The sequence below is a fragment of the Asterias rubens genome, chromosome 8, assembly GCF_902459465.1.
Source record: "Asterias rubens chromosome 8, eAstRub1.3, whole genome shotgun sequence".
In the NCBI taxonomy this organism is placed as follows: domain Eukaryota; kingdom Metazoa; phylum Echinodermata; class Asteroidea; order Forcipulatida; family Asteriidae; genus Asterias; species Asterias rubens.
Genome location: NC_047069.1, coordinates 1,291,985 through 1,402,420, shown reverse-complemented (window position 1 = coordinate 1,402,420; position 110,436 = coordinate 1,291,985). Strand labels below are relative to the sequence as shown.

The 110,436-nt window shown below is 39.8% G+C and overlaps 3 protein-coding genes across 4 annotated transcripts; 2 read left to right on the top strand and 1 right to left on the bottom strand.

The window, feature by feature from the left end:
- Positions 1 to 12,943: 12,943 nt before the first annotated feature.
- LOC117293590 (pre-mRNA 3'-end-processing factor FIP1-like) lies at positions 12,944 to 23,253 on the bottom strand. 2 transcript variants are annotated; one of them, XM_033775948.1, is made up of 16 exons: positions 23,099 to 23,253; positions 22,074 to 22,098; positions 21,526 to 21,670; positions 20,977 to 21,095; positions 20,375 to 20,439; positions 20,118 to 20,249; positions 19,847 to 19,959; positions 19,277 to 19,328; positions 18,530 to 18,701; positions 17,813 to 18,150; positions 17,121 to 17,204; positions 16,480 to 16,821; positions 15,575 to 15,740; positions 14,936 to 14,995; positions 14,100 to 14,375; positions 12,944 to 13,648 (listed from the first exon to the last, which is right to left on the bottom strand). In XM_033775948.1, the coding sequence occupies exons 1-16, from the start codon at positions 23,133 to 23,135 to the stop codon at positions 13,477 to 13,479; spliced, it is 2,298 nt and encodes a 765-aa protein (XP_033631839.1). In that variant the 5' UTR covers positions 23,136 to 23,253; the 3' UTR covers positions 12,944 to 13,476. The 2 variants fall into 2 exon arrangements, with proteins under 2 accessions (XP_033631839.1, XP_033631840.1); XM_033775949.1 differs by having other exon boundaries at positions 17,813 to 18,147.
- Positions 23,254 to 24,384: 1,131 nt separating this feature from the next.
- On the top strand, positions 24,385 to 44,293 carry LOC117293766 (septin-11-like). The gene is made up of 10 exons (XM_033776202.1): positions 24,385 to 24,625; positions 26,023 to 26,143; positions 33,863 to 33,976; positions 34,931 to 35,012; positions 36,486 to 36,744; positions 37,443 to 37,532; positions 38,443 to 38,539; positions 39,822 to 39,990; positions 40,684 to 40,816; positions 44,069 to 44,293. The coding sequence occupies exons 1-10, from the start codon at positions 24,572 to 24,574 to the stop codon at positions 44,237 to 44,239; spliced, it is 1,290 nt and encodes a 429-aa protein (XP_033632093.1). The 5' UTR covers positions 24,385 to 24,571; the 3' UTR covers positions 44,240 to 44,293.
- Positions 44,294 to 49,303: 5,010 nt separating this feature from the next.
- On the top strand, positions 49,304 to 88,000 carry LOC117293473. The gene is made up of 6 exons (XM_033775821.1): positions 49,304 to 49,475; positions 57,884 to 57,934; positions 65,757 to 65,799; positions 84,087 to 84,144; positions 86,588 to 86,632; positions 87,893 to 88,000. Exons 1-6 carry the CDS (start codon positions 49,352 to 49,354, stop codon positions 87,998 to 88,000), a joined length of 429 nt encoding a protein of 142 aa, XP_033631712.1. The 5' UTR covers positions 49,304 to 49,351.
- The last annotated feature ends 22,436 nt before the right edge of the window (positions 88,001 to 110,436 follow it).

Here is a 110,436-nt window from a genome sequence, read left to right as displayed (position 1 = left end):
TTCAATCTTGACCGGCGCTTTTGAATGGTTTTACATCAGATTTATTGCGCCTTTATCATTGATGTGTAATTATTATTATTTTATTATATGCTATAAGCGTAGTTGGCTTATTAGAACTGTCAATAGACTTAGGCGTTGCAATGACATTGTATATCTTGGTAGTACATTACAGCGCTCACCAGTGTCAAGTTGGATGGGAACATGTTTGCCATGTGGATGTCATGCTTCAAGTTCAGGTTGGTTTGGTCCAGAGCTCCAATGTGGAAAAGTGCTTGCTCATCCACGATAGAGGCTTCCTCCTCCGAGCAGGAGTCGGGTTGACGGTATAGATGGGGCGACTGCCTTGGCAATAATCACCGTAGTGATTCTTTTTGTTGCACTTGTGACAAGTCTTGCCGTATGCGGGGCATTCACGTCTCTTGTGAAAAGTATTGTTGTTGTGTTGAGCTACTCAGAAATTTATCTCTGGCTGCCTTATGCCACACTATTCGAGGTTGAGCACGAGTTGGTGTGCGCGTGCAACTCTCATGAGATGTGTAAGTTCTAGGCGTGTTCTGCCTCTGTCTTGCCACCTACATCATCTGCTATGCCTACTTTGCCGATTGATCCATACTTTGCTGGAATGTCCTCTTCTTTTTTCCTTTATCTTCTTCTGCTTCTTCTTCTTTTTCTTCTTCCTATACAAGTACAGTCCTCACATGTGAGTAAAATCGTACTATAAAGTCACTTCCTTAAGTGCAAAAGTGAGCAGGCCATGGAAACAGCAAAAAGCTCACCAAAAATAATGTGTACAATACAGATGCAGATAGGCTGCTAGTGCAAGTCAAAACTGGTGGCTGGCTTGGTTAATGGAGCCTTAGGTTGGACAGCTGACTCCAGAACTGGTCCAGTCATGGAGCTTTCACAACTGTGTCTGGTAGCTGGTTCCATTGACAGATGGCGCTTGGGATGAAGGAATGTTGGTAATTGAGGATCCTGCAGTGATATTGAAGGAAGCCAGATCTTGATGGAATGAAGTGTGACACTCATTAAAATATGGGTCGCTGAGGATTGGGCTTCTTTTGTTTTAATATCTGAAAGAATGACGACAATCGAAGTATCTGTTATAGACGGCCGTCTTTATGGGAATTATGTGACAACTTAAACACTTAACTTTAAAACAATAAATCATATCAAAGTTACTTAAAATAAATTACTGAACAAGAGCAAATGAATAATCAAAACAGTTCCTAAAAGAAAATGGCTTAAATACGTTTGCAGTTCCCGCCACGGCTTTGTGGGCCATCTTGAAATACTATTTACGTCGGCAATATTTAGAAAATGGTGCTCCACATGGTATAGCCACAAGCCCATGCGCAATTCTGTACACCATAATTGCTTTGTTATGAGCCCGTCTCTCATGAAGAATTAAGCCATTTAAAATCTTCAAGCTTCTTGGTGACACTGTGCCGTTGGTGAAAGTCGGCTTTGACAAAACAGGCAGCACAAGCCAAATGGAAGTCTTGTAAAGCGATACCTTCCAATGGGGCTGTTGAATGTAGTGAGCCTTCTTGACTTGTGATCGAGGGAGACTTACATGTACCAGTAACCATGTCTGGCATCTAGTTTGGTAAACTGGTTTCTGGCATTTTTGTTTATTTCCTTCTCTGTGTCTGTTCGGACTTTTCGAGGTTGAACCAAGCCCGCGTGCAACTCTTATGAGATTGTGCAAGTTCTCGTCGTGTTCAGACTCTGTCTTGCCACATACACCTACATCATCTGCTATGCCTACTGTGCCAGGGCATTTCTCCAAGATTTTATCAATTTTTTGCTGGAATGTGTTGTGACTGACAAGCCAAATGGATGTCTTGTGAAACGATACCTTCCAACGGGGCTGTTGAATGTAGTGAGCATACTTGACTTGTGATCGAGGGAGACCATTTGTTGCATCTGCGAGGTCTTGTCGTAGGTGTCGGGAGGACCTTGACCTTATCTTGCTAGGAGTTCAACATCACGCGAAGATTGGGAAATGGCCGGGGATCTTGGGGGCCATCACGATGGGCACGCTCTAATTTCACATCATGCATGCCGAGTTTCTCTTCCAGCATCTGTTTGACGAAAGCCAAACAATCCTTTCGTGTGGGTGGCCTATTATTCTGACATTGTTACGCCGACTGAATCTTTCAAGTTTGTTCAACTTCTCTGAATGATCAGCTAGGTGCTTTTGCGTAGTCTCAAGCAAGGGAGCCAACGTTTCAACTCTTTTACACGTTTCTCGAGATCGGTGATTCTTTGAGATTCAAACTCGAGGGCTGCATTGAATGTTTCTTCTAGCATCATAATCCGCCTGTTGTGTTTGTCTTGACCACGGCGAATCTCGATGGGAGCATCCTTCACGTACTGCTGGAAACCAGTGGCAATGGTCTGCGGCCTGTCAGTGCATGGTTCTGGGGAATATAAGTGGCTGTGCATGGCCGGTTGTGGTGCCAGCGTAGGTGGTGTAGTTGGAGATTTATCTGTATGTTTCCGTCCGGCAGGATTTTGAAGGTTGGATTTACTTCTCAGAAATACTCTTTAGTGTAAAATCTATGTCGAGTCTAACATTTTGATGTTAAAAATTAAGGTGGGAGTTGGAAATATTGTAGCGCAGATGGATCTGAAGAGGGAGCATGTGCATTCTGCATGATGGTACTAACTGTTGGAGACTGGCCATGAATCCCAAAAGACGAAGCCAGGCCCTGGCTGGTAGCGTTGACGAAGTAAGGAAGATTTGAACACATTCCATTAGGGTGAGGCAATTTCACTAATGAGAGAGTGGAGTATGAACTTGAGGCATAATGGTAACCCAAGTATTGTGGGACCTTCAACATCGGCCAGGAAAAACTCTGTGAATTCACTATACTTTTTGTATGAGTATTATTGTTGGCTACGACTGTTGAAAAGGTAGCCCTCATAGATGGTGTTTTTCTTGCCTTTGCAGAGTGTAGCAAACTTTTCAAAGACTCTATCGTATTTGTGGCTGTGACTTTCCTCGTCCCAGGTGGCGGTGTTGTATGTGTCTACAGCACCCTGGGTGATGACTGAAAGCAGGGGGGCAACTTGCAATTGGCATCTTTGTCATGTATTCCAGTAGCAATAGCAATGTTTTAAAGTTTCGCGCAAATTTTTTCCAGCTTATGGAAAGGTTGCGACCAGCCATGTTGAGTAGTGGTAGTGGTATGGAGAAATTTGCCATGTTGGTTATTGGTTCTCATGCTAATATATCCTTGTCGTCAAATGTACTGTCTCAAGGTTGACAGTGTAGTCAATGTTTTTCATATTTTAATTTGCCTTTTATACTATTTTTAAAATAGTATGAAATACTCAGACTGAAATACTCAATTTCGGATACTAGTACTCGGATACTTGTACTCGGGTTCGGTAATCGTATATTTGTACCCGGATACTCATACTTGGATACTCATACTCTGATACTTGTACTCAAATACTTGAACTCGGATACTCGTATTTCTATATTCGTACTCTGATACTGGGATACTCAAACCTGATGTTCGTACTCGATATCCCAAGGGTTCATATTTAGTAGGCCACCTTTTGTTCTGTACTCAGTAGGCCCTACTGTGCAAAAAGTACTTGACTTTATCACCAGAAGTGTGTGCATGTATTAATTTTGTTTTTTACCCATACACCGATGTGTGTTAGCACTGTATTACTCAGTACTTTCCCGAGTCCTGTGAACAAATATCACAGGCATGTTACTCGGGTGGGATTCGAACCCACGACCCTTGCAATTCTAGAGCAGTGTCTTACCAACTAGACTACTGAGGTTGCCCGGTAGCTAAGAGATTGTAAATTTGCATCAGGGATAAAGAATATTAACTCTGGTTATTATACCCATGTAGTATGTTGTAACTTCCAAACCAAATCTTCCACCTTGCCCAGTAAATTTTATACATTAGTGTGTGTGATTGATAAATAGTTGAAAAGTATGTGATTCGATAGCAAAATGCTTGCCCCAAATCATGTGACATACAAATTGTCTCTAGCCGAAGGAATTAAAATTTAAGCAGTCACTTGTGACTTTATATCAATGACTTTATTGCACCAGACATTATTCAAATCTAACTCGCAAATGCAGTGGACACTATTGGTTATTGTCAAAGACCAGTCTTCTCACTTGGTGTATCTCAACATATACATAAAATAACAAACCTGTGAAAATTTGAGCTCAATCGGTCGTCGAAGTTGCGAGATAATAATGAAAGAAAAAACACCCTTGTCACACGAAGTTGTGTGCGTTTAGATGGTTGATTTCAAGACCTCAAGTTCTAAATCTGAGGTCTCGAAATCAAATTCGTGGAAAATTATTCTCACAATGTTTTATGCCATCAACCTCTCCCCATTACTCGTCACCAAGAAAGGTTCTATGCCAATAATTATCTTGAGTAATTACCATTAGTGTCCACTGCCTTTAAATATATACGCTCATTTAAATGTGCTAGCATATAGCACATTTAAATATGCAAATTCCAGGGGTTATGATCGAGCAAGGCTCGCTGGGAAAAAAATGGCGCTGCGAGATCGGTCACCTCTGGGAACGAGGTTGTAACAAGACCTTGTTAATAATGTGAGGACCTTTTCATATTTCATTTGTAGGGTTTGCTGGTTTGAAAACCAGGATGGGATCCAGTTAACACGATTTAAAAAATCCTTTACTTGCCAGACTTGTAATAATGTAAAGCGAGTTTCTGAAATCAGCTTTGTGATGCACTCATTTTCAATAAAAAAAGGCATTGAATTTGGCGTTTGGGCTGACACAAAAATTCCTCTTGGAAATTACAGACACAATTTGTTGTCAATTTAATGTTTCAAATTTCTCTCATATCAAATTTATGGCATTTCTATACCATTTTAACGCGAGGTTAGAGACGTTATTTTCCCACTTTTTGAATTTCTTTACTATTTGAAAAAAGGAGTGTATCGCAAAACAGATTTGCACCTTGGAACTCCTCTTCAAAAAGTACTTTGTTTTAACAAATAGTATAAATATAAGAAGATATTTGTGGTATTACCATGTAGAAAAATGAAGTGTCGTGGCCGAGCGGTTAAGAGCACCGAATTCAAACTCTGGTGTTTCCGATCAGTAGAGTGTGGGTTCGAATCCCCAGCCGTGACACTTGTGTCCTTTAGCAAGACACTTAACCATTGCTTCGTCCTTCGGATGGGACTTAAAGCCGTTGGTCCCCATGTGTTGCGAAACGCATGTAAAAGAACCCAGTGCGCTTATCAAAAAGAGAAGGGGTTCGCCCCGGTCTTCCTGGCTGTAGCTCCTGTATGCGCCGTAGCACCTTGTAAACCCTTATAAGGTGCTAACTAATTGGGTGTCAGAATTCATCACTGCAATAATTTATCTTTCTGAAAGTTTGTATTTACTCAGCGCCTTGAGTACCTTGTTTGGTAGATACGTGAGCTATATAAGACTTCGATATTACTATTATTATTATTATAAAAATGAGGAGTATGTGTGGTTTGATGCAACTGGTGTATGAATAATAATAGAACTATAAAGAGCTGGACAAAAAAACAAACTTAACTTCATGTATGTTCTCAGTCAAATTTTACATTTCATTTGCCCAGAAGAAATGTTATTGGTGCTTAGGTTGCGGCCATTTTGATTTCTTGCGAAGCAATGTGGCCCAAACGAAATGAGGAAATAAGCCTGGTGCCTTGTTTATTTATTTAGAGTAAGTGTGATTGGGTGTATATGGGTAAGAGGGAACCAGATGGCTGCTGGTTCAGCCATCCCAGTATTGCCATGTACTTGTACTACACCCACATTTATTTTATTGTGTAGTTATGCCACTATGGGGTTTAAAGACTCTGGACACTATTGGTAATTGTCAAAGACCAGTATTCTCACTTGGTGTATCTCATCATATGTATAAAATAACAAACCTGTGAAAATTTTAGCTCAATCGGTCGTCAAAGTTGCGAGATAATAATGAAAGAAAAAACACCCTTGTCACATGAAGTTACTTCAGAGGGAGCTGTTTCTCACAATGTTTTATACTATTACTCGTTTCAAAGTAAGGTTTTATGCTAATGATTAATTTGAGTAATTACCAATAGTGTCCACTGCCTTTAAGTGTAACTCAAGAAAACAATAGTTCGAAAGACCTTGTAATAGTGAGATTTAAAGGCAGTGGACACTATTGGTAATATCTCAAAATAATTATCAGCATAAAACCTTACTTGGTAACGAGTAATGGGGAGAGGTTGATAGTATAAAACATTGTAAGAAACGGCTCCCTCTGAAGTGACGTAGTTTTTGAGAAAGAAGTAATTTTTCACGAATTTGATTTCGAGACCTCGAAATCAACCATCTAAACGCACACAACTTCGTGTGACAAGGGTGTTTTTTCTTTCATTATTATCTCGCAACTTCGACGACCAATTGAGCTCAAATTTTCACAGGTTTGTTATTTCATGCATATGTTGAGATACACCAAGTGAGAAGACTGGTCTTTGACAATTACCAATAGTGTCCACTGTCTTTAATTGCACACTACTTTTTCACTATTTTCATTTAGTTTAGAATTGGTCATTCTATAGCAGAGGGTGGGGGGGGGGCAAAAGCACATATCCTCCAGACTCTTATTAAAGATAATGAAATCTCGATGGTAAGACATCTGGGGCGGATTGCACCAAGTGGTCTTAAAGGAACACATTGCCTTTGGATCGGTCGAGTTGGTCTTTAAAAAGTGTTTGTTATCCAATGCATATTGGTAGAAAGATGTTGTAATAGTAGAATACAATGATCTACACAAACATGCCTTGAAAATGCACGGTTTTCCTTTTACCTCGTCGAGTAACACGGTCGGCCATCTATGGGAGTCAAATTTTTGACTCCCATAAATGGCGACGGTTACAAACGCTTTTTATAGACCAACTCGTCCGATCCAAGGCAACGTGTTCCTTTAAACCGGTCTATAATGCGCTATAGGCGGCTAACTTGAGACATGCTCTTGAATGGCAAAGATCTTGGGTTCAAATACCACCTGAGAAATGTGTTGTTGTTTTTACATTGGGAAAGTACTAAGTATTTATGCTGTTTCCATATTTCCAAGAAGGGCATTATTTAGGCATGGGGTTGACAAATAATGTTGCCCACCTTTCTGATTTTTGTACTGTGTAACAGATAGCTTTGTTTGGACATAATGTATGGTTTTAAAGACTTTATGGTAATGGTATGATGTATAAACAAACATCAATAAAATAGATTGTGTAAAATCACCAACTTTAATATTGGATCCCATGTTATATTTTCATTATAGGGACTTGTCTCCCCAAAAAGACACTTATAAATATTTGAATTTGTCTAGAAAAAATGTACTTCTTAAAATTTAAAAGATGATAATCTTTGCCGATATAATTCTGCAAAATATAGTTTGTATTTGTATTGTCTTTCACATGAATAAAAATTGTTAGACAAGAACTGAGTTAGACTCTGTTGAAGATGATTTGTTCTGGTCAGAAAAATGTGTTTTAAGGCTACATATGAAGTGTTGACCTTAGAACAAAAGAGGTCCACGTACATAATATAGGGACTTGAAAACACTACGTAGACTTACACACATCCACACACCAATGTCACTCATTTTCAAATGTTCATCCATGTGGAGACTTCTTTTGTTCTTTCCTTTTGTTCTTTTCTCATATTTGTACACAAAATGTCTTGTGGAGCAGCCCGGTCTCTCTAGAGTTTTCCCTATGGAGTCCATTTTCTCTTCTTTGTTTTGTCCTCCAGAAGGTACTGCATATGAGCACTGTCTTGCAGTCACTTGTGGACATTCTTAAAGGTTATACTGTACACTTTAGGAAAATTGTATTCTGCCCATAACGTTATATATAAGAACTAGAGTGCGCACTGGTGATGCTTCTTGCACAAACGCGACGGGACTGCGAGGAGACACGCATTCTGTACGCGCGTTGAATATGAAGTACACGTTGGAGTTTGTGTTTTTTTAACGCTACGTGATGCGGTTTTGTCAACTTACAAAATGGCCGCACAAACACAAGCTGTGCAATGCAGTTTTGTCAACTTAGAAAATGGCCGCAAGCGAGCATGTTGGGTTGCGTATATAGGCCAGTGCGCCCTCTAGTTCTTATAATATAACTCTATGATTCTGCCACACTTTAAATAACACTGTTTTAATGTTATTTTTGAAGTGTGGACCCGAGAACAAATGAAGTCCATAGTAGGGACTTGAATTGCTATGTGGACTTGCACTCGTCCACACAGTGTTATTTTCAGTGTAGAGGAATAGGAGCTGACGACTGTCTGTAGTAACAAAATAGTCTGTAGTATCAATGCAATGGTCTTTGATCCCAGACTAGCATGTCCTGAATTTACCAGGTCAGGTTGGTGTATCCTTGCCTCACCTTCCACCTCTAGGACCCTGGTTCAAATCCCGCTGGGGGCACTATGTGGATTGGGTTTTCAGTCCCTACCTGACTGCGTGGGTTTTCCCTGGAATATTTCTCTGGGGTTTTCTTTACACATCTAAAACTGAAATTTCCTTCCTTGTCTTCTCTTCTCGATTGGCTCTAATAAGAATATTTCTCCAGATCCAGACCTATAATTAAGACCTTCCCAATGTTAACTAAGCCACCATGGATTTTTTTTAAAGAAAATAATTACTTAAAATCAGCCAAGTCTGGCCATAAAAGACAGACTTTAAACATCTAAGTCTTTGAACAGCATGAAGAATGTTACGAAGCTATTGTTTATTAAAATGTTTGTCATCCATCTTTATTTACATTTTATTACTGTACTTAAAAATCCTCCAACATTTTACCTGGGCACACTGACCATGGGCACACTGCCTTTTAACCAAACACACACAACTAAATCAAAAGAAGATACAACATTGGTAACCATGGTGAAATTGCCACCACAGATGTGCAAAATCGTGCCAAATGCAGAGGGTGTCCCCCCCCCCCCAGCCACAACAATGCAAACTTGATGTAATTTGGGCTGGTAACCTGATTCTGCTAAGCAATAATATTCTGTGCGTAGGAATTGTGTGTACTTTCAAGCTTCATGAAGTTAGGCCATGTAACCTTAGTAGGTCACTGTTGCAAAGAACAAACATTTAACCTTGTCAAGCTTGTTCAAAAAAGTCATTGTAAAGTCACAAACCAAGACTAGATTCTATCTACAAAAGTCTAAAGAAAACAACAAAAATAATTTGCACAGAAATACCAGATCTGTCATTTTGGTCTCTTTTGTGACCCATTTACTAAGAAAACAAATTTCCAGGTACAGTGTACCCTTTATTATATAAACTACATCAGTTAGAATGATGCATTTACAAAATGCTGTAATGGAGTTAGACACCATTGGTAAAATGTCAGTAAATTAAAGAGATATTGACAGGAACTAAACAGAGAATATAACATCATACGCACATGGCCAACGTTTGTAATTGTCAAAGACCAGTGTCGGCACTTTATGTGACCCAACATGAACATAAAATAACAAGCCTGTTTTAAATTATGCTAAATTATTCATTGGAGACACACAAAAATATAAGATGTTTTCAATTTCTTCAAACATGAGACTAATTCTTTTACTCATTTCTCAAAAACTAAATATTTTCAGGGAAGTTGTCCCACCATCTTTGCTTCATTTCTCAAAAGCTAAATATTTTCAGGGAAGTTGTCCCACCATGACCACTTTAATACCATGTAGATTATGTGTAAATTTTGTGTTCGTTCAACCATACTAATGTTTTGTATGCCCTGGGTGCACACCATAGAGTTATACATGTATATAAGAACTAGAGGGCGCACTGGTGATGCTGCTTGCACAAACGCGACGGGAACGCAAGATGACAAGCGCGCCATTCTGTACGCGCGTTGAATATGAAATACACGTTTGAGTTTTTTTTATTGAACGCTCACGCGATGCTGTTTGTTCAACTTACATAATGGTCGCACAAACACACGCTGTGAGATGGCTGTTTTGTCAACTTAGAAAATGGTCGCCTGCACGCATGTCGGGGCGCATATATAGGCCAGTGCGCCCTCTAGTTCTTATATATAACTCTATGGTGCACACCCAACTAAGTTCTAAGGCTAAGTTTGACTGGCACCCCGAACAAACAGAATGACCAACATGGAGACTGTAACACAGGGGCTGGATAGCTCAGGCATGTTAATCCGGAGGTCGTTGGTTCGAAACCTGCTCTAATCAATTTGTCTTTATTCAAACCCAGATCAATTCGAATTGTAATGGAATAATATTACAAACTTATGAATCATTTAATTGTCCATATTTCCATAGCCATAGGCGAAGTGGCTAAATTCAGACATGGCTTTTGACCGTTATTTTTCTTTTAACATCTCTGTCAAGTTCCCCATCCACAATAGCAATAATGAACACTAATTCCTTTTATACCAAATTGGGGACCAGACTACTTTGCCCTACCAGCCTTTAAGTCCAAATTGACAGCTCGGGGCGAAATTCAAAGAGCTGCTTAAACACACAAGTATCCAAACACAAAAGTAACCAAGCAACCTAGCCATTTCTAGAATGGCATATTCTTTTACCCTAAAAAAAAACAGTTTAAAATCTCCAAAATTACATTCAAGAGGTTTTCAAACTTGTTAGAATATGACATTGCAGGCCCACACTTCCACTATCCAAGAATGTAACAATTTATTTAAATAGATTGGAGTTATTTGAGGGTTTATTAGAGTCTCTGGCCAATGAGAGATTAGGGTTTTATAGGTTTTAAACCCACACCAGTACAAAGAGGTAGCTCATATTGTAAGATGATGTCAAATTTACAAAAGAAGACAATTACCGATAGTGTTCATCTCCGTTAAATAAATGAAGTATTTACAATCTACACATGTACAGAAGTCCCATAGGTTTATCTGCTTTCCAATCTTGTAATAAGAACTTCACTCCTTGTAAATTTTAGAAACTAAATTTCAATAGATGTGCGCACAAGTTTTTGTGCGCACGAGTCTCTTGTGCACACAAGTCTTCTAGCACTCCACACTAATGACGTAACTTTTGCGCAAAATATCCTTTGTCGGACAAACATTGACTCTGGGATAACAGCAGTGGGGAGACCGCAGTAGTGTAGTACATTCAGTTCAAGCAAGTAAACAAACGCGCGTGTTGTACGTTACTAAAGTTTGACACGCCCGAGATCAGTGTACAGCGGAGCTACTATTGATAGCATTAGAACAGACTGCAGTAGTAGTACATTCAGTTCAAGCAAGTAAACAAACGCGCGTGTTGTACGTTACTAAAGTTTGACACGCCCGAGATCAGTGTACAGCTGAGCTTCTATTGATAGCATTAGAACAGACTGCAGTAGTAGTACATTCAGTTCAAGCAAGTAAACAAACGCGCGTGTTGTACGCTACTAAAGTTTGACACGCCCGAGATCAGTGTACAGCTGAGCTTCTATTGATAGCATTAGAACAGACTGCAGTAGTAGTACATTCAGTTCAAGCAAGTAAACAAACGCGCGTGTTGTACGCTACTAAAGTTTGACACGCCCGAGATCAGTGTACAGATGAGCTACTATTGATAGCATTAGAACAGACTGCAGTAGTAGTACATTCAGTTCAAGCAAGTAGACAAAAAACTTTGACATTTACCCATGTGTATGTTACTAAAATTTGACACGTTGTCTGAGATCTGTGTACTGAGCTTCTATTTTTAGCATTAGTGCGGAGTGCTATTGGTTACTTTGGTTACATGTAAGTGAAAAACATGAAGGGATGTAACTGAATTAGAAATTATCAAAAAAAGAAAACAACTGATACCAGTAACCATCCTCCCAATGACTAATTCTCACTAATCAAATTCAAATAATGTCAAGGAAAATACTTCATATCACTGTTGCTTGTTTTGATAGTTCAATAAAAAAAAGAGGACAATATGCACTTGTACAAAACCACCAACAAAACATAGTCATTGTTCTACCTCAACCGCCGAATTTTGACCCACCACAATTTTGCTGTGATGGTGCATTCATTTTAAAGTACAAAATTGGAATGAATTTACTTTTTCAAATAAAAATAATTCTCACTTTGACTTTTCTCATAATCAATGGAACTAACCGGCTGACAAAGGAGAGCGAATCCCAAAACAAAGTTGCCTTTTTTTTTTAGAATAATCTTTAATGAACCTTGTGTAATATTTAACTGTAAACTCGACTTGAAACAAACAATACAAAATTACCTTTTAGGCACACATCTGCCTTAATATATCTCACATTAACACTTGAAGCTTAACTTAATTTATCTGACTTTTACTTTTGGCTCTGTTTGGTGAAAGGAAAAGTCTAGACTTGTCAGAAAGAATAATTGATAAGTAGTAGTTGACTTTTTAGTCTCAAAACAGCTGCTCAGAAAGGGGCCTGGAATGTTCCGTTAAATGTTTTGACTGGGAACAATGCCAGTTATCTCATGAACACTAGAACTGGAAAGTTCATACAGTTCAATAAACCTTTTTCCTGCCACCATCTTGGTCATGTTCCCTGTATCCAACAACAGTAACGGATGCTACTATTCATTGTACAAAAAGGAACCAGACTATTTCTCCTTCCAGCCTCAGTTTGGTTACATTGATTGAATGGGAGAAAATTAAGATGGCCGAACCATGATAAAGGTCCATTCTTGTAAGAACCATACATGTACTAGATTTAGGACGATATATCGTCGCCTCAGTACTATAAAGTCGTTGATGCAATTTCATACTTGTAATAATTAAAAGAATGTCAAGTGACAGGTACGCATAAGTTTGAAATTGTTTATCAAAATCCAAAAGTTATTTCTTTTTGATACCAGTTCCTTTGGAGATGACTCTTGATCAATAACCTCATTTTACCAGGAGCTCCAAAAAATGCAAAAGCAATTCTATGAAAATCATACAAACGCCCTTATTGTCCTGAGCTGACGATATAGACCTTTGTCATGTTGCCTCCAGCTTGGTCAAGATGGCTGCACCATGATAAAGGTCTATAGCGATATGTTAGTTTACCTACAGGAAGAGAAACGAACCCCAAACCCATGTTATTCCTACAGCCTCAAGTCTTTATTTTTACTCTTTTCCCCATTAACAGAAAAATTAATATTCAATATCTATTTGTAACGTCTACTTTGGGAACAGTTAAACTTCTATGCCAATTTGGGGTACAAGTGAAACCGATGTGTGTATTTCTAATCTGATGTATATTTCGGAACCAGTGAACTGTTGTTTCCACTGATTGGGGGGGACCAGTTAAGCTGCTATGTATTTCTAATCTGATGTATATTCTGGAACCAGTGAAGCTTCTGTGTATTTATAATCTGATTTATGTTCTGGAACCAGTGAAGCTGTTGTGTGTATTTCTAATCTGATTTATGTTCTGGAACCAGTAAACTGTTGTTCCTACTGATTCGGGGGGCTAGTGAAGCTGATATGTATTTCTAATCTGATGTGTATTCTGGAACCAGTGAACTGTCCACGTCTTTGTTTGAATCTGCTGATTTATCATCGTCCTTCTTCCCGTCGCTTTCTTTCTCGTCATGGTCTCGCCGCGATCGTTTGCTGTGACGATGTCTGGAGCTTCTGTGGGATTCGTCACTGTCATGTCGTCTTCTGTTACCATTCAAAAAAAAGGAAGACCGAGACTTTGTTTAATCTTTTCCCCGTATTATATCAAATCATTGCTGTACACACTTTTGGTAATTGTCAAAGACCAGTATCCTCACTTGGTCTGCCCCAACATCAGCCTAAAATAACAAGCCTGTGAAACGTTGGGCTCAATTGGTCGTCGAAGAGGCAAGAAAATAATGAGAAAAAAACCAAAACCTTGTTGCCTACAGTTGTGTGCTTTCCGATGACTGAGAAAGGCTTCATTCTCGGACTAAACAACATTACTTCAAAGGTTGTCATTTCTAACAATGTCTTGCGTAACCTGCCTTTAAGTAATATACTTAACATGGGTTTGATTCTCTTTTATTGTGGTGAGATTTTTCTGAATGAATGCACTCTTCCAAAATCTAAGGTATTCCTTGTGATCAAAAGAAGATCTGTTTGTCCGTCTCACCTTCTAGATTCTTTACCATCTCTGCTGTCTCGTCTGTCTCGGTCTCTGTCCTTTTCCCGATCCCGATCTCGATGTCTCCGTTCCTTCTCTCTATCTCCCCTATCTCGGTCTCGATCCCTGTGTCTGTCTCGTTCTCTGTCTCGCTCCCCGGAACGTTCTGTGGAACGCTCTGTGGCCCGCTCTCCCCGGTCTCTCGTCCGTGATCGGTCCCTCTCACCACGGTCACGAGAGCGTTCTCGCTCGGACACGCTTCGTTCTGGTGATCTTCTGTCATATCTGGTTATAAAAACGGGTGATATATATTCATTGCTTGTTCAAACTAAAACTTTTCTGTGCTTAGCAAGTTTTTGTGCTTACAGGCTTAATAAAATTGGTCCCTGTAAACAATTTATGGAATGCTTTGGCTAAATAGCTGCAGAAAAAAATACCAGGTCACTCCTTACCCTCATCCCAAATCCCAACACCGTGATCTTCTTTCTGAATTTAGCGAGTGATTTGCCTGTGGATTTTGTTCATAGAACTCTGGAAAGTAATGAGTAAACAGTGCCTAATACACAGTGTATGGGTAAAAACCAAATTATACCATTGATGATACCCAAGCCTACATCCATATGGACTGTAAAGGGGGTAACCCTGTTTCAGCTCAAGGAGTAGGTGGCAACAGCCTCTGGAATACAATAATTGTAGCCCACACCTTGAAGTGGCCTTCAGGCCTTGTGTGTCTTGCGACTTGCATATATAATAATATAACAAAATATATATATATTGATATATATCATGTTTTATTAGTATAATTATTTATTATCTTTTTTTTTCTGAATCCCTGAACAACTTACTCTTCTCTATGGCGGTAATCACGAACCTCTCTGTGCCGATAATCATCTTCATCTGAGCTTCTGTAATGTAAACAAGTTGCATCTTAATACTAAAGCCAGCGTGTCGATAACATTGATTAGGACTTGTCCCTATCTTTAACAGTGGGTGCGTTCATTTAGCTTCCCTGGGTCGACCCCGATCTGCCCCGATACGTTCAAATAGCTTTGACGGGGCTCACCCGGGTCAGCCCCCAGTGTGGAGTGGGTCACTTGGGAGTGACCTGAGGTGCATGCCGTCACCATGATAGGGCGAGTGTGATCGTTCGATAAGCTCGTCAGGGGCTCACCAGAGTGAGCGGGGTCAACCCAGGGACCCAGGGAAGTTTCACAATTGCACAATTTGCCAAGTTGGCCAATATTTTTATCATTTCCAAATTGAGTGTTGGATATATCCCTCCCAAACTGACCATTGAATTTCTCTTCTTAATTTGTATACTACAACACTTCTTTGCTTACAACTTTCATAACTTTACATATTTCTGCAGTTGACCGATTTGTTTTCATTTCAAAACTGAGTGTTGGGTTTATTGCCTTCAAACTGAGTGTCGTTTGCAATGCTGACTTGTCCCATTTTCGTACTCCAAAATAATTTTTGCTTACGTGCTGATGTCACTCTCGCTTGCAGCGGGGCTCGGTCCCCTGAAGAAGGGCGCTGGTGCATTACCAGGCCCCCTATCCCACATGTCTGAAGGAGGGGGACCTTGAGTAGGAGGTGGAATAGACTGATTGTACTGAGGAGTAAAGGGTTGGTTCTGTGGAGGAGGTTCTGTAAAGAGAAGCACATTCTGTAAAGATGGAGGGACAACTAGTTTCCAAGCGGCCTCATCCGAGGTAGGGGCATGGACCCGGACATGAAATCACACATGTGGATTGGGTCTTCAGTCTCTACATGACTGTGTGGGTTTCCACTGGTATAATTCTGTGGAGAAGGCTCTGTAAAGAAATGGACCTCTTGTTGATGGATTTGCTTGCATTCAAGAGATCAGAACATAGGTCTTACTATCAGGTCTTGCTATCTGTAGCTGGTTCAAATCCCGACCTATTCACAATGTCTTAGTTGTGGGTTCAAATCCCGCCCGAGTATTATCCCTGTGATTTTTTTCACAGAACTTGGAAAAGTACCGAGTATACAGTGCTAACACACATCAGTGTACATGGGTAAAACCAAAATGAATGTCTTTGCTATTATCTTTACTCGACTTCTATGTCTAAGACCCTGGTTTGAAACATGCTGGGGGCACTACAAGGATTGGTTTTTAGGTCTCTACTTCACTGCATGGGTTTCTCTGGAGTAATTCTTTGAGGTTTTCCTCCCACATCTCAAACTTATACATCCTCGTCTTCTCTCTATTGGGTTCTTGGCTAGTACAATGATATCGTTTGCTTTTTTGAGAGTTCTTGGCTTTATCAACCAGAATAATTTTGTTGGGTTTTCCCTCACACATGTTAAACTGAAACTTCCTTCCCTGTCTTCTCTCATTTGTCTCTTGGCTAGTACAACTTACCATAAAATGGCGGTCTGTCTCCAAAGTTAGGAGGGGGCCTCCCTGGCGGTCCAGCCCCAGGTCCCATCTGAGGTGGGGGCATTGACCCGGACATCGAATGGGGGGGCATGTTGACCTGCTGGGGCGGGGGCATACCCCCTTGCTGTGGAGGCATGCCGCCCTGAGGAGGGGGCATGTTCATATTAGGAGGCGGCATGTTCATTGGCGGCCCACCTGGGCGAGGAAATCTCTGGCCCCCTGGTCCGGGGCCATTTTGACCTGGTCCGCCAGGTGGCATTGGCCCTCCGGGTCCCGGAGGCGGGCCTCGAGGTCCTTGAAAGTTTGGCCTTGGTGGTGGCCCATCTAGAAGAAATGCAAAACAATTTATGAACAAGTCTTCTCTGTGTCTTTAGCACTCATTATTGCAAAATTTGTCCAGTACACAATAAGGCCTCGAAATAACCCACAGCAATTGCCGTGGTGCCCTGTGCTTTTGCTGTGGTGCCCTTTGCAAAGTTCCAATACAAATTCCCCCCATAGAAGTGCCCCTAACCGGAGGGAAACTGCTGAGCCGCTTCAAGAGCAAAGTTCAAGACTTGCACAATATTTAATCATACTTTTGATTCAGCTATCATTTGTTTCAAAATCCTCTGTTGACTCACCAAATCGCTGTGGGGGAGGGCCGTAGTTCTGTGGTCGCGGACCAGACATGTTGGGCGGCGGCATGTTCATCCTTGGAGGGGGACCTGAAAAAAAAGAGCAACTTGCCATAAGTGTCTTCACAAGTACTTAAAATAACTTGCAATGTTTTCCAACATAACACCAAGACTTTGGAATTCATATCCGGAAGACCTCAGACAATCGCAAAGCATCACTTTCTTCCAGCAGAAACTTAAAACACACTTGTTCATGCTTGCTCTCCCTACACTTTGATAATACTTTAACTTAACTTAAGCTTCTTTTAGACCAGCGCCTTTGAATGGTTTACAGGAAAGAGCGCTTTATAAATGCTGTAATATTATTATGATTATATATTTGGTTTGCGGTAACGCCATGTTTGTGTCTACTTGCCATGTAGAGTTGGCTCTTTAGAGAACTGTCTTGCTATATATTCTACTACCCCAGAGAAGATTTTTAGATTTTTCCAGAGACTTCTCAGTTCTGAAAAGCAGTTCTGAAAAAAACTGTCCTGCTTTTTAACTACTACCTGGGCGGAAAGTAGAATTATTATTGTTTGTCCCTCTATGGTTGTTCAAGGAAAGATTTTGATTCTCTGATCACCACGGGACGGCTGATGGACTTAAGAGAGAGAGAGATGGTTGAGTGAAAATGGTCGATTATACTTTCCACCAACCTGAGTGAGGAGGGGGCATCCTTCCATGGGGAGGTGGACCTCCAGGACCCATGGGCCCTGGCCCTCTATTCATGGGTCCTCTCGGCCCCATGGGTGGACCACCAGGTCCCTGCATTCCAGGTGGAGGGGGACCCCTTGGGGGTGGACCCCCTAGCCTAGGACCCATCGGTCTTGGGCCCATGGGGGGCATGTTACCCCCTGGATGACCAACGTTTGGTGGGGGCCCTCTCATGTTGGGTGGAAGCCCACGAGGCCCGGGGGGTGGGCCGTAGTTCTGGACCGGAGGAGGGCGGTTGGGGCTGGCGGCTGGTGCTGGAGATTGAGCTGATGTTCCGCTGCTGATGATGAACAAAATTATAAGTTCAATTTACAAACACTTTAAATACACTGAAATCTTTGCTTGAAAACGACTTCCTGATGCGACTTGTCCTTATTTTGATCTCAGCTTTGGTTCCCTTCACACAAAGATTGTTTTCGCATGTCCTTCGTCAAAACTGTCGATAGCTGAAGATTCTGTCATAACTATTGGCCTCGCACAAAATTTAGTAATGTTTGACAAGGTTTCTTAAGTAAGCCTATTCACAAGGGACCTTGGACATTACAAAAACCATTGTTTTGTTCACATTAGGTGACATTTGCAACCATGACAAAATGGAGCAAGGGACCCTTGCTAAACTCTGTTCAAAGATCTGTTGCTAGATGTATGTTTATACTCACTAATTATTTGTCATATTTGATTCACTGCCGACTACTTGGATGGACTGCATGGGGGGAGGATTATGGCTCTCATTCTCCCGCCGTCTACCCGCTATCGATCCAATCACGTTGATTGGACTTGGGTATTCTCGCCGTATAGTCCGTGTTGGGCTTGGTTTGATGTCTGATTTGGCTGCTTGGAAAAAGTTGTATTATTTTTAAGTTTGCTACTGATAACAATGTACGACAACGAGGTAAATGTAGAGCAGTTGGCCAAGTTATAAATATGTGTCACCGAAAAAAAAAACGAGTTACATTATAAGTAGCTTATATCATTTGCAGGCTTCCACAAAATATACTTCAAATTGCTCCAAAATAACTGACTTGATTGAAAGTGCATTATTGTTTCAAAGTATTCAGTAATATCAGATCGTTTTGTATCATTTTGAATTGATTGTCGGCCGACCATCATTTGAAACTGGAAGTTTGAATACAAAAACTGTTCAAAATCACCACCATTTGCTCATGTTTATGGTAGCAGTCATAGACTGACAAAGGTAAAGAGGGCGTTGGAACACTATGGAACATAAAATCCTACCCCTACAAACCCACTTTAGATTATCATTGCTTTTGCTGCTGATGAAGTTTGCAAATTTGGGGCCTGTAAAACTAACAGTCAGAAAGAGAGATTGGTTTTTATAAAAACAAATTAAAATTTGAGTATTGGGAGGGCATTACCAAGTTTCTTGTGTAGTTACTCTTTCTTACCTGTTGTGCTAATTTCTTTGGAGTTGGACGAGTCGTGACCACCATGATGGCTCTAGAAATGGGTAAAGAAGCAAAAAATAAGTACTGCTGTCAGTTTGGATGTATCTTTTTTTACATTGAGATGATCAGTTGTCTGTGCTTAGCAACTTGTTGTGCTTAAAGGAAGGGTATGTCTTTGGTAATTACTCAAAAAATGAATTAAAACTTATGTGGTTAGGGAGATCTGCAGGTGTTGATAATGTATAACTTTTAGTGAAACAATTCCCTTTAAAGGAATGTGGTTTTAGAGAGAGGAATTCAAAAACATTTCAATCTGAGAAATGTTTCTGCATCAAATGTTTCCCAGATTGTGTGTTCCAATTTTGGTTTATTCTTCCACACCGGCTATTTGGTGACATCTCAAAAATGTTAACACCTGGCTTGTTTTATTGTATATACATTTACATAGGATTAAATCAGTCGCTCGTTACCGAAAACCTTTTGCCTGTTTAAGTAGCTCAGTGAAATCGGGCCCTGGATTTTGGGAGGCTTTCCAAGACTTTGTGTAATTCCAGGCAAACTTTGACTTACGTGGCTGTAGCTTTTCCCACCGGATTCTGCTCTTAGACTGTGTTGTTTATTGCAGTAGTTCTTCCAGGTGTCCTCGTTGAAACCATAGTTAAAATAATCGGTCAAATCGGCACCTATTGATTTCAAAGCAAAACAACAATGAGAGTATCAACAACAAGTGTAATAATTTGTACCTTTTTAGCAAGTATGGACTTTTGAAAATTTAAGATCATGATAAGGACAGATCAAAATCCCCAAAAGGTAAAAACTTGTGAATGGAAAGAAAGCTTACCTGGTTTTCTCCATGGCTTGTCTATCACAGCATCCACATCAAAAGAGTACACCCCTACTCCATTAATGGTGCCTTCCACTTCCATGTCAACCCCTTTGACTGGTGCTACCTTCTGCAGTGCCGAAGCCGCCACTAAAATGGGGACAATGCAAAATGGCATCAAATATTTGACAAGTTTAACGTATTTTTTTGTTTTGATCTTGAAACAAAATAAATTCAAAAAGGAAGACTGGCATCAAAGAAGAATGAAACTATACCTTGTGCCATTGCAGACGTCTTGTGGTACGCTGATGTTTTGTGTGTCGGTGGACCTCCGTATGACCTATAAAATATGAAATGAATATCTTTATGAATTTTGAAATGGCCTTGCTTTGTAATCAATATTCCCAGTCATGTGTGCTAAGAAGCAGTACCTCTATTAAAGTTGCTCTATACTAGGGCTAAAATTTTACGCTGAAATAGGCCAGTTATTTCAGTGTCGGGCCAATAAATTCAAGACGGGTTGTCTTGGGGTTTTTCAATTCACTATCTTTGTCTCAAAAGAACAATGTTCAAATGTTGAGTTTGAGTCTCACAGCTATCTTTCAATCCTGCTAAATACCACTCATAAAACTGAAGAGATACATTTTCTCTTTGTGTTTTGTTCAAATGAAACAGTTTAGAAGATAAAACCGTGATCTCATTTTCATTCTAGTCTCTTTTCATTTTGAATCCGGTCACGTAAATACAATCCTAAAGATTCTAAACTGCGAATCCTGCGGTCTTGTAGATTTCCACCCCCCCCCCCCCCAGCCATCTCCCCCCCCCCCTCCCCCCACTGAATTTGAGCTCTGGGTACAAATATTGAAACTCGACTAACCCATAGGCCGGGGCGGCCTTAATGTCCCCGATTGTGACCTGGACATCATCGTCATCTTCACTGTCATCGTCATCGTCATCACTGTCTTGTTCTGCTGGACGACTCGATTCCTCCTCAACCTTCAACGAAAAGCAAAAGAAAATTCTTGCCTTAATCAACGCAGTAGGAAAATACCAAATGGTAAATACAAAGCACTTTAAACAATAGCAACCCAGCATTCTCCCTTAAAGGCACTGTGGTGGATTTCACAAAGGTAGTCCTAAATTAGGACTAGTCGTAGGCAATGCTAAGAGATAGGACCAGTGCTAAGTTAGGACGAGTTACTGGTCCAAACTCTCTCCTAGTTCGGCTTGCTAGTTAAGTGTTATAGGTTTTGATGCATTGCGTGGTGAGGTATTAATGTATGTTCGGTTACAGTCACACCATGCGGTAACAACATGTAGGTCTACTTTGTTGTGTAGATTTTTGTTTTGGGGGAACTGGGTCTTGCTTTTTAATGCACTGCCGCAGAGTAGATTTCGGAATTCGGACACTACTTCCTCTACCTACCATTTCCCCTTCTTCTCTGTCATCTACCCCTGGGGGTCCATCGTCGGTAATCCCCGATGACGGCAAAGCTGCTACTGGTTCAGGCGTCTGACTGACGAAGGGCTCGGCCTCCGCCGAGAGAATACTGGCTGGAGCTTCATCCTCACTGCAATAAGAATACATCAAGTGATTTGTTTTCTTCTTTACATACGGAATGAAAGTTACTCACTGAACACGATTAGTAAAGATGCCATGGACTCTGTTGCCCTAGTCTTGGCCCCTTCAAAGTTTTCTATTGCCTTTCAGATTTTCTAATGGAAGTACCCTTTACATAATTAAAATGGCCTTGCCTTCTCAAAGGTGAAATTCCAGGCCTGTCTAAAGGAAACAAGCAAGGCTTGAATTTCACACTGGACCGCAGACACTGTTGTAAATTTGGACAGCCTATTTTATCTGTAATTTGCAGTTAAATGTATTTTTAAAGTGAACAATTTGCACACTATTTGGACACCCTTTTATCACATCCCGGCTTAAACCTTGTAGAGGACTGGGTGATGTCTAGTACTTACATTTCTGGTTCTGCAGCATCCTCATCTGAATTTACAGAAAGAAAAAAAACCCAGTAAATTAGTTTTCAAATGCATATTTCCCTAACCTGAGTTATTGGACCAAACTACGCCTTTTTATTATTTGGATATTATCTGGTGTAAAGAATTTCAATCATCTGAAATGTTCAATTGTTAAAAAATAAAATTGGGTCCAGTGAGTGAGTTACTCCGAGTCCGAATAATAATTCTATAGATCTTAAGTATTTTGTGCTAGGATTTTTATATTGATTAATTTTATGAAATATTTATTGTGCATGGGTTTTGAAATATAAATATAATCCTAATCGTCCATTCCAATCATCATAATTTGCAACCTGTAGAATTTCACAAATTTTTGTGTGTAACAATTATGATTTATGTCTTTTTTGTTGTAAGGCATAAATAATTTTAAAAATGCAAGAAAAGTGGTTGCTGATGATGGATTCAAATTCTATTTAGGCATATTTATGAGTGTTTTTTATTCACTTTGTTTACCTCTATTGTTTATTTATTCAATTAACTTCTAAATTTAAACTATTCATATTTTATTTTATATTTTATTTTATAATAAATAAGTGTACTTGTTTGTATTTTTCTCGTCTTGCTTTTTCTAAAGGATTGTTTATCTTTATTTACATGCCAGATTCAATTTATTATTTAGTCATCGACTAAACATTGCATTGTGTTTAGTTTCAAGAATAACAGAGCCATTCAACAAAGTGAACGGGAAAGTCAATTACAGACTCCTCATCAAACGAACGCAATACACAGTCACACGACGTATCACTACAGGTAGGTGTCGGAAATACCATCCACATCCATATCAAAACGTAAAAAAGACAGTTCACACGTGCACGATTACTTCATTCTAGGCGTCTAACTATGATCGTCACCGACGAATAAAATTATTTAAATCTTAAAAATGCAGCAAATTTAATACTTCATTGATTCTTGCAAGAATGCAATAAAATCGAATTGCAGAATAAGAGATTTCAGTGAAAGTTTACCTCCGTACAACCATTGTTCTTCGTCTTCGTCCGCCATTTTTCTTGTACTTTATCCGATGAATTGTGGGTAATTTAGCAGAGACCGATTCAAAAGTGAACTATTTATGAAACTCTAGAAAAACACAGTTAGGAAAGGTTCTAAATGAGTGTAAAGCATTATATTGTGCTTTTGTTTTGATATGATACCTTTTTTAAGTTTTCAAAATTTATTAGCCGAAAATAAATACTGTTGTTGACAGACAGTACATTTCTTTGGAAGCATTTTTTTGTTTTCTCGAGGCCACCGTAGTTGCAGAATTTCACCCGACCGTTAAGTAGGAATACCGCCCTCACTCGTTCAACATTAGAATTATTATTGTCAATGAAACACATCCGTATTATTTATTTTGATTGCGGCAATCGACATAAAATAATTGTTTAACAATTCCTGATTTGTCAGGTCTTCAAGTGTTATTTCCTCAAAGTTGACAGCTATATCAGAAGAAAATGCTTGATGGGGGATTGTTTTTGGTCTACTGATGAACTTTTGTAACAAACTTCCACGCAAACGGAGTAGGCCGTACCATGGAGGAACAAATTTAATTAATTATTTAATTTATTCCTCCATGGCCGTACAGATCAATCATCAACACATGCATAGACCCGTTTTTTTATGTAACATTTATTTTGAGTAACCCATGTTGTACATTCCATGACCTTTATGACAGATATTCACAGCGCATAAGGGATATTACAGATTGTCATAATATTATCCGAAATAAATGCCTACTATTAAGAAAAGTTGCAAAGTTTTGAGATAGATAGATACGGCCCCTTATATACCTGTTAACATTACCTCCCCTATTTCGTGATTTGGATTTGTGACAATACTGTTGTCAACACACAAAAAAACATACTAAATCTACATGGCAAGTAGATGCACAATGGCGTTACCTCAAAACAATTTTTAATACCTCGCCATGCAATGCCTCAAACAACATTCCTTTAACTTTTTTGTCCACCGTTAATTTGAAATGCCGCCCTCACTCGTTTGACAACTTTGGTAACCCGCACCCAAATGGGATTCTTATAGATTTTCCGTCACTTCTTTGACTCATGTAACATTCCAATTAAAGATTCTTGAAGGGTTTTTTTTGTAAGGGAGCGCAAAATATTTAATATCTTTTCCTTTATCATTATTTTTCTTGTAGATGTGTCAAAAAAACAACCACACACCGCATGTGATAATCATTCACCGTTAACATGAAATGCCGCCCTCACTCGTTTGACAACCGGAAGGACAAGTTGGTAACCGCACCCAATTTACATTGATCTGATACATCAACAAGTACCAGTTTTCACCGCTATTTCCTGAACGTGTACCACTCGCACTGTGTTTGTGTGTAAATGACATTGTACGCGTGTTAAATCATCTTACATTGTGTGAATTTCGTGCCCAAATCCTTGTTCTTGGGACGGCAGTTTAGACTCAAAATGACCATGGAAAGTGATAACCACGCTCCTGCTCCCGAGGAGAGGCCAAATTCGGTGAGTTTTTCCTTTTTATCTAAGATGTTTGACCAATGAATGAACTGAGTGTGTCTTAAAAAATTTCTCGACGTGTTCATCAACTAAACAGACAAATATGTTGTCTGAGAAAAGTCAGACGGACTTTCCGCCGGACCCTTCCAGTTTTATTTAACAAGTGTGATGTGTAGGGCCTAATCCAGTAACCCAACATTTCACAGGGTAACCTCTGCCCACGTGTCAAGTATTCACCATAATAACACGAAATGGGAAGTAGCTAAACAAACAATACAAAATGTGACTTAAATTGAGATTGTTGTGGGGTGTTGGGGGGGGGGGGGGTGTGGTCGTGAGTGGTCACACTCACTCAGCCTTAGCCCCATAAATCGGTCCAATCCACTCCGTATCGGCATTAGCGGTAAAAGAGCGTTAGTTGAGAAAATTCACACGCAAAATTCACTAGATTTTTACTCAAAATCTGTGATACCTATTTGAACAGTTCCACCAAGTGTAGTGCTATCTGCAACTTCTGAAGCATTAGATGGGTAAGTTTCATGATGCAGAACGTTGCAGATGTTTTTTCAAGGAAGCGAAAGGTTTTGATATCAGTGGTGCTGGGGCCAAGGATTGGACCGATTTATGGGGCTAACTCAGTCAAGCAAGTTGTGGAAATTTCTGAAGCGCATGTTTTATTTAGCCATATTAAAACATGTAAAAGAGGTGCAGGCGCATCTATGATTAGAGATTGTCATTTGGGAAAGTTTCCATAAAACCTGCCACCACTTTTTCATTTGTTATAAAATAAATTAGTAAACTAAAAAATGAGAAAGGGAGAGGGCCTATTCCTTTTGTTTTATGTAAAAATAAGTGGAAAAGTGGCGGGATAGGATACGGAAATTGTTTCAAGAATGTGGGCATAATGTATTTTCAAAGTATTCAGCGATAGGCTAGTTCACAGAATAGTTAAGCAGTATTTTGAATGTCGATGTCGTGACGTTGTGCATGTTTACAAAAAATAACTGTTTACAATAACATACAGGGGTATGTATTTGTATTCCTTAAAGAGCTGCTACAACGCCATGAACCACACCAACGCCTTTGTTCCTTGAACACCTTTGTCCCTGCCTTTGTTCCTTCGACACTAATCTTCTTTGAATGTCCCTCTCGCATCACTCCTGGGGAAACAATCTTTCTCTCAGTCCAGTCATCATTCCCTGTGGAACTCAATACCCATCAAACTGAGAAAGAAGGCTTCCCAAGTTCCCAGATGTCAGCCAAGTCAGTCAGTTAGTCACCTTGTGACAGACATGGCACATTATAAGTCTCCACTATTTATGATTCATAATAAAATAAGGATCTTCCAATGAATTTATTTTTGTTTGCTGATGTTTATAACTTTCTGTTAATTGTTTGTTCAGGGCCCAGATGGCAAAAGTCGTGACCTTCGTTTATCGGGTCATGTTGGATTTGACAGTCTTCCAGACCAGCTGGTTAATAAATCCGTAGCCCAGGGATTCAGTTTCAACATTCTGTGTGTCGGTAAGTTTTGGTTCCTCTTGAGATAAGAGTTTTGGTGGGTCCCATTTATTCAAAATGGGAGACCTCCATTTCAAAATGGGAGACCTCCATTTCAAAATGGGAGACCTCCATTTCAAAATGGGAGACCTCCATTTCAATTGGGATGACCCTTTTAAAACTGGGATGGCCCACTTCAAAATGGAGAAACATGTTTTTATATACTGATTGGGATGCCCCTGTTCAAATGGGGATGCCCCCTTTTTTTAATCGGGGTGCCTCTTTTAAATTCGGACTCCACACCTCTTTTCAAGTTTGATGCCCATTTCAATTATGAATGACACTTTTCAAAATAGGATGGCTCTTGTTTTAATTGGGATGCTCCTGTTTAAATGGGGTGCCCCTTTTTATATTTGAACACTTTGTTTTTAATCGGATGCCCCTTCAAACTCGGACTCGCGATTTAAAACTGGGACACCTCTTTTCCAGTTGATATGTGTACCTTTATTGTGACATCCTGGATTAGCTGTCGTACCTTGTGAAATATTTTTAATGGGATGTTTGTATACCAAGTTTTTTAATTGACAGTAACTTTTGAAGACTCTGTTTCCAGGTTTTGTTATTTCAATATTTGCCTTTTTGAAAAACATGTTGAGTAGGCCCCAAATCAATAATTTGTTCAACTGTGGAAAAAATTATAAAACAAACAAATTCAGCATTGACTGAACAAATCTGATAAACTGTCTTTAAATTCTGTTGAGTATTAGAGTATAGGCCTACTTACTTGTATCACAAATGTAAGAAATAAATTATCTTGCATTCAATCAGTCTATGTTTTAACAAAACTGTGTTGGGTACTTTGCATTCAGCTGTAAACTTTCACAAATTACTTCTGTTGATAAATGGGTAAGGTACTTTGATAAAGTCACTTTTTGTGAACTGAATATTTTTATTCTTCTGACTTAATGTTTGGTATTTTTATAACAAAATCAAATTTAAATGAAAACAAGTCTTTTTTTGATAATTTTGCCAATACATTGGCATTATATGGACAAAAGAAACGGTTATTGAAAAGATGTGATAATTTAAAACAAATATTGTTTGGACTACAATCAGCTACATATTTATTCTTCTGACTTAAAGGCAGTGGACACTATCGGTAATTGTCAAAGACCAGCTTTCACAGTTGGTGTATCTCAACATATGCATAAAATAACTAACCTGTGAAAATTTGAGCTCAATCGGTCATCGAACTTGCGAGATAATAATGAAAGAAAAAACACCCTTGTCACACGAAGTTGTGTGCGTTTAGATGGTTGATTTCGAGAACTCAAGTTCTAAACCTGAGGTCTCGAAATCAAATTCGTGGAAAATTACTTCTTTCTCGAAAACTATGGCACTTCAGAGGGAGCCGTTTCTCACAATGTTTTATACCATCAACCTCTCCCCATTACTCGTCACCAAAAAAGGTTTTATGCTAATAAATATTTTGAGTAATCACCAATAGTGTCCACTGCCTTTAATGTTTGGTATTTTTTATAATAAAATCAAAATTAAATGAAAAAAACAAAACAAAGGAAAACAAATCTCTTTTTGATAACTTTGCCAATAAATCGATATTATATGGAGTTAAGAAAAAGATATTGTTTGGACTACAATCAGCTCTGTATGTACATGTATACACAGATGTTTGAGAATCTTTGTCTGAACAAAGAACATTCTGTCCATCAGTAGAAGTGCGATGTGCACTAGTCATAGTTCATGTCAACTTGATAACCCTGTCCAAATGTTTTGCCTCATCTGTGACAGTGTGATTTATGCACCATTGGATTTCCCCATCCTTGCTCTATGATTTCCTTGAGTGCCTAACTTACATGTAGACTGAAGAATTCCATGAATTTTTACTCCATGTGTCAATGCACAACTACTAAAGAAATATGACTGGTGAGGCAGTGAATGGACTTAGTTTATTGTAAAAATGGTCATGGATGCTGCATTATGCATCAGGCCTGATACTTCACAGAGGCAACAAAGGCAATTGCCTCCATTCCCCCCCCCCCCCCCCCCCCCCCCCCCCGGTCAATGCCTTGATGCCCTTGAAATACTCTCAGTAGATATTTTCAGTTCTCTCGAGGTCCCCTTTACCAAGAAGAAAATGCCTTAGTGCCCTTGCCTTCTCAAAAACGAAGCATACAAGCCTACATGTAGTCAGGCCTGATACTTCATGGAGGCAACGAAGGCGATTGCCTCCGTGTCCCCTGGTCATTGCCTTGGTGCCCTTGAAATGCTCCAGTACAAATTTGCAATTTCATCATAGGGTGCCCTTTACCAAGAAAAAAATGCCTTGGTGCCCTTGCCCTTTCAAAAACGAAGCATACAGGCCTACATGTAGTAGATAGTGCACGGTTAAACCCTACAGTACCTCCACTTGTTAAACTTACTGAAATATCATGTGTTTTCATCAAGCCTGGAATTTCATCTTTGAGACAGCAAGGCCATTTACATTCATGGGGAAGCATTTGAAGGGGCTCCAAGACCAGGGGTGACAGGGGCCAAGGCCTCTGTGACCCCTGTGTAATTCTAGGCATAATGTTTGTACAATGTAAACACAGGTAAAATGTAAACACTCAGGCCTCGACCTCTACAGCGGCCATCAGCGGCAAGTGCCGCGATGCCCCAGCGAATTGCCGTGAAGTACTTTTAAAAATCACGTACCTTACGGCCACTTGGCCGTTGTGCCCTTTTCCATTGATTCCATAACATTATTTATTCGAAAATGTTATCTAATGTTAACATTGTGACCCATTTAATTTATATGAAGGTAAAATTCGGAACGTTCGATCCCGCACACTAGTTTTCACAATGTTTTTCTGTGCAATAAAAAATGTGTTGAGAACGTGGCATGGTAACCATATCAAACGTAGTTGAGCTGTTTACTACTAAAAACGCAGCACCAGACTACTCCAATACTTAAACTCGCTACAAGTCCCTACACTAAATTACGCATTTTCGCACTGATTTTGTCTATTGAGATCTGTACTTGTAGCGGATGGGGCGGGGGAGGCGCGTGGCCGGGGGCTGGATACAGTCTATGTTTTTCCCCTGACTATTTCGCTGGTGTCCAAGGCTTGTACTGGATTAATGTTTGTGACCCACCACTACCAGTGATCTGCCTGCCTTGCGACTTTGTTTTTCATTGCCAAACACATGTTTGTGTACACACAACAAGTGTGGAATTGTAAATGTCAAAATCTGATTATATGGAGGTAACGGCAGAGCCCTAATTTTGGCAATCATCATACTCCATCAAGTTTGTTATTGATTAATCAGCATGCCATCCCACAAAAGATGCAAAAATAAGCAGAATGGCTGAAGTGGCAGCAAAGTGCCAACTTTGCAAGCATTTTTTAATTAGGTGCGTTTGTTTATATTTTTATAGTATTTATTTAGCGCAGTCTAGCGTGGCATAAACGCCGGCATGCACAATACAACTTACAAGTTTAGCTAAATGCTAGGCCAATTGCTAAGGGGTTGGGGGTTCGTTTTTAATTTTCATAATCATGATTATATATAAAAAGAAGAAAAAAAAGTAATAAATATTTTTCCAAATCATCGGATTTAGCTGAGCCTCCGGGTTGTTGGTGGGTTGTTGGCGTGGAGTGGTGGGGCTCGTTTGTCTCGCAGAGTTGGGGTAGTGGTGAGCCAGAGACTAATTTATCTTTTTTTCTTCAGATTAGCACGCAGGGAATTAATTTTCTTAATATTTTTTTCTGTATGATTTGTTCAACAATTCTTTGTTCTGGAGCAATGATTTGTTTTCAGATGAGCAGAAGGGAGTTTAATTAAGTCTATGAATAAGGGGATGGGGTAAAATGGGGTAGGTTAATTACTGGGGTATTCGTTTGCAATTCGAGTGCTGCAAAAAAACTGTAAATAATTCAGAAACAAATATTTTTAAACTTTTATTCAGTTTTAGTTGCACGGCATGTAAACAGCGACAATGAAATAAATATGGGTTGGAAAGTTGACCACCATCTTGAAATCAGTGAAAAGTATATTAACATAATCATCAACAAATAAAGGTTTGAAAATGGCCTTGGAGCCCTTTCAGTTGGCCTTGGTGCCCCTTTCTTTTTTAGAGCTTTTGAGGCCAAGTGGCCTTGCCCCTCTGAAGCAAAAGGTTGAGGCCTGAACACTACTGGTATTCTGGATTATGGTGGTATGCCTGATCCCATGTAAAGCAAGAGCGGTAACACAGTCCAACCATGGAGTTAGCTGCCTCCATGGTCCAACAGTCAAACAAAGCATGGCGTTTGATTTTGAAGGGTTGTTGTGGTTCAAAAGTAGCAGCAAAAGTAGCATGTAAAAATGGCCCTGACGATGACTAGAACAAGTTAGTCTTAATGTTGAGACCAACTAAAGAACTGACTCTGCGGTAGTACGGTTAATTAAGATCCTTTAAGCTAAAGTAGTAGTCCCAGCCTATTTCATACCATCCGCCCTGGGTAATAGTTAATATGGAGGACAGTTCTTTTCAGAGAACTGAGAAGTCTCCCAAACACCCCGAACAATCTACTCTGCGGTAGTAGAATTAAGCAAGACAGTTCTCTAAGAACAAACTCTACCTGGCAAGTAGATACACACATGGTGTTACCGCAAACCAAATATAGTTCAAAAGTAGTTTCTTAAACTGATGACAGTGTACGTTGTACATACAATACGTACAGCAAGTGCGGTACACTATGAAGAATGGTGATCTTGGCCCTTCTTGATTAATAAGGTTGCATCTTTACTACTGACTAAGGATAAGTCATTAAACTGTTTAGGAAAAGAAACATTTCCTCCAAGGTTTGTTTGTATCCTCTATTCTGTATGAAACTAGCAGATTGTAAAACTAACTACACACACACGGTGCATGGTTGAAAATTTATGTAAATACATGTAATGGGAATGTTTCATAAATCATTAATCTGTACATGTTAAAGGGTGTATGTACTTTTTGTAGGACAAAAAACACTATGTCCATAGATTTCAGTTTGAAGATAATGATAGTAGAAAGCTTCCCTGAAAATATTACTTGCTGAGGTGCTGTAGTTTTTGGGAAATGAGTAAAACAATGTCATGAAAGTAATTTTCGTCTCAGTGATCATGAAACGAAAATTGTTTTAGCATGTAAAAACCTATTTTCATGACAAGCATCCATGTTTAATATTAAGTATACTTATTAAATAGCCTAGTGAAAAAAACTGATGGACCAGTGAAATGACAAGCAACATGTAACTGGTCCTATCGGCTAGACGGCTAGTCACTAACTTTTCAGAAATACAAGTTTATTTTGTGGGCTATTCTCCCTAATTCCAAAATCTACTTTGAGGCAGTACAAATGTATAATAAATAGCAAGACCTAGTTGGTTCCCATAGAACAAAATCTATTTCGCGAAGAAGATGGTGTTGTAAACTGAAACAGTTAGTGTACAATTTATATAGTGCACAATCATACAGTATGGGTAGAGAGTGCAGCCGTCGATTTCACAAAACTCTTCCTAACTTAAGACTAATCTTAGGACTTAGAACGAGTCCCAACCCTGCACTGTAGCATGCAGACCTTAAGATTAATCCTAAGTTCGGACGAGTTACTCGTCTGAACTCGAGATAAGACGAGTCCTAACTCTTTGTGAAATCGACGGCCGTCTGTTTAGGTCCTTCCTGTCATTGTAATAGTAGTGAGTCACCCTCTTCCTATTTTCAAGCAATTTCACGTCTGACCACATTAACCAAACCTTACAAACATGTGGATGTGTGTTCATTACCTACTTCTGACACTAGTGTCACAAAGCTCAAGCTGTGTTGTAGTATTTTTATCATAGAATTCACTTCCTATGAAGGATAATATGGTAGTAGATAAAATAGTGTCTGTGTAAACATTGGCATTCGTTTCCTGCCCTTGACCCATAATTAATACACAAACACACACTTTACTGTAGAAAATAAGTTAATATACTGTATACATAATGTATGGGTGTGGCAAAATCTTTTTAAAATAAAACATTAAAGTAAAATACTAGTACAGTACTAACACATTACACCATTGGTAAAAACTTTCTACTTCCATGATTAAATGTAATTTATAGCAAATAAAACTATGGTGACACGACAATCTGATGTGAACACAAATTTATTTGTGTTGAGTTCACATTCCGTTTTCATGTTCATAGAAAATTACAATCCAAGTGTTAACATTAGACCTTATATCTCAAGCCAAGCTAACTGGGCTCAATTTCATGGCTGTGCTTACTGTAAGAACAGGATCGGCGCTTACAGAAGCAGGGAATTCTGTGCTTTTTGTCAAGTGTATTTTACGGGTTAGCTGGGATTTTGGCTTGTGCGCTTGCGTACTCCTCGTTACTAGGCTTTCTACGCTTACACAGCTGGCGCAGAAATTTGGCGCTTGAAGGTAAGCGGCGAATGGTGATCGTAAGCGCAGAATTCGGTGGTAAGCAGAGCCATGAAATTGGGCCCTTGTCCTGCTTACCAGTCACTAAAAAGGTTTATATTAAACCTCTTGCTTGTTCTGTATTCTGGTTGGCTGAAACACGGTCACGTGGGGTGTCCTTCGGCCTCGGGAAATAGGTACCTCTTCTGGTCACTCAAAGTTCCTTCGGGGGAATAGACATATGTACACAAGTTACCGAATTATGCCAGTCAATACATGTAGTGTATAAGGGCAAACCCCGCAGTGTACTCTTAAAGAGCTACAGTTATGTGCAGTTGCACCATCCAATGTTCAACAAATGTTCAAGACTCTACAAATTTCATAAAAAAAGACTGTATATAGGAAACCATTAGCGCAAACAAAACATGTGTGTACTGTTTGCCTGTCAAGTGTTCGCCTGTCCAACCTACATTAAAACTTTTGTGTAGACGCAGAGCAAGGACATGGTGTATCAAACAGAGAAGATTAGAAAGTGTTAAGATGTAAGCTGTGTACAGTATTATGTGCATACAAAATGTTTACTGTAATACTTCAGCAGAGGCTAGCTCCAGTCACATTGAGCTGTTGGATTTATTGTCAAAACAAACGCTGCAAGCACCAAACATTCCTGGTGCAAATATAAATGTTGAGTGTTTGGTGCCAAAGTTGAACTACATAATGTAGTGACTACTGAATATATATTTGTTAACGATGAATCAAGCAATAAGAATGTATACATTGTGAGACCACCTCAATAGTGAAATGGGCACGGAGGCAATCCCTATTGTCTCCCCTCAGTGCCTTTAGGAAGTACTGTATCGGCCCTGGAAACAATAATTCAAATTTTTAATGACCCTCATGGCTTGTTGATTGAATATAACTTGTTTAAACCCCATAGAGTTCTATATAAGAACTAGAGGGCGCACGAGTGATCCTTCGTGCACAAACGCCATTGGACCGCAAGATGACAAGTGCGTCATTCTGCACACGCGTTGAATATGAAATACACGTTTGAGTTGTTTTTTTATTGAACGCTCACGCGATGCTGTTTGTTCAACTTACAAAATGGCCGCACAAACACACGCTGTGAGATGCCAGTTTTGTCAACTTAGAAAATGGCCGCCTGCGCGCATGCCGGAGCGCGTATATAGGCCAGTGCGCCCTCTAGTTCTTATATAAATCTATGGTAAACCCCCATTGTTTTCGCCCCTTCAATGCATGTTCAGTCAAGTCATTAATGTAGTGTTTGATCTTTGACCTTTGACCTGTAGGTGAGACTGGACTTGGCAAGTCTACCCTGATGGACACCCTGTTCAACACACAGTTTGAGAGCTCCCAGGCACCACACAACCTACCCGGAGTCAAGCTTAATGCCAGCACATATGGTAAGCAGTTAACACAAAAACTTGCTTAGCTCAAAAAATCCTGCTTAGCAAAAAAAAAGGATATTGACAGAATACCATACAGTTGCCATTGCTTCAACCATGGAGGAATGAAACATGCTTCGACTGGTACCTCATTTTTGCTTAGCAAAGAAATTTGCTCAACAGATATTTTCTGCTCAACAGCTTTACAAAATTGGCCCAGGAACCATAGTGAACTGTTTGCAACTTAGCAGAATAATTACAAGGTACCAGTCACAACATGGCACTTGGGATGGTAACCTCTATTTGGACTCGGGAAAGTATTGAGTATACAGTGCTAACACACATCGGTGTATGGGTAAAAACCAAAAATTAATAAGCAGGATGTTTATGCGCTAAGCAGGCTTTTATGCTTACTGGCTTTAATGCAGTTGGGTCCTGATGTAACATTGGAAGTTTATCAGTCAAACTACAGTTTCCAAGAATACTCTCATTGGAATATGAATCTCTATGTTAAAGAGAAGGTACACTATTGGTAATTGTCAAAGACCAGTGTTCTCACTTGGTGTATCCCAACATAAGCATAACATAACAAGCCTGTGAAAATTTAAGCTCAGTTGGTCATCGAACTTGCATGAAAATGATGAGTGAAAAAACACCCTATCTGAAAGCACACTAATTCGTCCAACAAGGGTGTTTTTTCTTTCATCATTTTCTCGCAACTTTGATGACCAGTTGAGCCCAAATTTTCACATGTTTGTTATTTTATGCGTGTGAAGGGATACACCAAGTGAGAAGACTGGTCTTTGACAATTACCAAACGTGTACCTTCCCTTTAGCTATTGATCCTTGCGCGAACTTGACATGGGCTGTACCTTTAAGTTTACTATTTATGTATAGTAAGTTCTTACATGTAGTATTCACACCATGCAAAGCTTCAAACACATTCAGTATCTTTTTTTCTCCTGGCCACAGAGTTGCAAGAGAGTCAAGTACGACTGAAGCTGACTGTAGTCAACACAGTTGGGTTTGGAGACCAGATCAACAAGGAGGACAGGTAAGCAAGAACATAAATTAATGTTTTTTATTTCCCTGTTTAGAGTATCCTAATATTGGTTTCAGTCTCGACCATTGGGGAATTTTCTAGCTTTCACCAGCTAAGGAGTATTTATAGTTGGTCATGTCTGCAGTAAGGCCTAAAAATTATTATCTTCCAGTACGCGCTAATCCACCAATCAGAAGCTCGAACTACTAGGGGGATAAAAACATATATGCTACAACCTCTGTTTTATATCCTACTTCCTCTGTTTTTATTACACAGTGCGTATTGTGAAATGTCATTTTGTCACGCTCCGTATACGGACAGTGAACAAATTACATTCTAAACTTAGTGCGGGTGAATGCTGTTCGTCGAGAAATAACGTTCTGAAATTTAAGCTTGGCGCGTTGCACTTGAGACTGGAAGATAAATTTGTTATCACACTCGCCGCGCGCTCGTGAAATACGAGAAAAAAATTAGCGCGTATGCGTCCCATATCCAACTCGGCCTTCATTCCACTTGCGCTTGTGTGATAACTTATAATATTCTGATTCCGTTTACATGTTATTACAAAAAATAAGGGTGTATATAAAAATGTTTTTAATTATTTTCTTAAATTTTTATTCTAGTAGGGCCTGGGCGTCTAGTGAAATTTACTTCTCGACTTGTTGCACCTCAAATTTTATAAGTATTCGTCGCGGCACAATTTATTGAGTAGTTAAAAACAGTAGTCGTAATCAATAGTCAAGACTATGATACTAGTTGCACTAATCGCCCGGGCCTAGCACTCAATGCTTATTTTTGTTTATAAATGCCAACGTTATGTCAACCGTTGTTTCAACTATTTCATCAAACAATAAGCAACATTGATACTCACTGTTGTTGCTTTTTTATTTTACATTTTTTTTACATTCTACAATACTCATCTTCCTAGAATTCCAGATGCCTTTGTGTATTGTAAATGTATGCAAAACAGGGATGTAAAATAAAGTCTTACTGCGGTATACCTTTAAGTCGATCAACTTCTCAAGACATAATCTTGAGAAATATGTATCGATTTAACTAATTGTGTGTGTATTTTAGGCAATTTTAAAATGTGTATCCTTTCGTTACTGATCGTTTCTGCATTACAGTTTTTTGTCAATGCCATTGTTATTTCCCCATTTTAATAATAATAATGGGCATTTATAATGCGCCGGTATCCATCTAAAGATGCTCATGGCGCAGTGACACAATAAACAGAAAAAGTTATGAAGTCCTCATTAGGTGAGTCTTGAGGGAAGTTTTGAACAAAGCTATTGGTGGAGAAAGTTGAACATGATCTGGCAAGTCGCTTCTTATTGAGGGGGCAGCAGAAGTAAATGATCTTTCATCTCATGATGTTTTGGCAAGGGGTTTCCTTAAAAGATGTTTGTTATTAGATCGCATAGATCTATCTAGCGATCTATCTATCTTATTTTGACAATTGTTTTTCTTTTCTTCCTTCACTAGCTACAAGCCGATCGTGGAGTACATCGACAAACAGTTTGAGAACTTCCTCCAAGAGGAACTGAAGATCAAGAGAGCTCTGCACTCTTACCATGATACTCGCATCCACACCTGTCTGTACTTCATCGCACCCACCGGTCACTCTCTTAAGTCACTGGACCTCGTCACGATGAAGAAACTAGACAGCAAGGTGAACATCATTCCAGTCATTGCTAAGGCTGATACCATCTCCAAGAGTGAACTGCACAAGTTTAAGATCAAGGTGAGTTGAGGAACGGCTGGAGTTCATGCCTTTAACTTTGTTTTGTTCACAGTGCTTGCTTGTAAGAAGCCACTATTAAGGCCCGGTCCCACTGCAGCGATAACGAGAACGATAACGATAACGACGCAAAGAGAACGCATTCTATTGGTTGAATGAGCGTGTGCGTATTCTGCGTGGAGCAATTCAACCAATAGAACGCGTTCTCTTTGCGTCGTGATCGTTATTGTTCTCGTTATCGCTGCAGTGGGACCGGGCCTTTAGTGTTAATAAAAGAACCTCGCTGCATATTTCAATAGCTACCACACAAACTGCCTTCCGATCCTACTTGGAATAAAACGTCTCGTCATGATTACCAACACCATGTTGTGCAACATCAGCTACCAAGGTGCATTAATACAAACCATACAAAGACGACAACTCAGATGAGTTTGACACATCCACACCTAAGCTCTTTACTCCCCCCCCCCCCCCCCCATCACATGGCTGGCGCAGACAAGGTCGTCAGCGCCCACTTTACGCAGAGTACATCGCAAGATTAGTGTCACAGGATGTTCTGCCCTCCCTGCTGGAGATTCGGAGACTAGCACAAGACAGGAGAGAACGGGAAAAGCTGTACAGCCAACTGATGATGATGATGATTAAAAGCGCTCCATGAATTCCTGACATTATTAAATTTTGTTTATATCTCATCATTACAGATCATGAGTGAGCTAGTGAGTAACGGAGTACAGATTTATCAATTCCCAACGGATGATGAGACAGTCGCTGATCTTAACTCAACCATGAATGTAAGACGGTCTACTATGTTACATGAAACAGTGCAAGTTAAAGGAACACGCTGCCTCGGATCGGACGAGTTGGTCTATAAAAAGCGTTTGTAACTGTTTTTATAAAATGTATATGGTTGGAAAGATGTTTGAAAAGTAGAATACAATGATCCACACAAGTTTGCCTCGAAATTGCGGGGTTTTCCTTTTACTGCGCGAACTAACACGGTCGGCCATTTATGGGAATAAAAAATTTGACTCCCATAAATGGCCGACCGTGTTAGTCGACGAGGTAAAAGGAAAACCGTGCAATTTCGAGGCATGTTTGTGTGGATCATTGTATTATACTTTTACAACATCTTTCTACCCATATGCATTTTATAAAAAACAGTTACAAAAGCTTTTCAAAGACCAACTCGACCGATCCAAGGCAACGTGTTCCTTTAAAATGTGTGATCCTTGTGCAAAACTCAGTATCATGATGTATTTCGAATTTGCTTTAAAGGGAGGGAGGGTTTTCCTTTAGTAGTTCAGAAAATAATTTCTAGTACGCCATGTATTTCAATTAAAAATTACTTCCAAAATTAATGACCATGTAAACTTACTCGAGCACTGAAGAGCTGTTGATATTATAAAATATTCTCTGGTTAAAGGCGCTTTATAAATGTCCTGTTTATTTCATCTTATCACAGCATGCAGAGAAAGATAACATTTTTCTTTGTGCTGGTAACTCCTCGAGTCGGGCCACGCCCCAAACCTTAGATCTCTAGGGTTTTTCTCGAGATCCGCGCTGTTCCCAAAAAGCGTAACAGATCTACTCCCACATTTGTCTCTACATCTCCTTGTAGCAGAGTTCTGTTGTGGGGAAGATCATCTATACAAACAAACTGTTTTTTATATTTGCATTTGTTATTTTTCTCATTTTGTTCAGGGTCATCTACCATTTGCTGTAGTTGGAAGCACAGAGGAGGTTAAGATGGGCAACAAGATGGTCCGTGCTAGGCAATACCCATGGGGCGTCGTACAAGGTAAATTAATAATAATAATAACACAGCATTTGTAAAGGCACTCTGAATCTGATATAAGACCATTCAAAGCTACGGTTAAGAGGGAAAAGAGGGGATTCTCAAGTGGTAGGGAAAGCAAAGCAAGTTTGAACAGGTGTGTCTTCAGTTGCTGCTGAAAAAGGGAGATGTAAGGTTGTGCATTTCCCAGAGGTTTTCAGGAAGTGAATTCCAGAGCCTTGTTGCTGTACTGGAAAAACCCCTGTTCCTGTAGCTGGCTAGACGAGACCGGGGAACAAGGAGCATGTTGCAGGTGAATCTAAGACCAGCCGTCGATTTCACAAAGAGTTAGGACTCGTCTTATCTCGAGTTCTTAGGATTAATCTTAAGGTCTGCAGTGCAGGGTTGGGACTCGTCCTAAGTCCTAAGATTAGTCTTAAGTTAGGAAGAGTTTTGTGAAATCGACGGCTGGTCGTGTAGTACAGGGAGTCAACAGGTTTTGAATGTAGAGTGGGGCTGAACCTTGGAGTGCCTTGAAAGTGAGAATGATTATATTGAATTTGATGTGTTGTTTGATGGGAAGCTAATGTAGATCAAAGAGGATGGGAGTGAATTAACACTGTTTATAACACTCCTCTTGCTGGTTCTGTATTCTGGTTGGCTGAAACACGGTCACACGTTGGGGAACCAATGATTTAGTTAAGTGCGTTAGATTTGCGCCACCTTGAACTAGACTCGAGTCAAAACATCGCCCATCCATATTTTGTAGTAAATAGTTCCCGAATCTGGAAATTTTTGACTGGTGATAGGGCTTTGAGGAATTTTTTTTTTTTCTTATTTCATATTTTGGACCGAGGTGTGTTATAAAACACATATTGACTGCCATGCTTGGGTCACTTGAGCGTACATGTCTACCCCCCTTGGGCCTGTGAGTGACCAGACAAAGGCCCTATTTCCCAGAGGCCGATTGCTAGTCAACATGTGTATACTATTCAGATTACAGTATTGTAGGTACAGAGACTGGGTTTCTGTTTTGGGTCTTGAGTCTTTACTTGGTTTCGGTTTAAACCTGCAAAAGTCTCAGTCTCGCAGGGGCTGTCCTCGGTCTCTGGAGGTCTGGTCTAGTTCTTGGAAATCAAAACTCCATAACGTTTACACTGTTGCAACTGGTGCCCAACTAATGCTACCTGACTAATGTGGTTTCTGAACTGCAGTACATTCACATGCTTCTCCTTTGTTACAATGAACTTTTTGTAGAAACCCTACGGTAACTTTGACCTTACTATTTTGTGCGATTGCCTTTCAGTTGAGAATGAGAACCACTGTGACTTTGTCAAGCTGCGTGAGATGTTGATCCGTACCAACATGGAAGACCTGATTGAACAGACACACACACGTCACTATGAGCTCTACAGACGCTGTAAACTAGAAGAGATGGGATTCATGGATACAGCACCAGACAAAAAGCCTGTCAGGTAAGCCCGGGCTACCCAGATTTGATCTGCTGCCCTCTCTTGAATGTCTTTGAGAGTTGAATTATTACACAGGATTGGTTGAGCTGACCATTTCCATTATCTCAGACCTGGATGCTTCGTTTTTGAAAGACCAAGGACTCCAAAGCATTTTCTCCTAGAGTATTTTAATGGCACGAAGGCAATGACCAGTGAGCATTTGGGGGTCTTGGCAGTAGAGCAGCTGCTTCCTGGCAGACCCATTTACGGAGAACTATCAAGATCTGTGGCATTATGAACACTTGGCGAGAGCGAGGAAGTACATTGTATAGGTAGGGAAAAGCACCATGAGGTATGAGTTGCGGAAAGATCAAACCTGTGCACATCTCCAAACGTAGGATTTAAAACTTTGCATGGTGGAAGTACAATGTAGTAAGATTTGCGCTAGCACCATGTAATGATAATCTCTAAATGAGTTGGGGTGGTTCTGAAAAGAACGGTTGGTTTCAACTTGATGTTTTGATCAGTATGCACTGAAACCTGTGAAAACAGTTGTGTGAGTCATGGGGAAATAATGTAAAACCACGAAACACCATTAAATTATCTTTATCTTAAAATTGCTGCACTTCCTAGATTATTTGCTGTTTATCTGCATCCTTCTGCAGCCTTTATCACAAAAACATTTTCAACATGTACATCCAACTTTGTTCTTTGTAGTTTACAAGAGACATATGAGACTAAGAGAACAGAACATCTTCAGATGCTGCAACAGAAGGAAGACGAGATGAGACAAATATTTGTCGTGCGAGTGAAGGAAAAGGAATCCCAACTCAAGCATATGGAGAAAGAGGTAGGACATAACAACCTTCTCTGATATTTGTGTATGAGTTTGTATTTGTATGGATTTGCGGCGTGTCGTGGCATGTCGTGGCCTAGCGATTACGAGCACTAGACTCAAGCTCCAGTGTTTCTGATCAGCAGAGTGTGGGTTTGAATCCCAGTCGTGACATCTGTGTCATGGCCTAGCGGTTAAGAGTACCGGACTCAAGCTCTGGTGTTTCTGATCAGCAGAGTGTGGGTTTGAGTCCCAGTCGTGACACCTGTGTCATGGCCTAGCGGTTAAGAGCACTGGACTCAAGCTCTGGTGTTTCTGATCAGCAGAGTGTGGGTTTGAGTCCCAGTCGTGACATCTGTGTCGTGGCCTAGCGGTTAAGAGTACTGGACTCAAGCTCTGGTGTTTCTGATCAGCAGAGTGTGGGTTTGAGTCCCAGTCGTGACATCTGTGTCGTGGCCTAGCGGTTAAGAGCACTGGACTCAAGCTCCGGTGTTTCTGATCAGCAGAGTGTGGGTTTGAGTCCCAGTCGTGACACCTGTGTCCTTAAGCAAGACACTCAACCATAAGCAAGTTGCAGTGCACACATTTAGTCGACCCGTGGTTGACCACTGACCAGCAACATACATGCGCAGTGACATACTCACTCGACGACTCGTTTGAAAGTCTAGTCAACGGTGACACTCCATTGCCATTCGCTGTAGTGTCACTGGTTCCCCTCTGTGCTTTACACATGTGAGAATGGAACAGGTTATTGGGACCATGGGCTCAAGGCTCGGTCCAAATGGTCGACCACAGTAGTCGACCAATGGTCGACCAGCCTTGGTTCAAGTCAAAATAGTCAACCTTTGGTTAAAGAAACCTTGGGCTCAAGGCTGGTTCCAAATGGTCGACCACAGTAGTCGACCAATGGTCGACCAGCCTTGGTTCAAGTCAAAATAGTCAACCTTGGGTTAAAGAAACCTTGGGCTCAAGGCTCGGTCCAAATGGTCGACCACAGTAGTCGACCAATGGTCGACCAGCCTTGGTTCAAGTCAAAATAGTCAACCTTTGGTTAAAGAAACCTTGGGCTCGAGGCTGGTTCCAAATGGTTGACCACAGTAGGCAACCAATGGTCGACCAGCCTGGGTTCAAGTCAAAATAGTCAATCTTTAGCTAACCATGGTGCCACTCTAAACTGCTGCCAATGCTTTGTCATTCGGATTGGGTGAAAAGCCATTGGGCCCATGTGTTGTGTAACACACATACGAGAACCCAGTGCTCTTAATTTAAAGAGAAGGGGTTCGCCTCTGTGCTTCTGGCTTAAAGGCAGTGGACACTATTGGTAACTACTCAAAATAATTTTTAGCATAAAATCGTGTGACTGGGGTATTTTTTCTTTCATTAATACTCGCAACTTGGATGACTGATTGAGCTCAGATTTTCACAGGTTTGTTATTTTATGCATATGTTGAGATACAGCAAGTGAGAAGGCTGGTTTTTGACAATTACCAATAGTGTCCACTGTCTTTAATCGTCAGCATATTGAGCCACAGCACCTTGTATAACATGACATGGTGCTGTTAAGGAATAGGTCTCATACTTCGAAACCTAGCTCCACAAACCTTGCATGAAATAATACTGAGCAACCTGATAGTAACAGGTTAGTGTAAAAAGGCAGCCCGATTTAATATGAAATATGGACTGGTGAAAAAAACTAGTGGACTAGCGAATTGGCAAGCTGGCTTGTTCCACTGACAAGTCACTGAAAAAGTTAATGGTTACCCTAATTTGCCCCCAAATATTTTTCTTTTCTAGAGAGGGCCTGACCAAAACATGTAGCTTGCCTATGTAACTCTTTCATGCGTAGACCAGTCACAAGCAACCAGTTTAATAATAAATAATAATAATAATAAACATTTATATAGCGCCAAATCCATTAAAAATGCTCCCAGGCGCTTTACAACAACAAAACATTTTAACCACAAAAACTAAATAATTAAAAGATCCAAAAATAAAATCCATAAAGTATGATCATAAAACAGTTTAAATCCCTTCAGAAATATAGATGTCAAATGAAAAATAAATATCACACGACCACATAGATTTCAAATTAGGAAAAAGGACTCTTGAGGGTGCTATTGTTGTCTTCTTTTCTTAGGGGGTCGCTGTCGGTCCCGTGTATTGTGTAACAGACGTAAAAGAACCCAGTGAACTTATCATAAAGAGAAGGGGGTTACCCCCGGTGCTCTTGGCTTGATTGGCAGCATATTGCGCTGTAGCACCTTGTAAACCATTACATGGTGCTATGTAAAAGGTGCACATATCAGAACGAGAAGGGGCTCGCCCCGGTGTTCCTGGCTTGATTGGCAGCATATTGCGCCGTAGCACCTTGTAAACCATTACATGGTGCTATGTAAAAGGAGTATTATAATTCAAACGTAGCCCCAAACATACCTTGCAAGAAATACTGAATGTTGAAGCGCCTTGAGCATCACTGAGTGACGATATGAGTGCTATACATGGTGAGTAAAATAAACGCAATCCTTGGATTGGAGTTATAATTTAAGAACAAGAACAATCTTGAACAAATAATGTACATTTCTAAATGGATTTGGATTTAAAATTCTCGTTTACTTATTCACTGCACTGGCGGCCAAGCAGGCCGAAAAAGTTAACTTACAAGTAAAAATAGTTTATACATGTAATAACAAGTATATATATAAAATAGTGAAAGAATGGAGTTTTGTTTGACATATCATGTAAGATAAAACTCAATGAAGTCCAGCTCTTTCATTTACCTGGTCTTAGCTATTGTTTTCAAATTTAGTTGGACAAAAATAGTTTTATGCCATCCGATAGAAATAAGCATATCTCTGGATTGCCTTTATCAATTACCCCCATTCTTTCATCATTGTAAAGATAAATCCATGACCTACTTAGAAACTGACATTGTTTCTTCAAGAATTTTTCTTGTTCTTAAATGTAGCTCCCATCACATGATTGCGTTTTTTTACTCACCGGGTATGCTGCTGTTATTATTATTTGTGGCACCCCCGAACAAAGATATTGACAAAGTAGGAAGACCCCCAGTATATAAGGCTAGATAGCTCAGTTGGTAAAGTGCCGACACGTTTATCTGGAGGTCGTTGGTTCGAACCCTACTCTAGTCAATTCTTTGTTCAACCCCCAAAATCATAAAAAGGGTGAACAATTGAAGTATCCATATGATCACTTTATCTCTAAAATAAATACCGAATAAATTGAATTCTCTTTCCTCCCTGGTTCTAGCTCCATGAGCGCTTTGACAAACTCAAGAGAGACCACGCAGACGAGAAGAAACAACTGGATGACCAAAGACGTCAGCTGGAAGACGAAATCAACTCCTTCAATCGCAAGAAGCAACAAGCCCTCGATGACTCTCAACACGCTCAGACATTGCAGAAAGGAAAGAAGAAATGAATCTGGGGGAAAAAACGCTGAGGCCTTTTGCTTTTTTTTTTTTTTAATTCGTCTCAAGAAACAAAAATGCAAGGTATTGATAGCCAGATGTGAGTCCAGGGTATAACATCTGCTGCTAAGTTTAGACATGTATTAAAAATAATGACCTTCAAGGCACTCCCGTCGATTTCACCAAACTCATCCTAACTAAGGATTAATCTTAGGACTTAGGACAAGTTAAATTCCCTACCTGACTACATAGGACGCATTGAACCCGTCCTAAGTTGGGACGGGTTACTCGTCCTAACTCGAGATAGTATTAATCCTAGCGTTTTGTGAAATCGGCCGCAGGACACATGTGGTTATTACTCAAAGTAATTGTTAGCATAAAAACTTACTTGGTAACAAGCAATGGTGAGCTAGTGTCCAAATTTAAATGAACTTTTTACTACAGGTTTGAAATAAGGCAAACTTCAATTTTCTTGATTACCATTGGTGAATTTTTTTTTTTTACAAAAAAAATGTCTTTTGTGCAATTGCAAATGAAAGCACTCTTCACAAACCGTTGTTAAAACCTTCCTTTAAAGGCAGTGGACACTATTGGTAATTGTCAAAGACTAGCCTTCACAGTTGGTGTATCTCAACATATGCATAAAATAACAAACCTGTGGAAATTTGAGCTCAATCGGTCATCGAACTTGCGAGATAATAATGAAAGGAAAAAACACCACTGTCACACGAAGTTATGTGCGTTTAGATGGTTGATTTCGAGACCTCAAATTCTAAACTTGAGGTCTCGAAATCAAATTCATGAAAAATTACTTCTTTCTCGAAAACTATGGCACTTCAGAGGGAGCTGTTTCTCACAATGTTTTATACCATGAACCTCTCCCCATTACTCGTTGCCAAGTAAGGTTTTATGCTTATAGTTATTTTGAGTAACTACCAATGGTGTCCACTGCCTTTAAATAGTAACCATTTGTGCTTTGGCCACACAGTACATTAAAATTTGTAAACTCAAAAGCTTCAAAGAAAAATATACAACCTGGTGTGTCTGCTGCCACCTAGTGGCAGGCAGTTGCAAGGTCTCCAAATAAAATGGTTCATCAGCAACAACCCACAATCCCTTTAAACTTTTAAACTTTAATTTAGAAACTTTATCCCTTGTTAAGGTTAGACTATCAATCCCTTCAAACTTTAGGCTAGAATCTACTTGGTATTTAAGTCCTTCAAGCTTAGTGTTATTTATAATTTAATATGTATTTTAGTTTACATATATACTCAAGTATTCAACTGTGTACACAATATTTCTTTACAATTTGTATTTTCTAGTAACTTTTATTTATACATAAAACCTTTTTTTTTATAAACCCACCAGGTTGTTTTGAATGCTCATACTGTGGCAGTAAGAGTTGTGAATTCTAAAACCTATGGTATATTTGCTAGAAAGCAGACCACAAATATCCCTGAAAACTTTTTCAAAGCAGTGTTCATTTCCACCTTTTTTCCAAATACTGCTTGCAGCATACTCTTTATTTATGGCCTTGCCACATGTGGCAACTTTTACAGGCAACTTGGAGGCAACCAACTGCAGTGCATGCTACATGACCACTTTGGTAGCACATGAATCATTTTTTTCAAACAATGTCTTAGAATCCCCTCAAAAAATATTTGCACATTGAAATTTGAATGCATTTCTTCTTGAAGATTGCCTGGAACTGGTTGCCTGTAAATTGCCCAATGTGACATGGCTGTAACGGTCATCAGGTTCGGTTTGTGTGGTTTAATAATAACATTTAGTGTCTTAATAACTGCAATTATGTATAATATTTAACCCGAGATAAGTTTCATGTTTTTGTAAACTTAATTTTTCTATTTTATTACAGTTCAGCATTGCGATACTTAACTATTAGTTATGGACCACATTAATCTAGTTGATTTATAGTAGTTTGTGTGCTTTGTTTATATGTCTCAGTTAATATTTGATGGTGCTGTATAATGGCAAATTGTGGACTCTAGGTGGCAGCAGACTTAACAGGTAAATCCAACTGTGAGCATGCTCAGAACAGCGCATAGCCCTTAGCGCAAATACTCGGCCGCGAGTTAGGCGTGGGATGTCGTGCATGCTGGTCTAGCTAGCAATCAAGTGTCATCGCTAGCTAGACCAGCATGCAACTCATTCAACCGTTACCACTTGCGCAATAGACCAGTGCGCAGTTCCCCATTGCGCAAGAGCCAACTGTTGAATGAGGTACATTCTGGGATAGCTATGGGTCAATTTGATCTCTAGCTATCCCAGAATGCACCTAATTCCATGCCTAGCGCATGCGTCTGAGTATTTGCATTAAGGTCTATGGATATTTGTGAAAAGGTCTATGAAAGATTACCTGGTAAGTCTGCTGCCACCTATCGTTCAAGAGTGTCCAATCGATGCTACTTATTCAAGTGGGCTTACTCACTGCTCTCTACCGAGGATTCCATTTACAAAATAAGTTGAGTGCTTAGCATTTTTTTATGGAAATACTCTCAACAACAAATAATACTTAACAATGAAGCAAAGTGTCTTTTTTAATTTTAGATGCTAACAAATAGTAAATGGCCTGACGTCTCGACCCTAGCAGAGTCTTTCTTGAAGACAACTAATAAATTCTATTTTCTCCTTAAAATAAGATGATGAGAAACTTGGAGTAAATAATAAACCCAAAGAAAGACTGGTAGCTTTCTGGTAGAAATTACAGGCATATTTATTGCTTGTTTTTCAGCGGTGTCTTGAAAAGGCAAAAACAAAGATAGAATAAATGTAGCAATTAGTCTAGATAAATAAGTATTTAACCATTTATAACCAGTTTGAAATATATAAGGGAGGTGACTCCTCAAAACCATTTTTAATTAAGAAGTTAATTAATTAATGGTTAACATTTGAAATAATTTGGGGCCTTGGTTTTTCCCAGGGCTGGACAAAAATACATTAACTTGTGTTTGTAAAATAATAATGAGAAGTCGCTGTTTTTTGTAGGTTTTTCTTCCATATTTAATTCCACTGACTGTTTATATAGAAAATGAGTTGGTTTATATTTACCACAGGATTGTCTATCCGAAGTGTCCATATTTATGTAAATCACCGAATACAAATAATTAAAACCGATTTTAACAAACTACACCACTTTTGTATTTGTTTATTTTTGTGTTTAATTATATATATTAATTTAAATTACTAATTTGTCGGCTTTGGAGGCGAATGTTCGTTCCATTCGTTTTAGTTAAAACAATTTTCTTTGCATTAAAAGTCTTATTTTGACCCGTGTATAAATCACAAGAGGGCGCTATACTTTCAATCGGGCGGTTGTCACTCGGGGCGTTGGTTTGTTGAGAAAAACTCCCACACTGTGGTAATAAAAAAAACAAATGGAAAGGGAAGGCAAGAGGTAAACAAATTAAAAATAATGTGTACATAAAAGAGAAACAAAACAAGTTGACAAAACATAACGAAGTTTGTATCAATATTTAATGTATTACTTGCTATGGGAGGGGGCGTTACCCTCACACCGATAAGTAGCACTATAAACTTTCCTGATGCCTGTTACAAATATCCACAGGCATGGTATGGTGAAATTCGAACCTAAGACTTTGGCATTCCAGAGCAGATGTTTTACCACTAGAACACCGAGCTTACCCGTTGGCTGAAGGCAGTTCGAATCCTGTTTTGAATATTAATGTCTTGCCTGTTCTACCAGCAGCGGGAGTCAATCGCCTAATAACAGGTTTGCATTCGTTCTGCGCCTTGAACACCCAGCAGGGTGGATACGTGACAAGTCTTATTATTATTATTATTATTATTATTATTATTATTATTTATGACTTTCATTCTTTTAAACAGACACGCGTCAGTCACCATACTAGTGACTACCAAAAGGAAAACTGTTTTTCTTTTTTAATGAAAATTATAATTATATAGAACGGGGGAAAAGAAGAAAAACAAAATCTTTTTCTTCCTTTTCCCCCCCTTAAATTTGTGTGTAGTCTTCGGCAATTTAATTCTTGCCTCTCTGAATTGGAGGGTGGAGGACGATTGCCACACCCAAACTTAGCAGATTAGAATCGAGAAACTAAAGAATCTTCATACCGTTCATCTTTTTTATTTGGGGGAAAAAGATGAACGGTATGAATAGCATGTCCTCAATCCTTTGATTGCTTAGTTTGGTAGGATTATTCGAAAGCCGAAAGGTATTGTTTAATGAGTCGTTATGGCAAGAAGATATGACTATGAGTTAGGCCCCTTTTATGTTAATTTCACTCAGACCTAAAATCGGTCAGATGAGAGCCCCCCCCCCACCCCCATCTTTCTAAACGCCTGATAAATGAAACTTTGACACCAGCCTCCCTACTCCGCGCTCCGAAAAACTTGTTATTAGGCCCACGTGTTTATCGATGATACTATAGCCTAGTAATAGTCCACATTAAGATCATAGCCCATTGCGATTTAAATGTTATGTTGGCCACCGCAGCAGCTACCAACCCGGGGCGCACCCCTTTTTGTACCCCAAATCCTTAAATTACTAATTCAACCCCATCCAGAAAAGGGATCAGAAACTAAAGCTTATTTTTGCGCATGTAAATCCCCTTCTTTTACTCATGTAAAAAGTGTTTTATCGTTAATTCGTTAAGTTATAGCAAGGACGGTTACAGAGACTATGGCTACACCCTCTTTTGTACTACCAAAAGTGGGACTGCGCCTTTTGTCACTGGGCAAAACAAAGGAAATCCAACTCAGTGGTACCCGGAGGCTGGTACCATGACATGCCTTAAAAGGTAAAAACAGCGTGTGTGATTGATGCCCTATTCTAACTGTAACATTACTTGGGAAAGTGTAGGTTTTAGTTTTTCCTTATTTTATATTTTATACCATCCAAACCAAACGCAACACTCACACCCTTCTGGTGGATAAATTCACTGAACCATAACTGCATCCATTTCCGTGTATATAGACTTTTCGAGCCCATCCCTGCCATACTTCAAAGGGCGCGGCGGACCGCAGTCAAAGGTTGACCCCGAATGACCCCGGGGTGGAGCCGTACAGACCCGGATGCTGCTGAGGGTGTGGCAAGTGGGCGAGTGCGCTGCTGTCATTCCAACATGGCGGCCACAACGGACGGTCGGAGACGGACGATAAGCCCTTCTAACGTCAAGTCCTGCGTGGAGAGAGCAGGAATGGTGGCGAGGAACAAATACTGCGCTTATGAGAGGTGTAACGAAGACAGTAAGTTGAGAATTTGTTGCCGGGTTGGGCCTCATAATGTTTTTACGTACACCTTCCTTTACTTGGCGGCGCTACACACGCTGCCTATGCATAACGCACGGCCAGGCAGTTCCGCATTCAATTGCATTGCAGCAGTTAAACATATGTGGGGCATTTACTGCCTTTGTGAATGCACACGACCAAGCACAACACACAAGACATAGCGATGGCGTTCTAAAGTCACTGCATTACGTAGTACGTGGATACATATTTTTCAGCCAAGAATTTTAAGTAATGCATGCTGTGAATTCATTTGCTGTGTTTTGTAATTGTATTTTGTAAAGTTCTGGCTGTTTTATCACTAACTATTTCATTTTAAAAATTGATGTTGTGCTCAATTTCTTCTAATTCTACCTCCATGATTTCTAGATCAGCTAAATTGCATTATTCTATTGGATAATTTGTCAACATTTGGTGAAACGGTTCAGGAATGGCATTTAATATTTCTGATTTTTTTTTTTTGGAAAAGTTTCCGTATGGCGCCACCACTTTTTCATTCGATATGAAATAATATAGTATCTTATTTACCTCAATGCGATATCCCTTTTTGTAAAAATGAGTGAAAAAGTGGTGGCGCCATACGGAAAGTTATCCTTTTTTTTTATACCTCTACTCAGCTCAGGCTATTTTAAAAGATTTGTTTCCCTTTCCGTATTCAGAGGTTTGATTTACTTGTCACTGTCGGCTAAACTAGCTACATGTAATTTAGTAATTTCTATATTTATTAGTAAATTTCTACCTCGACATGCCATCAACATACTCCTGTAATATTTATTTGGTAGTGCGTGGAAATATTGCCAGTCGGCAATATTTTCAGAAGTCGTCACTGCCTCACTGTCAGTGTCACTGTCGGCTGTATGAAACTAGTTAATTTATTTATTACTATTTCTACCCTCGACATTCCTTACATCTCTACTTCTGTTATTGTAAACTACATGAGTGCATGGATATTGCCAGAACCAGCAACATTATCAATATGTCACTTCGTCACTGTCATTGTCACTGTCACTTGTCACCATCGGCTTTAATAATAGTTATTTACTATATTTCTATATAATTGCCAGTACAAGTGCAACATTAGTCACAAATATTCAGAAATCACTTATGTCACTGAATCACTGTCAGTGTCACTGTCAGCTTACTATTTCTACCTTAGACATTCCAACTCCTCTACATGTGTGTGGCTCTTATTTGTATTTGGTAGTGCGTTTTTTTTCTTCTTCTTTTCTTTTATATATGAAAGTCGCCAGACACACAATACCTGAAGGCCACTTCAAGGTGTCGGCTACAATTGTTTTTGTCCAGAGGTCGTTGCCACCTACTCCTAGGGCTGAAACAGGGTTACCCCTTTTGCAGTAGATAATATAGGCCTATAACATTGATATAATATTGCCAGTACCAGCAATATTATTGAGCATTTGTAATCAGTATCACCCTCTTTGACGCATACACGTATAGCATTCCTGACCACAGAGCCACACATTCCGAGTTCAAGCCCGTTTCATATTTTTTTCTTCGGAAAACCTTTTCTATAGGCTGGCACCACTTTTTTACTCATTTTTACAAAAAGGAACGTCTCATTTTTAGTGAACTACTTAGACACTATTTTATCTAATCACGAACAATGAGGATACACTTATAAGTAGGATTTGAAACTTTGCATGGTGGAAATACGATATAGAAAGGTTTGCAAAAATTAAAAAAAATAATAACAATACACTTATTAGGTCTCTGACTGATTAGTGTCAATATTGTTAAAAAAAATTCAAGGCCTGAAAAATATCCACTGCCAGTGCCTATTGATTCTGTAGATTTGTCCTATTAATTAATCATTTGGGATTGAATTATTTTAGCCTAACTCTGTAGTCTTACCTCATATTAGCCCTCTGGTTCTAGTGCTTGGAGTACATCTGTCCTATCTATCTTATCAGCTCCTTTTTCCTCGCTGACGCTAGTCTTGGTTCCAAGACCATTGGTGTTGCGCGGTCACACACAACCAACGTTCCGATCTACGTATGCACGGTAAAAACTGTACACGCTTGTAATGAACGAATGCTAGCGGGCGCTCTGTTTCTCTGATTATGGTGAGATCATGGTGAGAGAGATCCGAAAATCAGAGAAACAGAGCGCCCGCTAGCGTTCGTTCATTACAAGCGTGTACAGTTTTTACCGTGCATAGATCGGAACTTTGGTTGTGTGTGACCACGCAACACCAAAGGTCTTGGAACCAAGACTACGCTGACGCCACCAAGTAGCACAGACCTAGATATCAGTAAAGTAACAATTTGAAGAAAAAAAAACAGCATTAAAGTTGAAACTTTTTTTAAATCAATCTCTCCTACAAAATGTCAGGATATTTTCAATTAGTTTTCTTACATTGGGATTTTGATGCAGTGAACTTCATATTGTAAAAACAGTGCTTATTACTGCTTTTTGTCCTAAATAAGCAATAAAGTAAGAAAGCTTAATTGTGTGCTTATTCGTTGCTTTAAAAAATTAATGAAAACATACTTTTTTTGTTTTCACCAAGTACGTATGTACTGTAATGTCACACCAGCAAAAAACAAACATGTATGTTTGTCAGTTGGTAAAAATTTAGGTCAAATGTAGGTTGGTGCTACTTTATGGAAATATTTTTGTCACACTTCTTTTCTGTGGTGTTGAAAATTGTCAGGTTCAGCACATAGTTACATATTGCCTAATTACCGTAATTAAACAAGTAATCGTTTGATTGTTTTGTCAAACACTGAAAATTTGAAAAAAAATAGGTAGCTTTGAACAATATGCAGTACTGACACTGGTTGCTAATTGGGGCATCGGTGGATGATTTGTATTGAAAATAGCATCATTGTAATATGTACGTACATGTATTACAGGTACATACATGTACATGTACTGATTCCTCAAGCATTTAAAATAGCATATTTCCAGTACATGCTGCATCAATGGAAGTATGTGTTTTCTTGGAAGAAAAAGTAACCATCCTCTACCACTAGTAGTTTGGAATTAACTAATATTAACAGACATCAATGCACATGTTTGACTGACCTGTGAAAATTTAATAAAATTCAGTGATCGCATGTTTTAAAGGAACACGTTGCCTTGGATCGGTCGAGTTGGTCTTTGAAAAGCGTTTGTTACCGTTTGTTATAAAATGCATATGGGTAGAAAGATGTTGTAAAAGTAGAATACAATGATCCACACAAACATGCCTCGAAATTGCACGGTTTTCCTTTTACCTCGTCGACTAACACGGTCGGCCATTTATGGGAGTCAAATTTTTGACTCCCATAAATGGCCGACCGTTTTAGTTCGCAAAGTGAAAGAAAAAAACGCAATTTCGAGGCAAACTTGTGTGGATCATTGTATTCTACTTTTAAATAATCTTTCCAACCATATGGATTTTATAACAAACGGTTACAAACGCTTTTTATAGACCAACTAGACCAACTCGTTCCTTTAAAGAATACTAGTTTATAGTAAGGATTGTGGTAATGAAATTAAATAGGTTATTAATTACAGTTTATTAGATCCAGGCCTTATTAGATGTTAAGTAGTAATTGCACCGCCAAAAAGTATTTCGCTTGCACATGCTCAGTCAAATTTCTCTATCTAAATTTTGATTCCAGCAATCAAAATAATGTTGTTTTAGACGTTATTTCTATGAGAATTATTTGTCGTGAGAATTGGAATGAGCCTAGTGCTCTCGTACTGTACAACCATTAAATTCTAGACCCTAGTCCCAATTCCTTTGAATTCTGTTCAGGGTGTGCCTGATTTGGGAGGATATAAGACTATTGACAGTATTCAATAACCCCTTTGTTGCTAAGAAAGTCACCATCCTGTATTTAGGCAAACCATATGCGCGACTAAATGTGTACATCAATGAAGCATGTAGCGCGCAGCGTTTGATTTCTATACAATACGTACGCAGACACCATGTTGTAGGGCAGGTTTTTGAATGGTGACGTCATATTCAATACTGTCTTTAGGCCATAATAAACATTGCTTACGTGCATTAAAAAAAAATTGTCATACTTGTCCTGCAGGAATTTCATCAAATAACATTCTGTAGAAAATGCCAAATAAGGATGTGATTTTGATTTGGTAAAACCAGATAGGAACTGAGTGTTTCTTGACAATGTTCGCTCACAAGACTGTATCATATTTGTCTACATGAGTAGACAAGGTTTAGTGCCCAAACTGTTTTGGAGCTAAAGCGACCCTTACTGTACTAAGGAGGGTGCTAATTTCCATTACTGGTTCTATGTTCATGTTATAAGTAACTGTATACTCGATACTTTCCCGAGTCCTGTGAAAAAAATTCACAGGCATTTTACTCGGGTGGGATTCGAACCCACGACCTTTTGCAATTCTAGAGCAGTGTCATACCAACTAGACCACCGAGATTGCCCGGTAGCTAGAGGCAGTTCGAATCTTGTGAATTTTTTTTCACAGGACTCGGGGGGAAAGTACTGAGTATACAGTGCTACACACATCGGTGTATATGGGTAAAAACCTAAAATTAATTTTCTTTATCCCCGATGCAAATTTAACATCTGTTAATGTCCAAAATGTTGTCCAAATGATGCTCACCAACTTTTGGCTTCTTTGTCTAAGGCCAATTAGCAATGCAACGAATCAAGAGAAAACATGTCCGTTGAAGTTTGACATGCTTGAATTTATTGTTTGTAATGAGTAGCCTGAATTTACTTGAGTTTGGAAATATCATAACATCTCCATTTCTGATCCAAGGGTTTGATAAAGATTTCAACTTCGAGATAAAACTAGTCTTAACTCTTTGTGCTATCCACAACTGGGGACCCCACCCTGTCCTTGAAGACTTTATCCAGTTCGCTTCAGAGGCCACAATAACATGCAAAACTCTTAGTCTTAATAATGCAACATGCAGCATGGTCTTAAATGGGTATTTTGAGGTACTGTGGGTGATTGGCAGTCGTGTCAACAGGCCACAGTGTGACTTAAAGGCACTACTGTTATTGTGTGTAAACAGGCAATGCGCCGTATTTTTGACGGCGTGAGAGCACTCTAAACAGTATTTTTTATCACTTCCGGGGTATGCCCATTGTTAGATCTCAAGCACCTAGTTAATTTTTTGTTTTCCTTTCTTTTTATTTTTCCCACTTCTTTACCCCTCCCTTGTGCAATGCATGGATTGGAGCCTAATTTCACATCTGTGTACATGTACACTGTAATAATGCCTGAATACCTCTTCAACTTCGGACAATTGTTTGTGTATTTCTGGTGCTTTTGTCAGTGTTACTGTCAGTGTCAGACTAATTCAAAAGTCAAAATCCACAATGCCAACAAGAACACTAAGACAGACGTATGTCATGTAGGTCAGTATTGTATGTTCTTTCCATGTGAGCCTTTTTTTGCTCATTCTGTAGAGAATTTTTATACAGCAATTCGAATGGTGGAAATTTTCAATGAGTCTTTGAATCTACATGTAGTCTACATGTAGTAGGTATAATTCAGGCCTAGCTTCCAAACTATAACACAGTGTTCTCTATTAACATTATAACAACCCTTACAAAACATGCGTCACATGTCTTAGTTTTACTAGAAACGGCGGATGTGTGATCGTGCATCGTTTGCCGTGTGATAGTCCGACGACTGTCACACGGCGTGCACCCAGACGTTTTTTTACCCACCTCCAACCTAATCAGTTGTGCATCTGTGTATCTGAAAGGCGCGTACGAACGTTACGCACGAGGATGGTAAATAGTCTGTTGGGGTGTTAAAAAACAAATATTGACTAGAAAACGATCAGAGCATACTGATCGAAACGTCAAGTTAAACCAACGGTTCTTTTCAGAACCACCCCAACTCATTTAGAGATATTAGTTATTACATGGTGTTACCGCAAACTCTTCTATATCTTATTTCCACCATGCAAAGTTTCAAATCCTACTTAACTATTGTTTGCTTTTACTCATGCTACAATGGTTAAAACTACGACTCCCTCGGTGATCCCAGGACCGTTCAATTTTTTCCTCGGCTGCGCCTCGGGAAAAAAAGATCGCTTCAATGATCACCTCGGGAGTCGTAGTTTTAACCATTGTAGCACGAGTAAAAGCAGTCAATATTTGTATAACAGTCCACTGGCCAATTGTAATAATGTATGCAATGTCGATCATAAGAGGGTGCACTATAGGGGTTTTGTTGGATACACTATGTACTATGTACTATTTATTACTGTGAATATCGAGTACTTACCGGTTTGATGGGCGTTTGGAGCTTATTAGTCAGGTAGTTTTCCACAACACGGACGAGGCCAACACATCATCAAACAGTTGTTCCCAAGTTATTCTTCACAGTCCATGGTACATTGTAACGTAGACTGTTCCCCAAAAACGCACTGAAGAAGCAGTTACATCATGTATGTCGTAGTATCATCAGTTGTTCCCAAGTTGTTCTTCACAGTCCATGGTAATGTTTAGTTGTACTCCCAAAATACATTGAAGAAGCAGTCATGTCATAACATGTCCAACAAATTAGTAGCTCTTTATGCTACATGTCTACACACAAGAAACACTGTAATTATCCTTTCTGGTATACATGTAATTAGCCAACTCGACTTATTGGAAATCTTGTACCATCAACTCTCGTGGCGACCGTGCATTTACCCATATTGCATCAACACAGTCTTATTTAGTCAATCTGTGCAAAGAAAATTACTTGACCTTGACAAAATTGTAACAAATTTTTGTTTTTTCAATTATAATAATATAGTCTTATAAATTACAGTTTAATCTTGCCAATGTACATTTACATGTATGGCGTAATCGAAAAATAGTTCTGAACATGTTCTAAACAATTTATAAAAGAAGAAACTATAAATAACTAGTAAACTTGCAGCCTGTACAACCATGTGTAAATCTCTTAGGTTATAATGCAAAATAGTATATCATCTTCAAATGAACAATGAAAATATTTAAGCTTTTCATTGTCTCACCACTGTCTCATTGTCTCTAAGGACTAAATTTCTTTAAGCTGCTAAGCAGAAAATACTGCCTATCAAATTTTTACGCGAAGCAAAAAATGGGTGGGGCACCAGTCACAACGGTGTACACCTTATGGACTTTTGGCTGGTAACCAATTTCTGCTAAGCATTATTTTTCTGTGCTTACAATGTAGCAAGTTTTTTGCTTACAGGCTTAAAGCGAAAAAAAAATTGCAGAACAATTTCCTGCTTAGCACAAATGAGCGGGATACCAGTCAAAAATGGTATGTGTGAAATGGTATATTAACTGGCAACCTTATTCTGTTAAGCACTTTTCTATTGTGCTTTGCTACTTTTTGTGCTTATTAAAAGCTGGTAATGAAATTTGACACAGGACTTGATGCTTACACATTTTGGATCAGGACTGACTTCAGAAATCACTTATTTTTATGTTAATTGTACAATTGACAATATTAGAATGGCATGATTTTTTTTAATTTTTTTTTTTAGAGATTTATTGAATTTAACTTTTTGATTTGTGCACCCTTGACTTGTTCTAGTAGATAAAAAATTATACTTAACGTTATTTGTTTGCGCATTTAAAAAAAAATTGTATAATGTTGCATCTTCTCTATGATATTGGTGTCACCTTTTCTTCTGTAACTTCTTTTGTGTGTTATTGTACAATGTACTTTGTGCATGTGGATTTCAATTGCGTATTATTAGAAGACCCCAGCTACATTGTAGGACTGTGTATGGAAGGACTTCGCTTTTAATGCAATGCATCTTTCTGCGGTGACATTCATTAACTGTAGCTTTTTTTTCTTTTTCTGCTGTTGTATCCACCATGTTTATTTGTTCAAGTACAGTCTTTGGTGATCGGCACATGCATCATTACACAAATATTGACTGCTTCGAATGGTCCGGGATCACTGAGGGAGTCGGAGTTTTAACAAAAGCAGAAGTTAAAGCAGTCAATATTTGTTTAATAACACCCCAACAGGCTATTTATCATCTTCGTACATGTAATGTTCGTACACGCGTTTCAGATACACAGATGCACAACTGATTGGCTGCGAGGTGGGTAAAAAGACGTCTGGGTACTGCACGCCGTGTGATAGTCGTTGGACTATCACACGGCAAACGATGCACTATCACACGGCGGCCATCTAGTAAAACTAAGACATATCATGTGACGCACTCTAAACCAATGAAAAGGCAGAATACTTGTAAGGGGTGTTATAATAGCATTTATCAACAACTCTGCTTAGTTGCACTTTTTTCGAATCTGTTTTGTTTTCCCCTGAATCTTCTTGTCAAATTGATTCTTAACGAGTTACTAATTACAAGGGATTTAATGACTCTTTTTTGTTTGTTTTTGATTTCCTTTCATTACTTTCAGTTATTAAATTGAGAAGATTAGCATGGGCTCATGGGAAGTACAGCTCCGAAGGTATATTATTATTTGACATTCTTCAGTATGTTTTGGTGCTTATTAACATTTCTTGCGGGACTGAGTACAATTAATTGACTTTTTCTGCTTTACAAACAAAACTTCATTTTGATGAATTTGGGAAAATTAAAATCTCTAACCACCCTATACCGTGTCATGGCCGAGTGGTTAGGAGCACTGGATTCAAGCTCTGGTGTTTGCACTGCAGAGTGTGGGTTCGAATTCTGGTTGTGACACTTGCTATACGTAAAATTGGGGAGGTAGTGCTTTCTGCTCTACCGTCCAGGCTTCGGATTGATGATGCAGAAGCCTACATCTGTATGGACTGTAAAAGGGTAACCCTGTTTCAGCCCTAGGAGTAGGTGGCAATGGCCTCTGAAAAAAAAAATTGCAGCCCACACCTTGAAGTGGCCTTCAGGCCTTGTGTGTATGGCGACTTTCATACAAAAAAAAAACCAACAAATAAAACGACTGCATGCCTGATATTTCACAGGGGCAACAGAGACGATTGCCTCAATGCCCACTGGTCATTGCCTTGGTGCCCTTAAAATGCTCCAGGAGTAATATACAAATTCCTCATAGGGTGTCCTATACCAGGGAGAAAATGCCTTGGTGCCCTTCAAAAATTAAGCATACAAGGCCTGAGATTTTCAAATACTTTATTGAAATATTCTCCTGGTTATAATACATTTATTTCATTTATTTGACTTCATGACAAACAAGGGGGAATCTAAGTCATAGTGAATTGCATCAAATCAATGAGTGTGACACAGGAAAAGTTTGATAACTATATAAATATGTTCAGGAACAACAGATTTGCCATGTTAATCCTTTGTTCACAAAAATGCATCCTAGGATTAGTATTATGTGAAACAATGAGAAATTTAGCCTGCTACCACCAACATACATTGTGTGCACAGCATCTAAAGAAGTATCCCATTACCACGTGTGTAGTACAGTAGAATTTGATTTTGCCATACGGTAGGCTACATATTCATATCTGCATTGCAGTAAAATAAAAAAAGTCCCTTTTGTAATAGAGAAACAAAAGAAACGAGCACAAAATAAATACATGACAAACGGAGAACAAGATAATAATTTGATTGGAGAGCAGCATTGAGTCAGGCAATATTATTCTGTGCTAAGCAAGTTTTGTTCTAACATGCTTTATGAAATTTGGCCATGGTTTTTTCAGCAGGTATTCTTATTTTGTTGTGATTAATCATCTCTATAAAATGTCCCATAAATATTATAAAGTTAAGAAACATAGATTAATTATTGTTCCGCAAAGTTATTTTAGTCTTGTCATTTGCAGTACTTTTTATATGCCCCTTGGGTGTGCAGCCTCATAGGAGCTACTTAAACACACAAATCTGCTTAGCTCAGAAATGTCTGGCTTTGCAGAATCAGGTTACCACTCGCTATTCTATTGTGATATGTATTATATTAGTTGTGACTGGTGTCCTGCAAATTTATGCTTAGTAGATACACTTGCTGTGTGCCCATGCTTTGAAGGCAGCTTTACAAGTATTTACCACTTTCCACTATTGGCGATTTGTGCTCATTTATACGATTGTTCAGGTAATTTTAATGCTATTCTTTTGTGTATCAGAAGAAATAATTATCTGGATTCTGAGTTGTAAAACTTAAAACTCTACGTGTTTTTTGCCTTACATTGTTTTTTTGAGAAAAGGTATCTTACCTGGCGTACATAACAAGTTCATCGCATTTAACTTTAGGTTAACATGTTTCAAATAATCCAACTTACAAACCTAAAGGGAAGGTACATGTTTGGTAATTACTGAAAACAAATATTAACTTAAAGACTGACTTGGTAATGAGCATTGGAGAGCTGTTGATAGTATAAAACATTGTGAGAAACGGCTCCCTCTGAAGTAGCATAGATTTTAAGAAAGAGGTAATTTCTCACTAAAATGATAAAAGACCTCTAGCCAGAAGTAGGCCTATTTTATTCCTATCTGAAAGCACACAAATTCGTCCAACAAGGGTGATTTTTCTCTCATCATTTTCTCGCAACTTCGATGACCAATTTAGCTCAAATTTTCACAGGCTTGTTATTTTATGCTTATGTTGGGATACACCAAGTGAGCAGACTGGTCTTTGACAATTACCAAACGTGTACCTTCCTTTTCATCCAATCTACAATCAATATATTTGAAGGTGCACAAAATCTGAGTGCCTAAAATGACGAAGATTGTACCAAGTTGCTTGGTGTGTTTAGTGAGAACTAAAGTATCAGATTTCATTTGGTCCTCCATCAAAACAACAATGTGCCTTCCCCTTTAATATTTTTGATAAGCAATATCCTTGAACCAAATCAGATATAATTTAAAAGAGACAACAAAGTATTTTTTTCTCCTTTGTTTTGCTAACCAGTTGACCTTTATCTTCCGTATAAAATATCTTGAATAAATTTGCTTTTATTTCACCACCAAACATGCCAAAGCTTTATACTTTACCAACGAATCTTTAACCAGTCATGCCAGTGGGGCGTTGTTTTGTTTGATGAGTTGATTTTCTCATTGCTTCAATTCTGTTTGTCGTTTTTGGGCGCCCAGCTTTGGTTTTTCACAGAAGGCTTGTTTTAAGTGAAGTGTGGCTTTTATTAATGACCAAATAACTTTATGGTGAGATGGGATGACCAGAAATCAGTAAAGGTCTTCACCATGATTATTGATAGAGTTAAATATGCAGTGTTGTGTGCGATTGTGTTCTCCGGTGCTCATAAGTAAGTAGTACACCATTTGTACACTGGCGGTTTTTATTGTTGAGCATCTCTATTGTCTGAAAAAGACTATCAATTAACAGATTGTATAATTTCCTTTTACAATTTTGTGTTTCATTTGTGGTTATGGGTGTGCATAACATGTTGATGATTAACTTTCAGTGGATATTTATCATCTTTTATTGTTTGTTTACTTATGATGTAAGCTTGGGCGATATCGATTTATTTTATTCACGATATATCGCCGACAATATATCGCGATATTCGATATAGTCACGATTAATTAAATTTGACATCATCAGTCTTCAAACTCCCAGTGAAAGTTGTAGGAGAGACAGTCACAGCATAAGAGAGGTGTTCTAATGACCTATTCGCCTGGTTTTACTCCAAACCTTTTTGGGTGCAAGATGTCTCAGCTAGAGAATACATCCCGATATTGCGATATTTAATCGATATCGCGATATATAGATATTTGATTAAAACCAAATCGATCCGATATCGAAATTGTTTCCAAGTTAGTATCAATATCGTGATATCGCCCAAGCTTATTATGATGTTTTGTGTTCAAATAATTGTACAAATTGAGCTTTTGAAAAGAGGTGAGAAGGAACTCCACGGTGCAGTATTTTTCCTTGAAGGGCAAAATATAAGCCATTTTGAGGAGCCTACTATTGACACATTGTACGCGTATCACACGCGGCGACCAACGCCACGCTCACCATATTGGTGGGCCGCGTCGCCTAAAATGCACACTTTACTGCATAACGCGCAGCATAGAGTTATATATAAAAACGAACAGTGAAATTGCCCACCAGTATGACGCATTCAAGATTTTTCTGCTGATGACGCCAGGTGAAATGGGTCAATACAGGGCACTATTTGGTTTGGGTAAATTTGTCTGAATATACCCAATCCAGTGTACTCTCGCTGTGTTTTCACTTTGATGCAGCGCGCGGAGTGCATATATGGAAGCATAATTTGAATTTTTTGGTGCGTGCACGCAGTCGCAGCGATTATGAAAGGGCCTTATAATGTCCACTGTAAATTGTTTGATCGTTTGTTTCAATCCAATATAAATTGTATCATTAGTGTTTGCATAAATGATACGTGATACATTGGTGAATAGCGAGTTGGTGTCTTGCATGTACATCATAGAGACGAAGTGTTATGCCTTCATTCATGTCTCTCTGTTTGCAACCCAACCAACATGACCATGGAGGTAGAAATTATTCGACCAAAGATATATTTGACTGTACAATGTGTACACTGCTTTAAACAATGTGCAGCATACATTGTACTAGTGCAGAAGTAAACCTATTTTATTTCTATCTGAAAGCACACAAATTCGTCCAACAAGGGTGATTTTTCTCTCATCATTTTCTCGCAACTTTGATAATTCTGCGCCTTGAACACCCAGCAGGGTGGGTACTATTATTATTATTATTATTATTAGTTTTATTAATATCACAAAGGAAAGGGGTGTGTCTGTTTCTACCTCAATGATTAGACCATGGAGGTAGAAATCATCAGACCAAAGACTACCAAAAGACACTATGTATCTTTTGTATTTGACTTTCAGTGTACATATTGCTGTAAACAATCCGAGCATACATGTACCAGCGCATCTATTTTTAAATACAGCCTTAACAAAGGAAAGGGGTGGGTCTGTTTGGACGCTTTGCTCAAAGTACACTTGCATTGTATTAAACTACACGTACTTTGAAGTCAATGGTTTGTGTACAAAGACTTTAGTAAACACCAATTAAGGGGTTCACTTGTTGGTGTCACATGTTTAATTTCTTTCTTGGGAAAATAATTTGCGCTGAATGGTTGTGCAAAATGAAATTTTCCCGTCCAACCCAAATTGTCTTGTGTTCAAAATTTATTTATGTTGAGCTTGTCGACAATGACACGCTTGTTTTGTGCATAAGTCAATACATCACAAGCTTACATATTTCTTGCTACTTCTAGCACCAGCTTTAAAAGGAAGGTACACGTTTGGTAATTGTCAAAGACCAGTCTTCTCACTTGGTGTATCCCATCATAACCATAAAATAACAAACCTGTGAAAATTTGGGCTCAATTGGTCATCGAAGTTACGAGAAAATGATGAAAGAAAAAACACCCTTGTTGGACGAATTTGTGTGCTTTCAGATAAGAATAAAAGACTTCTAGCTAGAAGTCTTTTATTATTTTACTGAGAAGTTACCTCTTTCTCAAAAACTGGGTTACTTCAGAGGGAGTCGTTTCCCACAATGCTCGTTACCAAGTCAGTTTTCAAGTTAATATTTGTTATGAGTAATTACCAAACGTGTACCTTCCCTTTAAGCAGAAAGTTGTGCCTAACTTCCTGCTTGGGAAACACCAAGTGAGAATACTGGGCCCAATTTCATAGAGCTGCTTTTAAGCACAAAAATAAGTTAAGCATAACAAGATTATGCTAACCAGAATAAGGTTACCAGCCAAAACACTGTTTCACATGTACAATTTGTGACTGGTATCCTGCTAGTTTTTGCTCAGTAGGGATTTTTAAGCAGTATTTTCTGGTTTAAAAGTAACTCTGTGAAATTAGGCCCTTGTCTTTGGCAATAATACTAAAGGTGTCCAGTGGCTTTAACCTAAAGAAGCTGTGTTAATAAGGTGAGGTTATTGTGCAGAACCCGGTTATTCACAGTTAGCAGGTTTGATTCTTGTGTTTAAATGTAAATTACATTACTGAAGTTCGTGTTACTGTCAATGGCTTTATGAATGTACTATAGACTCTGCATGCAGCATACAGTAAATTGTGTATGCGGTGCTTAGTGCAGCGTGGCTTGCTCTGCCTAGAATTCTGAACTGATTATGTGTACAGCAGATCCTATGCCCTGCTGTGTAGTACGTTCACAGTAGGCGAGGTCGGGTGATGGCTGGTTTGTTATGATGTGGGGTGATGTAGAATACATATGAGGTGAGGTTAGGGTGTGGCTATATTGTGCAGTGCAGTGTTTTCCGTGGGTTTTTAAGTGGCATTCCGCAGCATGTATATATAGTCTTGCATTGAAAGCAAAGTTCATTTGTTATCTCTGTCTCTATGATTGGAAAAAAGTGTTTATCAGTTACTGCAACTGTAGTAATAATAATAGTACTCAATTTATATAGTGCCTAATTATAGTTATCTCTAGGTGCTTTACAAAGTATATCAAATAAATAATATGTTAAATATTTACAATTGTCTTTGTATGGTACGCGTATCAATATCAGAACAACATTTATCAACGTTTATGTACGTACAAATGATTTGACCAAAGCGTTAATTTCCATGCTTTTTCCTCTCAAACACTCTTGTTTTTTCCTCAGATCTCTATATATCATGCATTATTTTGTGTTGTGTTTGAAAAGATACTGGATAGCTTGAAATACACTTAAAGGGAAGGTACACGTTTGGTAATTACTCAAAACAAATATTAACTTAAAAACTGAATTGGTAACTAGCATTGGAGAGCTGTTGATAGTATAAAACATTGTGGGAAACGACTCCCTTTGAAGTAACATAGTTTTTGTAAAAGAGGTAATTTCTCACTAAAATATTATAAGACTTCTAACTAGAAGTCTGAGTCTTTTATTCCTATCTTTTAAAAGCCCCACTGTCATGTCTGTGCAATGTGGAGCATTCTATGGCTTTCTCTTGATAATTTGTGTGAAATAGTATAATTTCTGCGCTAGCTGTGCAAGTGAGGAACACCTAAATAACATGGAGTATGTATGCTCACAAGCAGAATTTCCCTGCTAATATGCTCGACATACATGTAAGCGCGGAATTCCCTGATTACGTAAGCGCCGATTCTTTTGAGCCATAATATTGGGCACTGTTTCTGCAGTATGTATCTAGCCTAAACCAAATCTGTATACTGGTAATTGTAAAAGTGCAGTGCAGTTTACATGTATGCCTAGTGCTTAAAGACACGGACACTATTGGCAATTGTCAAAGACTAGTCTTCTCACTTGGGTGTATCTCAACATATGCAAAAAATAACAAAACCTGTGGAAATTTGGACTCAATTGGTCATTGAAGTTGCAAGAAAATGAAAAAAGAAAAAACACCCTCGTTGTACAAAACAGATAGGAACAAAATTATTTTATTATTTTAGTGAGAAAATTACCTCTTTCTCAAAAACTACGTTACTTCAGAGGGAGTCGGTTCTCACAATGTTTTATATTATCAATAGCTCTCCGTTGCCCGTTACTAAGTAAGGTTTTATGCTATATTTTGAGTATTTACTAAACGTGTACAGTGCCTTTAATTGCATTCTGTTGTGGCTAGTTGTGATGTCATAGAAGATCCTTCCTCTCATGAATTATTCATGATCCTGGGATGAGATTTATGTCAAAATACACCATGATTAATTTAGATGCTGGTCATGAATAATTCAGTGTGCTACAGGAAGCAATCGGAGAGAAGTGCAGGCTGCATGGGCGTGGCACCCATTGTCAGCTGGAATGCATGGAAGGACAATGGTGTCAGGGATTTCTCGGAAATACAATCCGCAATTTGTTTGACATTTTGCTTTTGGTTGGGTTTGTGTACATTTATCGCCTGGTACCAAATTAATGGCATCGATATTTTTGGCCCGGAATAATTCAGTCAGTGCATTGAGAACTGATAGAGACCATACATTTCATGATAACTGATATTTTAACATGGTAACTAATACTATAACATGGAAACTGATACTATAACATGGTAACTGCTGATACTATAACATGGTAACCGATACTATTTATAACACGTCAACTGATACTATAACATGGTAACTGATACTATAATATGGTACAGATAATAACCATAAATAACACAGTAACTGATAACAACAAAGACAATGGTTTACATTTGAACTCTGTAGCAAAACAAAACCGAAACAAAAATAATGCAAAATAGTTGAGAATAGTGACAGATGCCTAGGACTGTGTGTTTGTACCAAAATCACGTCATGTTCAACAGGTTAGGTCATATTTACACACACACTATACAATTCTGTTTGTTGGATTGTTTATCAAAATTAATAATTTTGTTTATTTTCTTATTTCTTCTTTGTGCAGATCAAGTATATAATGCATGCGACCAGTGTATGAAAACGTTTTGGTAAGTATTATCTTTAACTAAATTGTATTTATATAATCAATGCATCCGGAATCATGATGTTTGCTTTACCCCTACTCCAATGTGTGATTTAACACTGTACACAGGCCTGATAGTTCACGGAGGCAACGCGGGCGATTGCCTCCATGCCCCCTGGACATTGCCTTGGTGCCCTCTGAAAAATCGCCAGTCGCAATTTACAATTTTTTTATAGAAGGGTGCCCTTTACCAAGGAGAGAATGCCTTGGTGCCCTTTCCCTTTCAAAATTGAATTATTCAGGCCTGCAGTGTAAAGTATACTCTCTGATTTTCTCAGGAAAATCTCTTTCCTGCTAGAACACTGAGCATGCCGAGTGTTGAGAAGCCTGCTCGAATTCTGTAATGCGCCGCGGTCACCACAAACAATTTAGTAGATTGCTTCAAACTTGCCTCGCGTTGATAACGCCAAGCACGATGATCAAATTTGTTGTGAACGTGCGTTCGTGATAAATTAAGTGGTGTTTGAGGAAAATATCAATTAACAAATTCCAAAATTAATTTTCAGTTATTAACACCTCCCCCCTATTTTAATATCATCCACATGGTTGTGAAGGATGCACTTTGCCTGTAGTCTGCAATATGATATCATGTGCGGAGATTCAAATTTACTCTGGACCGCAGGCCTGAGGCCAGTCATCTTAGCGTCGGGCCAGTAAACGCATTTAACCGGACAAGTCCGCTGGTTTTGTGGTTTGAGGGGAATAATAATACATTGTGCATGTACGGACCTACCAAGTCTCGCGCATTAGGCAAAGACACAACAGGCAGAAGAAGTGAGCGGAAGATTTTGGACCTCACTTTTAGTTGATTTTCTTTTTTATTTGGAAGGAAATAATCTGACACAATCGTATCTCCACATTAACCATCAGCATCTCCTGTGTACCTCATGTGAGTTTTAATTAGTCTGAAGAGGTTTTTGATGCATTTTGGAACACTTTTTGCACTTCTGTAATTTTTTTAATAAAAAAAAAGAAGAAAAAAAAAGGGCGGCGATTTCGAAACTTTCAAAAACCCTTGAAAAATCTCGCGTTTAGCTGGCCATTGGGCTTGGCATCTCTGCATGTACATGTGTTCCTCACTGTGTGATGGTTAGACTGCAGCCGTAGGACTTGCAATTACAAGGTTGTGGGTTCCAGTCCTAAAGCTAACCATGATTTCACAATGACTAGAATAAGTATTCGTCTACGAGTAGTTACTGAATCACGATTTCTTGATGTGTCCAATTCATGTTTATAGACGTTAGATCAATGTTTGTATAAGAGAGATTGGCCGTTGCCAGCTTGGTGTTTATATCCCCTTGTGGGAGTTTGCTGAGTTCCCTTAACAGGAAGATATCTAAACAAACAAATAAACAAACAAAGAAACAGTAAGCACATGAAAGTTAGATTGCCTTTTTGGTAAGCAGGGCGACATGGAAATGGTAATCACACAGTACATGTAAGCACAAAAGCGGCCGTTAAGCAGCTCTAAATGTATGAAATTTGGCCCTGCCTTGTTGTTGCACATTCCATTTTCAATATCCTGGCTAACTTTGCATTATGTAGCGTTGTGATTAAAAGCATGCTTAAAATGGACATATTCTGTTTGTGCATGGCAGACTTATAGTTAAAAAAGAATCGTGATGTAACTGTCGACCATAAACATTCCAGAATGTGTATTGTTGACTTTGCATTCAGTGGTTTTAAAGCATGCTTAAAATGATCAAATTCTATTTGTGCATGGCAGACTTGTAGTTAAAAAGCTCTGAGGATGTGTAACTGTCGACCATAAACATGCACACACCCTGTCATTACGTGCATCTTCTGTGTGAAAAACAGATACATGAAACTGCTATTTAATTCCACAAGAGACTCATCGCCACAATGCGACCTTGCTCATATTTCCTCTCAATTATCAACCGTGCGGTGCTTAGAGCGGTGTAACTTCCCCACCCTTCCACCCCCCCCCCTTCGATCTGAAAACAAAACTTGCTGATACACCACTGTGCACCCCTTGACAGCTGGCAGTGAGCCACACGCAATTGCACATTGTTAATGTTCACGCCCGTTTTAAAGATAGGTTTCTACATGCGTAACTGAAGTTAGGTTTCTGCATGCCTAACTGAGAGATTTCATTTCATAACATTCTTCATCTGCCTGTACCCAGTGTGTGACCACGGTGGGCGGTGCCAGGCGGGCCTGCCCAGAAACTAACAAATTTTACTCAGCACTCCGAGCAAATGTACCCAGCACAGATTTCCCCCAGATAACACTTTAACAATGATGGCCCCATATATCTAAACATGAATAATTTTGATGAACCACTCGCCAACGGTGGACTTATTTGGATTTAGCTACAACACTGCCTGTACCCATCCCTATTAAAACAAATTCAGCACTCAAACATCCATCTTTAGATCAGTGGCCCTCGTGTGGCCAAACACACCCCATAGTATTTTTGATTGTGTGATTGAGATTGAGGTAAAGGAGGTGGGAGTTGAATACTAGCTTCTTCAAATTCATATCCCCACCCCTCCCCTCTTCTTTTAACCCTTTCATCCTCAATTTATTTTAGTGATAAATTAATCTACCTGGCAAGTAGACACACACATGATGTTACCGCAAACCAAATATGTATTGATACCTCACCATGCAATGCCCCATATTGTTGTTGTTTACTCATTTCTTTTGCAAAATGGGACCCCCTAAAACAGGTCACAATAGCACCCTCCAACATCCTGTTTTTTCAACTGAAAGCCATTTGGCAATGCGGTCGTTATTTTTTGTTTTACAACAAACTTTTCTGAAGAGATTTAAACCAGTTGCTGTTGACTGGTCATCACATGAGAGAGTTAACAAACCCACTACCTGTAATACACTACCCGGTACCGCTTTTGTGTTGGCAAAGTGCCGAACACAATGCAGTGTGCTTACATTGGCATTGGGAGGTCCATAGTAAAGACTGGATTGGAGGTTGGAGACTATCTGATTCCACCTATCTGAAGTTCACATCCCCGCCCCTTCCTTTTCTATTAACAAACCCACTAATACCTACTAAGAGTAGCAGGCAGATAGGCGATGGATCATTCAGTGTTTTCGGGCCAACTCTCTGGAACACATTACCACGTACCCTAAGGTCCTCTCCAACAGTTTCTGCTTTCAAACGCAACCTCAAAACTTATTTATTCTAGTGTATTTTAATTATTTGCTTTTGTTTGTGTGTAAAGCGCAATGGTCATTTTTATTTTATTTGCGCTATATAAGAGCTGGATTTTATTATTACACCACCCTGTACCCCTTAGGCCTATGCAATGCGGTGTGCTCACATGGGTAGAGGTTCAAGACTGAATTCTACCTTTCTGAAATGCACATCCCCACCCCTCCCCTCTTCTACACGTATAAACAAACTCACACCACCCGTACCCATTACATGTGTTGACGCAGTGCCTAAACACAATGTGCTTGCAGTGGTAGGCCCATTTTGAAGATAGAGGAGGTTTGGGGCTGAATTCTATAATGTACCTTTCTCAAATTCAGATCCCCACCCCTCCCCCTCTTCTATTAACAAAACCACTAATAACACCACCCCATAACCCTGATGTGTTGGCGCAGTGCCAAATACAATGCAATGTGCTTACTTACATTGGTAGGCACATTTTGAAGATTGGAGTTTGGAGACTTAATTCTAGCTTTCGCAAATTCACATCATAATAATTTGCAACATTTATATAGTGCTTTATACATAGTGTTTCTAAGTGCTTTTCTATAAACAATCCCACTAATAAACGACCCCCTATCCTGTATGTGTTGGCACAGTGCCGAATACAATGTGCTTGCCTTCGTAGGTCCATTTTAAAGACAGAGGGAGGGGGGGGGTGGGTTTCTTCTTAAGTGGCTGAGAGAATGAATAGTCCGCGAAGCTGACACTCAGGAAGGAAGCAAAGTCTTGATTCGTCAAGCTTTCAATTAGAAACTCAATGTTTCCCCCTGCCGCTAGCAACTCTCATGACAGAGCCAATTGTCAGGCGGCTCTCGCTCCACTGATACATGTTCCGCCCTATTCCCGATGGGGGCCGTACACGTGGCCGTGTCCCTGCCCAAGCGCCAGCTCACTCCACGCTCGCCCCGATGCTGGGTTCGTTCTGACCCACGCCTGACCTCACCCCTCGTAGTCCCAGGTGACCGAGGCCTACTGATTCTGTGCCTGGTTTGAGTTTAAGAGTGGCGCTTCTGGTGCCCGGTGCCCATCCATGGCAATTAACATCAAGTTTCACCCCTGAAGGGACTTTTTTCTCCTCTATCTTTTTTGTGACAATGATGTGGTTAAGATTAAGGTATGTACATTGCGTTTAAAGGGTTTTGATACCTTTTGTAGATAAATTTTGTGGCCATGACATGAATCCCTACTCACTGTGAATGAAGATGTATGTACTACCATGGAGCAATTATCTAGTTTATTGATCCATGGTAAATACATTGTATAACTTACCTGTAGAAGTTGACAATGATGTGGTTAAGATTAAGGTACATTATGTACAACGACTAAATAAGGGTTTTGATACCTTTTGTAGATCACTAGTACTTAGTGGATCAAGTTTTTGGCCATGACAAGTTGCTTATAATCACTTAGGCCATGATTGGAAACACAAAGTCTTTCCCGTGGATCTTGCTAGGGCTTTAGGCCTACAACATTTCTTTCTGAGAATTTGACATACATGTGTAAAGGGTTTTGATACCCTTTGTAGATCAAGTTCTTAGCAGTGACATGAATCCCTACTCACTGTCAATGAAGATACGTTATGTAATATAATTTACCTGTAGAAGTTTCAGCTTCATATATTGTAAGTCATAAAGTTTTCGAGAAAAACAAAGTGAGAATCACAGAGCAATGTTTTCAGGAGAGCCGCGTAAATCCGTTAAACAAATTTGTCTCCTGAGACAAAATATTTGTCGTGAGTTTTGTTTACACTATTTGAAGGGAAGCTTTCTACTATCATTACCTTTAAACTGTGCAAGTTTAATGTACATCTGTGAACGTTTTGTGTCGTTACTGTCGAACAAAAAGTATCCAAACCCTTTAAAGCTAGATGCCCTGAGATGGAAGCTGTAGAGATGCAAACCATTAGGAAAGTGAAGGCTGTTAAATTGCCCAGACCTATTTTTTATTAGTTTTGGCTGAAAATGCGTGGTTGGATGCAAATTGGAGGTGACAGTTTGCATTAAATAACATGTAAGATTATTAATGCAGTATGATGGTAGCGAGATTTATACCACTTGTGGTTGGGCATCAATCAGCTACGGTTTATTTCCCTTCGAATCAACATGGTGGTTTAACAAAATTAGGCAATTAAAATAAGGTATTTTCTTGAAGTTGATGGACATGTACTAAACCATGACAGCATTGATGTTCATGTGTAGCATGGCACAGGATAGCTAGAAATGAGAGGGCGTATTTGTAAACACCTGATCGTTTATATTATTGTTCTCCAGGCAATCATGTAGGCAATTTCCTCCACCATGCCCCCGGTCATTGTCTGGGTGTCCCTTTGAATGTTCCAATAGAAATTTACAACTTCCTCAAAGAGGTGCCCTTTACCATGAAGAAAATGATGCCTCGGTGAAAGGACTTTTTCAGATAAAACATTCAATGTCTTCCCCTCAGCAGCCGATTTCACGAAACGCTTAGATTAATCCTATCTCGAGTTAAGACGGGTAACCCGTGCTAACTTAGGACGGGTTCAATGCGTCTTAACGTCTTCGGATGCGCAAGTTTAACTCGTCCTAAGCCCTAAGTTTAATCCCAAGTTAGGAAGAGTTTGGTGAGATCGACGGCTGCTCCTGGAAGCAAAGAATTGGGCCTTACGGAAGCAAAGTATTTCCGCGCCTTTGTCAAACAATTTTTTATGGGTAAGCAGGGAGTTTGTTATTGTGCGCGTGCAATGATACTCCACATCACTAAGCATTTCTCCCTAACACAGCTACATGTAGCGCAGAAATTTTGCGTGCACTCTTAGTGGAGAAAGGTTGTTAGCGCAGAATTCATCGGTAAGCAGAGCCATGAAATAAGGCCCTGCATGTCATCACAACAGAATGAGGGCTAAAGGAAAAAATACCCCTCTCTTGGCTACTTAGAAATCTTCCAGGCCCAAGTAATTCATTGTTGTTGTTATGATGTATTATTATTTTTATTGTTATTTTCTTGGTGCTGACATCCAAATGGATCACCACTGCCTGTAGTAATATATTTCCACGAAAGACAGTAAGTAAGCCCAGTCTGATTGAAGTGCTAGGTCAGGGTACCTCCCGACACTATTCATAGTGTAGGGTGCCTTGATAAGCATTGAGGTAATTACATGAGTGAGCTGTTACCGGATCAAATGATCTATCGTAAGGGTCTTGGTTAGTGTCTTCTTAATGGCACTGGATACTATTGGTAATGACTCAAAATAAGTGTTAGCATAAAACCTTACTTGTTAAAGGGAAGGTACACGTTTGGTTATTACTCAAAACAAATATTAACTTAAAAACTGACTTGGTAACGAGCATTGGGGAGCTGTTGGTAGTATGAAACATTGTGGGAAACGACTCCCTCTGAGGTAACATAGTTTTTGAGGTAATTTCTCACTAAAATAAGAAAAGCTAGCTAGAAGTCATTCCTATCTGAAAGCACACAAATTCGTCCAACAAGGGTGTTTTTTCTTTCATCATTTTCTCGCAACTCCAGTGACCAATTGAGCTCAAATTTTGACGGGCTTGTAATTTTATGCTTATGATGGGATACACCAAGTGAGGACACCGGTCTGTGACAATTACCAAACGTGTAACTTCCCTTTAACAAGCAACTGGGAGCTGTTGATAGTATAAAACATTGTGATAAACAAGACCCTCCGAAGTATCATAGTTTTTTAGAAAGAGGTAATGTCTCACTTTTTATTAGGCATCTAAAAGCACACATATTATTTGTGCAACAAGGGTGTTTTTGATTTCATTATTCTCTTGCAACTTCGATGACCAATTGAGTCAAAATTTTCACAGTTTGTTTTTTTATGCATTGTTGGTATACACCAAGTGAGAGTACTTATAGAGTATAATTATTACCAAAGGTGGCCAGTGCCTTGAAATTTCTCTCTTTGCGCTAAACTTTTTTCTACTACTTTCATTGCAAACATCCGGAAGAGCTTGGCATTGGTTACCCCGATTAATACCCACTTGTACGTCGTTACCACCTGTGATTAAGCTTTCTGCTCAGTTCCTCTTCATGCGGCGTGGATTAATTAAAGAAGTGCAAAGTCTGGTGTTTTTGTGATGAATGTTTTGGTTTTGCAGTGTGACGTTGGATCGTGGGAAAGTGAGATCTGTCACTGTTGATACTCGTACATGTTTCAGGTCTTGTGATAACTTTAGGGACTTTTCGTTTCGGCGACGGATGGTTCTGCGACGGTTGCTCAGCTAAACGTTGTCGTTTTCAGCACAACGAAGATTCATCCCAAGTACTGTCGTAGAAATTGAGGGACGACCGTCCTCAAAGCCGACGCATGCGCAGATGACGCCAAATGTCATCTTTACCGTCGCAGAACCATCCGTCATCGAAAACGAAAAGTCCCTTTTGTCTCTTGAGTAGGCCTTGTAGCGTCTATGATCACTTGCTATGGAAGTGTTGAATACTAATAGTAATAATAATAATAAGACTTGTAATGCGCACATATCCACCCTGCTGGGTGTTCAAGGCGCAGTAAAACCAAAAACAAAACAAAAACAAAACACAACACAAAGAAAAACAGACACAACAAAATTAGTCATTGAAAACCTGTGACATAAGATAAGTTTTGAGAAGAGACTTGAACTTTGCGGTACAAACACAAGATCGAAGATTAAGTGGTAGAGAGTTCCAGATGCGTGGCGCGGCTGAAGAAAAAGACCTGTCACCCCATGAGTGTCGAGACTTGGGTTCAATGAGGAGAAACATGGAACTTGATCGAAGATTCCTTGATGAATAGGCTGAATAGGCTTCCAAACAACTCGATCAAGTGATCTACATGTACATGTATTGTACATTCTTTCCTGAAAACCAGTGAGTTTAATATCCTTTACTCTTCTTCTCACTTCTTGTACCCCCGGTCTAGTAATCAGCCCTCTTTGAGGTAGAGTCGGTGTACTGGTATCTTTCCTCTGTCTCCTTCTCCCTTTAGGACCCTTGTTCGAATCTCGCTGGGGCACTACATGTATGTGCACTGGAATAATAATCTTTGGTTTTCCTCCCATGTCTAAAACTGAAACTCCTTTCCTTGTCTTCTCTACATGGTGTATAAATGTGTATTGGTACACATCTTTCCTTGCCTTCCACATTTAGGACCCTGGTTCGAATCTCACTGGGGCACTACATGTGCATTGGGTTTTACAGTTCCTACCTAACTGCATGGGTTTTCCCTGGAATAATAATCTTGGGTTTTCCTCCCACATCTAAAACTGAAACTCCCTTCCTGGTCTTTTCTACATGGTGTAAAAATGTGTAGTGGTACACATCTTTCCTCTGCTTCCACCTTTAGGACCCTGGTTTGAATCTCACTGGGGCACTACATGTGCATTGGGTTTTTCAGTTCCTACCTAACTGCATGGGTTTTCCCTGGAATAATAATCTTGGGTTTTCCTCCCACATCTAAAACTGAAACTCCCTTCCTTGTCTTCTCTACATGGTGTGAAAATGTGTAGTGGTATCTTTCCATGCCTAGGACTCTGGTTCGAATCACACTGGGGCACTGTGTGGATTTGGGTTTTGAGTCCTAAGGTTTGCAGTTAAAAGTGAGACTTCCTTTTCAGTTAAAAGTGAGACTTCCTTTTCAGTTAAAAGTGAGACTTCCTTTTCAGTTAAAAGTGAGACTTCCTTTTCAGTTAAAAGTGAGACTTCCCTTCCTTGTCTTCTCCCCATTGGGTTCTTGGGTTCTTGAATGTACAGAATTGTCACCAAGTACTTTCTGTCAATGCTGTCAGCAACACGTGAATGGATTCTTGCTACTAATGAAGTAGCTCTTAAAGCAGTTTATAGCGAGGATTGTGCCTACAAACACTAACTGACAGTTGAACCTCTTCACTAATTTACAAACATTGTGTTTGTTCATTAAAATGAGTAAAACAATTTTTTTGTATATCCAAAACTCAAAGTTTGAAAACAGTGAAGGTTTTTCCCCACTTTTTTCTTATGACTCAAATAACCAAATGAGCTTAAACTTTCACAGGTGAGGTTTATTAATTCATGTAAATGTTGGGTCACATCATGTGTGGATACTGGTCTTTGACAATTACCAATGTGACGCATGTGCTTTAAAATAGTTGCTTTCAAAGCACTCATGAATTTACAGTATTTACAGGATGTAGATGACACTACCTACTTGTTGGCCCGCAAGTCGGAGGGCCGCCAGCCGAGGCCCCGAGGCGCAACGAGAGTGAAGGCCGGCTCCGGTCCAGCCGAGGCGGGATCTCCGTCCCCCACGAGCGTTACACTCGTCGGAGAGGTGACTCGTGGGGGCGTAGATCAGATGTTTTTATCTGCTGTTTTGACAATCTGCTTTTCATTTTGAAGTAGGGAAGGTGGGTGTGGGTGTTGGTAAGTCAAGCACGTCAAGAGAGCTCAAAACAACGAATAAAAATACTGAGAATTTCTTTCGCCCGATCTCTGCAATGTCCCCCCACCTCTTACAAAAACATGAGAGCATTGAGGAAGGGTTCTTTGTATGTGTGAATCGCAAATGATGAGTGTTATTGTTTCTTTGGTCGGAAGAGAGAGCTGATAACAACGGGGAAAAAACATTGATACATTTCTTTAAAGCCAACGATGCAACGCCCCCCCCCCCATCCCCACCCTTTACAAAAACATTTGAGGCAGGATTCTGTATGTGGGTTGCAAAAGATGAGTGTTATTTTTTTTGTGGTGGGAAGACATTTTTCCACGATTTCGTTTGCTGACTTTCAATGACACCTCGCTGACAGGAAACAACTTCACTGCTGCATAGCGAATTCTGAAAACAGTTGAAGCATTGACATGATTGAGGAAGGATTCTGTATGAAAATTTATGTGTGGATCGCAAAAGATGAGTGTTAATCTTTTTTTTGGTCGGAAGACTTTTTTTCCAAACTTCGTTGGCTGACTTTCGATGACGCCTCGCCGACAGGAAACAACTCCACTACTCTATATGAATGCTAGCACTAGACCTGTTTGTTCACGTTTAGAGGCCTGCATGTTTTTCCCAGCAGGTTTTTTTCCTTCTTCTTTAAACGAACTAAAGGTCACTTCCAGGAATTTGGCCCTGAATCTTTTCAAGAAGTGTGACACTGGTGTCACTCATCGCCTTCTGCTCTGATTAATAAACGGAGGGGGCTGCGGTTTGGGATTTGACCCCTCACTTAACCCTCAGCGATTGCCCCCCTCTCATCAGTAATCAAGTGCCTCTAAGATTCTGGGTCATTTTGGTGACAAATGTCGATTTAGATGATTCCCTGATTTTGTTATGGGATTATTCCTTGGAGTAGTTTCCGAGATATTATTTCAATGTGTACCAGCCTTGAAACAAGCCTGGGGCTGATTTCACAAAGAGCTAAGATTGATCTTTACTTCAAATCAATCGTAGTTGCTACGTGAAGTGTGATGACACAATACACATCACTATGGTCAGGACAGGCCTGTGACTTCACGGAGGCAACGAAGGCGATTGCCTCCGTGTCCCCTGGCCATTGCCTTAGTGCCCTTGCCCTTTCAAAAACTAAGCATACAGCCCTGACTATGGTAATACTGACAATTTGTCTTGCGATGAACTTAATTGTTTCATGAAATTAGCCCCTGATTCTTAACAGAGGCAATGAATGCAATTGCCTCGATGCCCCCTGGTCATTGCCTTGGTGCCCTTAAAATCTTCATACTCATAGGATGCCCTTTACCAAGGAGAAAATGTCTTGACCGAGGAGGGTAATCATTCCACATTGATCATCATCTTCTCTTTTAAGGTCCCCTCAGGTAAACAGTGCAAAACACATTTGAGGATTCCCTGGTGCTATTGCCAGAAATTAATACAATAATTTCATGTATGCGATCTGTTCACACAGTCACACACCCAAGCTTTCTATTGTACAGCAATGCCTTCAGTAGGGTGCAGTCATGGCAGATGGGTAAAAATTATGCAGGCCAGCTCAGGACATTCCATTAGTACCGTTGACTTTTGTGTGGTGAGTGCTTACTTGTATTAAAGGCGGTCTTACAGCGACTTCCCTTAGAACCAACTGGGCCCAATTTCATGGCTCTGCTTACCGTAAGCACAGAATCGGCGCTTACGGAAGCAGGGAATTATGTGCTTACGGCAAGCGTATTTCTCGGGTTAGCGGCGAATTTTAGCTTCTGTGCGTGCGTACTCCCTGCTACTATAGGCATTCTGCGCTTACAAAGCTAGCTCAGAAACTCGGCGCTTGCAAAGTTAACGGGGAATCGTGACCGTAAGCGCAGAATTCGGCGGTAAGCAGAGCCATGAAATTGGGCCCTGGTCTGTTGGCCAGATGCCAGCCAAAAAACAGGAGTACCCGTCAGAGTTTTCTTGTAGCGGTCTGGCTGGCTTGAGTTCGGTTTTGAAAAGCATCTCTATTTAGTATAAAGTATGGACTAATGAAAAAGCAGGCTGAATAGTGAGAGCTACTGGTCTTGTTGGCTAGTCATAACATTCCTGTAATCATATTCAGCTCCCTTGGCTGCAGTGGTGCTTTTTTAAATACAAAAGGCTTCTTTAAATACAAAACCAACCTCTTCCACGCAGGTACCCATTTCTACCCTTTTGGTGCAACAATAAGGAAGTGTCTTGCTCAAGGAGACAAGTGTCAAGACCAGGATTCGAACCCACACCCCGTTGAATAAACAACTTGAATCCGATGCTCTAAACAGCTCTGCAAAAACACCATATAGTTTTGTGAAATTTTAGAGTGAAAAACTAAAGGATTGGCATGTTGTTAGGCTTCCTAAAACGTTGCTCAAATTGCCCTTTATTTATGATCTTGGGGCCTCCATTGGGAGTTTTGAGCCCCAAGCTAATTTTTTAAATGTAATTTTTTTCCCCAATTTTTTTTATTGTCCCCTTGATGCTCGAGCCTTGACACTTTGCAATAATATTATTACTAATTTGGGGTTGAAGGATGAGTCATGAACCGGTTTTGCCCTCTCTGACTTGTGCTGCAGCGGGACCCGGGCCAACTCAAAAGGCCCCTCCTTTTTCCCCTTCCTTGTGTTTTCATATTTCATTCGCCTTGAAATGAAATACGTTCTTCCTTTTTAAATGTTTGAGCTGGGAGCATTATACTGTGTCTGTACACTCTTGTACTAACCATAGAGCAACTTGCTTTATGTACTTACCCAGTGCCCTGGGCATGTAAACTTACAAACCACCTGCAACAAAGTCTCTAGACTGGTCCCCTGTCCTTACAGGTACTGGCTTAACAGAACCAGCGATATCATTTGATACATCATACATGTACAGTGTATTACATTGTACATGTACCACAGGACCAAGTGACGTCAGATGTTCAGTTGGACTTGATTTCAAGTCTGAGATCACAGATATTCCTCTGCATCAGCCACTAAAAACAGGAAAACGCCCCAACAGATTAGCTATCACGCACCCCAACTCGCAATCTGGAAGGCTAATAACATGAATACCAGAGGTTAGTCAACAAGAGGGTGGTACATGTATTTCGGGCAATAATGTGTTGGCTAGTGGGTAGACTAAAACCACAATCGCAGACTTGGAACCAAGTCTAATGTTGAGGCTACAAAGCCTCTTACCTTGACTGTGATTCTTTAGACTTGCATGTTGCGCTGATTGCATTATTATAACTCAGGGTAGGGGACAATGTGCCTTTGATTGAATTGTATGTAGGTGAAGATTTAGAGAGAGAGAGGTCCCACGGTGCCCGGGGTCGTCTCCAAATGCTGGCTTTTTTACTTGTTACCCTGTCATGGTCAAACCCCCACCATCAGAAAAGGGGACAACTCCAACTTTTCTTAAAGGGTTTTGGTATTTTTTGTACTACACAAAAGACAAACGTCGTCCCCAGATTTACACTAAACTTACAGGGTTTAACGATAATGGTGGTAGAGAGCTTCCCTTTAAATATTACTTGCTGAGGTCCTGTAGTTTTGAGAAAGCAATTTGGTAAAACAATTTCACAAACATATTTGGTCTCAGTTATACGTTAATTATTAGTCTGTACAACAAATTTTTGCGACTCTCCTGAAAACATTGCTCTGTGATTTACCTTTCTTAAGGTCTAGATGTTCAAACTTGCAACTAAATTACTTTTTTCGGTGGTATGAATTCTCAAGTCTTAAAAAACGACTTCATAAAAACACCCAACTAATTTGTTTTTGCCACAATTTTATTATTAAAAAAACGCTATTGTGCTGAGAGAAAAAAAAAATCCATTCCAAAGACACCATTGTCAAGAACAGACATAGTGTGACGGCCAGCCCTGGAGTTTTTCCAGCATTGTTACCTTTCTACGATCTTAGCCCAATACAAATAATACAAACTACAGGGGCCTACACCCCCCACAAAAACACAAAACCTTCATTATTTGTGTGTATTTTGGCAGACCCAGCCAGAGTGCATGTATTAAGGTTAGGGTGTGTTCACTAGCAACAAAACACCACCCTCGAAAAGTAGTTCAGGGTTGGGCACCATTGTGTCAATGGCCAGTCAAAAATAAAAACTAGTTACCTTTGTGTAGGAGGTCGATTTGCTAAGGTGGCTTGAAAACTTTTTAATTTTTTTCATTTTCAAAAATACTCTGACTTTGAATCTTACCATAGTTGAGCGGTCGATTTCAGAAAGAGTTAGGACTACAATCCCGGCCATATCTCGTTGGGCCCCCTTTCAATGTTGGTTCCAATTGCCAATCTTATTCTGCGTTACAGTAACTTCTGCGTTACAGTCCACATTGAGCGGGGGGCAGGTGGCGGGGGACAAATTTGTGATTGTCAATTGGAAGTGGACAGGGAATTGCAGGCCTGATACTTCACGGAGGCAACGAAGGCGATTGCCTCCGTGGCCCCTGGTCATTGACTTGGTGCCCTTGAAATGCTCCAGTACAAATTTGCAATTTCATCATTGTGTGCCCTTGCCAAGAAGAAAATGCCTTGGTGCCCTTGCCCTTTCAAAAACGAAGCAAAAACAGCCCTGGAATTGTATTATGCAATGTTAGGAATGGGTGGCCAAAGCATTTTGGCCGGGATTGTAGTCCTGGGAGATATGAAAAACGTATCTAGTCCTGAGTTAGGACGAGTAACTGGCCTAACTAGAGATAAGCCTAGTCTTAACTCATTGTGAAATCTACCCCAAGTACTTATATTGACCATAACAAGTTACTTTGTGAACAACACTGTAGCTGCTTCTGTTTTGGGAAAGGATTCCCTTCGAAGTTGGTTTTGATATTTTTCTCCCCATCACAATTAAATCTGAGAATTGTCTCGTGCGTGAATCAGTTCTCAGTTTTCTGTATTTGGCGTCTGTTCAAAAATGCTACGGCCAGAGATTGTACCTGCTGTCACCTCACTAAACGTGGCTGGATTCTATGTTCATGTGAAAATACCAAGTCTGTGTTTCGCTGTTTCTCAGCAACTACACTACAAAATCATAGGCACTGTATTCAGCTGAAAAAATCATAGGCACTGTGTTCAGCTGAAACCTTTATTTTATTTAATGTTAATATAAATTTGGTTTGCGGTAACACCATGTGTGTATCTAATTGTCAGGTAGAGTTTGTTCTTAGAGAACTGTCTTGCTTTATTCTACTACCACAGAGTAGAATTGTTTGGGTGTTTGGGAGACTTCTCAGTTATGAAAAGAACTGTCATGCTTATTAACTATTACCTGGACGGATGGTATAGAAATAGGCTGGGACTACAACATTGGCTTATAGGATCGTAATTAGCTGTACTACCACGAGTCAGTTCTTAAATTGGTCTCATTGTTTCGACTACACGTAGCTTGTTCTAGTCATCGTCAGGAGACGCAATATGTTGACAAAAAAACAGTCTATGACCCTGCATGTTCACAGATTTACAAATAACTTACAGGGTTTACAGAAGGTAATGGTGAAACACTTCTCTTGAAATATTATTCCATGAAATGCTTTACTTTTTGAGAAAATATTAAAACAATATAAATTCTCGATATCGAGAATTACGGATTTATTTTAAACACATGTCATGACACGGCGAAACGTGCGGAAACAAGGGTGGGTTTTATCGTTTTTTTCTCCCGACTCTGATGACCGATTGAGCCTAAATTTTCACAGGTTTGTTATTTTATATATAAGTTGTGATACACAAAGTGTGGGCCTTGGACAATACTGTTTACCGAAAGTGTCCAATGGCTTTAATAGCCCTATTGCTTTGTCAAATTCCCTCAATACACAAGAAAACAAACAATTAACAGTACAGTACATGAAATGTAGACCTCATGCCCTAAATCCAGTCATTTATGTAATTTGAGTCATACATGTCATTGAGTCATTTAAACAATTGGTTTCCTAGACTAGATATGGGGTGGTGCACCTCTTGACCTATATCAAAGTGTACGCAAATTTCTAGTGCCCGCTGTGTTTTTCTTTTTTCAATTTGTCCGCGGTAGCCTTGTTCCAGATACACTGTTTATTTTGTTGATAGTTGATTTTTATTAGGCACAAATAAAGATGACCCTGTTGAACTTGTGACCTCATTCATTGACACTATGGGGTCTATAGGGCATATTTGGTTTAAGATTAATGGCAAAACCAGAAGATAATGTAGGGGCCTACATTTATAGTGTCGTGGCTGAGCGGTTAAGAGCACTGAATTCAAACTCTTGTGTTTTTGATCAGCAGAGTTTGGGTCGGAATCCCCAGCCATGACACTTGTAACCTTTAGCAAGACACTTAGCCATTGCTTCGTCCTTCAGATGGGACATAAAGCCGTTGGTCCCTTGTGTTGTGTAAACGCATGTAAAAGAACCCAGTGCACTTATCGAAAAGAGAAGGGGTTCGCCCCGGTTTTCCTGGCTGTGGCTGCTGTATGTGCTGTAGCACCTTGTAAACCCTTATAGGGTGCTAAATAATTGGGTCTCAGAATTCATCATGGCAAAAACCTTTCTTTCTGAAATTTTGTATTACTCAGCGCCTTGAGTACCTTGTTTGGTAGTAAGTGCGCTATATAAGACTTTGTTATTATATTATAAGTTGTTGTGTTGGCAGCCATGATGTACCTAGTAGTTTAAAAAACGAAACAACAATGGTGTCACCCCAAATTTGTCATGTTTATAAAAACATGATATAGACCGTATTGAATAACCCCTTTGCTGCCATGAAAGTCACCATTTTGTAGGGCAAACCGTATGCGCGTCTAAACGCGTACATCAATTAAGCATGCAGCATTCTCAGTTTGATTTCTACGGCATGCACACGCTCACAGACGCCATGTTGTAGGGCAGATATTTGAACGGTGACGAAATATTCATTACGGTCTATTGAGGCTGTTTATTTGTTTGTGTGTTTGATTGTTTGTTTGTTTGCTTGTTAAGGTGTTTGTTTGTTTGTTTGTTTGTTGTTTGTTTGGAATTGTACATTACACTTTCATCACTTGCTGATTTATGTGGAATTAGAAGGTATTTTAGGTTTTATGGGGGAAACCTTTCAGGAAAATTTGAAGCAATGCCTACGTGTATGTATTTCCTAATAAATTTGGTAGTGGGCGGTACTACAGAGAACAATGCAATGGGGGGGGGGGTAGTTGTGTCAAGTACTTTGTGTTCAGATGATGTGTAAATCTGATTTGAATAGTATACACATAATGAATGTTTATGAGTGCAATGGTGCGAATATGTTCATGAGTTGAAAGATGGAATGTTCTATTCAACGAGGCGGAGCCGAGTTGAATGGAACATTCCAGCTTTCAACTCATGAACATATTCGCACCATTGCACGAATGAAAAACATTCATTATTTGTTTTATATAACATCCAAGTAGATCTTTGTCATTTTGATTGAAAGATACAACTTTCAAAACAAACAATTTCAACTGTAGAAGCCGAATGCTAGTAATTTTACTATGCCTTCTTGCAGTAACACCTGCTGCGTTACCAAAGACACGCGCACGCAGTGATGTTTTTACTCAGCTTTTTCGTTCCATCCGAAAAGTACCATTGCACGCTGCAATTTTTTTTCCCGTGCATAACAATTTTTTTTATTCAGGTGCATTTGTGAAGGGCAGTTTCCCCATTGAAGTGAATTCAAGCAAAAACTGAAATATGGCTTTTGAATTCAATTGTTCCGTACATGTAGTTGACATTTAAACCTCGCAAAAAAAAAAAAAAAAAAATGCCTTTGATATACTTGGAACGGATAAATGGGTTTATCAGGGATGAGATTGTTACTGTGTTGGGTATTGAACGACGATCGGCAGCGTTGGTGGGTGGGATTTTATTTGTACCGACACCTTGACGATGTTGTCGATGTATGGACGGTAACAGTATTGGATTGATTTAATACCAACATGGATCATCTTCTTTATGGTCGGTTCTTGTGGGACCAATCAGCAGTGAAATACATTTCTTCGTACAAACAATTCAGGTATAGTTTTAGTTAGTTGGTGTAGTTGTGAACCAAACAATAGACAACTTGTACAGTTGAATGGTGATACTCTCGTGAAACTGTTGACTGCTGATAGACTACTGATCTTGCGACTTCGGAGCTAATAATAATGATAATAAATAATAATAATAATTTGGGGGGCTAATCATCCTTACTCGCAGCTAAGAGCTGAATTGCGAAGGACGCGGCTACAATGTGTTCGAGAAGCTGTGCCTTTTGGCTGCCAGCCACATCAACCCATTATGACCACGGAGCACAGCCAAAGATCGAAAGTGTTTGATTTTTTTTTTCTCGAGGGAGGAAACTGGGATGGTCTGGAAAACCCTCGTGGCACAGCAGAGAACCAACGCACAACTCAACTCACATGGCCCCGGTCGTGAATCGAACCAGGGTCACCTTGGTGAGAGGGGAGCGCTTTACGCACAAGCCAACCATGCCACCCTACATGTACATTTATCAGTCTTGCGCGAGAGCAGTAGTCTCTCGAGGGCAGTCTTGGATCGCGGAAGAGCTGATGACTGTTCTGATACTTATAACCACGACAAACATTTTTAAAACAACTTGTCTACAGAATTATTGGTCTGATGTCTAACTTGGCCATATGTTTCCTTTTTGTTTCAGTGACAAGCATGTAGCAAGTAATGAACATCCATGTTTTTACGCAGGACCAAATACACACGTAAGTTTGAATTCATAAAATTGGTGCTTTTAGCATTGAACTTGTTGCTTCTAGCATTTAACTTTGACCTTGACATCGTTTGCAATGAGTTCTTTCAAACTCAGGTAATATAACTTTTTGACCTGGGCCCTATTTCATCGAGCTGCTTAGTGCTTAAGAATATTCTGCTTAGCAAAAAGGAGCAGGTTACAAGCCACAGTTTGTACATAAAGCTGAATAGTAATTAACAAATATCTGCTGAGCAAAAATGAGCAGGAGACAGTCAAGCTCTAGGTACCTCTAGCTGGGGGCACCCTACTCAAATGGTACGAAGCCATTTGAGTAGGGCGCCCTAAAGCTAGAAGAATGTGTGTAGTGCATACAAAGACGTGCGTTTCTATTGTTTCGTCATTTCTATTGTTTCGTCATTTCATCATTTCGTTACATCCAAGATGGCAGCATGATAACATTAAAGCATAAGGGCCCAATTTCATGGCTCTGCTTACCGCCGAATTCTGCGCTTATGATCGCAATTCCCCGCTTACATGCAAGCGCCGAATTTCTGCGCTAGCCCAGTAAGCCTAGAATGCCTAGAAGTATGCACGCGCAAAATCCAAGAAACATTGAAAATGTGCATTGACTTAGAATTACAGAACTTGCAATTGTTTGACTCTGTACTTGGTTATTGTACACTTTGCCAACGCAGGAAGTTCAAAAGTTGAAATTATGTGCACAAAACTAGAGAACAAACGCTGGAAAGGTTATAAAAGTAGTGTTCATTTCCTGATAATTCTGTTGTAAAAACTGGTACGAGCAACTGTTTCCTGGTACTACATGTAGGTGCGGACAAATATCCATACAATTACTATCTTTGTGCGCTGATTGTATTCAACTTGCATGGCAAGCTGAATTTAGGGATTTTTAAAAAAGAATTATGGAGTTCAGATGAAATGTTATTGAGAATTTCTCCCACAAAATCAAGATAAAAATAAAAATATTTGCAGCTTTTTTGAATAGGCTATTTTCCTTCATACTGAATGAATTATATTATTGTATTTTGTATATTCGTTTATGGGTGGCAACAAATAATTGATGCATCATTTGAAAGCTAATGACTAGCAGATGTACAATAATTTAAAAAAAACTGACAATCCTAGGGTTTGAAATGACCCACGGCACCCACAGCCCCCTTGCTTTGGTTTCAGTGCCCTGGAATTTGCTTTAGGTGCCTTTCCAAAGCTCCAATACAAGTTGGCATGTTCCTCAATGAAGTGCCAAGGTACCAGAGGAAAATTGCTCTGAAGTTCAAGGCGTGCAATTCTAATGTTAAGTTGGTTAATTAGGAAGATGTCTCAAATGTCACTTAACTGAGTAAAAACCAAAGATTATAGACGATGTGACCTGTGACATCACATGTTTACAAAAGAGCCACAGAGCCTGGACTTCCCGCAGGCACGATTTGTTCACAGCTCAATGGAAGAAAACATCAAATCTGATTTTTTATGGAGATTGCACTGTCTAATTCTTATCAACTTTTGATATGATGAACGGGGCACATCTCAAAACTTGTCTAGCTTTTACTTTCATAACTCTTGGTTTTATGCGGAAATTATGACACAAAAATGTCAACTTTCCCATAGGGCCAGTGTAGTATTGTGCCTGCCAGAATACTCAAAGAATGTACAAGGTCACACTTATTGTAAACAAAGTTCACATGGTTTATAGAGCACTGAAGACGCAAGATGCGGAACTGAGGCTTTATCTGTTGTTGGAACATGAAATACACATGGGCACCATTTCAGCAAAGTGAATGTTTTGTTTCCCATTGATAGGAATGGTCAGTGTATGCACTGATCTGCACTGATCTACTGTTGTATGGCGTCCAGTAAATGGCGTCCAGTGGGATTTCACATTTCAGCCCGAAATCCGCATCTTGCGCCTTCGACGCTCTATAATCTTTGGTTTAAAGGGGAGGTACACGTTTGGTTATTACTCAAAACAAATATTAACTTAAAAACTGACTTGGTAATGAGCATTGGAGAGCTGTTGATAGTATAAAACATTGTGGGAAACAACTCCCTCTGAAGTAAAGTAGTTTTTGAGAAAGAGGTAATTTCTCCATTAAATATTAAAAGACTTCTAGCTAGAAGTCTTTCATTTCTATCTGAAAACACACATATTCGTCTAACAAGGCTTTCATCATTTTCTCGCAACTTCGATGACCAATTGAGCCCAAATTTTCACAGGGTTGTTATTTTGTGCTTATGATGGGATACACCAAGTGAGAACACTGGTCTTTGACAATTACCAAACGTGTACAGTGCCTTTATACCCAAACATCACAAGGCTATGCATGCCAGATGATATTGTGTAATCTGTACCTTGTTCCTTATAGAAAGTTGCTTTCCTCAAAATGTTTTTGTTCTAAACTGTACCGATGTTACTTTTTTTGTTCTCCATGCAGAATTCCAGAAGCAAAATGCGGGGAAAGGGGTCACCACCACAGGAAGTAAGTTGATGGGTTTGAAGGGTAAACTAAACAAAAACTAACTGACTCTTCTCATTCTTAAATGTACAAAATGGGACATTGCTATCAACATAAGGTTTTTTATCCTAATCATCCAATCAGATTCGCAGAATGGAGTGGTGATAAAAACCTATGTTGCATGGCTAATATCACCACCAAGCGTATTGTGTGCTCGTGGAAATACGGAAAATATAGCGCGTCTTCGCCCCATATCCGACGAGGCCTTCGGCCTCGTCGGATATGGGACGCAGACGCGCTATATTTTTTGTGTGGAGGATACATTTCTATGCAGAGTATGCAGCGATTGAAGGTGTTAACTAATGCAGAAGTTGAAAAACCAATGCCCCCTGCCCGTTCCAAAGGTAAGTTCCCCAAAGTCCATAAAACATGTATGGCCAGAATGCAGTTGATTTTTTCTCAGATTTTGTGGTTTGTTAAAGACTCAGTGTACATGTACTCCAAGCATAGTTTTAGGAAATCAAAGACGGCTACAAAACAATGAGAACTATTTGCTTGAGTAAACTATAAATTATAGTAAACTTGTGGGTACAAACATGTGTAAATCTCCTTTGAGGGAGTGCTGGCTCTGAAAAGAGCCGGTTTGGTCTCGACGCTTCGAACAGTATACTCTGCTCGTCTTCCGGAGAAAGCTTTTATTGTTTGTGTGAACATGTACATTAAGTATTGCACAATGGTACATTTTGTTCATCCATGAATTTTGTACAACTGTTCATGGTCATTTAAATTCTGCCTTGTCCACTGTCTAAGGATTTAAGTATAGCCATAAATTTTCCAGAATTTTTGTTCAAACTGTGAGAGAGTCACCCTGAAGTTGATGATGTAAGTCGAAATATAGATAAGCGAAGTTCAACTGAGTTCAACAATTTGACCCGATTTGATGTGGGTGTTTTTGAATGTCTAACCACTTTCCAGTTCAAGTGTTTCTCTCTAAATGGATCATGTCACATGCTTGTGGAACAATGTGGAGAAACACTAAGTTGCCACATCAGAAAGAAAAGGTGATCCTATTTAGGACCTCAGGAAATTGTTAATTTGAAAAGGATATCGTCCGCTGTTTTCTTTATTCGATGCACATTCCCCGGTCACAATCCCCGGCAGTGGGCACTCATTGTCTTTGACACGCTGAACCACTCGGAGGAAACAATTGTTTTGATGGCATCGTTAACGGCTGTCTGTAGGTTTTGGGTCAGACTGTGGCGGGCATTGTTTTTGGCATACCAGGGTTTAGAATGCGTCAGGGAGAATCAAGTATGCGTGGATAAAGAGGTCTCTGGCAGCTCAGTGATTGGGAATGAAGACATGGTGCCGCGCAACCTCAAAAGCGTCTGACAACCGTATGCCTTTTCTTTGTAAAGATTTCAGTTCTGCAATTCATAGTTTAGAAAGTTGTTCTAATAGATGTTTAAATTTGCATCGGGGATAACGAATGTCAATTTTGGTTTTACCCTTACACAATAATTATGTGTGCGCATTGTATACTAATTTTTTTTTCAAAAGTTGTTAATAACTTTTGTGTTCTAGCTTTCTTGGTTCTTGTTGTCCAACCTTCAGGTATGAGTGGTGATAAGAATAATCCTTTTAAAAGGCTAGTTGATGTATTCGGTTGTACATGTAAAGATAACACCGATTGGTCGGGGTGTTCATGACTGGGACTCGAACCCACTCTCTGCTGATCAGAAACAACATAGTATGAGTCCTGTGTTCTTAACCCCTCAGCCACAACACGCCACTAAATTCGTCCAACAAGGGTTTTTTCTTTCATCATTTTCTAGCAACTTTGATGACCAATTGAGCCCAAGTTTTCACTGGCTGTTTTTTATGGTTATGATGGGGGTATACCAAGTGTGAAGACTGGTCTTTGACAATTACCAAATGTGTACCTTCCCTTTAAATAAACCTCTCAGGATGTTTATTACAGCACATCACTCTCTATCATTAACGTAAGTTTCTGGACGATAATTGCCCCCCCCCCCAAAACCACTAATTTGCTTAATTACTAATAGTGTAAAGCAGACGTTCACCTCCATTGACCCACATCCATGTACATGCGTGAATTATGTCCCCATCAGTTTGTGCTTCCCTTGGCTGCCACATAGTTGCCTGTTGTACATCAATGTATTATCTCACCACCCCCTCGTTCAGGCAAAAACCGTGTGCAACTCATTACATCGTTTGACAAACTTTTTTCTGACTTTCCTTCCGCGCCCTTCACAGGAGTGGTGTGTTTGATTGAAACCTGCCTCACAAATGAATCAATATTCATTTGTACGGCCCCCTCTATTTTTAAGTTGTTGGTTGACGAAGACAAAGCTGTTTGCTGCGGAGAAGTCTAGGGGTCTGGTTTATGACTGGGTCTGTTCGTGTTTGTGTATTGTTCGTTTCTGGGCAACTACAGTCTACACCTGTACGTGCAAGAAGCCTGGGCGACTAGTGTCAAAGTCAGGACTATTGATTGCTTAGTCAAGTAGCGACTACCATTTTACTCGGTTAATCATGCCGCCGTGACAACTACAAAAATAGTCACGACTACCTGCTTGGTGAAGGGGGTAAACCTGTTTCAGCCCTAGTAGTAGTTGGCAAGAAGCTCCTTGTGGCAGTTGATTTTGGTCAGTAGCCCAAATCAGCTAATAGAGAGGTTTCGCAAGCGTGCGGATACAGATACATATACTGATATGATAGCCATGTCTGTTCACGTCCGCCGCATGTTGGATTTTGTTTTGCATTCATCATGAGTGTTTTTTTGACAAACATAACCGATAGAGACCCCGTGTTTTATTTACTCCATTTTCGCATCGTTTTGCTTGCAAATGACTAAGAGTTTTCTATCTATATCAAGCACGATACCAGTGAAAGCCATTCCGTGGGAGATGTTTTTAATCTGGGACAAAAATACAACTAAAAGTCTGCAAAACTGTATCCGTTTTTTCTGCGACGTGTTTGAGCCCCAATATCCGTTGCTAATGTGTATGCAAAATACGATAGTCGCGTTTATGTGATCAGCAGAGCGTGGGTTTGAGTCCCCTTAATTGGAAATCAGTTTCATCGTCATATGTTTGTTATGGGAATCCCATTTGTCTTAGTGCACGTGTACTCCAGACTCCACCAAACCCTTTGTGACTATTTGTTTTTCTAAAAGGGCACCCAGGCCACAACAGAAGGCCTAGTTCAGGCAGACAGAGGGCCTCCCTAATTGGAGGAAACAAGCGATGATCAACACACGGCCCTGCCACTTCCTCCATTGCTAATGGTCATTTATCCCTCTGACATGTATAATGTAGTTTGAGGAGCGACAAATGAGCGCCAGTGAGACGCAGAGGGCTGTGGGTTCAAACTGAAGTGAAGATAGACTCGACTGGGCCCCTGTCTTTATCCGCAAAGATAAAGACATGTACTTGCGTTTCAGAACCAGCGATTTCATTGGATACAATCATTTCATTGGATAAACATTCATTGATTTCCATTGGATACAATAATTTCACTTGGAAACGTGCATTGACGAACGCTTTCTATATCTGTGTTTTGATTGGTCAGAGGTGCGTTTGGCAGCTCCACTTTCGGTCGTCTGCATATGAATATAGGTGAAAGGTGAAGATGGACGGGGATTGACCTAGGCTTAGAGGCCACTCTTTGGCGTTACTCACGAGCCTGGCTGTGTGACATCAGATGTTCAGGCTACAGTTAAGATAGCCTTGTCTGGTGCTACGCCTGGGGACGGGTAAACACATAATTGGTACACTCAGGGGCAACATGGGATTTGCCATTGCTAATTAGATGTTTGTCCAGTGGTTCCAATACTCTATGCCCATGAAAAATAACATCTAATAATAGAAAAAGAAAAACAACTTTAGGTTTCATACTTAGAGAGGTATGTATGTTGTTACGGAAGGAGCCGAGATTGCATGATTACATTTGTTTAATTGAAAAATCCGGGGAAATTCGATGGAACAGAAGCCCCGCCTTAATTATTTTTTGTTTGGACACCGGATCGAACCGCAAAGAAAGTTGATATTTCCCTGTCTGTGACAGGGCTCATTAGAGGGCAAAGTGAAAATACTTGTTTGTCGTCTGGTTTCTGGCTGGGAATCTTCTCTGTTAACTCCACTCTTAAATGTACAAGGGTCGATCGTAAAAAGATAGTCCGAACTTAGGAATGGTCCTAGGTCCTAGGACTTAGGACTTTAGTAGTTATTAAAGCTAGTAAATTCATCTTAACTCAAATCTTCTTTTGGTAACTCACTCTTAAATGTACAGGGGTCGATTTCACAAAGATAGTCCGAACTTACATGTGTACATGTAGGTCGAGGCTAGGCCTAAGTTAAGATGAGAAACTTGTCCTAACTTGTATCTTCTACTGGTAACTCCACACGTATAGGGGTCGATTTCACAAAGATAGTCCGAACTTAGGACTAGTCCTAGGACTCTTTAGGAGTTATTAAAAATATAAGGCTAGTCCTACAGTCCTAAGTTAGGTTGAGTAACTCTTTCTTACTCAAATCTTCTGGTAACTCCACTCTTAAATGTACAGGGGATCAATTTCACAAAGATAGTCCGAACTTATATGTAGGAATAGTCCTAGGACTCTGTGGGAGTTACTGAAAACTTAAGGCTAGTCCTAAGTTAGGACGAGTAGCTCCTAAGCCCCGCCTTAATTTTTTTTATGTTTGGACACTGGATCAAACCGCAGAGAAAGTTGGTATTTGCCTGTCTGTGATTGGGCTCATTAGAGGGCAAAGTGGAATACTTGTTTGTCGTCTGGTTGTTGACTGTGAATCTTCTCTAGGAACTCCACTCTTAAATTTCCAGGGGTCAGTTTCACAAAGATAGTCCGAAATTAGGACTAAGTCCTGGATCATACTAGATACTTTAAGTTTTTCTAATGGCACTGCACTTTGCAAAATGAAAATGGCCTTGCCCTTTTAGAGATGAAATTCCAAGCCTGCCACAACAATTGCTGTGGGTGGTGTGGTTTACGTTGAGGCTCAGTGAAGCTTTTTTTAGTTGTTGAAATAAAGTTGGATAATCACCAATAATGTTATTAGTTAACGAGGAATTCCTCATGAACTTTTTTAGCTGTAGTAATCCCAAAATCACAGACCGATATGATAAGAGGAATTAGTTCAGAATAGATCTTGGGGAGTCGTTATTGATGAACCCTGCTTAGCAGAAATAAGAACTATGCTTAGCAGGAATAAGAACTCTGCTTAGTGGGAATAAGAACTCTGCTTAGCAGGAATAAGAACTCTGGTAAATGGGAATAAGAAGTAACTAAAGGAGCACGGGAAGTGAATAACCACGTTGCTGTAATCTCCCAGCCCTTGAACTTGATGCACGGTAGCAGCTCATTTAGCGACACAAGAAATGCCATCATAATCCGCGGCGATCTTGAGGATAAGCTACCCTGTTGCCGAGGAAACTCTGTATTTGCTAAATGGTTCCTGGCTTGGGGGAGGGAGGTGGTGGGGGGGGGGTAGTAGCAGGGGGGCCCAAGCTCGATCATGGGCACCCACTCAGCGTAGTTTGACAGCCTGCAGGCCCACTAACCCTCACATGCAACTGCGTCTGCTGAACTCTGGCAGCACCAGCACTCCACTTAAAGTGATTTTGATTAGAGTAAACTGGTTCCATTGCGACTCGGGGCTAGGTTTGGGTTAGCGGAGTAGCACGGTGACGCCAAAGTTTGAGTCACTATCCTTTCTGAAATCCTTTAGTAATCTAGCTTGTAATTGAACGTAAATTACTCTCTTTTTACGCCTGCGAAACATGGGATTATTCTGCACAGCGTGTTGGTAATCTGGTGTTTTGGAATAACTTCCAATACATCATAGTCGGAAACTTGTTGTCGTTTTTGTGTCATAAATCTCGATCTGTTTGTACAGCACTCTTCCATCTGATTGGGAGATTCAGCTGTGTTGAAAAACAGGTGTCAAATTAAAATAAAAAAAAGAGAGAGAGAGAAATTTCTTAAAGGCACAGCAGCCGATTTTCATGAAACGCTGGGATTAAAGGAAGACGTTGCCTTTGATCGGTCGAGTTGGTCTTTTAAAATACATATGGTTGGAAAGATGTTTTAAAAGTAGAATACAATGATCCACTTAAATATGCCTCGAAATTGCGTGGTTTTCCTTTTACCTCGTCGACTAACATGGTGGGCCATTTGTGGGAGTCAAATTTTTGACTCCCATAAATGGCAGACTGTGTTAGTTCGCAAAGCCAAAGGAAAACCACGCTATTTCGAGGCATATTTGTGTGGATCATTGTATTCTACTTTTAAAACATCTTTCCAACCATATGCATTTTATAACAAACGGTTACAACCGCTTTTTATAGACCAACTCGTCCGATCCAAGGCAATATGTTCCTTTAATCCTATCTCGAGTGAGGACGAGTAACTCGTCCTTACATAGGATGGGTTAAATGCATCCTACGCCTTTGGATACGGAACTTAACTCATCCTAAGTCCTAAGATTAATCCTAAGTTAGGAAGAGTTTGGTGAAACTGACGGCTGGACACCTTTGGTAATATTGTCAAAGACCATTCTTCTCACTTGGTGTATCCCAACATATGCATAACATAACAAACCTGTGAAAATTTGAACTCAATTGGCCGTCGAAGTTGCAAGATATTAATGGAAGAAAAAAAATACACCCTTGTCACATGAAGTTGTGTGCTTTCAGGTGCTTGATTTCAGGACCTCAAAATCTAATTCTTAGGTCTCGAAATCAAATTCAAGGAAAAAAACTTCTCTCTTGAAAACTGTGGTACTCCAGGGGGAGCAATTTCTCACAATGATTTCAACAGCTCTCCATTGCTTGTTTCAAGTAAGTCCCTTTAACATATATGCATAAAATAACGAATCTGTGAGAGTTGCATTCCCTTAAGGTGTTCCCCTGGGTGTCGCTTTCCAGATTGTATCGTAAATGTGGATGTGATCCCTGGCTACACAGCATTTAACTGGCACCCTCGAACATGGAGACCGCCATCATAAAGCAAGAGATGTCAGCTGAGCTCATCCAAAATGTTGTTCTGGAAAAACATTCTCAGCGACATCTGCGACGTACCAGAGGTCAAAGAGTCAAGCTGTCATATCTCATGTGACGAACATGTTTTTACTCTTGTGAGAATCATTGCATGCGTGAGGGTAACATTATGCGCCGGCTGAAGGGGCGCCAGTCAGTTTTATTGTTCGTTGGTCGCTAATATTCTTAATCAGACACAAGTGGGGAAGGGGGGGGGGGGTGATCAACAAGTAGGGGTACCCCCATTGCCTCAATCGTACGACTATTTCATGTGTGGACTTTTGGTGTTTGATTTAATTTGATCCTGTTTCTTATGAAGGAATTTTGTGTGACTAGTGTTTAAAAGAACTGGACACCTTTGGTGATTTTCAAAGACCAGTATTCTCACTTTATGTATTCCTACATAAACATAAAATAACAATCTGTGAAAAGTTGGACTCAATTGGTCATCGAAGTTGCCAGAGAATCATTAAAGAAAAAACACCCTTGTTGTACAAATTTGTGTGCTTTCAGATGCCTAAAACAAGGCTTCAGGCCTGAAGTTTTTTATCATTTCAAAAAATAATTGACTGAGAAATTACCCTTTTCTCTCAAAAACTATGTTACTTCAGGGAGGGAGCCGTTTCTCACAATGTTTTATACTATTAACAGCTCTCCATTGCTCGTTACCAATTAGGTTTTTATGCTAATATTTATTTTGAGTAGTTACCAATAGTGTCCAAGGGCTGATTTCTCAAGTTAAGATGAGTAACTCGTCCTAACTTAGGATTGGTTCAATGCGTCCTAATGCCTATGGTTACGGAACTTAACATGTCAGTAAGTCCTAAGATTAATCCTAAGTTATGAAGAGTTTGGTGCAATTGACGGCTGTGTCTTTAATGGAATGCCTTTTGTTATGGGTTTGTGTAGAAAGTTCACCAGAAAGTTTCAGTCTCGGAAAACAGGAACAGACACACGTGTTCAGCATAATGGGCAATTCTTATCCAACAAGGCTTTGAATCTACAGACTGGATAGTCTGACGTCTTCAGTCCAGTTTTCTTTGACATCTTCAAGATGATTGTCTTAGATAAGATGAAAGTAATTAATCCTGACATGTGCTCCAGATGCACATTCTCATGTGTCCCTCGACCGTATCATATTTTAAAATCTTTCCCATTGTGTTCCCATAAGCGTACCCTCCCAAATGCAAGCTCTCAGTCACAACCCATCATCATAATTCCTGCCAGTGGATCGGCCCTCCCGTGGGGTGTCACTCTACATCCTTGCTCTTCCCCCTCTGGCTCTGGGTACAAAGACAGCTTGTGGTTATCAGGGTTACATCCAGGGTGGAGGTGGTGGGGGCATGAGGGGCTCGATGGACCCCTCAGAACTCCTGGGGCTAGGAGGGGGGGAAATATGACCATGCTGATTGGGGTGGAAATATGATGCGCATTGGTGTCTTGGTGTATTCCCAAATGCTGACCATGAGTTGTGTTTCTGGGACGATTGATTCTGCCCGAAGGCTTGTTGGAACAGGGAGGATTATGCAGATTCATAGGGTTTGGGAAAGCTAACATGGAGTCTAACGTTAGGCTTGGATGCAACTGCTTAGAGGCTTCATTTGATGCGGATGAAGTTATATCGGCAGGCCTGCATGTTTGGTTTTTGAAAGGGCAAGGGCACCAAGGCATTTTCTGTAAATTTCTACTGGAGCATTTCAAGGGCACTAAGGCAATGACCATGGGGCATGGAGGCAATCGCCTTTGTTGCCTCTGTGAAGTAGTATGCCTGTATCGGGCAGACCTTTTCTATTGATCCAAAGTAAATTGTTCTACAAGTACTTGCTGGTTTTGAAAAACTTTGAAGAATACCACTGTCAGGTTTGAAATTCGGTTCGGAATTACTGGTTTCCATCGTTCAAGTGCAGAGAAGGGAGTATCGTAGTCACCTTGAATACCAGTCCGGTAAATTTGCACACATTTTTTACAGATAAAGTTCATTAACCTGGAATGACCTATTGTTGATAACAAACGGCACTGCTTGGCACGGATGGCGAAATGCTAGTAAAACATCCAATCTGTTAACAGATAATGTGACCAAATTCACATGTCTGCAAACTAATTAAAAAAAATATATATATCCCACATGATTGGTTGCTGTGTTTCCAAACAGTTGAACACTATTTTTGAATATTTATGATACGTTTTTGCAAACTATGGTCATATGTCGTTGATGGCTTCCCACAGCTTTCCAACCTTGGTTGGCAAATTTTTGTATGGCGTTCTCAAGCAGGACTCGAGAATCCAAGCTCCATTTTTCCCCTCTTGTTTCTCAGGCCAGGTACATGTAATCCAAAACGCATCTCCCCAGCTGAAATTTGTTTTCGTCAAAAAAAATTCATTTCCACTTGTGCCAAACCTTGGTAATTAGGCAAGGAGGTTTTCTTGTAAGGTGGTCTCGTCTGTTCACCACTGTAATCAATCAAGAAGTAGAGAGCAGCTCCTTGGCGCTCCCGGTTTTTGTACAATTAGATTCTGCGAATGACTTTACCTCTTGTACTTCATTAGTTTCTTAAGACTAGAGTCATCTTTTGATTTGTTTTTACACATATACAGACAGCACTGTCTTATTATGATGACAAACTGCACTAGGGTGCAGAGATGGTACACTGCGTAACACTACAGTGTAATCACTTGATACATCACAACTTGACAAACTGCACTAGGGTGCAGAGATGGTACACTGCGTAACACTACAGTGTAATCACTTGATACATCACAACTTGACAAATTGCACTAGGGTGCAGAGATGGTACACTGCGTAACACTACAGTGTAATCACTTGATACATCACAACCTGACAAACTGCACTAGGGTGCAGAGATGGTACACTGCGTAACACTACAGTGTAATCACTTGATACATCACAACTTGACAAACTGCACTAGGGTGCAGAGATGGTACACTGCGTAACACTACAGTGTAATCACTTGATCCATCTCAACCTGACAAACTGCACTAGGGTGCAGAGATGGTACACTGCGTAACACTACAGTGTAATCACTTGATACATCACAACCTGACAAACTGCACTAGGGTGCAGAGATGGTACACTGCGTAACACTACAGTGTAATCACTTGATCCATATCTCAACCTGACAAACTGCACTACGGTGTAGTGATGGTACACTGCGTAACACTACAGTGTAATCACTTCGTCCATCTTAGCTAAATTGGGTACATAAGGGTGTGTGTGAAGTTAAACTCCAAATTGTTCAATTCTCCCGTAAGTGAGCATTTCTTTCGTTCAGTTTTATTTGTCTCTATTTCACTAGGCACTGTTTTAGCTACAAAAATTATTATTTAACAAATATTACAATTTTTTTATAACTTTTCTGTACAATAGTATAAATTGTATACTACTTTTGGTTTATGACAATTCCGTTTAGTGTTGATTTGAGGTTGTTGACATTTAGGTTACAGCCAAACAGTAAGAATAATGAATGCAAACCAACAGTTTAAATATCTTCAGTATACGTTGATCTTGCATTGGGGATAAATAATGAAAAATTTGGTTTTATCCTTCCACCCATGTGTGTTAGCACTGTACACTTTTTTGAGTTTTGTGAAAAAAATCACAAGCATATCACTCTGTGGGATTCAACCCCATGACCTTTGCATTTCTAGAGCAGTGTCTTTTAAAACATCTGTAATGAGATAGTAAATCCAACTGCTTGAGAGATTTAGGAAATAAACCTTTTGAAATGGCGACATGAAACAGCGTAGAGACCTCATACATTGTAAGACCCCGAGTCTGTGTAACTTCACACCACATACAGCCCCCCTCCTGGGCAAAATGACGCAGGCTTCTGCAGGAACTCAAGTGTTTTCATGGGTCCCCCAAGAGACCTGATGAGACCCTGTTTGTACCAGACCTTCTCTTTTCTTCCTCTCCTGGTTTTTTAAAATTTTTATTTTAAGAAGGGTTTTAAAGAAACAAGGCAAGGCCTGGAAATTAACACCTCTGCATCGCATGAAGATAACGAAAACCGGTTTTAAAAGGGAAGCTGTGGTTTGAGAAAACTTACATTTTTGTGGAAACCAACTTGGAAAGGTTTTAGGTGGGACGTAAAGCCGTTTGTCTCGTGTGTTGTGTATCGCACATAAAATAATGCAGTGCACTTATCGACAAAGAGAAGGGGTTCGCCCTGGTGTTCCTGGTTTGATTGGCAGTATAACGACCATAGAAACGTGTAAATCGTAGCATGATGCTATGTAAAAGGAGTAGGTCTCATAATTCAAACGTAGTCCCACATACCTTGCAGGAAAATACTGAATGTTAAAGCGCCTTGAGTGTCACCGAGTGACAGATATGCGCGCTACAAATATAAGAAGCCACTATTATTATTTGGCACTATGAATGGGGATTGGTGTATTACACCATTGATGTTATGCATAGCTGTATTTGAGATACATAAAATATATTGGTCTCTGTTTCAGACTCGTCAAAGGCAGTGCTAGTGTTCATGGTGAAATTGTGGCGTGTCATGGCCTAGTGGTTAAGAGCACCAGACTCAAGCTCTGGTGTTTCTGATCAGCCGAGTGTGGGTTCGAGTCCCTGCATCATGACACCTGTGTCCCTTCACCAAGACGCTTAGCCACAATGCTGCGTCCTTTGGATGGGACATAAAGCTGTTGGTCCTGTGTGTTTTGTACGGCATGTAAAAGAACCCAGTGCACTTATCGAAAATAGAAGGGGTTTGCCCCAGTGTTGCAAGTTTGATTGGCTGCATATTGCGCCACAGCACCTTGTAAACCATTACAGAAAATATATTGGTCTATGTTTCAGACGCGTCAAATGCAGCTAGTTTTTCATTATGCTGAAATGAGGGGGGAGGGGGGGGGGGCAAAACTACGTTTGCCAGTATTGGTGTGAAGTAGAACACTCTTGCTACTTCAAGCCACACCTGCTTGGCCGCTAGGGTCTGAAGTCCACCCCTAGAGAACTTTCACGAATTACACATAATACATGTGGACAGAAAACAGATGAGCTGGTGATCAGTCACTGGCTTTGTCACTGTTTCCCTTCTCGAATTGAAACAAAGTCAATAGCTGATTTACGTATGCTAGTTGCAGTGACTGTAAATCAAGTAGAAGAAGTTGTTGATACAAATCAACGGGAGTTTGCCCTGGGACCATTTGGCTGTTCCCAAACCTGCCCTATATCTGCTCTGAAAATAATGAGAGCTAAAGCCATGTTCCCATTTGACTTTTGTTGTTGTTGAAAGTACCGCAACCTTTCTGTAGAATGACAAAATTAAATCCAATGGGGGCACATGGTAAACTGATCTTCCTGTCTTAACCTACCGCGACCGTGATGTAAAACCAACACAGGCCAAACCGCGCAGCCACAGTAACTTAACAGGGCCGCTAAAAAGTCCAATGGGAACAGCTCTGCGCTGTAAACCTACCCGACCCCGCTGTTATCTGCTATGCGAACTTCGCAGAATATAAGTTCAGGTGGGAGTGCACAGTAGAATGACGCCAAAAGGCCAGTCAGGGTTACTTTCCGTGTGGCAGCGGAAGAAAATGTCCAACGGGGACACATCTATACAGACACCCCTCAGTTGCATCTGGATGCTCCGTAGTGAAACTAAGCTCACTCAGATGCGGCCATTAAGTTGAGTTGGGACACCTCAAGGGGCTCGTAGGTAAGAACAAGGGACACATGTTGGTGGTTGCTAGATAATAACTTCATGAGTTGCTAGGCCTCTGCAGATGAGTTTGGATTAAGTTACTCATCTACAATAAAGTATTCAAGTTCCTTGCGGTTTGACGTGCTCCAAAAAATGAACACAGTCTCTGTTTGGTTGTAAATTAGCTCCATGGCCCTCTGGGCTTTTGTACAATTAGATTCTACGAATGGGTTCGAATCCCCAGTCGTGACACTTGTGTCCTTAAGCAAGACACTTAAACATTGCTTCGTCCTTCGGACGGGACGTAAAGCCGTTGGTATGTGTTGTGTAACGCAGTTAAAAGAACCCAGTGCACTTATCGAAAAAAGAAGGGGTTCGCCCCGGTGTTCCTGGCTGTGGCTGCTGTATGCGCTGTAGCACCTTGTAAACCCTTATAAGGTGCTAAATAGTTGGGTCTCAGAATTTGTCACTGCATAACCTATCTTTCTGAAAGTTTGTATAAACTCCTTGAGTACCTGGTTTGGTAGATAAGTGCGCTATATAAGACTTCAATGTTATTATATTTCACCTTTTGCGCTTCATTAGTTCCCGAAGACTAGAGTCACCTTGATCTGTTCTTATACCATACACAATATTGTCTCATTATGATGACAATATGCAGTGGGGTGCAGAGATAGTTCACTGCGATACACTACAGTGTAATCACTTTATCCATCTCCCCAATCCCCCCCCCTCCCCTCAAGGCACCCTACTCTGGAATCAGCTCACCCCAATTCCTTCATTTAGAACTGTGCACAGCTTGAAAAAAAATACTTGAAAAACCTACTTATATCCAGTATCGTCTAAAATGAAACCACCTGTAACTACATGCGTACCATGAATTTCCTAAATATGTTAGTTTTCTTTTTTTTTTATCAACTCTTAATATGTATTTATAGCTGCATAGGAAACAAATTGTTAAAAACAGTTTAATAACAAACATTGTTTTCATCAATCAACATTGTTATTGTTATTGTTTTAAACTAAAACCAATTAATTTATGTTATCAAGGATCCAAGCTCTGTATAAGCCCAGGCTTGTTCCTGGTACCCTCCTCTTATCACCCTTTGTTCCTTTTTCTTTTATGTTTTATGATTATTAATTGTGATATTTGGGGGAAAAAACAACAACAAAAACAATCTCAGCCAAACATTGGGTAAATATGATTTGTGGGTAAAATTTAACACCAAATTGTTTAATTACCCCCTGACTGACACATGTCGACAGTTGCTTGTTAATATCTTGATGAGTTCTCAGGTCTCTCCAGATGAACTTGGATCAATTTACCTACAATGTAGTAGTCAAGTACATGTATAAGTTCGTCGCGGTTTTACGTGCTCTCAGAAAATGAACACAGTCTTTGTTTGATTGTTAATTGTCGCCCCAGGCACACCGGCCCTTCCAATTTGTCAAGTCATGTCTTTCGCTTAAATGCGTCCAAGATAATTGCACCATCATAAAAACTATAAAAAAAAATCCTGATTGAATTTTGAAAACCCGACCTTTATCTCTTCTTGCATGACTCAGTGTCTGTTGCTCTGACATCCCCCTAAAAATATCCGCAACAATTCTGTCTCCTAAAAAAAATGCAAAATGGGCTCTCAAAATACTCCTCTCATGAAAAAAGTTGCAACTATTTTTGTAGTAGTCATGGTGGCACGATTAACCGAGTAGTTGAATAACCGTAGTCGCGACTCGACTAAGCAATCAATACTCGTAACTTTGACACAAGTTGCACTACTTGCCCTGCCGTCGATTTCACAAAACTCTTCCTAACTTAAGACTAATCTTATGACTCAGGACGAGTCCCAACCCTGCACTTTAGCATGCGGACCTTAAGATTCTCGTCCTAACTCGAGATAAGACGAGTCCTAACTCTTTGTGAAATCGACCCCAGGCTTACAGAAAAGATCCGCTTAAAAATATCTACATCAATTCCGTCTTAAAAACTGCAAAAAGGCTCCCAAAATATTCCTCTTCTGAAATCAATGATCTGGGTTATTGATAACCGTTGCCGATGTTCAGTTCCACTGAAAATATCTCGGTCAATTCTGGTGCACAAAAATTAGGCTACTTAAAATATTTATAAAGTGTACTAAAAAATATTGAATATATAAGAGTACATTTAAAAAGGTACACTTTGATCGATTGGGGTTGCAGTATTTGTGACTTGTTTTCTGCATTAGAACTTGTATTAGTACTAGATTAGTACTCTTATTTCGACATAGCACTTATACTTGAGGAGTTTTTGAATGATGAGAATATTTACATGTACATGTATGTATTAGTACTTAGCAAATTTGTCTGCTATAGTGAGCACGAAAAGTCGCTCACCATTAAAGGAACACGTTGCCTTGGATCGGTCGAGTTGATCTTTGAAAAGCGTTTGTAACCGTTTGTTACAAAATGCATATTGTTATAAAGATGATTTATAAGTAGAATACAATGATCCACACAAATTTGCCTAGAAATTGCGTGGTTTTCTTTTTACTTTGCAAACTAACACAGTTGGCCAGTTATGGGAGTCAAAATTTTGACTGCCATAAATGGCCGACCGTGTTAGCCGACGAGGTAAAAGGAAAACCAGGCAATTTCGAGTGATACTTGTGTGGATCATTATATTCTACTTTTAAAACATCTTTCTAATCATGATGCATTTTATAACAAACGGTTACAAACGCTTTTCAAAGACCGATCCAAGGCCGAGCTATGAAATTGGGCCCAGACTGCATTTTGATATCACTTTGGAAGTTGGGGGGGGGGGGGTGTCTAGGTCCATTTTGATTTTATGCATCCTCCAATCCCAAGGTGATATTGTGTAAAACTCTGTTTTTTTAAAGCAACAATTTCCAGTTGAGTTGAAATGCGAACAAATTCAGTGAGGCTTTCACTGGAAGTCATGTGGCATTAAGCTTGATTACTTTGACAAGCTAACAAGCATTGCAGTGACCACTCACTTTTTTAAAACGCTGCTCGTTCATCCAGCTATTTTTAAGGTCTCGTTTCAACTCTAAACCATCCCACCATGTGAAGTTTCCTTGTCAACCCTTGTTAAACCCGAAAAATTCTGAGCTACATCACAACCTGAGAAATGTTTTAAACCACTTGCCCAGCGGTGTTTTTGTACTTCATGTACAAGATGCAATATCACCCCCCCCCCCTCTTATGCGGGGTCGTAATGCAGTTGTTTTACCAGTAATGTATTAAGGGAATTTTTTTGACGTGGTAGTTAGTTGCGTTCTTGCCGATCTATATTTATTAAATTGGATAAATCTGCAGAGACGCAAGTTAGTTTTGATGACTTCACTTATATTGGAGTCGCAATCCCAGACTCTGTGGACGCAGGGAAATTCCTGTGTGTCAAATGATTTCCTCAAACGTTGCAGTGACACTGTATTCCATTCGGATAAGTGGGTTACATCTTCATCAAGTCACTCAGATGTATGCTGGATAGAGAGTTCAATGTCTGATTGCCAGGCTAGGTCTCTGTTTGCAACGGGGCCCAATTTCATAGAGCTGCTAAGCACAAAAATTGGCTGAGCATGAAATTTCTTCCTTGATAAAAACAGGATTACCAACCAAATTTCCATTTGTTGCATATTGCTTGTTATGTTACTGGTACTCAGCTGTTTGCTTATACTGAAAATCACGTGGAAATTTGGTTGGTAATCCTGTTTTTATCAAGGAAGAAATTTCATGCTAAGCAAATTTTTTATGCTAAGCAGCTCTATGACATTGGGTCCAGGTCTGATACCGCCTTGCCTTGTACACTGCAATGGCACATTTATGTGCAATAATAGATTCAGAAACAACCACCTTTTGACAAACTGGCCCAAGCTATTTGAATATGCATAATGTGGTAGGGTGTTATGGTCGCTTGGTTAAGAGCGTCAAGTTCAAGTTTTGGTGGTTAAGTCATTGGAGTGTGGGTTCGAATCCTGGTCACTTGTGTCCTGGAGCAAGATGCTTTACTATAATTGCTTCTCTTCACCCAGGAGTATAAATGGGTACCTGCGAGGGTAGAGGTTGATATTGTGAATGAAAAAGCGTTTGGAGCAATACGGTTGCCCAGGTTGTATGCTGCCCATGGAGCTGAGACAGATTAAAGGAATGTTATTGGCCCAATGACCAGGGCACTAAATGTAAAGCGCATTGACACAGTTATTGTAAAATGCGTACAGGTTGGTATTGGGTATTGTGTTTGAAAAAGCCTTTGGAGCGCCAGGGCAGGTTGTATACACGTACTCCCCAGGGAGCTAAGACAGATTAAAGGGAATGTTATTGGCCTAATGACCAGGGCACTAATGACCAGGGCACTAATGACCAGGGCACTAATGCAAAGCGCATTGATATCGTTATAGTAAAATGTGCTATGTATAAGAACTAGTTATTATTGTTAAGTGCAATGATAGATTCATAAACTACCACTGGTTGACAAACTGAATGAACTACTTGAACATGGGCAATCTCGGAAGTCTAGTTGGTAAGACACTGCTCTAGAATTGCAATGGTCGTGGGTTGGAATTCCACCCGAGTAACATGCCTGTGATATTTTTTCACAGGACTCGGGAAAGTACTGAGTATACAGTGCTAACACACATCGGTGTATGGGTAAAAACCAAAAATTAATATTCTTATCCCTGAATGCAAATTTAACATCTATCATATTTGAACATACAAAGTAGTTAAACTCGAGATGTTTGTACAAAGTTACGCTCCGAGTGAGTGTTTAGATACTCAGTTGATAGGATTGCAGTCTCAAAATTATTATGGCTGTACTTTTTCCCCCACAAGTCAACCACGAGAGGGGAAAATATTTCAATATGTATCTTATATGCGCTGTCAGACCGAATAGGCATCACATTGCCTAAATGGCCTGGGGTGGTTTTCTTAAGGGCTTAACCAGTTTGAGTGGAGCGTAACCCGATACCCTTAGAGGAAAACAACGTGCCAAGGGGGTGGACTCTTAGGAAGACAGGTAAACGGCTCGGGGGGCTTCTGTGTAAGACCCACACACCTGGTCCCAATTAGGAAGCAGGAGCCATCCATAGAAGTAGAACAGGGGACCGGTTGGCTGGGTCATAAAATATTTTGCGGCAAGGAGGGAAAGTATTACGTTATATTGCGTCGGTAATTTTGAGTGGTGTTCTCCATAACATGTTTTGTGTCAGGAACGTGTGGCTCAGCAATGGGATCAATTTGATATTTGTAGAGAACTATGTTTTACTTGGTTAGCCTGAAGAATTATTTTAAGGTACTGAACGCACTTGGTAGTTGTTGTTTGTTATTTTGAGAAGTTACCAATAGTGTCCAGTGCCTTTAAAGCACTGATGTTTGTCTGAAAGTTGTTTGTAATACAGGCAACGCTGTGAAAATTTTTGGAGAAACATGGAAACACAGGGTGTATAAATTTCCGGGAAGTTTCAAGGATGAACTTTCAAGGCTTTTCAAAAGCTACCCAGTCACTTGAAAAGAAGGATTGTCTTATATGGGATTTGAGGCATTGTATCAGGCATGCAACTCTTCCGCGTTTCCGCGTTTTTTGTGTTTTTTTACGTGGAAAAAAAAAAAAAAAAAAAAAAAAACAGGGATTTTTTTTCTTTCTTTTTTTAAGTTAGTTTTTTTTTGTCAGATTTTTTTTTTTTGCCTAATATATGCCTGGCAACAACAGTGTACAACTACAATCATGTAAAATAAGCCTAGTACATGCTAACAATGCACCTAAGAGCATAATAAACCTCAACATTTTCTAGGGTACCATTGTGAGTATCATGTCCGGTGGCGTTTCGGCTGCCTCACTCCGCACTTGCGTTTGCATGCCTGATTGTAAGGTATCAATATATATTTGGCTTGCAGTAACACAAGTGTGTATATACATGTACACTAGGTAGATTATGTCCATTTGTAAGGATTGTCTTATTTGTTGACACTGTGGATTTTTGTAAACAAAAACAAATTAGGGATTGTTGATTGTACACTAAATAAGGATAATGTTTTTAGCTAATTATTGTTTTCAGCAAAAGCAAAAACTACTAAAGGTTCATACTAGCTGCCTAATGCGATACAAATTTGACGCTAAAAATTCGGAACAAATAATTTGCATAAGTTGACTTGTGCTCACCTCCTGCGAAATATTCGCCGGAAAACAGCCATGTGCCGTCAAATTGCGTTTTGCATTCGCGATTGCATGAAGTATGAACGGGGCTTTAAAGCCATTGGACACTTTCGGTAAACAGTATTGTCTAAAGGCCCACACTTTGTGTATCACAACTTTTATATAAAATAACAAACCTGTAAAAATTTAGGCTCAATCGGTCATCGGAGTCGGGAGAAAATAACGGGAAAACCCAACCTTGTTTCCGCACGTTTCGTGTTCAAAATAAATCCGTAATTCTCGTTAGCGAAAATTGATATTGTTTTAATGTTTTCTAGAAAAGTAAAGCATTTCATGGAATAATATTTCAAGAGAAGTCTTTCACCATTACCTTCTGTAAACCCTGTAAGTTATTTGTAAATCTGTGAACTTTTATTTTGTTTTCTGTTCCGAAAGTGTATAATGGCTTTAACGAAAGTGTATAATGGCTTGCACACTCTTGTCAGAGGTTACACCATGTTGAAATAGGTGGCTGCGACTGTTTCTATTAGGGTGTTGCTATGGGCTTTCAACACATGTTAACATGGTGATCAAGCCATAGCCAGTAATGTGAGTGAAGCCTAAGCCGAATGGTGCTCCACCACATGAGGCAAATTTTATCAGACCCTAATACATAGTTGGCTCTATCCCAATCCAAAATCATAGCACTTTATCCCTTAATTTTTGGGAAAAAAGCTATTTCCGATTAAAGTTACCAGCGACGGGATGCCCAGGATGATAAGCTGTGTTGAAAGAACTTCAGAAGGGGTGAATCGGCTTTAGAAATTAGTGGAGGGGGGTGGATAGGGGGTATGGAGGGGGAACCGAAACTTAAATTCGGGGGTCAAAGTCTCTTTTGAGTGGATAGCTAAGTAGGGCGACATTACTCACTTGTGTGTTGGGTATTGGGATGACATAAAGAGGTTTGACGTGATTGATGTTGTCTTGGTGGTGATAACCATTCATGGCCCAATTGAAGAGCACCGCTAAGCAGATCGCCCAATGCGCCTATTTGCTAGTTGCTTGGAATGGGCAAGGAATCGCCGGGCAAGGAATTGCCGGGCAAGGAATCGCCAATCACGCACGGACTTGTGAGACCATTAGGTTTAATTTGTCAGTTCGGCAAAATTGTCAATTTTTTATATTAATTTTGCTTTTAACCTTATATACACCAATTTGTGTTATGTATACTCAGTACTTACCCAAGTTTTGTGGGAAAAATTCAGGCATATTACTCAGGTGGGATTCGAACCCATGACCTATGCAAGTAATCGGAAATGGAGGTCAAGTCTGATTTTCCTTGTTGATTTGTTCAATTTATGTTACTTCTTTATAATATCTCATGGCAAACTTTAACTCATCCCAACAACCCAATTAAAATGGGTAAGTATAAGCAGAAGAATGGACCGTTCCGGCTTTCCACTAAGCTCCGCCCACCGCGCACGTGAGCAAGACACGTGTACGAGCACTCCCAATGACATTCTTCACGATTCTGCTGCGTGTGCCAAATATACGCGCTCGCATGACCGAGTTTGTCCAACCACAATCATTGCTGTGATTGGTCAAATGGGTGAACGCGCACAGTTTGATTGACAGGCCGGATCGGTCCATTGGGAGAAACAGAAGCACACATGCAAAACTCAATGTGGTCGGGGACCAAGTGGGTCCTGAAAGTTTGAATACTCGCGAGACTTGCACAGTCTGTACAAGATGGGATAGTCCCCCTTGAAAGTTGATCACTGTCTTCTCTGTGTTATCTAGCTTCAATGAGGATTCTGATGGTATATTTCACCCCAAATTTGCAAAAGACTTAAACTAAATACTTCCTTTTGAAGTGACACACTTATGGTCATCGTGCCTGTTTGTGATAATTGGCGGCGTAATCCTGACACACGATGTTTCACCCTCTGCCCGCTTCTGGCATGCATCCAAGGTGGCAACTGCATAGACTCTCTCTCTCTAATTATCAAAAACCGATTCTGGTAAATATTTGGGTTTAACTGTTAAAATTTGAGAGCCATCCTCTTATCTTCCCCTTCAAAATTTGGTGAAAATACTTTCAAGGTGGTGTCAATTGAAATCGTCTTCACTGAATTGTGTTAACAAATAAACTCCCAGTAAAGAGCAGGTGGGTTGAGAAAGCTACAGCTCTCGTGTAGAAATATTTGTTACTTTAAGCCAAATCTAATATCAGAAATCGTTGTGAAAAACTTCCCTTTAAATATTTTTGCCTGAAACTGTATTGTTTTGAGAAATGAGTAAAACAATTAATTTTGAACCAAGAGTCAAAAATCTGACGTCTGACAAAAATGAAAACAGTGTTGGGGATTTTCCTTATATTTTATCACTCTGCAATTGTGCTTGAAAGTTTGCATTTAATATATCATGTAGATGTTGGGGCACACAAAGCGTGGATACCCGTCTTTGACAGTTACCAATGTTGGACGTGTTCTTTTAGCATAAAGAATTTTGTAGTTAACAGGGAAACCATTTAAAAGCTGATTAATATTTGATAACCTGTTTCTTTAAAGCAAAATGTTTCTGTACCCAGATTAGTTGTGTGCTTAGCCAGTTTCTTAGCGGTTACTTTTAACAAACCCTTGGATATGCCTCAGACATTTTAAGGCAGTTTTTCAGACCCCTATTTTGTTTAAATTGAATCTTTAATCAAATAGTCGCTTTCAGTATCAACAGCTAGTTCCATCTGCTTCTGAAATGTTGACAAATCTGCTGTAATTTAAACATCACCGTCTCCTTGATTAATAATGATGAATAATTCTTTATTAACTCATTATAAATTTTTGATTTATAACGGTAGAAGTTACTGCACAGCCAGACTTCGGTCTCTGAAGTCCGATAGTGGCGGACCTCGTAACATTATTTGTAATTGGCCATGACAGAACCGGCCTGCAGTCTATCACAGTGTTTGATCTAACCCGCATATAGTTCTCATTACTACGTTACAGTTTGCTCGTCCCCAGACACTTTACTGTGGGTATTTTGATGGGTCCATTGTGTAATTTCATTAGGGTGATTGAGGCTCATCAAATGAAGACTGAGATGTGTTTTGGCAGGTCGAGATTGATCAACCAACATCGGAGTTCAACAACTTTTTGAGGCGTGCGTTCTTTCATTCAATGACATTAAAAACTCTTCATCATCGGGATCTAAAGCTGTTTTGTCAGATACATCATGTACATGTAACTACACAGTTTCAGAAGTCTGGTTTGAGTTTGAGGGTGGAAGGAGTTGCACTTAGAATAAATTACAACATACATCTAAACAGATTTACAGAGTTTGTTATTCTTTTTCAAATTTGTATCAACAACATTTTTTTCAGTGCTGCCAGGAGAGGTGCCTCCTTATGATTGAAAAGGCTTGATACTTCACAGGCGATTGCCTCCATGCCCCCTGGTAATTGCCTCAATGCCCCCTGGTCATTGCCTACTTGCCCCTTGGTAATTGCCTCGATACCCTCTGGTTATTGCCTCGATGCCCCTTGTCTTTGCCTCGATGCCCCCTTGTCATTGCCTCGATGCCCCCTTGTCATTGCCTCGATACCCCCTTGTCATTGCCTCGATGCCCCCTTGTCATTGCCCCGATGCCCCCTGGTCATTGCGTCGATACCCCCTTGTCATTGCCTCAATGCCCCCTTGTCATTGCCTCGATGCCTCCTTGTCATTGCCTCCATGCCCCCCTGGCCATTGCCTACTTGCCCCTCGGTAATTGTCTCAGGCCCTCTGGTCATTGCCTCCATACCCCTGGTCATTGCCTCAATGCCCCCTTGTCATTGCCCCGATGCCCCCTGGTCATTGCCTCCATGCCCCCCTGGCCATTGCCTACTTGCCCCTCGGTAATTGTCTCAGGCCCTCTGGTCATTGCCTCCATACCCCTGGTCATTGCCTCCATACCCCTGGTCATTGCCTCCATGCCCTCTGGTCATTGCCTCCATACCCCTGGTCATTGCCTCCATACCCCTGGTCATTGCCTCAATGCCCCCTTGTCATTGCCTCCATACCCCTGGTCATTGCCTCAATGCCATCTGGTATTTGCCTTGATGCACTGGAAATACTCCAGTTAGTAGAAATTTTCAATTTCCTCATGGGGCATGTAGGGTGCCCTTTACAAAGGAGAAAATGCCTAAGTGCCCTTGCCCTTTCAAAAACGAAGCATATAGGCCTGATTGTACACATCAATGGAGAGTTTTCTGTAAACTTTAAATCATGTTTTAAGTACAAAGTTTAAGGCTTGTTTGACTCATCCTAATGATGTTGACATTTAACCAAGACCTAAAAAGACTGAATTGAAACTTTGCACTTAAAAGTTCATCTCGAATTTGTTCAAACGTGTTTGGAACAGGTGGATCAAAAGGAAGCCATGAATCTGTATTTTACCACTTATACCAAGTTTGGCTCATCACTATGAACCTTCAAAACAGGTTTTGAGGCATAAATGGTGTTTGAAGCTTTGTACGGTGTGGTGAATAAGAGTAGCTCTTAATATAAATATGAATAGTAGACTTGCGGGTACAACCATGTGTAAAATCTCTTTTGAGGGAGTGTTGGCTCTGAAAAGAGCTGTTTGGTCTTGACGTTTCGAACAGTATACTTCTGAAAACGAGCAGAGTATACTGTTTAAAACGTCGAGAACAGACCGGCTCTTTTATGCATATATGTTGAGATACACCAAATTGAGAAGACTGGTCTTTGACAATTACCAATAGTGTCCAGTGTCTTTAAGGAAACAATCATTCATCAATCATAATGTTTTGATTTTAATTGAATCATACCCCAACTAGAAAAGTATACTATTGTAAAAAATAGCAAAGCCCTGCTTGCGTTTGTACTCATCTCTTGGCTCTTAATTGGCCCCTCGTCTGGTTGAACCGAGTCGCCCCGATA

Coding starts and splice junctions, on each gene's coding strand:
- LOC117293590 (XM_033775948.1), bottom strand. CDS start 23,135: ATGGCGGACGAAGACGAAGAACAATGGTTGTACGGAG. Junction 21,671..22,073: donor GATGCTGCAGAACCAGAAAT/GTAAGTACTAGA, acceptor TTCTTATTGCAG/TGAGGATGAAGCTCCAGCCA. Junction 20,250..20,374: donor GACGTCTGCAATGGCACAAG/GTATAGTTTCAT, acceptor TCCCCATTTTAG/TGGCGGCTTCGGCACTGCAG.
- LOC117293766 (XM_033776202.1), top strand. CDS start 24,572: ATGACCATGGAAAGTGATAACCACGCTCCTGCTCCCGAGGAGAGGCCA. Junction 37,533..38,442: donor ATCTTAACTCAACCATGAAT/GTAAGACGGTCT, acceptor CATTTTGTTCAG/GGTCATCTACCATTTGCTGT. Junction 39,991..40,683: donor CCAGACAAAAAGCCTGTCAG/GTAAGCCCGGGC, acceptor TGTTCTTTGTAG/TTTACAAGAGACATATGAGA.
- LOC117293473 (XM_033775821.1), top strand. CDS start 49,352: ATGGCGGCCACAACGGACGGTCGGAGACGGACGATAAGCCCTTCTAAC. Junction 49,476..57,883: donor TGAGAGGTGTAACGAAGACA/GTAAGTTGAGAA, acceptor CATTACTTTCAG/TTATTAAATTGAGAAGATTA. Junction 57,935..65,756: donor TGGGAAGTACAGCTCCGAAG/GTATATTATTAT, acceptor TTCTTTGTGCAG/ATCAAGTATATAATGCATGC.